This window comes from Nycticebus coucang, chromosome 3 (genome assembly GCF_027406575.1).
Source record: "Nycticebus coucang isolate mNycCou1 chromosome 3, mNycCou1.pri, whole genome shotgun sequence".
Taxonomy (NCBI): Eukaryota; Metazoa; Chordata; class Mammalia; order Primates; family Lorisidae; genus Nycticebus; species Nycticebus coucang.
Genome location: NC_069782.1, coordinates 83,087,744 through 83,231,922, shown reverse-complemented (window position 1 = coordinate 83,231,922; position 144,179 = coordinate 83,087,744). Strand labels below are relative to the sequence as shown.

At 42.9% G+C, this 144,179-nt stretch overlaps 3 protein-coding genes across 5 annotated transcripts; all 3 read left to right on the top strand.

Annotated features, from left to right (window-relative positions):
• The first annotated feature begins 59,682 nt into the window (after positions 1–59,682).
• GHITM (growth hormone inducible transmembrane protein) lies at positions 59,683–73,765 on the top strand. Of its 3 annotated transcripts, none has more exons than XM_053585106.1 (9): positions 59,683–59,755; positions 61,793–61,957; positions 63,704–63,803; positions 64,742–64,853; positions 65,269–65,410; positions 68,636–68,744; positions 70,448–70,636; positions 71,547–71,718; positions 73,466–73,765. In XM_053585106.1, exons 2-9 carry the CDS (start codon positions 61,829–61,831, stop codon positions 73,548–73,550), a joined length of 1,038 nt encoding a protein of 345 aa, XP_053441081.1. In that variant the 5' UTR covers positions 59,683–59,755; positions 61,793–61,828; the 3' UTR covers positions 73,551–73,765. The 3 variants fall into 3 exon arrangements, with proteins under 3 accessions (XP_053441081.1, XP_053441079.1, XP_053441080.1); XM_053585104.1 differs by having other exon boundaries at positions 59,725–59,847; XM_053585105.1 differs by lacking the exon at positions 59,683–59,755 and adding an exon at positions 59,965–60,160.
• A 13,554-nt stretch (positions 73,766–87,319) lies between these two features.
• Positions 87,320–96,530, top strand: GPR15LG (G protein-coupled receptor 15 ligand). Its single transcript, XM_053585103.1, has 3 exons — positions 87,320–87,446; positions 89,479–89,547; positions 95,931–96,530. The coding sequence occupies exons 1-3, from the start codon at positions 87,377–87,379 to the stop codon at positions 96,014–96,016; spliced, it is 225 nt and encodes a 74-aa protein (XP_053441078.1). The 5' UTR covers positions 87,320–87,376; the 3' UTR covers positions 96,017–96,530.
• Positions 96,531–106,374: 9,844 nt separating this feature from the next.
• Positions 106,375–129,163, top strand: CDHR1 (cadherin related family member 1). Its single transcript, XM_053584505.1, has 17 exons — positions 106,375–106,527; positions 107,118–107,213; positions 108,153–108,298; positions 109,396–109,446; positions 110,593–110,682; positions 111,956–112,042; positions 112,762–112,878; positions 114,195–114,338; positions 115,425–115,503; positions 117,364–117,464; positions 119,766–119,969; positions 120,473–120,625; positions 122,229–122,393; positions 122,871–122,938; positions 123,378–123,606; positions 125,657–125,914; positions 126,804–129,163. Exons 1-17 carry the CDS (start codon positions 106,473–106,475, stop codon positions 127,335–127,337), a joined length of 2,577 nt encoding a protein of 858 aa, XP_053440480.1. The 5' UTR covers positions 106,375–106,472; the 3' UTR covers positions 127,338–129,163.
• The last annotated feature ends 15,016 nt before the right edge of the window (positions 129,164–144,179 follow it).

The following is a 144,179-nucleotide window of genomic DNA, read 5'->3' as shown; positions in this document are numbered from 1 at the left end:
TTGTCCCCTAGTTTGCTTTCCTATGATTGCTACGCAGGAGTCACATAGCTCATATAGATGGTCATAAAGATTCTTAACTTTCACAGGCATAATATCACCCTTGTGAAACGTAAGCCTGGTTTCTGAGATGTCTTCCAGGCCTTGCTTTCCTCTGGAGCGGCTGACCCACCCGGGCCAGCAAGCCATACTGAGGAACTCACTCAACTGGTCTTATGGCCCCCACCCAAGAACCAACTCAAGAGAAAAGACAATTTCTACATCCCTATGGTTCTGCCCTGAACTCAGCCCATTAGCAGACCCAATTGCCTAGCCCTTTGCCTGCCAAACTATTATATCTTTAAAAATCTATTCTCCCGAACCTTCAGGAAGGTAGATTTGAGAAATTCCTCCTGTCTTCTCATATGGCACCAGCAATATCAAACTCTTTCTCTACTGTAAACTTGCTGTCTCAGGGTTTCCTCCTGAGCAGTGGGCAATGAACACAGGTGGATAGTAACACTACATGTCAGTCACACTAGGGGAGACACGCAGAAACACAGCTTATAATCCTTGGTTTAAGGCTGCAAGTAGGGTGGGACTGGGGCTAGGCCTTTATCCATCAACTCCTGCCCCTTCTGGTTATTGGTGACTGTGGGGGGCATCAACACCCTCACACTTCTAGGCCACAGCATACAAGCTGCGTGAGCTTCTTGCATGTTGGAGAAGTGCCTAAAGCAGAAAAGCTGAGATCTACGAGGGCTTGCAGCAGGAGGTGGTCTGCGAGAGAGTTCCCACCACTCTGCAGCTGAAAGCAGAGGAGGGCAGAGGGTATGTAGCTGGGGACACCTACAGCATCTGCTCCCTACCTCCCAAATAATCAAGCATTAACAGGTGTTAACTATTTATAAAGTTCCCTGCATGTCTCAGGAGACAGACATGATATCTAATCATGAAACAATTTTATAATTTAAAAAGGGATTTGATTCTCTTCTGTCTAGACAGAAAATAAGCTGGGAGACTGACTCAGACCCTGGATGTTTAAACAGAACATTTTGTGTGCACCTTAAGTTAAGATACGTTAATCTCTAGTGTGGAAAGTCAGATTAATACACCCTACTTTGCAGGGAAACTAATTAAATTTTTCTATCTTCTTCTTTGGCCTCTATCAATTAACTGTAATTTAAACTTTACCTAGGTCTCTCCATAGAGGGAATGAAGCACACAACCAAAGTTCTGGAAAGCAAATATGGCATTCCTCTAGGGAAACTTGTAAAGTATGAGATAAAAGCTGAGGACTTGGATAGTTTGGTCTGCAATTGATTATAAACTCTATTCTTCAAGAAGGATAAAACCTGGAAGGTACAAAAAACTTAAAAAATATGCTGACCCACATTATCCATTGCAAGGAGAAATTAAGGACATCATACCTCTCAAAAAAATAAATCAATTTAAAAATAGATCCAAACCCAGGGTGAAGAAAACTATCCTACATAATATTGCCCCTCTGGGCTTTTTCTTATGTGAGGTCTAGATGCTTCTACAGGCTAACTAAAAAGCTAGCAGAAGGAATGATCAGAATAAGAGAAATACAGAACTATATTTGAAAGTGAATAGGACTTTGGCCTTCCATAGCCTGTGAAATCTAATAGGATGACATTAACAGAAAAAACTCATCTTGCTCCTACAGAGAGCTGTGTTTCTTGGAGTACCAGGTATATCTCAGGTATGTTTATGACCATGTCAACTCCACCCGAGTGCTGCTGTTGTCTCTGTACCTGGGGTGTCCTCCCCCTTCCACTGCAGCTGAAATCCCAAGATATCAACATTGCACAGCAAATTTCCCTTTGTCTTATGCTCTGTTGCAAGAAGTATCAAAGCCATGTGGCTGATGCCTTGTCAGGTTTTATATGCAGCACACCTCTTCTCCAAAGGAACCTCACTTATATGAAATCCAAGGAGTAAAGACTTAGACACAAACTAATATTTCAAAGTCCTCCCAGCCACAACTTCTTGGCTCTGGCTGCTGGTTCAAGACTTCTTTGTTGCTCCTTCATTCCTTAGAAGCAATCTTCCTTTGGCTTCCTTTCCTAGGAGGCACCTCAGACCTTCCAAACATGCTCAGGTAATCCTGAACTCACACCTCTCATAAAAACAAAAGTAGGCTTAGCATCCTTAGCTCTTAGGGTGCTGGCCACATGCACCAGGGCTGGTGGGTTCGAACCCGGCCAGGGCCTGTTAAACAACAATGACAACAACAACAAAAATAGCTGGGCATTGTGGCAGGCACCTGTAGTCCCAGCTACTTGGGAGGCTGAGGCAAGAGAATCACTTGTACCCAGGAGTTTGAGGTTGCTGTAAGCTGTGACGCCACAGCTCTTTATTGAGGGCAACATAGTGAAACTGTCTCTAAAAAAAAAAAAAAAAAGTTTTATTTTCTTTACTCAATTTTCAATGCTTGTTCTCCTTAATAAGCATTATCACTGTCCAATTGCTTAATTAGTTGCACTAAACTTACTTAGAGGATCACGTTAAAATGCAGACTTGGTTTCAGTAGGTCTTGGGGCAGGGCCACAATTCTGCCCTCTTTACAAGCCCTCAGGTGATATTGATGCTCCTGGTCCTGAACCAACCCTTGAGAACTGAAATTTAAGAGACTTCCTAATAAATATGACATGGTTACCATTTGACTAGGAAAATAAATTTATCCCTATATAGTCAGCTGTACAGGTAAGCCTATGTCTCAGAATGAGAATATCTATCCTTGAAAAATCCCCAGGACATGGCCAATGACCAAACTCACATACAGATCCCCTGCAGCAGAGGGTCTCAAACTTGAGTGTGCATCAGAATCCCTGCAGGGGACGGGGGGTGGTAATTAAACACAGATGTGGACCCCACCCCCAAAGTTTCCCTTGAGTAGGTCTAGATAAAAGCCCACGAATCTGCATTTCTTTCTTTTTTTTTGCGGGGGGGGGGAGACAGAGTTATGTCGCCCTTGGTAAGTACTGAGGTGTCATAGCTCACAGCAACCTCAAACTCTTGAGCTTAAGCAATTCTCTTGCCTCAGCCTCCTAAGTAGCTGGGACTACAGTCGCCCACAACACTCAGCTATCTGTTTGTTGTAGTTGTCATTGTTGTTTAGCAGGCCCTGGCCAGGTTTGAATCTGCCAGCCTCCATCGGGCCAGCACCCTAACCACTGCGTTACAGGTGCTGAGACTGAATCTGCATTTCTAAAAAGTTTCCAGGTGATGCAAATGTGGCTGGTCCAGGGACCACCTTGAGAACCACTACTCTAGCAATGGTGGGACCAGTATATCTCTTGCGGAAGGGAAAGACAGCTTCTAGTGATTAGTGTGAGGATAAGTTACCCTCTGGGTTTACAGAATTTTTAAATAGTTCTGGCTGGATTTCTCTGCCTCCTAATATGTATATGTCTTCCTATCCCAGCAGATGTTTACAAAAGCCTTTCAGTATTAATCTCCATCCCTTCACTTGTAACCTGAGTCTTTGTATTTAAAGTGGATTACTTTTAGACAATATACAGTTGGGTCTTTTCTAATCCACACTCCACTCTGATAATTCCTGTCTTCCTGTTGATATATTAAAACCACTTATATTTAAAGTGATTATTAATGTAGGTAGATTAAAATCTACCATGTTTTTAACTGTTAAATATTGGTTGCATTTGGTCTTTATTTCTTTTTAATATTTTTTTTTTTTTTTTTGAAACAGAGCCTCAAGCTGTCCCCCTGGATAGAGTGCTATGGCATCACAGCTCACAGCAGCCTCCAACTCCTGGGCTCAAGCGAGTCTCCTGTCTCCGCCTTCCAAGTAGCTGGGACCACAGGTGCCCGCCACAACACCCAGCTATTTTTTGGTTGCAGCCATCATTGTTTTTTGGCGGCCCTGAGCTGGATTGGAACCTGCCCGCTCAAGGGTATGTGGCTGGCGCCTTAGCCACTTGAGCCACAGGCTCCAATTGAACTGTATTTTCTGAGTGTGTCAATTATACCTCTTTTTAAAAATGTTTTAGTGTTTACCCTAGTACTCCATATATTCTTAACTAATCTAAATCTATCCTCAAATAACAACATATCTCTTCATATGCAGGGCATGCACCTGAAAGCAGACTTCTGGTCCCAGTTCCTTGTGACATTGCAGTCATTCATTCAATTCAATTATCCATATGCTGACAATGACCCAATATACTGTTACTATTATTACTTCAAACAGTTCTATTAGGTCAATAAGGATATTATTTTACCTTCATTTATTCCTTCGCCAACACTCTTCCTTTTTTGTATAGATCAAGTTTCTCACCTGTTTCATTTTCCTTCTGCCTGAAAACGTATTTTAACATTTCTTGCTGGAAATATCTGGTGGTAACAAATTTTCTCAGTTTTTTTGTTTGTGTGTTTGTTTTTGTCTTCTAAATTATTCTTCACTTTGGAAGGACAATTTTGCTAAATGTAGAACCTAGGTGAGTTTTTTCAATCAATATACTTTAAATATTTCATTCCATGTTCTTCTTGCTTATATGGTTTCTGATTGAAAGTTTAGTGTAATTCTTGTCTTTGTTTCCTCTCACAGTAAATAGTCTCCCACCCCCACCAACTGTCTTCTTTCAAGATTTTCTCTTCATCTTTGGTTATCATCAGTTTAAATAGGATATGCCTAGGCGAGAATTTTTGGTCACTTAACCTGTTCGTTGTTCCCTGAGTTTCCTAGATCTGTGGTTTGGAATCTCATTTATTTTGGAAAATTCTCAGCTATTTTTACTTCAAATATTCCTTTGGTTCTCTTTTTTCCTCTGATATTCCAACTACATATATGCTATACCTTTTGAAATTGTCCCTCAATTATTGAGTGTCTTGCTTTGTTTGTTGTTTTGTTTTCTCTCTTTTCAGTTTGGGAAACATCTGTGAACAGACTAGGCTCACTGACTCTTTTACTGTGTCCCATCTTCTGATGAGTCCATCAAGGACATTCTTCACTATTGTTACAGTAGGGTTTTTTCTAGCCTCTCCTTTTGATTCTCTTTTAGAGTTTTCAACTATGCTTATATTACTCATCTGTTCATAGATGTTCTTTACTTTTTACATAAAAACTCTTAACACATAAATTATAGCTATTTTAAATTTCCTGTCTGATAATTCTAAAATTTGTGTCATATATGAATATAGTTCTAAAGATAGTATATTATATTTATCATATTATTTGCCTTTTAGTATGCCTTGTAATTTTATGTTGCAAGCCAAATAGGTTATATCATGTAATAACAATCAAATTAAATATGTCTTCAGTGTGAAGATTTATGGTCATCTGGGTAGGAGTTGGGCTATCTTTAAGATTTACTGCAGCTTCTAGAGACTTCAAATTCCCCTAATGTCCTAGATTTTGTCTTCCTTTTGACTTTAAGCTTCCTTAATTATTCCTCCTTATAGAGAATCTGTATCTTGCAGTTCTTTTGGCTGTAATCTAGTATTATTATACTGGAGCCCTGATGATGTGGTGGTAAGGTGAGTGGAAGAACTGTTCTAAAGTCTTATTAGGTCTTGATATTTCAAGACTTGTTACTGTGAACTTACAATTGTTTCTCCAGCAATATAGCTCTTCTCTCCCTACCCCCAACTTTCTTGGCTATATCATTTCCAGTCTATTTCCTTGAAGCCCTGACTTTTTTTTTTTTAACTATATTTTCCCCCCTTAGGTGGGATAGGAAGACTTGAAAGGGTTGAAGCAGAAGGAATGTGCTTCCTCCAGATGTGATAAGGCCTATCAAAATCTTTACCTCTGGTAGTCCCAGCTACTTGGGAGGCTGAGGCAAGAGAATCGCCTGAGTCCAAGAGCTGGAAGTTGCTGTCAGCTATGATGCCATAGCACTCTACTGAGGGCCACAGAGTGAGACTCTGTCTCAAAAAAAGAAAAAAAATTAAAAAAAAAATCTTTCTCATATATTCATTATGAGAATCTGGTAAGGTTCTTGGAACTAAAATCTACATCTAAATCTGAATCTGCTGCAGCCCCAAGCATTTCTCTCTCGCCATTACATTTGGCGTAATGTTGGCAAATTGCTCTATACTCAGCCTCCAGCAATTTGCCAACATTACGCCAAAGTGTTCTTACTGTTTATGTTTCCAGGAGCTCCCATTTCAGGAAGTTGCTCTCAGTTGTGTCTCTCTAGGGGTGCCTATTTCCCCAGATTGTAGGGTGGCAGTTTATAATAAGTCCAAGAAAATTCATGAATTTTTCAGTTTGTGTAACTTTTTCTGGATTGTAAGAATGAGAGTGACATCTTCCAAATTCTTCATATGTAGAAGCTCAAACCAGAAGTCCTTTTCATGTTAACCAAAACACAAATTTCCATAAAGAAAAGCTCTCAATAAAAAGAAAAATAAATGTTCAAGGCATTTTTTTATTATCTCCCACATTGACATTTATTACCTTAACATTTCTAGCAAAAATGAGTAACAAATTCAATAACTGAATTCACACTGACAGGTTTCATTTTGATCCATTAGCCAATTTGGAAAAAGCCATATCGATCAAAGGGATTGAAATTAAAAAGTACATTATCCTGGATACATATAATATTTTTAACTAAAACTCCAAGCAGGTATCAGCTGCAAAAACTCAACTGCAGATTCTTATTTTAATGCAAGGCATTTAAAAACCAAATATTGGTGGGGCACGGTGGCTCACGCCGGTAATCCTAGCATGCTGGGAGGCTGAGATGAGTGGATAGCTTGAGCTCACATATTTGAGACTAGCCTGAGCAAAAGAGAGATCCTGCCTCTACTAAAAAAAAAAAAAAAAAATAGAAAAACTGAGGCAAGAGGTTCGCATGAGCCCAAAAGTTGGAGGTTGCTGTGAGCTATGATGCCATAGCACTCTACCCAGGGTGACAGCTTGAGACTCTATCTCAAAAAAAAAAAAAAAAAAGACAAGAAAAGAAAAAAATATATATATATATATATTATCCAAATCACTAACACATTTTCTTCAGAACTCTGTTGGGAAACAGGACTAGGAAATGACAACCTAGGTGCATGGACCTGGTGTTTCTTCCCAGAATAGCCACAACCTTCCTATAGAGAGGCTGGTTTTATTCCAAGCTCACCCTACCCCAAAGGTGACCTTTTCTTATCAAAAATGATTATATTTAAAGAGATCTGGTTTCAGGCACAATGTAGCCAACACACTAAAAAAAAGCCATAACTGTGTTCCCCATTTCAAAGATGAACTATTTATAATAATATGTAGCCATAATACAGGAAGTGTCAGTGTTAGGCAACATTCTTGAATTTAAAAATTGAATTCTTTCACTCAGTTTCATGCAATCTCAATACTAACTTAGAATATGTTCACCTCCTTGTCTATGGGTACATTTTCCAAGTGTTTAAATTATCCTATTGTCCATGATTTACTTGTGTTAAAAATGCCTTATTCAAATATTAAATAAGACTAAAACCCAGAGAAATATAAATTAAAAGAAGAATGAAGTATATTTTTACCCATACTTCATTCACAAAATAAACTCCAGTAGAGCAGAGAGCGTGGTGGGGCAGAATTCAGGGGCCAGATGACCTGGATTTGAATCTCTGTTGCCTGGCTTACCACTGTGTCATCTTAGGAAAATCACTTAACCACTCATCGTTAAGCTTTGATGTCCTCACCTGAAAATGGGAGCAATCATAGCATCTGTAAAACTAAATGAGAGAATCCATGAAAAGCTTAAGATAATATTCAACGGACAGTGAAAACTATGTTAAGTTTTAATTATTGTCAAGTCCAGTGACATCATGCAAGTCTGGAACATTCCAATGTGTCAGTTCCACACAAGCGCACCCTGTAGCCAATGCACACTTCAAACCTGTTGGCTGCAATTACCTAATACTTCCAGCACTTGGGAGGCCAACATGGGAGGATTGACTGAGCTCACAGGTTTGAGACCAGCCTGAGCCAGAGCAAGACTTTGTCTCTAAAAATAGCCAGGCATTGTGGAGGGCACCTATAGTCTCAGCTACTTGGGAGGCTAAGGCAAGAGAATGGCTTAAGGCCAGGAGTTTGAGGTTGCTGTGATCTATGACACCTCAGCACTCTACCAAGGGTGACAAGTGAGACTCAGTCTCCAAAAAAAAAAAAAAAAATTACCTATTACTTTGCACCCCTTTTCACTTCTTCACCCCACTATCTCTTCAATCCTTTAAGTGTCTGTCAGACTTTTGACACTTTTTTGACTTCTAATTTCCATTTGTTCTTCTCCATGGAATTCCACCTCTGGCTTGGATTTCACAACAGAATTTCAACTTCACTAAGTTTTGTTGTCAGCAAATCTCTACACTGAGCTTACACTACCCTTCCACCTCCTGCTACATGGAGAGATCCATGCCACTTGACCCTTCTCTGACCTCTTAGATCCCCATCTACTTGGCAAACTTTACTTGGTGATGTCATAATCAGTAAATTATTTCAAAAGGCTCTGTGAAAATATATATAGAGCTTAAATATTCATCATCCCCTATGACTCAGAAATTTCACTTTTAAAAATACATCCTCAGAAAATCATACAAAGCATAGGGGGGAAATACAGCATTAACATTTTTCAATACAGTTTTATTTATGATAGTGATAAATAAGAAGCAAACTAAAAGCCCTACAGGACAGGAATGCTTAATTAAATTATGACACATCCACTCCATGGAATATTATGCAGTCATAAAAAGAATAATTATAAAGACTACATTCCAACTCAGAATAATACTCATGAGTCAAATGAGAAAGCCAGAGATGAAACTATATTTTCTGTATGATTGCAATTATGTAAAAATATGGATGCACATAGAAATAAAGAAATACTCAAAAAGAATAGTTGACCGTGTTAATGGGATTGTGGGTTGTTTTCTTTTCTGTTTTTTAACTTCCCATAATATAATTACATTGTTTCTACAATAAAAAAGTCCCTTATAAATATAAATAAACAGTTATAAGCCCAAATTCAGCTTCCAGAATATCTTGTACTTTTAGCTCCAGTGATTTATATTTAAGGCTTAATTTCTCATGCTCGAAGGATGTTCTAGAGGCAAATATTTTTCTTTCCAGATAGAATAAAGGGTGTAATTTTGTTTACTGAGGAAAATGTGATGCCCACGTTGAGTAATGTTATACAGAGATAATGCTCTCGGCTCCTCTGTGAGCAGGGCATGCATTCTGAATTGTTTTCCCCTCATGGGGATGGATTTGAGCTGAGCTAGCCTCTCTCCTTTCACCTTGCTCTCTGTTCAGCTGATAATGAAGTATTTGTAAGGCTAGGGACAGGGGGGCACTTGGGAGCCTGGTCAAGCAAAGCAAATTGACCCGTCCACTGAGCATACCAAGACCTTGGCCAAATGCTTAATCTGAACAAGCTAAATTGAGATATAATAGCATTGAGATAAAAATGCTTGTAGGTGATTCTGTGCCAACCAGATGAAGCACAGTCTTTGACAACGTAAAGACAAATTACCTAGAATACCACCAGATAACAATTGTGTGTGTTTTAATGTAAAGCATCTGGAGAAATAAGGGGAAATATCCAGGCTAATATATAAAAAATACATAGTATACTTAACTGTTTTTGTTATCTTGAGAGTGGTTGCTGTAAAAGCGAGCTGGGCCTCCTCTTGCTGTCTTGTGCCCTCTCACCCTTTCACCTTCTGCCATGGGATGACACTCCATAAAGGCCCTCTCCAAACATCACCCTTTGACTTTGGACTTCTCAGCCTCCAGAACTGTAAAAATTTTTTTTCTTTATAAATTAGCTACTTTATGGTATTCTGTGTGTGTGTGTGTTGGAGGGGGCAGGGAGAATATGAGTTAATTAGACTTTCTTGCCCAAAGGCCAGCAGGTGCTAGATAATTTTGAGAAAGCATAAGTTGGCAGGTGCCATGTTATCTTAAGGAATTATGATTCAGCAATATGATGTCATTGATTTGATCCCACTGTTGTTCTGGCCACTATATAAGGCCCCAAGGCTTTCCACCTGGGGAAAGGTTCTTATGCTAGCTCACTTGCCCCCATGAGTTGAATGAAAGCAAATACTTGCTGGTCACCTCAAGCTGAATAAAGGGCATGTCACAGCTACCTTCCACTCCTTGGTTTTCCTTTGGTCTATTTCAATCTGGTGCAAACCTCCTCAGCTCAACCTCTGGCACTGCACTATACTAGCAGCACAAAACAGACTAAAATACTCAGAGCCAGATACTGTACTTAAAATTGTAGCCCCTGAGGTTGACAAGGGGAGGGTCTATAGTTAATGATGTCCTAACTTGGGCCTTCTTCCCTCTGGCCATCCTAGCTCTTTCCTGGCTTCTTCAAACCCATCAATAGGATTGTCTATATCAGCATTTTTCAACCTTTTTTGTATCACAGCACACATGAACCTATTGTTTAACGTCCACGGAACACTTAAATTATGTTGATCAAAAAAAAAAAAGAGTAAAAAAGATCACAACTATGGCCCAGGATGAAGGAGGGAAGAGGAGGAGACAGGAGGGGAGGAGGGAGGTCAGATCGAGGGAGAGTGAATGGTGGGATCATACCTATGGTGCATAATGCAAGGGTACATGTTGGATCTATTAAGTATAGAGTATAAATTTTGCGTTAATTATTGTGTATTACTAACACAATAATTAAGTAAATGAGATGAGGTATATATTAACCAGTGCGATGTAAATGCTCCTAATTCTATATGAAATCAGCACTTTGTAGCCTATAAATGCATTAATGTGTACATAAAAAATTAATAAATAAAAAGTAAAAAAATAATATACTTACTGTGCTTTGAACTACTTTCAAAATAATTTAATTAATGATCTTTAAAAATTTTCACAGCACACCAGTTGAAAATCACTTGTCTATGCATACACTCTCTAGGTCACTTCCCACAGCAATCTAGAGGTCTTGCCCTCCCCAATTCACTGAAATTGCTCTAACGTCAGAAAAGAACTTTCAGTGACCATACTGTCTCAATCTTTTCCTTACTTGACTCTCCTGTAACACTGGATGCTGGTGAACACTCCTGAGTGTGACTTTCCTCACTCAGCTTACCCTCTCTCCCTGTGTTGACTTGCTTCCTACTGTTCTCAGGGCAAATTTCATTCTCTCTGTGTCTCTTCCTTTTCCTCATCCTGCCTTTAAATGTTGATATCCCTTAGCTTGCTGTGATTTCTCTGCCTGTATGTTTCCAGGGAAGTTCCAACTTCCACTCACCCACTGATAATTTACAGGTCCATAATTCCATGCCAGACCTCTATGCTAAGGCTCAGCCTTTCTTAATTCTCCCTTGATGTTCTATGGGAGTACCTCAACTCTGCATGCCCAGTGCTGAACTTAGCTGTCTTCTTCCAAAGCAATTTATTCCTCCTATATTACTGCCAAAAAGTAATAACCTCAATCTAATCATGAGGAAACTTCAGAAAAATCCAAATTGAAGGCCATACAACATATCTGATGAGTACTTTTCAAAAATCTAAAGGTCAAGAAAGACATAAAAAGTTGTCACAGATTAAAGAATACTAATAAGACCTGAACACTAAATGCAATCTGGTATCTAGGATTGGATTCTAGAACAGAAGAGGAATATTAGTGGGAAAACTAATAAGAATCTGAATAAAGTCTATAATTCAATTAGTAGGCAATAGGTGTTAATTTCTTAGTTTTGGTAATTTTAACATAGTTGTGTATGATGTTGAGATTAGAAGGAGCTAAGTAAATAATGTGTGGGTTTTTTTTTTTTTTTTACTATTTTTCTATCATTTATATACTTTAATATCATTTTAAACTAAGAACTTTAAAAATAGGGCCAGGTGTGGTGGCTCATACCTGTAATTCTAGCACTCTGGGAGGCTGAGATGGATGGACAGCCTGAGCTCAGGAGTTCAAAACCAGCATGAGCAAGGGAAAGACCCTGCCTCTACTAAAAATAGAAAAACTAGCCAAGTGTTGTGGCAGGCACCTGTAGTCCCAACTACTGGGAAGGCTGAGGCAAGAGGATCGCTTGAGCCAGGAGTTTGAGGTTGCTGTGAGCTATGATGACACCACTCTATCCAGGGTGACAGAGTGAGACTCTGTCTCAAAAAAATAAAATAAAATAAAATCAGCGTGATTCGACAAATGCAAACACATCAAGCCAAAAAGCTTCTGCACAACAAAGGAAACAGTCCACAAAGGGAAGAGACAACCCACAGAATGGGAGAAAATATTTGCAACCCACCCACTTGACAAGGGATTAATACCTAGAACACATAAGGAGCTCCAACAACTCAATAGGACATCAAATAACCTGTTTAAAGAATGGCCAAAAGATCTGAATAGACATTTCTCAAAAGAAGACATACAAGTGGCCAACAGGTATGTGAAAAAATGCTCAACATCATTCATCACCAGAGAAAGGAAAACTAAAACTACAATGAGATATTATCTCACCCCAGTTAAAATGGCTTTTATCAAAAAGACAGTCAATAACGAATTCCAGAGAGGATATGGAGAAAGAGGAACACTTGTACTCTGTTGATGGGAATGTAAACTAATGAAGAACAGTATGGAGGTACCTCAAAAATACTAAAAATAGAACTACTATGTGACCCAGCCATCCCACTGTTGGGTATATATCCAAAGGAGGGAAATTCGGTATATCAAACAGTTGTCTTCCCTCCTATATTTACTGCAGCACTATCACAAGAGCCAAAATTTGGAATCAATCCGAGTGTCTGACAATCAATGAATTGATAAAGAAATTATGGTGCATATACACAGTGAAATATTATATAGCCACAAAAGGAATAAAATTCAGCTGTTTAAAACAATATGGATGAAACTTTAGAACATGATGCTAGGTGAAACAAGTCAAGCACAGAAAGATAAATCTCACATGTTCTCATTCATGTGTGGGAGCTAAATATTAAAAACAATTGATCTATTGGAGAAAGAGAATAGAATGATGGTTACCAGAGGCTGGGAAGTGTGGTAGAGAGTGGAGGATAAAGTGGAGGTGGTTAATGGATGCAAAAATATAGTTAGATAGAATAAACAATATTTGATAGCACAACAAAGTGAATATAATCAACAATAAGTTAGGAACTAAAAAAGAGGAACTGGAATGTTCCCAATACAAAGTAATGATAAATGTTTGCAGTGATGGATACCCCAGTTACCCTGATTTGACTAATTCACATTGTATGCCTCTATCAGAGCCTCATATGTACACCATAAACATATACAACTACCGTAATCCCATATTAACTTCTTTGAAAGGCATAATAAAAAAATTGGTGTGCCCCTCATTCCTATAAAATCAAATCCAGGGCGGCGCCTGTGGCTCAAGGAGTAGGGCGCCGGTCCCATATGCCAGAGGTGGTGGGTTCAAACCCAGCCCCGCCCAATAACCAAAAATAAATACATAAATAAATAAATAAAAAAGAAAACATTAAAATATATATATATAAAAAAATCAAATCCAGTTTCCTTAGCATGACATATAACATCCTTCATGATCTGACCTACTTGTTCATCTTTATCTTCTACCACTACTCATGACACATCCAATGTTTCAGCTCTGCTAAACTTCTTACCTTGTGTCTTAGTCTGTTCATGCTTCTATAACAAAATATATTATCTGGGTAATATATAAACACAAAAAAATTATTACAGTTCTGGAGATGGAGGAGTCCAAAATCAAGGCACCAGCAGATTTGGTATCTGGTAGGGGCTTGCTCTCTGCCTCACAGATTGTGCCTTGTTGCTGTGTCCTCACATGGTGGAAGAAGCAAGGTAGCTACCTTCAACCACTAATATAAGGCCATTAATTCCACTCAGGAGGGCTGAGCCCTCATAACTTGATGACTTTCCCAAAGGCCTCATCTCTTAATACTATCAATTGGATACTGGGTTCTAACATATGCATTTTGGAAGGATGCTAATAACATTCATATTATAGCACCTTATACTATTTTTAACGAACATACATACATATACACCACATAAGTCTATACACAATTGCCCAATTTTGTTATTAATAGACTCAGGATAAAAAACAAAAATAGACTTGGGCAGTGCCTGTAGCTCAGTGGGAAGGGCTCTGGCCACATATACCAAGGGTGGTGGGTTCAAGCCTGGCCTGGGTCTGCTAAACAACAATGACAACTGCAACCAAAAAATAGCCGGGCATTGTGGTGGGTGCCTGTAGTCCTAGCTACTTGGGAGGCTGAGGCAAGAGAATAGCTTAAGCCCAAGAGTTTGAGATTGCTGTGAGCTGTGATGCCACAGCACTCTACCGAGTGTGACATAGTGAAGACTCTGTCTCAAAAAATAAAAATAAAAAGTAGACTCAGGATGATATGCTAATTACCCTGATTTGATCATAACACATTGTATACATATATTGAAATATCACACTGTACCCATAGGTATGTTCAATTATGTGCCAATTAAAAATCATAATAAAAGCAAAAAGAAAAGGAATGATCATCTCCCCCAAATTTTTTTAAATAGACATAAGACTAAAATCCAAGTTTTCTGATTCCCAAACCACTGTTCTTTATTGAATCAATATAATTCCAATGCACTCATTAGGCTCAAATTATGACACTTAACATACCATAGCTAAGTCAGGGTAGTCGACTCAGTTTTACCATCAGCTTAATTGAACATTTTGACAGTAACACTCAAGAATGTTATAAGTTACAAATGGCATTGAGGACTCTGAACTCATCCATCTCAAATGCAAACACTATAATCAATTCTCATAAAGCTTCGGCACTTTATGGACACATTCATGTACATTCACAAAGTGCATATTTCTGCTCTTATCAGCCCCTTTTCAGTCCTGTCTAAATCCTAAAATGAAAATGAATCTCACAGTGAAGAAATTACTGGTGCATATGAAACAGCCTCATCCAACTCCTTAATTGCAACCAGGAATTTGATTCTTTTATTCGTAGTTCAAAATGGTTGCATTATTATTCAGTAATTAAGATATGCCATTCTAAATTTTTCATGATCTCCCATAAGGGAGTAAATTTTTTCAAAAATATTCCAGAGGTGAATTACTTCAATAACCTGGTGTCTGTGAAGATGGCAAATAAAATGGCTCACGGACTCATGCTTTGGCAAACAGTTGAAATAGCTTTCCTTTATAGACAAATGTTACCCGGCTCATTGGAGGTTGATTGAGATCGGTTACTGTACATAAAGGTAGGTTGACAATTCTTTGAGTCCTATTGACTTTTAGGTTCTCAAGTTCTTGTCTGCAGAGGTAAAGGATGATATCCACAACACGCATACATACACACATATTTTTAATGGCAACTTAAAGTATCAGAAGGGGAAATTTTTTTACCCCACTGAGGAAAAGAGCTATTAGAAGTCACAGGAGCAGTTAGGCAATCATAGCACGACAAAAAGGCCTGCATTCCCCTTGAAAGTTTATCTTCACAGGATGCTGGCGAGCACCGCGCAACATTCTGCTATTCACACAGGACGCGGTGGGAAATTGCTGGAACAGACCTAGTTACAGCGACTGTACACAGGCTAATGATTGACTCTCTAGAAACTGCTCACAGTCAGGTAAACAATACTTCTTCTTCAGAGTGCATTATCTGAGGATGCCAGCCGCCTGAAGTAGGAGGTATGTTTTTGTCTCCCAAAGACCCGAGGTAGACGCGCAGACGTGGAGGGGAGGGGCTGGCGGTTCCTGCGCTGGCTCACCTGCAAACCAGCCAGGTGTGACGGGGGATGGACCAGGGGAAGATTTAGCCCTAAGCCCCTTTCTGAGGGAGAGCACAGAAGAGCACATAAAAGGGGCAACTCTCCTGAGGTAAATGACTTTATTGAAACTTATTTATTGAGGTAACATAAAGGTAGATAAATGCACGAGATAGATGCTTGATACATTTGTAGAAAAAGTTCCTGAAGTATATAACCATTGTATTAACAGTGCTTATCTCTGACCACTAAAATCGTGGCTGTTTTTTTGTTTTGTTTTGTTTTCCTTAATTTCGCCTCTGTGAAGCATTTTATTTCTACAAGTCTCTGTGATAAGCTTGGTCACTCATTGGGAGCCCCAGCTCTAGGCAGCACCCTTTCTAAGAAAAAGATTAGGCTCAGCGCCCATAGCTTAGTGAGTAGAACCCAGGCCATATACACCAAGGCTGACGCTTTGAAGCCTGCTCAGGCCTGCTAAACAACAATGACAACTGCAACCAAAAAAAAAAAAAAAATAGCCAGGTGTTGTGGTGGGTTCCTGTAGTCCCAGCTACCTGGGAGGCTGAGGCAAGAGAATCGCCTAAGCCCAAGAGTTGGAGGTTGCTGTGAGCTGTGATGCCGTGGTACTTTACTGAGGGTGACATAGTGACACTCTGTCTCAAAAAAAAAAAGATTAAACGAAAACAAAATAATGAGATGACCCTCCTGTCTTTATAATGTTGTAACAGAAAACTAAAGAGGGAACAACAACATGTTTTAAAACGGGATCTGGGTAATTTTCCCAAGTGCTTTATTAAAAAGAATAGGGTGGTGCCTGTGGCTCAGTGGGTAGGGCACCGGCCCCATATACCAAGGGTGGCGGGTTTGAGCCCATTCGTGGCCAAACTGCAACAAAAAATAGCCGGGTGTTGTGGCAGGTGCCTGTAGTCCCAGCTACTCAGAAAGCTGAGGCAAGAGAATCACTAAGCCCAAAAGCTGGAGGTTGCTGTGAGCTATGATGCCATAGCACTCTACCAAGAGTGACAAAGTAAGACTCTGTCTCTTAAAAAAAAAAAAAAAAGAATACATTTTCTGTCTATATTTCTATAGAAGTACCAATTTTATTTGACAATTATCCCCTGAATGTTTCCATATTAGCTTCCTTTATTATTTTAAGCATGTTTTAAATGTGTCTATAAAAATTACAAATGAATTGCTTTACTTTAAGGACAGCATTAAACATTATATTAATGGAACTCTAAATAAGGAATAAAATCTTAACCCACAAATCCTATCCTCCACTATCCCCACATATCTGCAAAGAAACAAACTGTTCTCTTTCTCTTACAGATGTTTGTTAACTTACATCTGAAATTAACTGAAATCTACCCTTCGGTTAACTCATTTTGATCAATCTCTTATAATATAGGCATTATATTAACAGTGCTTTACTGACCTAAACTCTACAAAATGCACAATTAAATACCATGATCTTTTGCAGAAATGGAAAGATAAAGAACTGCTTTGTGGTAAAATTATTCAGAGATCTGATTTATTACACACAGTGTTTGTTATTAGGACTTGTGAGCCAAAGCTCAGCTCTACTTGTTGGAGGCACTGGCTCATGGATACCCTCAACCTGAGAACAGGAAGCAAATATTGTATCCCCACTATCATAATAACTCACATTGTGTTAATGTGCAAAGTGTATGTCCTATCTACTATAAATATGATAGAAAATGTGTAATGACTTCTTTCCTTGAAAATAATCTCAAAAGTGACGGTCTATTTCAAGTGGATACTACTTAACCTATTAACTTTGAAGTAATGCCTTTCCCCTTCTGGAAGAGTCACAGGAGAGAATGTTAAGATTCCTTTTAGCTCTGTCAGTGACTTCAACTATAGAGCCCTTGTCCAGTGTAAATCTTAAAGTTTAAAATTTGCCTTCATTTCTAAAGCAAGAGCCAAGAATAAGTTGTAAATGGATAAAGAATGAATGAACATAAATGCTTCTGTGTAAAAGGATGTAGATCTAAATAGTGTTCTGGTTTCTTTTCGGGACAAGGCTTAAGAATTCCGACATGCTGAATATTCAGGAGTGTTCCCAGAAAATGTGCTGAGCCAAATTCATGGTGATATGGATGCTGTCTGTCTGCAAGCATCTCTGTTAAAACGTTTATTATAAGGGTTGGAACAGAGACATCTCTCTTATTTGATATGATAATGTAAGTAGCTATAAGAGATAAGCCCCTCAAACTTTGTACAACATACCAAGAGAAGCATCTAGAAAGCAAAGCAAGAGCCAAAGTTATGGCTGGCTCAGATTTTTTCCCCAAGATCTAATTTTAAAAACTTTAGTGCAAGCTTACTCCAGGCTTATTTATTTTCTGCTGATGAATACAGCCTTGTGAACATCTGATAAAGTCATCTCTCCCTGCAAAAGGATACCAGGAATGTAGTTAAGATTTTCTGCTCAAAATTTTAAATCAATCCTATTTACTAATGCAATTATAGGTTTGCTTCCATTGCACTAGGCTAAATATGTAGATGACTTGATTCTATCTTTGCTAATTGTCTTTCTGAGCAGGACTGGCAAGGAAATGCACTCCACCTATCAGAAAATATGTTCCAATGACATCCATTTGGGAAATGAATGCAATGGTAGGTGATATGAGTATTTCTGGATAAATGTCAAAAATCCTCAACAAAAAAGTTCTCAGCCTGCTGAGTGTGCATTTTGGAATTTGGGTGAGCAAAGGCTGGCAGCATAGCTTTCAGCTTCCTTCTGCTGAGGCTTTACAGGGGAAGCTATTCCACGGCCCATTGACAATGACCTTGGCTGGGGCCATTTTCAGGGAATTTCTTATTAAATCTCCATTTCACCCAATCTTGAAGCCTTGAAGATAAACGTGTAGCATATAGCTTCTATTATAATTCTCTACTCTGTCCCTATAACTGGTTTTTAAAGCCATTAAGCCTGTAGATAGGACAGATGCATAAAATATTTAGAGCCCAGTGCAAAATGAAAATGTTAAAAAATTGTTAAGAATTTCAAGACAGCAAAAGGACAACCTTAAATTCAGCACAGAATTCTTCTAAGGAGAAGGCCCTAGGTGACTGCACAAGTCCCACGTCCATGAAAATATTCCCAGCCTATAGAAATGTTACCTACCTTGTTCCACAATGTGGGCCATGTTTGTGTTTACTGGCTATACTTCTCTCCATATATTCAGTGTAATTCTTTTAATCAACTTCTTGCATAGAGACAATCTACATGCATGCAGGTGTCTGTGTGTGTTTCAAGAACCCTAGGGAATACATTTTGAAGAGAAAAGTAGAGAATACTGACTCATTTATTCTGTCTCATCTGCTCGCTGCCAGATTTGTGTAGGCCTTGGACTCATAGGCTAGAGCACAAGACACATACCTTTAATCTCTGCTGTAAATTATTTTTCAACCACAAAACATTGCCTTAAGAATAATATCAAATGTTCATACTCACAATACAAAAGGAATATTGAAAGGATAAATGTCAGTATTTTACTTAGAGGTATAATAAAAAGGCTACCAAGAGGTTATGCATGAAATATAAAATAAGAAATGCTAGAAATAGGCATACTTTCATTGATATTAATAATCATTTGGTATTTAAGCAGGTATGATTAGGACATGATTTGCTTGAATTATTTCCATAGCATAATAAATTCAGAATCATTTTCTAAGGATTTTCATTATTAACATTTTCTTTTCTTTAAAGCCTGAATTATCCAAAGATACTGAAAATGTTCCCATGTTGATGGACCTGGTTTTAATGACCTATCTAATGCAGCATCTCCAAAACATCACTTAGGTAAATAAATACAAAGAAGCAAAAGGCTTGAAAGAAAGAATGAAAAGCAAATGAACATTCAATTATTTCTAGACAAGGTTCATTTTTAGAACAATTTGTGACTTTAACATGCACAGCTAGCGCCACCTATGGAAACAAGAATAAAAAATTTTGTTGATAGCAAATAGGCTTTGAAACAATTTTGAACTGAATCAGATGTCACAAAGAAATGAGTCAGCATTTTTGTGGAACTCTCTGGTCTTTGTTCAGTAAACAAAGGGACCATACTCTAATGAGTCTCAGCATTGAGATTTATTACAAATGGAAAATGTGATTTATTATCAAGGCTACTTTTAAGTCTTATCCCAACATATTATACAAGAAAAAAGAAAAACAAGCATAACAATTTTACTGGAGAGGGAAAGATTATTGAGACTTTTGTTTTAACTACAATACCACATTGCTTGTGCTTCTCTTCTTTAACTTGTTTATTTATATTTTAAAATATTTTGCAGGTGCCTGGTTTCTGCCAGGTACTTTAAAGTACTCACTTTGGCTTGCTGGAGCATCCAATCTAATTGGAAAAATATATACTGTCAACCATAAGTAGTGATGAGAGAGAATACCCAGAAAAAGTAAGGTCTAAGAGAATAGAAGTCTTCTCAAGGAGACCCCAAGGATACACCTGCAATGTCCTTTCCATGGTAACTCAGCTCTTAGGAATTTGTAAAAACTTAACTTCCTGGGACCTGGAACTAACACTTGGTTTGGCTTCTGTAAAAGCCTGAGGTTCTATAAAAGCCAGAGCCCACTTCTCCAGTTTAATTCAAACTGACCAATGAGAAAGGTACCCGTGGGCCAGAACCTTTTGACTAGAGATAAAAAGGAGAAGACTGAGCCAGTCAGGGAGAGCAGCTGTTTTGAATTCTCCTGGGCTGTCGCTTTGCTGGCTAAAATAAACCTTTCCTCTTTTAAACACACTGTTTGGGTATTCCTTCTCTCCACTGGGCCTCGTTTTCCTACAACATTTCTGGTTCCCTGACCAGGAACTAAGATCACCCGAGGAGAGAACAGGCTCAGACACACCTGGTTGTTGCCACCAACCCTCTGGACACCCACAAGGAGGCCCCTGATCAGCCTGGGTGACATGAACCATTGAGCATGCCAGGGATGGGTTTTACATCCCTGTGTGGTTACCTTGACTGGGTGGAGAAAGGACCCTTTGGCGGGTCTTCAAGGAGTCAAACACCAAGAGGAACTAGCACACAGGAACTGGCACCTGCATTGAGAGACATCTGAGGAAAGGTAGGATCGGTCGAGGTCCACCAAATTTGGTTGGGGGGGGGGTCTGTTCAACCCCCTGGGCATTAGATTACCTGCAGGACTGGTGAGTGTATGAGAGAGTGTGGGTGTGGTATGACTGAGACAGACATTGAGGATGGGGTTCCAACTTTCCCTCACAGGGCCTAGGGGAATGTTGGTTCTGAACATGGTACAGGAGGATGCCTCTTACAGCTAAGATGCAGTTCGAGTGGGAAATCGAGGCCACCTAAGTTAGAAAATGGGTTGGAATTGTGTGTGTGTGTGTGAGTGCTTAGAGACTGACTGAGATGGGTTACATTAGGTGGGGCTCCTAACACCCCTCTTCATTGGGAAAAATGATTGTGTGACTGACCCTATCCCCATTTTTACCCCATCTGTGATGTGTTTGTGGTTTATCTGAGGGAAGAAAATGGGAAACACACAGGGGCAGCTCACCCCATTGGGAACTGTGCTGAAGCATTTCAAGAAAGGATTTATAGGAGACTATGTGCTAACTATGTCTCCAGAGAGATTGAGAAATTTGTGTGAGCAGGAATGACTCAAATGCCCTATCGTTCAGGTGATTGTCATATCCTTTGAGGTAAAATTAGTTTAAACCTGTTATTAAAGTTCAAATGTTTGAAGATTATAAAACTGCCACCTCTGTAATATTTCTAAATTTGCTAGATTCAACTTATGAGCTTATGTTCGTGATTTTAAGTCTCTGAATTCTGAGGTCTAGAGAGGTAGCTATGGTGAAAGACATGTTTCCCATCTTAGTCCAGCAGCTACAGGGCACAGTCTATCCTACATGGCCACTTTCTCCCTGCTCCAACTTCGCCCTTGGCTATTCTGAGAGAAACTGGATGTTCCAGTTTCCTGCTTTCTGTTTAGAACTCTGCACCTGATAAAGGAATTGAGGACATAGGTCCTATCCAAATGTCCTGGCCATCTTTGATGCCACATGGCTATGGGAGACTTAGGGGGACAATGAAAAAACATTAGAAATGATGCCTATGTTATGGTTTCAGAACATTTTTTGGTAACTTAAAACTTTAAAGTCATGTTGTTACTGGAATTTCTTCTTCAGTAGATCCTTGGTCTTGGAGATTCAAAGAGTGAAACCACACACCACAGATCAGTGGTAAGATAAGATTTTATTAGACAGAAAAGAATACAGAAGGAGTAAAAAGTCTAAGAGCTTCTGGCAAAGGGCAAGACCCAAGTCAGAAGTCTTCCATATGGGTCCTTTGTCTAGACCCATAATGTAATGTATATATTCCATTATATTACATAATGTAATGTATATATTACATTTTGGCCAGGAATTGGTAGGTGGAAAAACACCCTTATAAATGTAATGAGTGTATTAAGAAATGAATGAATGCAGTCCCTCCCTTGGGAAAGGTTATTAGGTATTTGCAGTTTTTGTCTCTGAGAAGAGATGAGAGTGTGTGCTCCCTACTGAAGGTGGAACCACACAAAAACATTTCAGGCTGCTTTCTTCAAAACCTTGCTAGAGCCCAGAGGCTGTGGCCTGGAAAGAGTAGCCTATTTGTGCCTAGAAATGGGGTCTGATTTCTGAGTTCACCTGGGCCCAAAGAATAAGGGGTCCCTGTCCAGCCCTGAGTGGGTAAATACTGTATCAATGTTATATTCCATAAAAATGTCTCTTCATTTGTAAAATGTAATAATTTGATTGTTTAGATTGGGAAACTAAGTCTTTGTCAAAGAATAAGATTATTGCCACTAAAAACATCTAAGTATAAGTTTGGCCAAATGAATAATTAACTTCATAGTAAACTATGATCCTGTTTTGTGAAAAGTGATTTTTTTTTTTTTAAGAATAAGAAAAATTAGACAGAAGGAAAATGGCATTGTGTAAGAATGGTAAACAGAATGTTATTTAAGAAAATGAAAGGCAGGGCAAATTGGAAGATTTAGAAGGTTTGTAAATTGTCAGTGCATGTTGAATAAGTCTCATAAAAGGAAATTGGTGATGGAATTTGAATGTGCTCCACTTGACAACATATTGCCTTTAGAATCTTTTGGCTTGTAACCTTGTTTGAACAAATATTTTAAGCCTTTGACATTTGATAAACCTTCAAAAATCATAACTATAAATTTGGTCTTTTCGAAATATTAAAACCACTTAAATTCTGAGAAAGACATATTACGCTTATTTGGTATGTTAAAAATGTATAGGAACCATTATCAAATATGATATGGTGGTTAATTTTCTATGGATTATGTTTATATGTATGTTCTAATATTATGAAATGTTGATCTTAGTGTATGTTGTCAGTAATAATTTTAATTCATCTCAGAAAGTGTTTTTGTAACTGGCTAAGTCCAAAGTTTGTCTTTTAAGGAAAGTAGTAGAAAAGGGTGGCAAGTACTCTCTCAAATTCAAATTTCCAGTGACTTTGGAGATTAAATACCATCAAACTAAAAGCAAACTTTCAAGACTTTAATTAGAAAGCTAACATGTCGTTGGTGAGTCTGGAGAGATAAGACTCCAGACATCTCTGGCTGGTGGGATCTGCCTATAATCATACCTTTGAGGATACAGGGAGCAATCAAGGGACTTCTAGACCCCAAGAGGAGGACAAAAGCAGTGGGAAACTGGCAAATGGTTGTGTGTGTTCAATCAACCTAATCACACCGGCAACCATAAGTACAAGCAGCAGTGAGACTGCAAATTGGAAAGGCCTTACCTGTGAACTGTTTTGGTGTTTTTGGACTTGGCACTCAGTTGAACTGCCTTGGGGAGACCTTGAGCAGGAGTGCGGAGAACTTTGGGCATTGTCTGGGGCCCCAGACAGAGCCACTGAGCTGGGCTGCAGGGAGCTATTGTGTGAGAGAACTGCCCCGGCAAGCTCTGCCCTCAGGGTCCCAAAGCAAGGATCGGGCAGGACCTAGTAACCTAGCAACTGAGCAGCCTAAAGGCGGGGACTGAGCTGCCTTACAGCCTTAAACCTTAGGGGCAGAGTGAGACGGTTTTGGCACACTGGAGGCTTGGGCTGTTGCCCTAGGGAGAGTGCCGTGGTGTCACAGCTCATAGCAACCTCAAATTCCTAGGCTTGGCGCTGCCCAGACCTCCATAAGATCTGTGCCGTGACCCCACACCAACGAGGCTTCTGAATGCCCTGACCACGAACTGCAGGAGCCGTGCAACCCTGCATCCTCCCTCCTGTGTCCTCCCAGCCTCCACCCTGGCCCGCTTGTCTGGCCAGGGATACTGGTAGCCGCGTGCCCTCTGGAGCCCTCCCTGCTTCTGCGCAGAGCCCTTCTCCTGGCCGGAGATTGCTGGAGCCTCAGGCTCTCTGTGCCATAGTCACTGGGAGCCAGGCACTTCCAGAACGGTGTGCACCACCTCCCGCCCTATTGCTGGATCGGAGTGTGTCACATGCCAGAGCTGCTTCCACAACCAGAACTCCCTAGCTGGAGCAGCCCCAGAGGAACTACACAGAGTCACTCCCAACAAAGATCAAGCAACAATAGAGAGATCCCACTGGGATCTAATCTTGGAGAGACACCTCCCCAAATCTAAGGACGGCCGGAGGCAACGGTGAAAAGCAATCATGAGGCAAATCAATAGAAAAACTATGGCAATATGAATAATTAGAGTAGATCAACTCCCCCAAGGATCAATGGGGCAGACACACCACAAGATCCCATGCACAAACAAATAGCTAAGATGTCAGAAATCGAATTCAGAATCTGGATAGCAAATAAGATTGAATTAGAACTCGAAGCAGTAACCCCAAAGATATCTCAAGACTTCAACAAATTCAAAGATCAAATCACCAAAGATTTTGATACATTGAGACAAGAAGTTGCATCCCTCAAAGATCAGAGAAACACAGTAGAATCCCTCAGTAACAGAATGGAGCAAGCAGAAGAAAGGATTTCTGACATTGAAGACAAAGTTTTCGAATGCTCCCAAACTCTCAAAAAAGAGGATGAGAAATGGAGGGCAAAAACAGATCACTCTTTCAGAGAGCTCTGGGATAATTTGAACAAAACCAATATTCGTCTTATAGGGAACCCCGAAAGCGACAAAGTGGCTTCACAAGGCATAGAGTCTCTTCTCCATGAGATTATGAAGGAGAACTTTCCAGACATGCCAAGAGATTCTAAAATTCAGATAGCAGACACTTTCAGAATTCCAGCACGACTCGACCCAAATAAGACATCCCCCAGACACATCATAATCAATTTCACTAAAGTTAATATGAAGGAGAAAATTCTGAAAGCTGCCAGACGAAAGAAAACCATTACCTACAAGGGGAAGAATATTAGAATAACTGCAGATCTCTCCACAGAAACCTTTCAAGCTAGAACAGGATGGTCTTTGACTTTTAATCTCCTACAACAAAATAATTCTTCAACCCAGGATCCTATACCCAGCTAAACTGAGTTTCATTTATGATGGACAAATTAAATACTTCAATGACATTCACAAGTTGAAGAAATTTGCGATAACTAAACAAGCTCACCAAGATATTCTCAGACATATCCTCCATAAAGACCAATGTAATCCTCCACCACAAAAGTATACTCACCCAGAAAATTTTGATCAAATTCCAACGTACACAGTCGCAAAAGGATCAAAAATGTCCACTGGACTCTCGAAAGGCTTATCAATATTCTCAATTAATGTGAATGGTTTAAACTGTCCTCTAAAGAGGCACAGGTTGGCTGACTGGATACAAAAACTCAAGACAGATATCTGCTGCATACAAGAATCACATCTTACATTAAAAGACAAATATAGACTCAAGGTGAAGGGATGGTCATCTATATTCCAGGCAAATGGAAAGCAGAAAAAAAGCAGGCGTTGCAATCCTGTTTGCAGACACAATAGGCTTTAAACCAACCAAAATAATTAAGGATAAGGATGGACCCTTCATATTTGTTACAGGTAATACTCAATATGATGAGATCTCTATCATTAATATTTATGCACCCAACCAGAACGCACCTCAATTTATAAGAGAAACTCTAACAGACATGAGCAAGTTGATTTCCTCCAGTTCCTTAGTAGTTAGAGATTTTAACACTCATTTAGCAGTGCTGGATAGAGCCTCCAAAAAAAAAAAAACTAAGCAAAGAAATCTTAGATTTAAACTCAACCATTCAACATCTGGACTTAACAGACATCTACAGAACATTTCATCCCAACAGAACTGAATACACATTGTTCTTATCAGCCCACGAAACATACTCCAAAATCGACCACATCCTAGGCCACAAATCTAACCCCAGCAAATTAAAAAAAAAAAAAAAAGAAATTATTCCTTGCATCTTCTCAGACCATCATGGAATAAAAGTTGAACGCAATAACAACAGGAACCTACATACCCATACAAAAACATGGAACCTAAACAACCTTATGCTGAAGGATAGGTGGGTTATAGACAAGATTAAGAAGGAAATCACCAAATTTTTGGAACAAAACAACAATCAAGACATGAATTACCAGAACCTCTGGGATACTGCAAAGGCAGTCCTAAGAGGGAAATTTATAGCACTGCAAGCCTTCCTCAAGAAAACGGAAAGAGTGGAAGTTAATAACTTAATGGGAAATCTCAAGCAATAGGAGAAGGAAGAACACTCCAAGCCCAAACCCAGCAGAAGAAAAGAAATCACCAAAATCAGAGCAGAATTAAATGAAATTGAACACAAAAGAATTAGACAACAGATCAATAAATCCAACAGGTGGTTTCTTAAAAAGATCAATAAAATCCATAAACCTTTGGCCAACCTAACCAGGAAAAAAAGAGTAAAATCTTTAATTTCATCAATCAAAAATGGTAAAGATGAAATAACAACAGACCCCTCAGAAATTCAAAAAATACTTAACAAATACTACAAGAAACTCTACTCTCAGAAATATGAAAATATGAAAGATATTGACCAATACCTGGAAGTACGCCACCTAAAAGACTTAGCCAGAATGAAGTGAAAATGTTGAACAGGCCTATATCAAGCTCTGAAATAGCATCAACTATACAAAATCTCCCTAAAAAGAAAACCTAGGACCAGATGGCTTTACGTCAGAATTCTACCAAACCTTTAAAGAAGAACTAGTACCTATATTACTAAACCTCTTCCAAAATATAGAAAAAGAAGGAAAATTACCCAACACATTCTATGAAGCAAACATCACCTTGATCCCCAAACCAGGGAAAGACCCAACAAGAAAAGAAAATTATAGACCAATATCACTAATGAATATTGATGCTAAAATACTCAGTATGATACTAACAAACAGAATCAAACAACACATCAAGAAAATTATACACCATAACCAAGTACGATTTATCCCAGGATCTCAAGGCTGGTTCAATATACATAAATCTATAAATGTAATTCAGCACATAAACAAACTAAAAAATAAGGACAATACGATTCTTTCAATCAATGCAGAAAAAGCTTTTGATAATATCCAGCATCCCTTCATGATCAGAACACTTAAGAAAATTGGTATAGAAGGGATATTTCTTAAACTAATAGAGGCCATTTACAGCAAACCCACAGACAATATCGTATTGAATGGAGTTAAATTGAAATCATTTCCACTTAGATCAGGAACCAGGCAAGGCTGCCCATTGTCTCCATTGCTCTTTAACATTGTAATGGAAGTTTTAGCCATTGCAATTAGGGAAGAAAAGGTGATCAAGGGTATCCACATAGGGTCAGAAGAGAGCAAATTTTCACTCTTCGCAGATGATATGATCGTATATCTGGAAAACACTAGGGATTATACTACAAAACTTGTAGAAGTGATCAAGGAATACAGCAATGTCTCAGGCTACAAAATCAAAACCCATAAATCTGTAGCTTTATATATACCAACAATAACCAAGCCGAAAAAAACAGTCAAGGACTCTATTCTTTTCACAGTAGTGCCAAAGAAAATGAAATATTTGGGAGTATACCTAACAAAGGATGTGAAAGATCTCTACAAAGAGAACTATGAAACTTTAAGAAAAGAAATAGCTGAAGATGTTAACAAATGGAAAAACATACCATGCTCGTGGCTGGGAAGAATCAACATTGTTAAAATGTCCATACTACCCAAAGCAACATATAATTTTAATGCAATTCCTATTAAGCTCCATTGTCATATTCTAAACATGTTGAAAAAATAATACTTCATTTTATATGGAATTAGAAAAAACCTCGAATAGCCAAAACATTACTCAGAAATAAAAACAAAGCAGGAGGAATCACCCTACCAGACCTGAGACTGTACTATAAATCAATAGTGATCAAAACAGCATGGTACTGGCACAAAAGCAGAGAAGTAGATGTCTGGAACAGAATAGAGAACCAAGAGATGAATCCAGCTACTTACTGTTATTAAAAACATTCAGGGGGGAAAAGATTCCCTATTTAACAAATGGTGCTGGGTGAACTGGCTGGCAACCTGTAGAAGATTGAAACTGGACCCACACCTTTCACCATTAACTAAGATAGACTCTCAGTGGATAAAAGATTTAAACTTAAGACATAAAACTATAAAATTAGCTGAAGAAAGTGTAGGGAAAACTCTTGAAGGAATCAGTCTGGGTGAATATTTTATGAGGAGGACTCCCCAGGCAATTGAAGCAGTAACAAAAATACACTACTGGTACCTGATCAAACTAAAAAGCTTCTGCACAGCCAAGAACATAGTAAGTAAAACAAGCAGACAGCCCTCAGAATGGGAGAAAATATTTGCATGTTATACCTCTGATAAAGGTCTAATAACCAGAATCCACAGAGAACTCAAACGTATTAGCAAGAAAAGAACACATGACTTGAAGAGAAACTTCTCTAAAGAAGACAGACGCACAATCTACAGACACATGAAAAAAAGCTCTTCATCCTTAATCATCAGAGAAATGTAAATCAAAAGTACTTTGAGATATCACCTAACCCCAGTAAGAGTAGCCCACATAACAAAATCACAAAACCAGAGATGTTGGCATGGATGTGGAGAAAAGGGCACACTTCTACACTGCTGGTAGGAATGCACACTAATACGTTCCTTCTGGAAGGATGTTTGGAGAATACTTAGAGACCTAAAGATAGACCTGCTATTCGATCCTATAATTCCTTTACTAGGTTTATATCCAGAAGACCAAAAGTCACAATATAACAAAGACATCTGTACCAGAATGTTTATTGCAGCCCAATTCATAATTGCTAAGTCATGGAAGAAGCCCAAGTGTCCATCGACCCACTAATGGACTAGCAAATTGTGGTCCATGTATACCATGGAATATTATGCAGCCTTAAAGAAAGATGGAGACTTTACCTCTTTCATGTTTACATGGATGGAGCTGGAACATATTCTTCTTAGCAAAGTATCTCAGGAATGGAAGAAAAAGTATGCAATGTACTCAGCTCTACTATGAAGCTAAATTATAGCTTTCACATGAAGGCTATAACCGAACTATAACACAAGACTATGGGGAAAGGGCCAACGAAGGGGAAGGGAGGGAGGAGGTTTTGGTGGAGGGAGGGTAATGGGTGGGGCCACGTCTACAGTGCATCTTAGAATGGGTACAGGAGAAACTTACTAAATGCAGAATACAAATGCCTGCATACAGTAACTAAGAAAATGCCATGAAGGCTACATCGAACAGTTTGATGAGAATATTTCAGATTGTATATGAAACCCGCACATTGTACCCCTTGATTGCACTAATGTACACAGCTATGATTTAACAATAAAAATTAAAAAAAAAGAAAGCTAACATGTCCATGAGTATTGCTAACCTAATTTCAAACAGAACAGAAATCAGTTACATGAAACTGGGCTGATTTGTTATGGCTTTTTGTTTGAAACATTGCTGATTCTTTCTGTGTTCTATTTTCTAGAAGTCAAGAAAACCATTTTCTATCTTTTAAGCTATTTGTAGCTTTTCGCAATGTATGTACTTATGATAAACTTTGAAACATTTTTTCCTCTCTCCTTGATTTCTCCAGAATTTGAAAAACATTTGTAAGTATTCTTAATTTCTGACAATACAGTTATTTTCATAAGTTCAATAAGAATCTGTTTTGTTCTATACAACACAATGAAAGGCACTGGTTATTTTACCAAGGCTTTGACTAGAATAGCATTTTCAGAGGTGTCCAGACTGTGTTAAGGAATTAAGGTTGACTTTATAAGGCCCATTGGAAAGACTAGACAGATACCTAATCAATAACATTTCCTTATTTGAAATGAGTAAAGAATGTCACTTTCTGATAGGTCCAGGAATCACAATTTGCTTGAGGACCTCAAGAGAAGAAGAATTTACCCACTGCATATAGATGTCTAATGGCACAGATGAAACCTGGGCTCATGGAAAGCTTTCAAGTCTAACCCGAGATTCCTTATGAAAGGTTCCAGCAAAGCTAATTTTAAAAGGAAGAAAAGCCTAGATGGCTAATAATTATTCTTACTGCACTTTATGCAAATGATCAGACCCAGTATACTGAAAGTACAGTTTATTTTGTCAATTAAATTGATTCTGCTGTAATTTATTTTTAGTGACATGAGAAATTAGAGAAAAAAGGTTCAAAAGGGAAAAAAACTATAGCCCACCTGTATTAGATTCCAGCTTTGTCTGCAATGCCAGCTCATAAAATGAGACCTAGCTGTTGAAATAAACTTATCTGTTAAACAAAACTAAGAGAATATCCAAGGAATATAGAATTATATACAGTAGTTATATTTGCTCTGAAGCCTTAAGGCTCAACAAAGGTCAACTATTGGCTACAGTAGAAAAATTTGTACAGTATTAAACACTATCTTTTGTGTCTATATAGACAACTCAGGAAAAATTATAACCTGAATATTCACTTGAATTGCCCAGAACTTTGGATCAGTTCTGTAGGGACTCGGAAAACTAAGTATTATCTTATTGTGCTAAGACAGTAAATGTTCTCATTGTGTGAACCTGAGCCTCAAAATCCAGAACTTGTAGATATTTCTTGGTGACTGCTAAATGGTTTCATGCTCTTACCCTGGACCCAGCCTTGACTTCATCCCTATTAGTGTAGCAAAGCCAGATAGCCACAAACATATGCAAGGTGGCTGAGGTCATGCAGAAGCCAGATGAAAGCCTTGGGAGGGGATTTCTATGAAGGACTGTAGAAAACATACAGACTGGCCAAACAATTATATGAAGCCAGAAAGTGGGGAGAAAAAGGGCCAATTGAATAGAAATCTGACCAACCATAAGCCTTCAAGAGGCTAACAGAAATACTGCGGGCAGCCCTCATGCTAGGCCTCATGCTAGGCCTTCCTGATCTGGCCAAGCCTTTTGAACTGTATGTATCACAAAGAAATAGAACACTGAGGGAATGCTCACCCAGAATGTAGAATCCTGGACAAGATCACTTGCTTATCTCTCTAAGCAACTTGATGGGGTCTTGAAAGGATGGCCCCCATGCGTAAGAATACTTGCAAACACTACCATGCAGGTTCAAGAGGCTGATAAGTTGACCTTGGGACAAAACCGAAGAGTCTGGTTACCATATACAGTGGTCAGTCTTAAGGACAACAAAGGTAACCACTGGTTGATTAGACATCAAAGCTTACTGTGTAAAAATCCAAGATTGGTTATAGAAGTTGTATGCATAAGGCATGCACTTAAGATAAAAGGAAAAAGAAAATTAAGAAGATTCTGGGGAAATTCTTCTACATTCCCCCTTTTGGCCACCCTTGCCAAGAAAGTCAGCCAGTATTGTGTGGCATACAACCAACACAATGCTAAACAGAGACCATCCCTGCCACTTTAAATTTAGTCCTACAGAGAAGCCCCTTTTGAAGATGTGCAAATAAACTATACTGACTTTCATCCAGATGTGGAAGAAACAGGTACTTATTAGTTTTGGTCTGCACGTACTCGGAATAGGTGGAAGCCTTCCCCACCAGGCCTGAAGTAGTTAAGTTGTTGCCCAGAGAAACCATCCCATGGTTCAGGTTGGCACTCCAGACTGGATTGACAATGGACCAGCCTCCAAAACAGAGATAGTGTAAGTGACAGGTAAAGCCTTGAATATCACCTGGAATCAACATGTGGCATGTAGGCCTCAAAGCTCAGGCAGAGTAGAGCACATGGACAGAGCCATAAAAGCAGGTAAACTCTGCCAGGAAGCAAAGCTTAATTAGGTACAGGCTTTGCCTGTATGGGTCTTGTTCAATATTAAATATACCCCTTCTAAGAGATCAGGGTACTCCCCTTATGAAATATAACAGGCTTCCACCTATCCTCTGCAATTTAGCAGGGACTCAAACCAAGATAGAAGGGACCCTATACCATCATCCTGACCACACCCATAGTAGCAGGAATTCTCACCTAGATTCATCACAGCAGGCTGAAGAGAGCTTCACTTCCCCTATGGGAAGCAAAAACAGATTCAGCCAACCCCTACAAGGTAACTTTTGAGGCAGTCAATATGCCCTGCTCCATACTGAGAGCTGGCCAGTCAAGTCACAGCTGATGCCTGAGGAAATTCCTCACAGGACTTGTCTTAATTGGTCTTTGGACTTTGGGAAAAGGGGAGGAGGAATGTGATCTGTGCACCCACACCACTAAGATAGGACAAATGGTGACTCTTTTACACCTTTTATGAATGTCAAGGCACCCACAAGGGAACTTATCATCTGATACAATACTCAAGATGTGACACAGGAAAGATGAAACCCATATGTATATTACAACCCCACAAAGCCCACCACCATGACCACAGTACATAAAGGCCTGTGTGGAGGACCCAAGAGGAGTCACAGTCCCTGAAACCTGATTACTGGTCCAGACACAGTCAGGTGACTCTGAAATCTGATTACTGGTCCAGACCCAGTCATGTGACTATGAAATTTAATGCCTGCAGTGCCATGCAAATGTGCTCCCACTGAAGGAATTGCTAATGAAAGAATAGGGCAGATCAAAAATACATTCTATGCCTTAGATTTTGTGGGAAACTGGTGTGAGGTCAAATCTGAAAGGTGAAAATGTATGCTAGAAGGCACCTGAGACAGTGAGGACTGCAGCAAAGAAATATCGTGCTCAAAAAGGGGGGGGGGGCGGAGACAAAATGGCTGACTGAAGCCAGCTTTCCACAGAGGTTCCCGTCCAGAAGGAGAGTTAAAGGACAGAAATTTAGCAAGTAACCTGATGGATTTGAGCTGCACTAAGAGAGAAGGTTGAAGAACCCACATCAACCCTGCTGAGGCAAGCTGCAACCCCAAGGATACAAACAAAAGGTACAAAATCCATCACCAAGCGGATTGGAGTCCTTTCCCCCACAAGAATGGCTCAGAGTGCCCCACAATCAAATGAACAGAGTTCAAAGGTCCTCCAACTACACTCCACACAAGAGACCCTCTAAAAACTGGAACTACCTCCCCTACTCGGGTGCCATGGCGTTCTCCTGCAAGGCATAAAACTGTATAAAACTGTATATATTCTCTACCTGAAACTCTGAGCTCCCAGCACTTCCCTCCGCTCTCACTCTGAGGTCTGGAGGCCTGTCCCCCAGGAGTCCAGATTCTTGGATGATTTCCAACAGTGCCTAAACTGCACTGTTCAGTGCTGACTCTGGGGCACGGGAGTGAGGAGAGGATGGTCGTCTGATAGGGAACCACACCGGAGCAGCAGTGCCCTGAGGCGCAGAGCAGCAGTCATCTTTTAGCAATAATAAGGCTCACTCCCGAATATTCTGAAGCCACACCCCCTGTCTCCCTGAGCAACCAGAGGAGGCCAGGCATCTACTCAGGTGTCAACCACCATGGAAAAGATCTGGGACAGAAATGCAGGCCCTGTGAGTAAAGGATTTGCCTGAGGCGGTACCAACCTGGGTGGATTGCAGGGACCAGAAATGAACTTCCAGACCCAGGAAGTTCCCAGGGCAGGGCTGACCCAGAGGACCACTTTACTGAGCCTAAGACACACCCGGCCTTCAGGGGATCGTCAGCCTATAGACAAAGGAAGGCAGCAGGCTAGAACTGACAGGTAACTGAATATGAACCAGCAGGAGCGAAGACAGGGCCTGAAGCGCAAGCTCTGGAAACTCGAAACAGCTTCTCTTCTGCAGGGGAATTTAGCAGGGACATAAACAAATTCCTGCAAAGTTGTTCTGTTCTGTTCTGTCAGTAACATCAATCAGAGGCAGGGCTGGAACTGAGTGAACACCCCCCAGCCTCCATCAAGTGCCCGAGGTTGTCAGGCCTCACCTCTCCTCCTGCTAAATAGAGGCAGAGCACTGTAGCCTGGCTGAGCAGAAATAGAATTTCTTGTGATTCAGGCAGGTGCAAACTCCTGAAGTATCTTTTCACTATAGGCAACTGGGTCAGCCAACTGCAGGGCTATCAGTGACTGAGTGTGACAGAGGTGCAAAGTGGGGAAGGAGGCATCAACCTTCCCAGACTAATCTATTTGCTGGGTGGCTCCTCCTGACTCCACGTAGCACTGGAGCAAGCCATATCAGAGTAGTCACAAGACCCCTGTGATCCAGTTGCCAGAGACCTTTTAAACTCTCCCACCTGAGACAGGTGCTGACTTAAACAATTGATTTGGACCTTTTGAACTGAGCCAATTGCCCAAGGACTATTTAGGTGGTGCCCTCGGTGTGTGGTTGTAGGAAGGTTTGATTTTCCTTTTACAATTGTGCCTGTGGGGGGTGGGGTGACTAAATAGCTGGCATTTATCCACAGCTGAGACTTCAACCCAGAGTAACTGTTTCACTAGGGTCTAACAGAATCCAGCTGCAAAAAACACAGAACCACTTAGTCCCACCACACCAAACAGGGCCCCAGTTTCTCAGGCCATAGCACTGTACAGGTCCTAGACAAAGCTCCAGGGGAAAAATCAAACGGTGTAAAACAATCCTGGGGTGGAATCAGCAGAAAAACTCTGGTAACATGAATAACCAGAATAGATCAATGCCCCAAGGAAAGATATGGCAGATGTAACTGAAGATCCCATTCATAAACAGCTAGCCAAGATGTCAGAAATCAAATTCAGAATTTGGATTGCAAACAAGATTAATAAAATGGAGGAAAATTTGGAATTAGAAATTCGAGCAGCAATTCCAAAGTCAGAATTAGAAATTCGAAGAGAAATTCAAAAGTTGTCTCAGGAATTTAAGCAATTTAAAGACAAAACCACCAAAGATTTTGACACACTCAAGCAAGAATTTGCAGCCCCCAAAGATCTGAAAAATACTAGAATCCCTCAGTAACAGAGTGGAACAAGCAGAAGAAAGGATTTCTGACATTGAAGACAAAGTCTTTGAACACTCCTAAACTCTCAAAGAGGAAGAGAAATGGAGAGCAAAAAATGGATCATTTTCTCAGAGAGATCTGGAATAATTCAAAGAAGGCTAATATCCCTCTCATTGGAATTGCTGAAACTGATGAAGTGGCCTAGCTAGGCACAGAGGCCCTTCTCCATGAAATTATGAAAGAGAATTTTCCAGACATGCCAAGAGATTATGAAATTCAGATAGCAGATAGTTTCAGAACAACAGCACGACTCAATCCCAATAAGACATCCCCCAGGCATATCATAATTAACTTCCCTAAAGTTAATATGAAGGAGAAAATTCTCAAAGCAGCCAGATGTAAGAAATCCATTACCTACAAAGGGAAGAATATTAGAATGACTGCAGATCTCTCTGCTGAAAATTTTCAAGCCAGAAGAGGGTGGTCATCGACCTTTAACCTCCTAAAGCAAAATAACTTTCAACCCCAGATCCTGTATCCAGCTAAACTGAGTTTCATTTATGATGGAGAAATTAAATACTTCAATGACATTCATATGTTGAAAAAATTTGCCATAACCAAACCAGCTCTTCAGGATATTCTCAGACCTATCTTCCATAACAACCAACCCAATCCTCTACCACAAAAGTAAACTCACTCAGAAACTTTTAATCAAACTCCAACTTCCACACTGGCGAAAGGATTAAAAATGTCCACTGGACTTTCGAAAAACTCAATACCCAAAATTTTACCAGACTTATCAATATTCTCCATTAATGTGAATGGCTTAAACTGTCCTCTAAAGAGGCATAGGTTAGCTGACTGGATACAAAAACTCAGGCCAGATATTCATTGCATACAAGAGTCACATCTTACCTTAAAAGACAAATATAGACTCAGGGTGAAAGGATGGTCATCCATATTTCAAGCAAATGGTAATCAGAAAAAAGCAGGTGTTGCAATTTTATTTGCAGATACAATAGGCTTTAAACCAAAAAAAGTAAGAAAGGATAAGAATGGTTACTTCATATTTGTTAAGAGTAATACTCAATATGATGAGATTTAAATTATTATCTATGCACCCAACCAGAATGCACCTCAATTTATAAGAGAAACTCTAACAGACATGAGCAACTTGATTTCCTCCAGCTCCATAATACTTGGAGACTTCAACACTCCTTTGGCAGTGTTGGATAGATCCTCCAATAAGAAGCTGAGCAAAGAAATTTTAGCTTTAAACCTAACCATTCAACATTTGGATTTAGCAAACATCTACAGAACATTTCATCCCAATAAAACTGAATACACATACTTCTCATCAGCCCATGGAACATACTCCAAAATCGATCAATCACATCTTAGGTCACAAGTCTAACCTCAGTAAATTTAAAGGAATACAAATTATTCCTTGCATCTTCTTGGACCACCATGGAATAAAAGTTGAGCTCAGTAACAACAGGAATCTGCATACTCATACAAAAACATGGAAGTTAAATAACCTCATGCAGAATGATAGCTGGGTCAGAGATGAGATTAAGAAGGAAATTGCCAAAGTTTTGGAACAAAATGACAATGAAGACACGAATTATCAGAACCTCTGGGATACCTCAAAGGCAGTCCTAAGAGGGAAAATTATAGCACTGCAAGCGTTCCTCAAAAGAACAGAAAGAGAGGAAGTTCACGAGCTTAATTATTCCCTTTCTTCTCCCACTAGTAGTCAGGGCTATATACTGGATAATTAGAAAAGATGTCAATCAAGAAAAAAAAAATGTCACACTATATGAAACACTACTGGCTCCTGCAGGAGTAAGCTGAGACCCCAAATTAAAATATGGAGTCTATAAAGGGGAGAATGAAACAGGATATCCAGAAAAAGTATAGTCTAAGAGAATCGATGTCTTCTGAAGGGGACTCCAAGGATACACCTGCGAGGTCCTCCCTGTGCGGACTCAGCTCTTAAGAATTTATAAAAACTGAACTTCCTAGGACCTGAAGGCTGATGCTTGCTTCCAATTCTGTGAAAGCCCACAGTTCTTCTGTAAAAGCCAGAGCCTTCTTCTCCAGTTTGATTCAATCTGATCAATGAGAAAGGTACCCATGGGCCAGAACTTTTTGACTGGGAATAAAAAGGAGAAGACGGAGCCAGTTGGGGAGTGTGAATTCTTGTGTTCCGCCGCTCCACTGACTGAAATGAAGCGTTTCCTCTACTAATCGCAGCGTTTGGGTGCTCTTCTCTCCACTGGGACTTGTCTTCCTGCAACAATAGCATTCAACCCCAAGGCAACAGAGTGAGACTCTGTCTCAAAAAAGCAAAAAAAAAAAAAAAACCATTTTATTCTAATACATTTTGCATACTAAAATAAAATCTGAAGCCCCCAGATGACTGAATAGATCCCCATTTGGGCAAGAGAACCCTAGAACAATCTTAAATCTGAGTTGCTGGTCATGAGAAGAAGGAAGGTCAGACATATCCACATATGTCCTGTCCCTTGTGGAGTTATTATTTGTAACAGTAAAATACAAAATCATTAACAAGTCTAAGGCTATGTACGACAAAGGGTAAGCCACACCTGTAGGTCATTAATTTACTTAACAGATCACTTGAGTCTCCTTTAAGTCTCATGGCTTGTCCATGATTAGCAGAATTTCTTATCTTAAAACATTCCAGAGTTTTAGAAATAGCTTCATTTCTTTAACAAATTACAAATCAAAGAATCTTTTTAATATTTTTTTATTTTTTAAAGAATCTTTAAACCCACCCATAACCTATAATCCTCTGCCTTAAGATGTCCTATCTTTTCAGGCCAAACCAATATATTCCTTCCAAGTATTGATTTAGAACTTTACAAGAAATTCCTATCTCCCTAAAATATATAAAATTAAACTGCAACCCAACCACAGTGATACCACTTGTTCAAGTCTTTTTGAGAATGGCTCTTGGCCCATGGTCAGTATGTTGTCCTTGGTAGAGTGCTGTAGCATCACAGCTCACAGCACCCTCAAACTCTTAGGCTTAACTGATTCTCTTCCCTCAGCCTCCACATGGTCCAAGGACTGGCATGCCTGCCTTCATTTGCACTTGGTTTGTATTCTTGCTTGCTGTATAATCTAGGTCCTCTGTTCCATTCTCTCAGGTATCCTTCTGCTCAGTATCCAAGGTTGTGGACAAGAATTTTCTGATGCCAGTCTGATTCTTCTTTCATTCTCGATTGCTTGCCTGCCCATCAAACCTCCAGGGAAAACTACCCAAGCTTCCTATTTCATGTGAGACATCACTCCCGCCAACATCCTTTCCATATCTGCCCTCAACCCACCCAGCTTGTCATACCACTATGCCTCCAAAACAAAGAGAGGGAGCTTGGAGCCAAACAAATTTATGGCATTCCTTAGAACAGTCCCCAGGAGGATGCACGTGCTTACCCTTTGACCACTAAATTTATCATAGCCATGTCAGAGCCTCATAGTATGTGTTTAATAAATATGTTGGGTAAATATAGTAGTACGTCCTTATTTGTGGGGGATAAAGTTCCAAGTCCCCCAGTGGAAACCAAGGAGCATACCAAACCCTGTATATACTATGGGGTTTTTTTTCTATATATGTTAGGTACATACATATGATGAAGTGTAATTTATATAGCATGCTCAACCCTCTCACCATGCGATGCCCAGCATCACCTTGGGACTGTATAGAGTCCCCATCAGCAAGAAGACTCTCTTCAGATGTTCCCCCTTGACCTTGGACTCCCCAGACTCCAGAACTAGCCATCATGCTGAAGAATCAACTAATGATCCTTACAACAACAGACATAACACTGGAGCTTACCACCAGCAGGCTGTCAATGAGAAGAAATGAGAAGACAAACCCATTCACCTATTTAAAGTATATCAAGTGAGTTTTGAAATCCAAAATAATTCTAAAAGTAATCAAATATTACTTTAATTAAGAACAAAAAAAGTCCTGGGTGTGGGCAGCACCTGTGGCTCAGTGAGTAGGGCGCCAGCCCCATATACTGAGGGTGGCAGGTTCAAACCCAGCCCCGGCCAAACTGCAACAAAAACACAGCCGGACATTGTGGCAGGCGCCTGTGGTCCCAGCTACTTGGGAGGCTGGGGCAGGAGAATCATCTGGGCCCAGGGGCTGGAGGTTGCTGTGGGCTGTAACACCATGGCACTCTACCAGGGGCAACAAAATGAAACTCTGTCTCTACAAAAAAAAAAAATTCCTGGGTGTAATATTAGTATTGTGGTTATGTATGAAAATGTCCTTGTTCTTAGTAGATATATGTTGAAAGCATATAACAGTGAGGTTGTAAAGAATTTTGTACCTAACTGGAGTGATTCACCAAAAATAATTATTTTATCATTGCTATTATACACACTCACATTCAAAGAAAAATACAAAGCAAGTCTAGCAAAGTGTTATCAGTGAATCTAGGTAAAGGGTATGTAAATAAGTTACTCACTGTGCTAATCTTGCAACTTTTCTGAAAGTTTTAAATATTTTCTTAAAACTAGGGGAAAAGAAAAAGAAAATTATTTTTGAGACAGAGTCTCAAGCTATTGCCCTGGGTGGAGTGCCATGGCAACATCATAGCTCACAGCAACCTCAGACTCCTGGGCTCGGGCGATTCTCTTGGCTCAGACTCCTAAGTGGCTGGGATCACAGGCGCCAGCCACAATGCCCAGCTATTTTTAGAGGTGGGGTCTTAGTCTAGCTCATGCTGGTCTCCAACCATGAGCTCAGCCAATCCACCTGCCTGGGCCTCCCAGAGGGCTAGGATTACAGGCTTGAGCTAACGTGTCCAGCCAAAGGCTAGGAAAAATACTGTCATTAGAGGTTAAATCTCTTGAATGTGATAAGGATATTGTGGTCCTATAGGAGAATATCCTTATTCTTAGGGGTCACCTACTAGAGTATAAGCATAGATGTATAAGTAGATAATATATATAAAGGCAAAAAGTGGTGAATCCAATGAAAGGTAGGGGGAGTTGCCTTGTGCCATTCAACTTTTCTTTTTTTTTTTTTTTTTTTTTTTGCAGTTTTTGGTCTGGGTTGGGTTTGAACCCGCCACCTCCGGCCTATGGGGCCGGTGCCCTACTCCTTTGAGCCACAGGCTAGGGGTTTGAAATTTTTCAAAATGAGAAGGTGGGGAAGTACTTAGATGATATATAAATATGTAAAATATTAACAATATAAAATAAAATCTAAATACATTTAAAAGTAAAAAAAAGGTTTAATTTATAAATTAGGTACAATCAGAGCTTAACAACAATAACTAACAATAAAATACAATAATTATAAAACGTGCCAGCATCACTACTTCTGTGCTTTGGGATCATAATAAAGTAAGGGTCACCTGAACACAAGCCCTAGAAACACAGTCAGTCTGTTCACTGAGATTGTAGCTGGAGTCTCTCTCTACTGAGTCCTTGGTCTTGGTACTCAAAGAATGAATCCACAGATCACACCAGTAAGAGAACGGACAGATTTTATTGAAAGAGATAAGAAAGGCTCCATGACAGCAAAGGGGAGACCCAAGTAGGAAGCCTACCAAGTATATAGGGGTTTATATACCACTTTTCCTATCCTGCGGGCAGGCATGAGAGGGTGGGGAGATGTAATGTATGTCTGAAATATGTCACAGCCAGGAGCATGGGTAGAAGTTAATTTTTAAATTGCCATAGTGCAGAGGAATGTGGTGTTGCTCAAGGCATACTTCTCTGCTCCAGGAAAAGCAGCCCTGATGAAACACTGATCAAGCTGCTTTTTTATGACCTTGTTAGTGTTCAGAGAATGAGGCTTGGAAAGGGCCTGTTTGGGCCTAGAGATGGGGTCTGCGATGAGACTGATTTCTGAGCCTACTTAGAAAATGAGGGGTCCAGCCCTGAGCAGGGCAAACCTGTATCAAGATGGCTACTGACCCTGAACAGATGGCATAGATAGCGAGGATACACTGGCAAAGAGATGATTCACAGCTCCATCAGGACACAGTGGGACAGGGCAAGATTTCACTGCACTACTCAGAATGGCATGCAATTCAAAACTGATGAATTGATCATTTATGAAACTTTTCACTGAAGATTTTTAGACCCCAAGTGATTGTGGGTAATGGAAACCATGGAAAGCAAAAAGGGGCACTATTATAACAATAATACCTGTAGTTAAAAGAATGGTAGGATTCTCTCCTCTCTTTCTTGCTTATTCAGATATAATCAGAAACCCAAATTCACCAGGTTCTCCATGTGGTTCTCCACACCATGGTAATGATCCGTGTAATCAGTCATCTAATCTGACTAATTTCTCACCCTTTCATCATGACTCCTGGAACACCTGTAAAATTCCTTTTGTTATACTCAATTGCCACCTGGAAGAAAAACTCGGACCCCACTTCAAGTATAAATCAGATGGTGATTTATTACATCTGTGCAGGGGACCGCTGCTCAAAGGTCAAATGGCCCTGAAGAGAAAAGCAGGCTGTCTTTTATACCATTTTTGTTGCCATTCAAGCAAGCAAAAACAAAAGCAGAACGTGGCAGTTAGTTAGCTCAGTGGGTAGCTCAGGGCGGGGTTCCAGTCAGGGGGGCTGGTTGGCTCAGGGGGTTACATCATGGCAGCTGGCATGAGGACAAACTTGGCTTGGGAAATTTTGCTTGAGTAAGCTTTCCACCATTGTTTAGCCATTGCCAGGGGTTTGGGGTAAGTTCTACCATTATTTTACCTGTTGCTAGGAGTTCTTGGAAACTCAGGAACTTCCTTGTTCTATTCTGAAACCTGTTTGAGGAATTAACCCAAGGTGGGGTTGAGATGTGCAGGGACTCAGGCTGAGACAGTTAGTGGCCTTTAGGGGTCTTTTTACTGGGTACTACACTTTCTCATTTTAAAACCTGGCACCCCTAGCACAGTGGGTACAGCCCCAGCCACATGCACCAAGGGTGGAGGTTTGAACCCAGCCTGGGCCAGCTAAACAGCAATGACAACTGCAACAAGAAATAGCCGGACATTGTGGCGGGCACCTGTGGTCCCAGCTACTTGGGGAGCAGAGGCAAGAGAATCGCTTGAGCCCAAGAGTTTGAGGTTGCTGTGAGCTGTGACGCCACAGCAGTCTACTGAGGGTGACATAGTGAGACTCTGTGTCAAAAAAATAAAAAATAGTAAAACGTCAGTAAAATTAAAGTGAATTCTTCAGTTGTTACAGTATCTGACACCCTCCTTCCACATATGCCCCTCTTGAAAGTAGTTCTCCCAAAGTATACTTTTACTTTTTTCTTACTTTTTACTAGACCGTTTAAAAAGAAATTGCACATAAGTATGCAAACACACAATTTATCCATACTCATATGTAGGAACTCCTATACTTTTACATCAGGTTTTTTGGAAAAAGTTATTTTGGGTTTAAAATTAACAAATTGCTACCTGAAGTTATTGGCAAAGTTGAAAGTCTATAAAAGAAAATAATTTGGTGATTTGGAGAAAAAGTGTCCCTAAAAATGACTCTGGGACATCACATTTATTTCATTTTATTTACTAAAGTTATGTGGTTAAAACTGCAATGAAGTTTATTTTGTTTTGTAGGGAAATCATTCCTGAGCCATAAAGGTAAAGATCTGTATATTCTCCCAATATTTCAGCTACCACCCAGGATATTTCCTGAACACTTCCCTTTGGTTTATGAATCATGTTTATTTTCTTTATACTCAATCAAGTACCTTACAAAGATATCTTATATTGTGTTTACCATGATTATATGTTTACCATGATTAAAATACTAAAAATATGGAGTTCATACTTAATAACCACTGTTCTTAAGTCAGACATCATATAAATTCATTAATGCCTAACATCTAACTTACTGAAACAGTAGGCATTTTTCCCCCACTGTACAGATTAAAAAACCCTGAGACTCAATGGATTGTTTAATCTGTTTAGGATTACTCAGATTACATCCAAGATTTCAATCTGAATCTGTTTGACTCTCAAGCTCAGGCTCTTAACCATGAATACATTCTATTTCATATACTTCATATTACCAGCTGCATGTCAATTGGGGAGGTTCAGAAACAGTCTCTGAACCCCCTCTCCAACTGGTATGGACCTGTTGAAAGTAATTTTCCCAAAGTATACTTTCATGTTTGTTTGTTTACTTTAAAATACTGGAGCATTTTAAAAGAAATTGCACAGAAGTACGCAAAAAAAAAAAAAAAAACAATTTATCCATACTTACATTTAGGAACTCCTATACTTTCATCTCAAGCTTTTCAGAAAACATTCTTTTAGCTTTAATATTTACACAGTGCTAGGTCAATTTATTTGCAAAGTTGAAATTCTATAAAAGAAAACAGTTTAGCGATTTGGACAACTCTCCCTAAAAATGGTTGTAGGGCCTAAAGTTTATTCTCGCTTTATTTATTAAAGTAATGTGGCTCAAAGCAAATGAAGTTTATTTACTTTGTTTTGTAGGGAAATCATTCCTGAGCAATAAAGGTAAACTATATTAGATCTATGTATTCTCCCAATATTTTCAACCTACCACCCAGGATATTTGACAATAACTTGAGGTAGCAATTTGTTAATTTTAAAGTAAACTTCATTACTTTATTTACTAAAGTAATGTGGGTCAAACTGCAATGACATTTATTTACTTTGTTTAGTTCGGAAATAGTTCCTGAGACCTAGAGGTAAACTAGATTAGACCCATATATTCTCCCAATATTTTCATTCAGTCACCCAGGACATTTCCTGACACATTTCCCTATCGTTTAGGAAATCAGTATGTTTACTTAAATCAGTATGTTTACTTTCTTTATACTCAGTCAAGTATCTAATAAAGAAATTTTATATTATGTATACCATGAATTTATGTTTATCATGATTAAAATATTAAAAATATGGAGTGCATAATTAATAATCGCTATTGGTAGGTCAGACATTAAATAAATTGCTTCATGCATAATATTTCATTTAGCCAACAGGAGGTATTTCCCCCTACTTTACAGATGAAAAAACTGAGACTCAAGGGATCATTAACCTGCTGAACATCATACAGGTGACTACAGCCAGGAGTTCAATTTGGATCTGTTTAACTTTCAAGCTCAAGTTCAAGCTCTTAACCACTAATATACTTTATTTCACATTAATGGCCCACAGCAGTGAGGATGGAGAGGTTACAGTGGGGGGTTATGGTCTCTTTTTATTTCTGTCATCTACCACCCAATCTCATCTCAACCATCATTTTCTCTTATTGGTGATTCTAATACTTGTTGTATTGCCACTGTAACAAGTTATGTCAAACATACTGCCTTAAAACAATTTAAATTTATCTTACAGCAGTTTGGGATCTCAGATGGTTGCAGCCAGGCTGTGTTCCTTTGGTGGCACTATTTTTGAAGAGGGGAAATCATTTCCATGTCTTTTCCAGCTCCTAGAGCCCTCCCACATTCCTCAGTCCAGGATCCACTTCACTCCATCCTCAGCCTACAGCATCACATCTCCCTCTCTGATTCTTAGCCTCTTGTTTCACTCTTGTAAGAACCCTTGTGTCAACATTCTCTGCCTCAGCATGCATTTGAGGATCAATCCATGGGCAGTGCCCACAGCTCAGTGGGTAGGGCGCCAGCCACATACATAGAGGCTGGCGGGTTGGAATCCGACCAGGGCCAGCTAAAGCAACAATGACGACTGCAACAACAACAACAAAATAGCCAGGTGTTGTGGCAGGCTCCTGTAGTCCCCGCTGCTTGGGAGGCTGAGGCAAGAAAATTGCATAAGCCCAAGATTTTGAGATTGCTGTGAGTTGTGATGCCACGGCACTCTACCAGCATTAAAAAAAAAGATCTATCCAACACCTAGACTTCTCAGGCCTTTTCTTCAACTATACCTCAGTCACCTATCCCTTGGTCATACTCTTGGCCTTGCCATTACCAATAACCATACTTCTCCCAAAACCTGAATTTCAAACCTTCAATTTTTTTAGTACAACTTCATTTCATGGAAATCAGCAACTCTAACAATGATATAAACGCAAAGCATTCAATCCATTCATCACACCAGTTTTTGGTAATTGGGAGGGGTGGGGCGGGGCTTTAGTTTTTTTGAGACAGAGTCTCACTCTGTCTCCATGGATAGAGTGCCATGGCTTCATAGCTTACAGCAACTGCAAACTCTTGGGCTCAAGCCATCGTCTTGCCTCAGTCTCTCAAGTAGCTGGGACTACGGACACCTGCCACAATGCTTGGCTAATTTTTCTTTTTTAGTAGAAATGAGGGTCTCACTCTTGCTCAGGCTGGCCTCAAACTCCTAAGCTCAAGCAATCTACCCACCTTGGCCTCCCAGAGTGTTAGGATTACAGGCATGAGCCACCATACCCTGCCCACACCACTGTTTATACTTTCTCTCATCCTTCTCACTTCTGTCCTGGCCCAGCCTAGACCTGATGGTCCATCATTGTAATTCCTCCCCTGAAAATACTTAAGTTGGTTACTCTTTTTACCCACCAACACACATACCTGGAAAAGGTACAACCCTGGGTAAATCCAATAAAGCTATTTAAATTCTCATAGATGTGGACAACAGGGGGAAGGGCAAGCCTCTGAGTCCATCGTAGAAAAGTGCGCAATGTAATAAATGCAAAACAAAACGACCAACACACTAGAAATGTCTGTCCATTGTAGAACTCAATAATCTGTAGTTACTATAAAGTTACTTTCTTGGCACACTTTCTGTATTATTGCTAAGATCATATAATCTAACAGCTAACAAACTATTTCACCATTTTTTTTTCTTTTTAGACAGAGTCTCACTATGTCACCCTTGGTAGAGTGCCATGGTGTCACAGCTCACTCCAACCTCAAACTCTTGAATGTAAGCCATTCTTTTGCCTCAGCCTCCTAAGTAGCTGGGACCATAGCCACCCACCACAACACTTGGCTAATATTTTGTTGCAGTTGTCATTGTTGTTTAGCAGGCCCGGGCTGGGTTCAAACCCACCAGCCTTGGTATATGTGGCTGGCACTATAACCACTGTGCTATGGGAGCCGAGCCTAATTTCACCATTATTATCCATTTTTTAAATATATGTGATCATGTGACCCAGAACCGAAATGTCTAGATGACAGCGGTTTGTTACTAAGCACACATATCATTCCAATATACCTAAATAAGTCAAGCATTAAAATGTGATTTTTTTTAACCTGAAAGTATTTTCATTTTTTCAAAATGATCAGTGTGTTTGATGCTTAAAAGTGACATATAAAGTGATATAATAAACTGAGTGCTTTATTCCCATAAGCATTTATGTATAAGAAAGACAAGCAAGAAGCAAGGCAAGATGTAAAACACAGAAAATAAAAATGGAACATAGTGTTGGGTCTGCTACTTGACAAGAACATTCTGAAACATGGCAGGTGAGCTTCACCTAGGATGGATACAAAGTAATTCACTTCAAAGAAAACCTTATAATCTATATTTATAAAGTAATGAGCTCAGAACCATCTGTTATGAACCAGTAAAGAAGACATTCTATAAACTACTAAAATGAGACACTAATCTATTGTGATACAGAGGGTGGGAAAAAGGTGAGACAACAAAATCAGACTACAAATATAATGTAAGCATATCCTAAACCATGTAGTGTACATAAAGTATAAGACCTGTTTGGTTCACTTCAAGAAAGATTACTGAAGCTCAAAAAAAAAAAAAAAAAAACATTAAAAAAATAAAAACTAGTCTCAGCGCCTGTAGTTCAAGCAGCTAAGGAGCCAGCCATATACACCAAAGCTGACAGATTCAAATCCAGCCTGGGCCTGCCAAACAACAATGACAACTACAACCAAAAATAGTCAGGTGTTATGGCAGGCGCTTGTAGTCCCAGCTACTTGGGAGGCTGAGGCAAGTGAATCGCTTAAGCCCAGGAGTTGGTGGTTGATGTGAGCTGTGATGCCACAGCACTCTACCCAGGGCGACAGCTTGAGGCTCTGTCTCAAAAACAAATAATAATAAAATAAAATAAAAAACAAAAACTAGTCTTTCAATGCAAATGAGCAAACAAGGGGAAACAAAAATCAGTAAACTCTGAATACTGATAATACTGATATTGAAATAAAGAGTTAATTATTGTACACCTATTCTGCTCGGAAATTCTATGCATGTTACTTTATGTAATCATCATAGGAACCCCATGAGACATGTATTACAATCTTCATCTAAATAGATGATAATTAGTCTACACAGGCTACTGTAAGAAAATACCATAGAATGGATGATGTAAACAACAGAAATTTATTTTCTCACAGTTCTGGATTCTAGATGTCCAAGATCAAGGTCCCAGTCAGGTTGCTTTCTGGTGGGGACTCGCTTCTTGACTTGTACAAGGTCAACTTCTCACTGTGTGTTTACACAGCAGAGAGAAAGGTCTCTGGCTTCCCGTCTTCTTCTGATGTGGACACAGGTTCTATTGAATCAGGCCACATTCCAATGACTTCCTTTAACCTTAATTTCATCCTTGGGGGCAGCGCCTGTGGCTCAAGGAGTAGGGCGTGGGCTCCATATACCTGGAGTGGTGGGTTCAAACCTGGCCCCAGCCAAAACTGCAAAAAAGAAAAAATTTTCATCCTTGGATGCTCCATATCAGAATTCAGTCACATTAAAGATTAGGGCTTCATCATATGAATTTGGGGCAGAGGGATACAATTTAGTCAATAGCAATGAGAAACTTGAGATCTGCTTCCCCACCTACCTTGGACCTTGGAACACTAACGTCTAGAGACTGCATTGCCTCAGCTCCTTCTGGCTTAGAGAAGTTCAGCCATGGAAGGCAAAGCAAGTGATCAGGGCTTTGGATATTTATCCCCTCGGCTCCCATCCTACCAGCCATAGTTTAATGGTGGCCCTGGCACTTGTTTGGTGATCCCTCTCCTACATCTGTAATCCTTGCCAGGATCCACTAACATTCCCTCTCTTGTCCCTCCAGGCCCGACATGGTAACAGCTTCCTACTATTACTAATTCCAAGGTGCCTTACTGTCCCTTGTTTCTGTTATCCCAGCACACACATCTGTCAATAGTGACTTTGTTAGGCTCTTCAATTGTATTTTTTTGATGAGGCATCTGTTTCCTACCAGATGCTATTAATAACACAATAGGTGGTACCCAGGAGAGAGACCTTTAAAACAAGATTATGAAGTTACTCACATATTTGATAAAGGCACAAATCATTTCTTTTCCAGACATGTGGTGCCATCACAATTATTCAAATTGTTACTGGTAGTGTCAAGGGATAAAATGTCACTCCAGAGAAAGGCATAAACAGAAAATTATGACTTCAAGTTGCTAAAGAAAAATGTGGCATCTATTGGTTAAGGCAACAGAGGTCATAAGTGATGGCCAAGGGACTATAGGACCCAGGATCATAAAGTGGGTGTTACCTAGTTCTCCAAACCATAAGATTGGCTATTCTCAGCATTATTCTTTTGTTAATGGAAATTGAATTTATAGAAACAGGCTCTAGCAGGTTCTGAGGGCACAAGTAACTACATGAGGAAATACTTCGGACTCTTGTGTACATGTTGTTATTGCTTCACCACCTTCTGCTCAAGCCAAATCTATGGTCATGGAACATTTCCTGTGACCACTTAACCTAGGAGAGGAATAGCAGGCCTAATGTGCAGCCAGGGCTATATTACAGTCCTAACCCAGGGATAGCCTTGAAAGGCAGTGATGAAAAGATATATTCCCAGCTGGTGGAGCTTAGAAAAAGGGAACATTTAGAAATTCAATTTGCATGAAAAGAGATATGGACTAATATACAGATCTAAGCTAATAGGTTCGCCCCATGGTCAATATTTGGGAAAACAAGTGCAGTATTAAGGTCATCAAGAGAGAGGTATTAGATCAGTGATTTTCAGCCTGTGTGCCATGAGAGGCTCTTAAGTGTGCTGTGAAAAATTTTAAAGATCATTAATTGAATTATTTTCAAAAGAAGTTCAAAGCATGGTCAGTATTTTCTTTTTTTTAAATCTTCTTTGATCAACATAATTTAAGTGTGATGTGGAAGTTTAACTATAGGCTCAAGTGTGCAGTGAGGAAAAAAAAGATCAGAAAGTATTGTATTAGATGGACTTACCAGAACTGGCTGAGAAAATGGACCTATTTGTGTTCCAATGAATATGTACCAGAGGGTATCCACTACAGAGAACTTTCTCAACAATCAGGTTAACACAATGTCTCATTTTATCAGCGGTGCACAAGACAAACTCTAGATTTGATGATTCACTGGAAGGACTCACTAGACAAACTTACAAGATGGAAGTTGTTAAACTCATAAATACAATTTATTACATCAAAAGGATACAAATCAGGATCAATAAAGAAAACAATTTGGTCCCTACATTGTCCTGAATGAAGACTGGCTGTAAAGGAAGCTTGAGATCTGGGAGACAGAAGTAAGGCCAAGGGGAACAATCCAAGATGGTGGCCAAGTAACCACTTCTCTGCAACAGGGCACAGTGAGTCTGGGGAGATAAGACTCCAGGCATCTCTGAGTGGTGGGATCTGCCTATACTCATCCCTTTGAGGATACAGGGAGTCAGCAAGGGACTTCTGGACCCCAAGAGGAGGACAAAAACAGTGGAAAACTGGCAAGTGGTTACATGTGTTCAATCAACCTAATCCCACCGGCAGCTGTAAGTACAAGCAGCAGTGAGACTGCAAACCGGAAAGGCCTTACCGGTGAACTGTTTCCGTGTGTTTGGATTTGGTACTCAGTTAAACTGCCTTGGAGAGAGCTTGAACAAGAGTGCAGAGAACTTTGGGCATTGTCTAGGGCACCAGACTGAGCCACTGAGCCAGACAGAGCTAATAGTGTACAGTTGTGGGCCGCAGGAAGCCATTGTGAGATAACTGCCCTGGCAAGCTCCACCCTCAGGGTCGCAGAGCAAGGATCAGGTGGGAGCTAGTAACCTAGTGACTGAGCAGCCTAAAGGCAGGGACTGAGCTGCCATACAGCCTTCAGAAGCAGAGTAAGACCAGTTTTGGCAACCTGGAGCCTTGGGCTGTTACCCTGGGTAGAGTGCTGTGGTGTCACAGCTCATAGAAACCTCAAACTCCTGGGCTTGGCACTGCCTGGACTTCCATAAGAGTTGTGCCACGACCCTCGACCCGCAACCCACACCCGCTGGGCCTCCTCATGCCCTGAACAGGAACTGCGGGAGCCGCACAATGCTGCTCCTCCCTCCTGTACCCTCCCTGCCTCCACACCAGCCCACTCATCTGGCCAGGGACTCTGGTAGCCACGTGACCTCCAGAGCCCTCCCTCCCTCTGCGCAGAGCCCTTCTCCTGGCCAGAGACTGCTAGAGCCTTGGGCTTTCTGTGCCAAAGTCACCGGGCGCCAGCCACTCCCAGAACCGTGCACACCACCTCCCACCCTGTTGCTGTATCCAGGTGTGTCACACTCCAGAGCTGCTTCCACAACCAGAACTCCCCGGGTGGGACAGCCCAAGAGGAACTACACAAGGTCACTCCCTACAAAGATCCAGGAACAATAGACTGATCTTGCTGGGGTCTGATCTTGGAGAGACACCTCCCCAACTCTGAGAATGGCCTGAGGCAATGGCGAAAAACAATCATGAGGCAAAATCAACAGAAAAACTCTGGCAATATGAATAATAAGAGTAGATCAGCTCCCCCAAGGATCACTGGGGCAGACACAGCACAAGATCCCATGCACAAACAAATAGCTGAGATGTCAGAAATCAAATTCAGAATCTAGATAGCAAACAAGATCGAATTAGAATTCCAAACAGTAACCCAAAAGATATCTCAAGAATTCAACAAATTCAAAGGCCAAATGACCAAAGATGTTGACACATTGAGACAAGAAGTTGCAGCCCTCAAAGATCTGAGAAACACAGTAGAATCCCTCAGTAACAGAATGGAGCAAGCAGAAGAAAGGATTTCTGACATTGAAGACAAAGCTTTCGAATGCTACTAAACTCTCGAAGAGGAAGAGAAATGGAGGGCAGAAACAGATCACACTCTCAGAGAGCGCTGGGATAATTCAAATAAAACCAATATTCGGCTTATAGGGATCCTCGAAAGAGATGAAGTGGCTTCACAAGGCACAGAGTCTCTTCTCCATGAGATAATGAAGGAGAACTTTCCAGACATGCCAAGAGATTCTGAAATTAAAATAGCAGACAGTTTCAGAACTCTAGCACAACTCAACCCAAATAAGACATCCCCCAGACACACCATAATCAATTTCACTAAAGTTAATATGAAGGAAAAAATTCTGAAAGCAGCAGATGAAAGGAAAACTATCACCTACAAGGGCAAGAATATTACAATAACTGCAGATCTCTCTGCAGAAACCTTTCAAGCTAGAAGAGGATAGTCATCATCTTTTAATCTCCTAAAATAAGATAACTTTCAACCCAGGATCCTGTACCCAGCTAAACTGAGTTTCATTTATGACGAAGAAATTAAATACTTCAATGACATTCACATGTTGAAGAAATTTGCCATAACTAAACCAGCTCTCCAGGATATTCTCAGACCTATCCTCCATAAAGACCAGCGTAATCCTCCACCACAAAAGTAAACCCACCCAGAAAATTTTGATCAAATTCTAACTTCCACAGTCGCAAAAGGATTAAAAATGTCCACTGGACTCTCGAAAGGCTTATCAATATTCTCAATTAATGTGAATAGTTTAAATTTTCCTCTAAAGAGGCACAGGTTGGCTGACTGGATACAAAAATTCAAGCTAGATATCTGATGCATACAAGAATCACATCTTACATTAAAAGACAAATACAGACACAAGGTGAAGGGATGATCATGTATATTCCAGGCAAACAGAAAGCAGAAAAAAGTAGGCATTGCAATTCTATTCACAGATGCAATAGGCTTTAAACCAACCAAAATAATTAAGGATAAGGATGGACACTTCATATTTGTTAAAGGTAATACTCAATATGATGAGATTTCAATTATTAATATCTATGCACCAAACCAGAACGCACATCAATTTATAAGAGAAACTCTAACACACACGAGCAACTTGATTTCTTCCAGTTCCATAGTAGTAGGAGATTTTAACACCCCTTTAGCAGTGCTGGATAGATCCTCCACAAAGAAGCTAAGCAAAGAAATTTTAGATTTAAACTTAACCATTCAACATCTGGACTTAACAGACATCTACAGGACACTTCATCCCAACAAAACTGAATACACATTCTTCTTATCAGCCCACGGAACATACTCCAAAATAGACCACATCCTAGGCCACAAATCTAACCTCAGCAAAGTAAAAAAAAAATTATTCCTTGCATCTTCTCAGACCATCATGGAATAAAAGTTGAACTCAATAACAACAGGAATCTGCATACCCATACAAAAACATGGAAGCTGAACAACCGTATGGTGAAGAATAGATGGGTTATAGATGAGATTAAGAAGGAAATCACCAAATATTGGGAACAAAACAACAATCAAGACACGAATTATCAGAACCTCTGGGATACTGCAAAGGCAATCCTAAGAGGGAAATTTATAGCACTGCAAGCCTTCCTCAAGAAAACAGAAAGAGTGGAAGTTAATAACTTAATGGGAAATCTCAAGCAATAGGAGAAGGAAGAACACTCCAAGCCCAAACCCAGCAGAAGAAAAGAAATAACCAAAATCAGAGCAGAATTAAATGAAATTGAACACAAAAGAATTAGACAACAGATCAATAAATCCAACAGGTGGTTTCTTAAAAAGATCAATAAAATCCATAAACCTTTGGCCAACCTAACCAGGAAAAAAAGAGTAAAATCTCTAATTTCATCAATCAGAAATGGTAACAATTGAATAACAACAGACCCCTCAGAAATGCAAAAAATCCTTAATGAATACTACAAGGAACTCTACTCTCAGAAATATGAAAATCTAAAAGAAACCGACCAATACCTGGAAGTACACCACCTACCAAGTCTTAGCCAGAATGAAGTGGAAATGTTGAACAGGCCTACATCAAGTTCTGAAATAGCATCAACTATACAAAATCTCCCCAAAAAGAAAAGCCCAGGACCAGATGGCTTTACATCAGAATTCTACCAAACCTTTAAAGAAGAACTAGTACCTATATTACTAAACCTCTTCCAAAATATAGAAAAAGAAGGAATATCACCCAACACATTCTATGAAGCAAACATCACCTGATCCCCAAACCAGGAAAAGACCCAAAAAGAAAAGAAAATTATAGACCAATATCACTAATGAATATTGATGCTAAAATACTCAGTAAGATCCTAACAAACAGAATCAAACAACACATCAAGAAAATTATACACCATGACCAAGTAGGATTTATCCCAGGGTCTCAAGGCTGGTTCAATATACATAAATCTATAAATGTAATTCAACACATAAACAAACTAAAAAATAAGGACCATATGATTCTTTCAATCAATGCAGAAAAAGCTTTTGATAATACCCAGAATCCCTTCATGATCAGAACACTTAAGAAAATTGGTATAGAAGGGACATTTCTTAAACTAATAGAGGCCATTTACAGCAAACCCTCAGCCAATATCGTATTGAATGGAGTTAAATTGAGATCATTTCCACATAGATGAGGAACCAGACAAGGCTGCCCATTGTCTCCACTGCTCTTTATCATTGTAATGGAAGTTTTAACCATGGCAATTAGGGAAGAAAAGGCAATCAAGGGTGACCATATAGGGTCAGAAGAGATCAAACTTTCGCTCTTCACAGATGATATGATTGTAAATCAGTAGCCTTCATATATATATCAACAATAGTCAAGCTGAAAAAACAGTTAAGGACTCTATCCCATTCACAGTAGTGCCAAAGAAGATGAAATATTTGGAACTTTATCTAACAAAGGACGTGAAAGATCTCTATAAAGAGAACTATGAAACTCTAAGAAAAGAAATAGCTGAAAATGTTAACAAATGGAAAAACATACCATGCTCATGGCTGGGAAGAATCAACATTGTTAAAATGTCCATACTACCCAAAGCAATATACAATTTTATGCAATCCCTATTAAAGCTCCACTGTCATACTTTAAAGATCTTGAAAAAATAATACTTGGTTTTATATGAAATCAGAAAAAAAACTCGAATAGCCAAGACATTACTCAGAAATAAAAACAAAGCAGGAGGAATAACGCTACCTGACCTCAGACTATACTATAAATCGATAGTGATCAAAACAGCATGATACTGGCACAAAAACAGAGAAGTAGATATCTGGAACAGAATAGAGAACCAAAAGCTGAATCCAGCTACTTTCCATTATTTGATCTTTGACAAGCCAATTAAAAACATTCCGTGGGGAAAAGATTCCCTATTTAACAAACGGTGCTGGGTGAACTGTAGAAGACTGAAACTGGACCCACACCTTTCACCATTAACTAAGATAGACTCTCACTGGATTAAAGATTTAAACTTAAGACATGAGACTATAAAAATACTAGAAGAGAGTGCAGGAGAACCCCTTGAAGAAATCACTCTGGGTGAGTATTTCATGAGGAGGACCCCCACCCCACCGGCCAATTGAACCAGTTTCAAAAATATACTACTGGGACCTGATCAAACTAAAAAGCTTCTGCACAGCCAAGAACACAGTAAATAAAGCAAGCAGACACCCCTCAGAATGGGAGAAGATATTTGCAGGTTATGTCTCCGACAAAGGTTTAATAACAGAATCCACAGAGAACTCAAACATATAAGCAAGAAAAGAACAAGTGATCCCATCGCAGGCTGGGCAAGGGACTTGACAAGAAACTTCTCTGAAGAAGACAGGCACGCGGCCTACAGACATATGGAAAAATGTTCATCATTTTTAATCATCAGAGAAATGCAAATCAAAACTACCTTGAGATACCATCTAACTCCAGTAATATTAGCCCAAATCACAAAATCCCAAGACCAGAGATGTTGGCGTGGATGTGGAGAAAAGGGATCACTTCTACACTGTTGGTGGGAATGCAAATTAATACATTCCTTTTGGAAAGATGTATGGAGAACACTTAGAGATCTAAAAATAGATCTGCTATTCAATCCTATAATTCCTCTACTAGGCGTATACCCAGAAGACCAAAAATCACATATAACAAATATATTTGTATCAGAATGTTTATTGCAGCCCAATTCATAATTGCTAAGTCATGGAAAAAGCCCAAGTGCCCATCGATCCACGAATGAATTAATAAATTGTAGTATATGTATACCATGGAATATTATGCATCCTTAACGAAAGATGGAGACTTTACCTCTTTCATGTTTACATGGATGGAGCTGGAACATATTCTTCTTAGTAAAGTATCTCAAGAATGGAAGAAAAAGTATCCAATGTCCTCAACCCTACTATGAAACTAATTTATGGCTTTCATATGAAAGCTATAACCCAGTTATAACCTAAGAATGTGAGAAAGGGGGAGAGGGAGGGAGGGAGGGGGGAGGATGGGCAGAGGGAGGGTAATTGGTGGGATTACATCTGTGGTGCATCTTACAAGAGTACATGTAAAACTTAGTAAATGTAGAATATAAATGTCTTAACACAATAACTAAGAAAATGCCAGGAAGTCTATGTTAACATGTGTGATGAAAATGTGTCAAACTATTTACAAAACCAGTGTATGGTGCCCCATGATCGCATTAATGTACACAGCTATGATTTAATAATAATAAAAAAAATAGCCAGGTGTTGTGGCGGGTGCCTGTAGTCCAGCTACTTGGGAGGCTAAGGTAAGAGAATCGCTTAAGCCCAAGTGTTTAAGGTTGCTGTGATCTGTGATGCCATGGTACCCTACCAAGGGCAACATAGTGAGACTCTGTCTCAAAAAAAAGAATTAACTGATTATAGAACAATGCAACCAAAAGCCTTTCTACTGAGGCTGCCATCAGAGTAAATCACCATGAGTCACAAAAGTCCTACAGTCTAGACCAGTGTTTCTCAGCCTTTTTTCTTATGACTGCTTCCCTAAAGATCCATTTTATATATTTTTCTTTTTTACCCTCCCCCAGAAAACTTTAATGCCACAAACATACTGGCACATCTACTATATGCATATCTATGCATTGGATATATAAATAAAAATATTTTTTTCATCCCTCAAGAACTTCTTAGCTCCAGTAAGAAAGTATGTACTAAACCCAGATCTGCCATTTACCTTGCTATGTCCTCTTAAAAAAGCTATTATCATTTCTAAGTCTTGATTTCCTTTTGGTAACCTGACTAGGAAGGATGAGATCATTCTCACGATTCCTCCTATATCCATCCCTCCACACAGATAGTACCTTATTGGTGACCTTGCCCTTTGGCCGATTTGGTTGCACATAGATGAGGCGTATATATGGAAATTTTTCCAGTTGAGTGACTGCAAACTTGAACTACATTTTTCTTCATTTTCTGCCATCAGAGTTGCCTTTGAGACCACAGTCAGCTTAGAGCAGACAGCCTATTTTAATTTATTCTGGCAAGTTCAGTAAAGTCTTGAGAATTTGTCAGTCAGATTCAGGATTTATCACTATCAGTCACCCTTTCTCCTATCCTGAGCCCCACTTGGATTAGAAACACTTAGCTTAAACAGGAGGGAACGGGCGTGGCCTGCTCTCTGCTCCTCTACTCTGCCCTCTGGTCAGTGCGTTCTCACACAGGGGCTGCCCTCAGCAGGATCCAGAGGCAGCAGCGCCCTTCTCAGCCACAGTTTCATTTTCTTTCCATGGCTGACAGGATTTAACTTGAGATTGGAACTTTTTGGTCTCTCACCCAAGCAAAGTCAGATGCTGGCTCTGTCACGTGGCACAATAAATGGTCCATTGGTCCATTGGTCCATGGTCCATCTAGCCATCTTGAGTGATACATCTAGTGCCACTCTCACTTGTAGAAGGGTGCAAATAAGCAGGTGCGTGCTCTCAAGTACATCTTGAGTTTATCTAGGCCTCAGGGATTCCAAGAGAAAATAAGGCCAAAGTGGCGGAAGATCTTTCCCCTTCCTAGCTGCTATATTTTGTGTCACCTAGCAAACCCCACGAGAAACTGGTGCCAGTCTGTCCCTCTATTGAGAAATATCCCCATCCTTCAGGAAGTAGCACCTTCCCTTTGTTGGGAGACCCCATCAAGGAGGGCAGAGGTTAAAGCCCTCATAAATTTCCTAACTCTCTTTCACCTACACCACATATCTTGATGGAAAAGTCTGGTGAGGCAGGGCAAGAGTGTTTATCTTAACTAAAAGTAAATGTTTTGGTCAGGTGCAGTGGCTCACCCTGTAATCCTAGCACTCTGAGAGGCCAAGACGGATGGATTGCCCTGAGCTCACAAGTTGGAGACCAGCCTGAGCAAAAGCAAAACCCTGTCTCTAAAAAAAAAAAAAAAAAAAAAAATAGCTGGGCATTGTGGTGGGTGCCTATAGTCCCAGCTACTTGGGAGGCTGAGGCAAGAGAATCACTTGAGCTCAAGAGCTGGAGGTTGCTATGAGCTATAATGCCACAGCATTCTACCAAGTATGATAAAGGAAGAAAGAAAGAAAAGTAAATGTTTTCTCTTCTGTCTTTGGCTCACATTTTTAGCACTTCCCATGTAGCCAGCAGGTGGAGAATGAGGCACCAGTCAGCAAGCCTGTAATAAAAATCATGGTGTAGAGATACAGTATTGGGATTCATGAATCTTGTGTTTTCTTATTTATTTATTTACTTATTTATTTTAGTGACAGAGTCTCTCTAAGACTACCCAAACTGGCCTTGAATTCCCAGGCAGCCTCTTCTGTAACTGGAACTACAGGCGCACACCATTGTGCTGGCTTTTTCTTTCCTCTCCCCTAAGCACAAGAAATTTGAAGCACAGAACTTAAAACTTAACGCTTCAAACTAAGCTTTACCTAGCTACTTCCCCCAATCTGTATCTCTTTATTTATCTGTATCCTAACTCCAAATTAATGGTATAATTATCCACTCAAATTCAGAACAGGGATACTCATGGTGCTTCCCTCATTCTTATAAGCTACATTCAATCAGTCATTAAATCCTGTAAATTCCTCAGCAATATATCTGTCATAAACTCCCTCTCTGTGTCTTTCTAGTTACTGTCTTAATTCCAGCCTTCATCATCTTTGGCTTAAACAATTGCAGTAAATTCCTAATTGGTCTCCCCACCCAACACTGCCACAAGAATATTTCTTCCCTATGATGTGACCCAGAGGTTCCTCCCCTCCTTCAAAATTTGACACCTGTGAAAACAATATAAGCCTCTTATTTGGGATAGGAAAATATAAAATCAGAAATGTTTCTTCCAATACAAGAAAATAAGCTTCAATTAATAGGAATCCTAAAGGAATCTTGAGTCATTCCTTCAGATTTTGTTTATTCAGGTACTGTGTTGCAAATGCCTTCTCTTTGCTGATAACAGATACTCTAGGAAAAAAAGAAAACCCTATCACTGAAGGAGCTTAATAGAAAACCTATTTGACAGCTAACCAAATTGGGCAGAGATCTAAAGTAAGATTAAATTGATCATGCTCGATTTGTTCAATATCATAAGTGACAAATTTCTCTCATGTTTTTCTGCCATTTTCAAAGTAAAGAGATAAGAACTCCTGTTGCTACCAAACTGTTTTATTACCCACATAGAAGGTAAATCATTATGTTTGTCTATATTTATGTGGCTAGGAAAGAATCATAAATCACAATTAATGATTGCTTAGGAGATAATAAAGGTTCATGAATTTCACGTGTTAATCACCTTATCTAAAACAGCACCCCTCTAGGGCTTTTCCCTGCTTTTTCTCTATAGTACTTAATACCATCTAACACATTTTTCTATTTTCTGTCACCACAAGAGAGCGAGCTACAATGGGAAGGACTTTGGCCAAAGCAGTGGTAGCATGCGTTTTGGTTCATTTGTGTATATGCCCAGTATGGTGCTTGGTACAAAGTTAAGCCATGCATCAGTAAATACTGAAAAGGAAACAGAGAGATAAAGAGGAAAAACTCGCTTATCTGAACGAGAAATGGCTTTTCAAAGAACAAATTATGTGCAACTGAAACAGCTTAAAAGTTCTTGGAACAGGCTGAAAGGCAGAGTCCACTATCAGCAGTACTGAATGCATATAGAGCAAAGCTTGAAAGTGTGCTGTGACAAGGTCACGAGGTAATGAAATGGAAAAAAAAAAATCTAGAAAAGAAACCTTTGTAGGATTTCACAATCTAAATAACCTTTGTTGTCAGACCCAAGAAACCAAATTATTTCCAGTAAAAAACAGCCACGTATCACATAATTATTTATCTCCCGATAAATTAGGAGGGGGCAATAGGAAAGAAGCAGGACGACGGAATAACTTGTAACTCTTAACACGACTTCCTTTCAATTTCTTAATAATTCTTTGCCTGCTACGAGTGAAAAGAATGAGACAAAAGCAAAAGAGAGCTCTGTTGCCCGAAATCAAGATGGCCGAGACGACTTCGTTGCCCACACCCAAGACAGACGCTAACTGTGACGTTTCCAAAAACAATCCCCAACTAGCCCCTCCCCATCAACCCGGATCCCCTCCTCCCCACTGTGCCCGTCCTTCCGTCACAGGCCTTCTCATGATTGGCTGGTTATACTATTTACCGCCTTCCGGATGTTATGTCACGTACTGAGCAGGAAAGACTGCGCGCGCAGAAGCAGTAAGGAGCAGGCGGGAGGCCAGGGGGTGGGGGCATGCGTGTTTCGCCCTCCCGGAAGGGGAACAGCGTGGTGGAGGTGACTGGGGACTGAAGTACCGTTTCTCCCGGCCAGCAGGCGGCCGGGATTCCCGGTATTCCTGACGGGAATGGGCGTCGTGGTGCCGCTGGGGAGGGCTGAAGGCGGCGCTGCCGCTAGCTGCGTCACGGCCGGACTGCACGTCGGGGTCGCGGTCCTGTGGGTGACCGGGTGAAAGGGGCGGTGGCCCCGGCTCTGGGACCAGCGGGCAAGGGCTCGCCCTCTGCGGCATCTTTCTGGGCAGCGAGGTGCTGAATCATGCTCATAGCGGGGCCGCTGCCCTAGCGGATAAAGGAGCACCCGAGACAGGGGCGGGGGAAGTTGGAGAGGTGCGCGTTGGCATGGACATGGCTTGCTGTTCTCATCTGAGTCTAGTGGGTTGGGTGAGCTTCCTGTGGGGACGAGACGCCAGAGTTCGTCAATGCCCCCTGAAGCGTAAGCCCTTACGTAAGGGACTGTAATTGTTTGTCTATTTCATAGCGAAGGTACCTGAGTCTCAGAGGTCCAATACCTGCACAAGGTCACTTCTAATGAGGCAGAAGCAGGATTCCCACCTTAGGCTGCTAAGCGACATGGAGGCCATTCTAACCTGAGTCTCTATGGCTCTTCTGGGCTGAGGAAGAAGATAGGACAGCTATAGTTGAGATACAGTGGCATGAAAGTGCCACAATGGACAGGTGTTCAGTATTGTATTTCCTTAAGTAGCAGAGCAGGAAGGACACTTAACTATTTTAAAGCAAGAGTTCTTAGCTTTTAAGCGTTGCTAGTTAAAACACGTATTCTTGGTCCCCTTTCTACAAGTAGCAAAGTATAACTCAGGAGTCTACTAAAGATGCATCTAGGCAGTTTCAAAGCAGGTAACTCAAGGGTCAACACTGTAGTCTGAGCACCGTTTCAGTCCAGTTCTCTTATGTTGCAGATGGAGAAAAGGAGAGTTACTTTCCTGAATGAATATTCACTACAAGTCATTGGTAGAGATGCGCTGGTAGCCCAAGTTGGCTTATGCTTGTCATCTCATTCTCACCTGACAGTCATCTTCACATTATAGAAAGACATTCGGCTAACTTGTGGTTGACCACCCTCTAGTATAATCTGCTCCGGAGTTAAGAGAATCCAATATTCAGCATGTTTGGTTTTGTTTGTTTGTTTTTTGAGGACATCGTTGAAGGAGCCTAATATGAAGGAAACCTGATTGGTAACTGAGTTTACTTTGAAAGATTGAATGTTCTTTATGTAGGTAACAATAGAGACATAGGTTAATTTAGAATATTTGCATATCTTGAAGGGAAGTATGATTAGCTGAAATTTGAATTTAACTTTTCTCCTTGAATGCTGGTGCAAATCTTACACAGCTGACAGTCATGAGTTACTTGGTAATGTAGTTTCTGTGTTAAATTGCCAGTCAACAGTGTGTTAACACAGCACCTTTTCCCTGATTCATTTCTCCCAGTCTCAATTCCCAGTTGTTCCAAATTCAGCCTATTTTATTTTTTCTCCCGGCCTCATCTCTTAGCTGCTATTAATACAGAATCACTTAGCATCTCTAACATCTTAACACTTTGTTGACCAGCAGTTTTACACGGAAACTATCCATGTTACCAGATAATGCGTGACGGGTCACCAATGTGCTAAGCCAAAACTGCATTTGTAAAAGCCATCACAGACCCTGTATAATGTTCAATTATTAATATTTGTATCTTTGGCAGAGTTATGTACCCTGTTGTTGATCAAACTAGGACTTAAGTTTCATTTGGTGCTTCATCCCAAATCAAGTTCTGTGGGATGGGTTTCTTGAATTAGAGCAAGTAGAGGATTCATTATTGAAAATTAAAACATTTTATTCCATCATTTCTACTAAAAAATAATTTCTCCCTTCTTGTCTCTGGCTCTTCTGTATCTTCTTAATTGGTTAATGGTTTGTTTTTGTGTTGTTTGGTTTTTTTCCCCCTGTCTCTAACTAGCATTTCAGATCTGCTTGGTAAACCTGGTGTACCATCATGCTGGCGGCAAGGCTTGTGTGTCTCCGGACACTACCTTCCAGGGTTTTCCACCCAACTTTCACCAAGGCCTCCCCTGTTGTGAAGAATTCCATCACAAAGAATCAGTGGTTCATAACACCCAGCAGGGTAAAGATAATCTGAGTTTCTTTTTAATTTTTTCTTTGTGCCTCTAGGACTTTTTCCTTCTTGTCTCCCTTCCTCCCTCATCACCCAGGCTGAAGTGCATTAGTGGCAGAGTTGAACTTAATACATCTTTCAACTCTTGGTCTCCAGTGATTCTCCTGCTTTTGCCTCTCAAGTAACTGGGACTACAGACGCATACCGCTGTGCCTGAATAATTTTTCTTATTTTTTGTAGAGAGGGGATCTTGCTGCGTTGCCAGACTGGTCTCAACTGCCTGGCCTCAAGTGATCCTCCATCTCAGCCTCCTAAAGTGCTGGTATTACAGGTGTGAGCCACCATGCTCTGCCTCCCATTAGTTTCATACCATTCTAGTCTCTCCTTATCACATATAAAAGAGAAAAAGAATTCCTATAACATTTCCTTAAAACTCCTATAATTTTTCATTTAGAAAATGTAGAGTATGGCTCAGCGCCTGTGGCTTAACCAGCTAAGGTGCCAGCCACATACACCTGAGCTGGTGGGTTCAAATCCAGCCCGGGCCGCCAAACAACAATGACGGATGCAACCAAAAAAATAGCCGGGCGTTGTAGCGGGCGCCTATAGTCCCAGCTACTTGGGAGGCGGAGGCAGGAAACTCGCTTGGAGGTTGCTATGAGCTGTCATGCCACGGCACTCTACCCAGGGCGAGAGCTGGAGGCTCTTTTCTCAAAAAAAAATAAAAATAAATAAAAATAAGAAAGAAAATTTAGAATACATTGTGAGATATTGAGAATTATATGGTTAGAACAAAGAGATTGTGGGGCCTGTAGTCAGAAGCTTAAGAACCTGGGCTTATTACCCAGTAACTTCATTAACAAGATTTACTAAAGACATTATGTCAGCTAATTTTAAAAATTTCACAGTAGGCTCTAGCCCAGTATATTTCAACTCTTGGTTAGAGAATGATAAAATTTGTCAGGTTAGAGAGAAGCCCATTTTCTTTTACAAAAGATTCTCCTCTAGCATTCAAAGTAGAAGGAGTATATGTTTTGAAATGTGAGATGAGAATGTACAAAAACTGGAAGGAAATACTTTTTTGTCTCTTAACGGTCCCGGTGTTGAAAAGAGCCAAAACAGAGGTAATAGTCATCCCTCCCTTTTGCTTCACGTTAAGGAAGGATACTTTTCTTGAGCTCATTTCCCAGATTACAAAAGGTAGCTATGCTTATGGAATGCATTTTTTTAAAGGTTAATTGATTCCTAAAATGTTAATAGATTCTTATCTTGACATGTATTTAGTGTTTTAAATGTAGGTTGTCTCAAAGGTCACTTTATATAAACATACATAGGGAAAATGGGACATTATAGTTAAATGTTCCTTTATTTGCTAAATTTTACAAAATATTTCTCAGTGTTAATGTATAAATGTTAAAATAATAAAAATATATGAGGTAATTTTTTCCTATTTATGATGACTTTTGCGACATCCTGTATAGTAATTCTAGGTATAGAGGTAAAATCTATAGTTTATAAAAGAAGCAGTTATTCTGAAACTTTAAGAAGTTAAGAGTTTATCGAACTACTGAATCACTTCAAAGATGAAGCACAGGTAATTTTATAGGTTGGCTAACAAACTTTTCTAGTGAATTTACATGTATAGAAAGTACCAAGTTTCTTTAACTAGAGGTTTGCAGTGTAAGGAGATACTCCGTTTTATTAAGATTCTGTTTTGGTGTGGGTGTTATATGTTTTTGTTTGCATATATGTCAGGAATATGCCACTAAGACAAGAATTGGGGTCCGGCGTGGGAAAACTGGCCAAGAACTCAAAGAGGCAGCATTGGAACCATCAGTGGAAAAAATATTTAAAAGTACGTGGCATTCTTTGCCTTTTATCCTGGAGTCTGTGGATATTTTTTAAGAGGTCCATGAACAATCTTCTGAAAATACAGGGTGTCCATAAAGTTTGTGTGCAGTTTACTATGTTAAACTATTTTAAATTGCACGCGAAGTTTATGTCCACCCTGTATATGCAATCTTGTGTGTTTGTTGTGCATTTTCTGGGAAGAAAGGCTAAATTATTACTCTCAGATCTAAGGACCCAAAAAAGATTGGTACTTTGCACTGAATTCAGTGGTTCCCAGTCATTTCTTCTACTGGAAATTTTGCTTTTTTTTTTTTAGAGAAAAGGATTATTAGAGAATATGCCAGTTCGAAAGGGATGGTTTTTGAAATTTTTGAAGTATGTGGAGTCTTCTTTCAAGCGTTTACTATCTGTGTATGTTTCATGTTAAGAAATAAGTGACCAAAACAGATCCTCTTCTTGATTCTGCTGCATACACAGCATTTTTATTCTTTGATTTTTTTTCTTTTTGACCCCCGTGTAAAGGATCGTCTTTGCTAATACCACTTTGGACACAGTGTGCCTGTTGACATTTCTTTCTCATTTTTTACTTTAAGAATGTCATAAGCACACATCCCAACTTTACAAAAGATTTTGTATCACAGAAGGATTTCCACATGTCCAGATAGATATGCTACCACCTCAGAATGGATGAAATGGAAGGTTAAGCAATGGTCCTTTCTTTTTTGTACTGTTTATTACATCTTTGTTTCAAGGGTTTCCATTTCTATTGGTCCCTTACTTCGAGATCGTTTCTTTTTGTCCATAGGCACTAATTATGGCCATTGTGAAGAAACAGGATATGATTTGATTTCCCTCCTAAATACTGTGAAGACCTTACCACCAGCACATTAATTTAATCAAAACATGTCAGCATTAACCTGTATTTCCTCCTGTGTTTTGCAGTTGATCAAATGGGAAGATGGTTTGTTGCTGGAGGGGCAGTTGTTGGTCTTGGAGCATTATGCTACTATGGCTTGGGAATGTCTAATGAGATTGGAGCTATTGAAAAGGCTGTGTAAGTAAATTGTTCCAATTTCAGCCTTTAAAACAAAGGGTCAGTTTTCTTCCTTATCTTACTCACTTTTGGAATGTTTTGTGTCTAGTCTTCATCTGTGTATATACATGAATAAAAATAAAATTGCTTTTTGTTTCCTTGACATACATCTGTTCAAACTTAAATAAAAATCTTCTAGCAAGATTATGTGTTTAAGCAAGGAGAAAATTTTACTTTTTATATATGCCAAGTGCTTATAAGTTTTATGTCATTTAATCTTTACAATTACCCAAAGTATGCATAATTATTTCCATGATAAAGGAAATAAGACTTAGAGTAGTAAAATGATTTATCCCATGGTCACTCATCTGGCGAATGACTCAACCAGAATGCAAACCCATAATTTCGTAAGTTAACCATGTTGTGTTTCTTACAGAATTTGGCCTCAGTATGTAAAGGATAGAATTCATTCTACCTATATGTACTTAGCAGGAAGTATTGGTTTAACAGCTTTGTCTGCAGTGGCAATAAGCAGAACTCCTGTTGTCATGAACTTCATGATGAGAGGCTCTTGGGTGGTAAGTCAGCTGTTTTGTTATCTTTTTGTTTAAAGAGCAAAAATTAGATGAAATATATTGGGAGGGAGAAGTATGAAGTGGAAAGACTACTGTTGAACAAGTTTTTGTTCAAAGGTATGAATTACAGGTTGAGTGTCCCTAATTGAAAATCTGAAAAATGCTCCAAAATCCACAACTTTTTGAGCACCAACATAACACTCAAAGGAAATGCTCATTAGAGCATTTTGAGTTTTTGATTTTCAGATTAGAGATACTGAACAGGTTAAGTATAATGCAAATATTTCACATCTAAAAAACAACCTGAAATCTGAAACACTTCTGGTCCAAGCATTTTAGATAAGGGAGACTCAATCTATATCACTGCAGCTGAGACTAATTAGGAAATGCATTCTGAGATAAGTCAGCTATCATTCTTTGCCAAATTTGTATTCTAATAGTACCAAAGGAGTTAGAAATTAAATTTATATCCTCCTTATCTACCAGCAGTTATCAGACAACCTCTATTTTGTAACAGTTTACTAAAAAGTAAAGCAAATGCAAAATTCTTAGAGGCCAAAGGGAAATACCTAAGCATTCTGTGCTACTTACAAGTAGACTGTGGCTGGGTGTGGTGGCCCATGCCTCTAATCCCAGCACTGTTGGGAGGCCAAGGCAGGTGGATTACCTGAGCTCACTGGTTTGAGTCCAGCCTGAGCCAGAGTTGAGACCCCACCTCTAAAAATAGCTGGGCATTGTGGCGGGTGCCTGTAGTACCATCTACTTGGGAGGCTGAGGCAAGAGGATCACTTGGGCCCAAGAGTTTGAGGTTGTTGTGAACTGTGACGTCACAGCTTTCAACCCCAGGGTGACTGAAATAAAAATAAAAAATAAAATAAAATTAGACTAGTATTGCTGCCATGATTCCTACTCTTCTTGGCCTTATACAAGATTTTATATTCATCAAATATTTCTTGAGTAATTGTTATTTTAGTAAATACCAGTATGATTTCAGATGTGGACCCTATTTTCTTTTAAAATGGTAGAAGAGATGACGTGGAGTAAGTATACAGGATGTGCAATAAGAGGTAAAAGTGCAAAGTTTATTTGCAAGTTTGTTTTGGACTATTAGGGAAGTTCCATGAAGGAGACGTTTATTTCTTTAGAGTTGTTGAAAACTAACAAGTTTTATTTTAGAAGAAAACAGGAGAGTAGTCCAGTTTTACCAAACAGGTTGAGCAAAGAAGAGATAGGAAATCCTAATTTTAGAAGTGACTTAACTATGCCTTTAGAATAAGATTCAGTTGTTTGAGGCCTGGAGTGCCAAGAGTGTCTGATTGCCGGGCCAAGGGAGTACCTAAGCAGTCAGAGGCCATCAAAGATACCAGGGCATGAAAGTGTGATTTTTGTTTGAGTTTTATGAACTAACATGAAAAAGATGTGAAGCAGGTTTACCTTTGTAGGATTTGAAGTGAGGGATGATGAGAGCCTGACCTAGATCAATGAGTGTGTAAGTGGAAGGGAAGCAGAGATGGGAGGGTTTATGTAATACTTACCCATTTCGCACAAAGAGAACCCAAATCCATAATATTTCCACTATATTTTACTTTCCAAAGGGAGAACCAGTGTATGGTAGCATGGCCATTTGGACACTTTTGTAGTCTTAGGATCATGCTTGTCCAATGGCTGTCATGAATTTTCTAGCCAGCCCTGAGGTTTGTGAAGGCACAGAAAAAGTATGGTGCATTCTCACTAGGAATGTCAGTTTTGATCAGGGTAAGTAATTTAAAATAATACTTTTGTAATAAAACATAATATTATGAAAGATTAAATTGTACCTAAAATTTGAGGCCCTAAAATAAGACTAAAAGCAAGTTTTATGCTTGGGCTACCTCCTCAAGCCCCTGTGGGCAAAAGTCACCTTCCTCCACTGTTAGAGATACTTAAACTAATTGGGAGACCAAAGACAGGTGCTACAGAGATAAAGATAATTGCCTTTTCGAGATGACAGACATACACACATATGCAGGTAATATTAAAGTCTGTCCCGCATGCTTTCAGAACAAAGGAGGCACCAGGCTCTTACTGAGCAGCCAGGGTACCGACTAGAAAAAGCTTTGAAGACAAGATGACAATTAATAAGTCAACCAGATAGGGAGAAAGTGTTCTTTGACTTAATGGACAGAGTTAAGGAGGCATGAAACTTTGAGGCATGTTCACAGCCCTACCAGTCCAGTATATCAAGAACGTAGAGTGTAGAAAAATAAAAGGCAAAATGTGAGACTAGATCATGAATCATGAAGCACCTTAAAATTAAAAAATATAATTTCTGTAAATATCCTGAAAATACTGTGTCGTGGATTCGTTGAATTAGTTTCATAACAGGTTGAACAGTCTGATATCCATACGTCAGACATATAATGCAGATGAGCAAGTGCAGATGAGCAAAGAGGCCTGGCATGTCATACAGGGGATTACTGACAGCTAGAGAAAGCCTGTCAACTAAAAGCATTGATCACAATCAATTTTTTCTTAACAGTTGGCCAGACGAAACATAATCTTCTGCCTGATTCTATCCAAGTTACAATCTCTGCCTTAAATTTCTTGAAGATTGCTCATCACTATCCTTCCATTATACACATTCTTGTCATATGCAAGGAACATTTAAATGTTATAACAATGAAAGCCTAAGATAGGTAAAGAAGAGGAATGAGGAGGAAGTCAGCCATAAACCTGGAAGGATAGACATGTAAACTTATTTTTCATCTCTTCGTGTGCTATGATTTTTTATTTTTTAGGTTTTCATTTAGGAAATAAGGAGTTTAAAGCAGTGTACTATATACTAACTAGTAGGTCATGACTTATTTTTAAAGTGCTGTTTTATCCTATACCAAAATGTAAATTTTAATTAAGAGTAGTTATCCTGGGATTCTAAAAGAATTTTATTTTCACCTGTATCTAACAGAAGTAAAATTGTTAAAAGATCACAGTGCCAGACCAAGCTTAGGTCATGTACTTGAAGCTGTCTGCAAAACCTCATCTATGGCAGTAGGGGGCACCCTTGCTAACTTAATGAATACTTTGGAATAAACCCAAGACCTCTAATGTGCCAAAAAATAACAGAATTCAGTTTAATATCCTTCATCTTTTTAAAACTGATTTATTAGAAGTAACTAATCGTACTTGAAACTTGTGAATTTGTACTTTTGTTTTAGATAATGATCAATTTTTCTTAACGTTTCTTTTCAGACAATTGGTGCAACCTTTGCTGCCATGATTGGAGCTGGAATGCTGGTACGGTCAATATCATATGACCAAAGTCCAGGTCCAAAGCATCTTGCTTGGATGCTGCATTCTGGTAAGTTCTATTTTAAATTGTTAAACAACCTTTCATACTACCCCTTCTAGGTGGCTTTTGGTTGTAATTGTTTATACATAGGTTAATGAAACCTCATTTTCTTCAGTCATTACTGGTTGCCTTATTACCAGACCTTTGCTCTGAAAAGTTGATTCAACACTAAGACCAGAGACATCCCAAATATTGAACTTGTCTCCTCTAACAGTCTGTGCAGAGATTTCCTTTTGTGTATTCTGTCCAGTACCAGGATTATTTCTGATGTGATACACATCTCTTGAGAATTTTTATTTGATATCATTAGAAAAATTTTAAAAATTCTTAGGTTAGAGAAAAGTTGGCTAAAAATTTTGCTGTCAAATGCAAAACAGATGGGAATTCTTATACAAAAGTCATATGTAATAGAAAATTTTAGCCAATATATTTTCTCTAACAAAAAGTATTTTTAAATTGCCCATCATCATGAGATACAGTATGCTTTATTATTTGACCTAGAAATGTGACTCTTGCAAAAGTGATATGCAAGTATTGAACAACTAGTGTGTGCCTACTCTGTGAGATGAACTGTTTAAGGATAGGGTAAGTTGTTCTGTTCAGCACTGAAATAATGATTTATCTAAGATTTTTAATTAAGGAATTTCATCTACCTTTATTAAATTATTGATACGTTATCAATTTTATTAAGAGTTTATAACTGACAACTAAAATTACTATGAGAGCATTCCTTATTACACATAGTAACAGCAGTGTCCTAGAAGTTCCTGCATTTCAAGATTATCATATCCTTTTTCACTTCTTTTATTCCTTTCTGGCAGCAGTAGGGTTTGACCTTGAGTTATTTATTCTAAACCTTTTTATCTCACTTCTTACACACTGGTTGTAAAAACTGGTAAGGCTGGGTGCAGTGGCTCACACCTGTAATCCTAGCACTCTGGGAGGCTGAGGCAGGTGGATTGCCTGAGCTCAGGAGTTGGAGACCAGCCTGAGCAAGAGCAAGACCACATCTCAAAAAAAGAAAAAAAATTAGCCAGGCATTGTCGCTATAATCCCAGCTACTAGGGAGGCTGAGGCAAGATGATCCATTGAGCCCATGAGTTTGAAGTTGCTGTGAGCTATGATGCCAGGCCACTCTACCAAGGGTGACAAAGTAAAACTCTGTCTCAAAAAAAAAATTTTTGGTAAGATCCACATAGTGAGCTGCATAGGATTTGACAGTAAAAACATAGATTAATGTTTGTGCTTGTGAGTTGTAACTGTTTGACTAGAAATAGTGTTAATTAACGTTGTGATACAGAATTTGAGTAGCCCAGATTTTGATTGTAGAATTTGGGGGGTAGTATGACCTAAAAGGAGAACTTTTTTGAGACAGAGTCTCACTCTATCAGCCTGGGTAGAGTGCCATATTGTCATATCTCAGAGCAACCTCAAACTCTTGGCCTCGAGAGATCTTGCCTCAGCCTCCCAAGTAGCTGTGTCAGGGTCTCACTCTTGCATTCAGGCTGGTCCCCAACTCCTGCATTCATGAGTCTATCTACCTCAGCCTCTCAGAGTGGTAGGATTTAGGCCACTGCACCTGGCCTAAAGGGAAAACTTTTTATAATTATATTGGTTAAACAAGGTATAACATGTTAGTGCATTTTACAAGTGGCATTTTCCCTTAGCTTGCTATTTAGTAAATACTTAACAAGCACTTGCTCTTTCTCCAGGTGTGATGGGTGCAGTGGTGGCTCCTCTGACAATATTAGGAGGGCCTCTTCTCATCAGAGCCGCATGGTATACAGCTGGCATTGTGGGAGGCCTCTCCACTGTGGCCATGTGTGCGCCCAGTGAGAAGTTTCTGAACATGGGAGCACCCCTGGGAGTGGGCCTGGGTCTTGTCTTTGTGTCCTCATTGGGTAAGTTTCTGTGCTTTGACAGTTGGTTCTTGGTTCTTGGTATCCTAAAATCTGAAATACTCAAGTATCCTGATTTACTGAGTCATTTTTTACACTTGATCTTAGCCAAAAGGCCGAGAAGCGATATATTGAGTCATTTTTTAAAAGTTATATGCTGGGCAACGCCTGTGGCTCAAAGTAGTAGGGCACCGGCCCCATATGCTGGAAGTGGTGGGTTCAAACCCAGCCCGGCCAAAAACTGCAAAAAAAAAATTATATGCTAATTTGAATGTATTTTATTAATGTGATGTTATTGGCAACATGGTCAACCATTATTATTGGTTTTATCAAATACATCTAAAATGGGAAAGTTGGTCTGGAAAACATGAAACTTGCTCTGATTCAAAGGTCTTCCTGTGATTCAAAGGTCTTCCTATAATGAGGGGATGTGGCCCTTTGGAGGAATGGGTATCATGGGTTTTGAACTAACTTAAGATTAACCAATATAGATACACAGATGTCTTTTTACCAGCACAGTATACCAAAGAGATTTTTGTTTATGTAGTGTAAAGTTTTTTAATTTTTGTTTTTTGAGACAGAATCTCACCTGTTGCCCGGGCTAGAGTTCAGTGAGCTCCGCCTAGCTCACAGCAACCTCATCTACTGGGCTCAAGTGCTTCCTGCCTCAGCTTCCTAAGTAGCTGGGACTGTAGGCATCCACCATAATGCCTGGCTGTTTTTTTTCTATTTTGAATAGACATGGAGTCTCACTCTTCCTCAAGCTGGTCTCCTAAGTTCAAGAAATCCTCCTATTTCAGCCTCCCAGAGTGCTAGGATTACAGGCATAAGCCCCCATGCCTGGCCGGAAAGTCTTTTTTTTTTTTTTTTTTTAAGGAAAAAAAATCCTTTTTTTCCCCCGTTTTTATTTCAGGATCTATGTTTCTTCCACCTACCACTGTGGCTGGTGCCACTCTGTACTCAGTGGCAATGTATGGTGGATTAGTTCTTTTCAGCATGTTCCTTCTGTATGATACCCAGAAAATAATCAAGCGGGCAGAAATAACACCAGCATATGGAGTTCAAAACTATGATCCCATCAATGCGTAAGTAATTTTTAACATTCTTACTGTTACATAAGGACATTCATGTTAGTTCGATCTATTTTGTTTTATAGCCGTTACTTAGTTTTGTAGGGCTACTGTAACAAAATATTACGAATTGGGTTGCTTAAAACATCAGAACTTTGTTCTCTGTCTGTTCTAGAGGCCAGAAGTTCAAAATCAGAGCCTTGGTAGGGAAAATCTATTGCATATTTCTCTTAGTTTCTTGTAACTGCTGGAAATCCTTGGCATTCCTTGGTTTGTAGATGGATTAGTCTTGTCTCTGCCTCTGTCTTCACATGACATTCTCCCTGTGTGTCTCTTCCTTCTCTTTTTATGTACGTGTATTTACAGTATATAAAAAAATAGGTTGTGGCGGGCGCCTGTAGTCCCAGCTGCTTGGGAGGCTGAGGCAAGAGAATCGCGTAAGCCCAAGATTAGAGGTTGCTGTGAGCCATGTGATGCCACGGCACTCTACCCGAGGGTGGTACAGTGAGACTCTGTCTCTACAAAAAAAAAAAAAAAAATAGGGTTACACTCTGTTGCTCCCACATAGTGCAGTGGCGTATTCATAGCAGCCTTATACTCCTGTGCTCAAATAATCCTTCTGCCTCAGCGTCCCAAGTAGCTAGGACTGTAGGCACATATCACCATGCCTGCTGATTTGGGGCAGAAGGAGGTTAGATATGGGATCTTGCTATATTGCCCAGGCTGTCTTCTCCTTTTCTTAAGAGGGCTACCAGTCATAGTGGATGAAGGGCCTACCTTACTCCAGTATGACCTCACCCTAATATATCTTACTTACATCTGCAAAGACTGTACTTCTTACTTTGTTGTCTCCCTTTTTGCCCCCCTACAAGAGATCTTACTCTGTTGCCCAGGCTAGAGTATAGTAGTGTCATCGTAGTTCACTGCAACCTCAGACTTCTAGGCTCAAGCTCTCTTCCTGTCTTAGCCTCCCAAGTAGCTAGAACTACAAGCATGCACCACAACACTCCCCTAATTTTAATTTTTTTTTTTTTTTTTTTTTTTTGGTAGAGATAGCCCAAACTTTTAGGCTGAGGCAATCCTCCCAATTCTCAAGTATTAGGATTATACGTACTTCTAGGAATAGGAAACTCTTCAGTATATAGGTTCCAGTTTTGGAGATAGTTTTAGTTGCCATTAGATATTACATAAATAGTGCTTTTTCTCTTCTCTTTGGCATTTACCAAAATAGGTTATTTTATTTAAACAATTTTCTTGAGCTTCCTGATGTCTATCACATTTTGTAAAGTAATTTGTTTTTCTTTGTCTAAAAATAAAACCTAATGGCTTAGAAGAAATGTTGCTGTAAAGCTTACAGATCTGTAGCAGTTTGGGGGGAAGGGGCGGAAGTAGGGAAGGCTGGTATATTATATTTAAAAATGCCAGACTCTGTCTAACAACTTTTAATAGAGGTGTTTCTTTGGTTTTATTTCATTGTCTGTCACCCAGTTTTCTTTGCGAGATATTATACTCAGAGTGTTAGAGAATAGAATAATGGTTTTTTAAACTGCCTTTTAACATTTAAAAGATTAGTCTGCTAAAAAAAAAACCTTGACTGTTTTCTAATGTAGGGCTTCCTTAGTTGGCAGTTAAAGACACTATAAATTTCTATTTCATATAGCTAGGACAAATAATCAGAATTGATTTTTCCTCTTTCCTATGTTAAAAAATAGTTTATCATCATTATTAGAATTGTATGTAATGCTTACAATCTTTTTTCTAGAATGCTGGCAATCTACATGGATACATTAAATATATTTATGCGAGTTGCAACTATGCTAGCAACTGGAGGCAACCGAAAGAAATGAAGTGACTCAACTTCTGGCTTCTCTCCTACATCAGATATCTTGCTTGTTTGATAGGACAGATATTCATTAAATAGTTTGTACAAGCAGCTTTTGTTGAAGTTTAGAAGATAAGAACATAATCAACATGTTTTAAAATGTTCCAGTAATGTGATGCTTCAGGTCTGCTTTTTCTTCTGGAGAATAAAGTCAGTCGTTCTCATCCAAATAAGCACACATGCTTCTCACGTCTGAGTAATTTTAAAATATTTAATGAATGTAAAAACTAAGGTTTGTCCTATGGGAATATAGTATTTTGTCAATTTTTAAACTTACTAGGTTAAGTAAAAGTTAGCAAACCTGTGTTTGCCTGCATATTTTTATTGGATGCAGAATTAAATGATGTCATAAGTGATGTAGAGATTTGATAAAGGGACCACGGGGCAGTAAAAGGTCGGTCACCTGCAGTCTATTTGTTGACTATCAAGGACTTAGCACTTGGGTGACTGGTGATGAGCCAGTGAGAGACATCTGGGTATTTGGAAACAAGTGAGTGTTTTTTTTTTTGTTTTGTTTTGTTTTGTTTTTTTATCGGCTACAGTTAGCAAAAGTGTTGAGCATGAAACAAAGTCACAAGTTGAGGAAGCCTTCTGCTGTTGCGCCTCAGTGCTGCAGCTATGGTCATGTTGACTTCCCATCGTTAGGACAGTCCAATGTGTTAATCATGAAGAACCCCTGGTGGAATTATATATGTATGAGTTTTACTTTTCAGTCTTCTAAAATATCCTTAAAACTATTCTCAAGATAAAATACTCAGAGCATGAAATTTGTTTTTCAGACATAAGCGAGGTTAATGATTGCTGAGGTTTTTGCATATTTATTGAAATATCTAATTGTAGCGGCACCTGTGGCTCAATGGAGTAGGGCGCCAGCCCCATATGCCAGAGGTGGCGGGTTCAAACCCAACCCTGGCCAAAAACTGCAAAAAAAAAAAAAATATTATATACACGCTTGCTTTTCTCATCTCTTCAAGCTTTGTTGACTCCTTTGACATTTACCAAAATAGGTTATTTTACGTAAACTATTTTCTTGGCTTACACTTGAGAATATGGATCTTTTTTTTTTGGGGGGGGGGGGTTATCTTGTTTTGGTTTTTTTAGTAGAGATGGGGTCTCACTCTTGGCTCAGGTTGGTCTTGAACTCCTGAGTACAAAGGATCCTTCTATCTCATCCTCAGAGTGCTAGGATTACAGGCATGAGCCACCATGCTTGACCTACACTTGAGAACGTGAAAGCAGTTTTTCTCCTAAGACTATTGGTTTCTTGCATTCCCTCTCAGTCTAAGCACTAAAAAGCAAAGCAGACCTGGTTGTGTTTATGAAATATGTCAAAGTGTAATGGGCAAAATGCTTCATTAGTTTCCCCTAGCAGAATTTTCTTTCTGTCCTGCAAAGAACTTAACTTTCCTGTGACCATTATAGGTTGATAGAAGTTATTTTTGGAGTCTTAAATGAGTAGAAGTCTATATTATTAAGATGATTGCTATTTTTGACGTATTTATTACAATAATCCAGAAATAACTTGTCATCTCAAAATACATAGGATGCTTATTTTTGAAATAATAAAGGTTCCAGCCAGATGATGATTGGTCTTGATTTTTCCAACTGAACTGTATGTATACCATTTGAATAGGGATACATTTAAGAAAACACCTTAGCATCTTGCAGCATAGTATAGTACAGTGTGATAAGACTGGTGCTTGTAACTAGACTGCTTCTGTTTGATTCCCGTCTCTTCCACTTATTTCTTGTGTGACCTTGAGCAGGTTAACTTTTGTGCCCTGTTTCTTCATCGGTAAAATACAGATGATGATAATAAAACCTCCCTCATAGGATTATGGTTCAATGTGGCAGCACTTAGTAACCATTATATAAGTTTGAGCTGCTAGTTGTTTTTTCCTAAGTAAGAATGTAAATGCCAGACTTCTATTTTTTCCTCACCCTGTTTTCATACCCCTACACTGTCAGTGTGGTCTTGAATTGAAATCTTAACAGACCTATTGTCTTCAGTCACCTTTTAGAAACCAAGGTTTATATTTTTTCTTTTGGATATTATCACAAAACAAAGTGATACAATTTCAACAGAGTATGAGGCAGAAGTTTAGAAAATTAAGAGTTTTATAAATTTAATATCAATTTAGCACTTTGACTTTGAAGACTAACCATGAAGACTATATAAAATATGAAAGATGAATTAACATAAAAATGTGGTTATGTAATAGTTTCTTGGTTGCTATGAACATAGCTTTTTCGTATATCATTCATAGGGAAAAGTAAAGATCTGCAATTTGATAGGCTTTAGGCAAAAAAAGTCTCCTTTTTTCATTTTCTAATGCTATCTGAAGTATTAAAGGATAACTGAAATTTTAAAAATTACAAGAAAATAACTTAGAATGGTATCTAATGAACATTTGATTGGAAAACTTGAATACCCACATGGTGTAGTAGTCACCATCCTAGCTGAACCCAGGGTGACACCAATGTATAAAAACAATTGCCTTCTGAAGTACCGACCCGGTCATAAACACAGTAATCCTTTGGGTGAGTGTCGGAGGTGAGCAAAATTGAAATGCAAAGCATTAAGTGTATAAGGTGTCTCAGGAGGCAGTTTTCAAGAGTAAATACAGCAGGTAAGTGCATAGAATAGGTAGTGAGGGCATTTCATAAAACCAGCACACGATGGGGGGAAGGTTGAGGGAACAGAGTGGGGAACTAGGGAAGGTGGAGAAAAATGGAAATTCCCTTGAAGTCAGATTTCCCACTAACTGCAGGTGTAGGTGTTGTGCCTAAAATGTGAGAACCTCAGAAGGTGGAGTTGTGTTTCCCTTGAGGTTCATCTGGGTAAGGTGTGTGCATGCTAAAGGTACTAAAACTGAATGATATCCAAGATTCGTATAATTCCAGTGGGATAAGATGGCCTAGATATGCTAGTAATAGCTGATGTTAGAAACAAAATTTTTTGTATATTGTATGTGAAGCCCTTTTCCATAAATTAGAACACTGTTTTGAGCTAGGTGTGACTTTTGTACCCTGTTTGCAGAGGAGTAAACCAAGGTCCCAGAGTTTGACCTTTGTACCTGGTCATATGGCTGGGAAGAGTAACAAGTTGAACTCTAACCAATTATACTGGAAAGTTTGTGATAAAATGTTCTATTTCTAAAATCCAGTTTAAGGATCACAAAAGCACCAAAGAAATGGAGTAATTAAGGTTTTGTTTCATTATAACTCAGTTTTGCTGGAAGCCAGTATTCCCAGTTATGAGCAGGGGTCCTCAAACTGCGGCCCGCAGGCCACATGAGGTGGTGTGATTGTATTTGTTCCCGTTTTGTTTTTTTACTTCAAAATAAGATATGTGCAAGGACAGTGCCTGTGGCTCAAAGGAATAGGGCACCGGCCCCATATGCCGGAGGTGGCAGATTCACATCCAGCCCGGCCAAAAAAAAAATAAGATATGTTTAGTGTGCATAGTAATTTATTTATAGTTTTGTTTTTTTTTTAACTATGGTCCGGCCCTCCAACGGTCTGAGGGACAGTGTACTGGCCCCCTATTTAAAAAGTTAGAGGACCCCTGAAGAGCATTAAAATTTGTTTTTATCAAAAGGAATTGACCTCAGTGAAGGATAAGTGGAAATCATCATACTTATTCAATCCTATTTGTTACATAGGATACCAAATGGTCCTTTTTGTATTCATTGGTCCACCTGGAGTACAAATCAAACCATTTTTTAAAGATCAATGTAGTCAGTAGGGTGATATCCTTCCTAAATGTGCACAATTTAGCTAGCACTCCAAAGTGGAAACCATTCTTTCAGGAAAAGATCACAAAGCTGTGACCTTGAAAACCTGCCTTGAGGTAGGTGTGTGTGTGTGTGTGTGTGTGTGTGTAAGCCATTCGGGAAGATGAAAGTTGAATATTTAAGAACAGGAGAGTATTTGTGGCAGAAGCAAAACTGAAACAGAAGATGAAGGAGAGGGGTTGTGTGAACATTGTGGCCAGTTGGAGTATGAGGGCAGGTGCTGCACCAGCCCTTCCCCTTTTTTTCTGCCTGGCATCTTGCTTTCCTTGTCCAAAGCAATTGTCTTTGCAAGGGGACTTATCAACCATCCACTCTCAACTGAGATTGGTACTGGTGAGATGGTTGCACTCTCACTGGATGCAGATAAAAGCCTTGGTGGTCGCAGTGGCTACACCCAGAAATAAAATCAGTACCTTCTGGCAGGCCTCAATTGATATTTTTCCTCAAAACTGTGCACACACGTTTAGAAGTGGTTTTTAAACATTCAACACATGCTTTCTGCTGGGCACTTTGTAAAAGCTGCTTGATGGCTATAGGTACGGAGTCAGCTGCCCACTGGTCCTCCAGGTTAACCCTTCTGGTGCTTGCTGTCTCACCTGTGCACCCCTGTGGTTTTACATAGTCAACACAACTGGGTAAAGGGCTTGTGATAAGCCCATTTATTAGTAGTCATATTTCCCAGTTCTAAAATGCAAATTTTACATGTGTCATTTCTGAAGTGGGTTGTTTGGGGTTTTTTTGGCAAAACATGTTTTAGTGGTATCTTAAAATGGAAGAAATAGGGTTTTTCTAGTGATTTATTTTCCATAATTTTCTAGTAGTTTCATTGTCCTGTAAGAACAGGTATCTGAAAAATTGTCTTTGTCAGTAGATGTAGCAATTAATTACCGATGACTCAGAGGGGGATCTTGCCCAAGAAAATACAAACAAGCTGGCCCCACCCAATTGTGCAATTATGTACTTACTTTCTTTTTTTCTTAAACAACAAATATGTTTTCTTAAAGTTCTGGTCTTTAGAAGCCCAAGTCTAAGTTGCCAGCATGTTGTGTTTCTGGTGAGGGATCACTTCCTGGCTTGTAGATGGTGGCCTTGCTGTGTGCTCAGGTGGTGGGGATACCAGGATGAGAGAAAAGAATGCCAGTGAACTCAAGCAGAACTGTGGAGCAAGCCCAATATTTACTACAGGAAGTACAAGTTGAATGGACCAATTTCAGCATTGACAGAATTTCTCCCAAACAGTAATATGAATGGAAAGTGAGCCGACAGAATCTGATGTTTCCATAGGAGAGTAAGGGATTTAGTAGGTTCATTCCTTTTGGTATGCCATGAAGGAATTAACTCTGAGCACCACTGTGGATGAATGGGTGCAAACAGGTTGGTAGAGCAGACAGGAGGGATCTAATACTACTGAGAGAAGGCAGCTGGCCTTTGAGCAGGCGCTGCTGCAGGCAGAAGCCCTTATGCAGGTGGGGGATGCACAGCCCTCACCCAACGCGGTTAAGGAGTCACTCTTTTAAGAGATCAACATATCTATCAGGCACTCTATCAAATAGTAATAGAATATTTAAATCATGAGAAAAAGCAACAAACACTTAAATAATTCAAGGTAATTATAGAGTCATTATCCAGAAACTGCAAAAGGATTATCCAGACTAGTTGCTATGGGAGATGAAAGGAAGGAGGGCAAATAAGAATGTCCACACACAAGCACTGAGAAGTTAGTGCTCTCCTGGGAAGAGGAACATTTGGCTCAGTCCCCACAGGGAGCTGATTGGAGAGTATCCTGACTTTGCAGAGAACTCAACCTTCTCTGCCTGCAGGACCCTCACCAAAATGTGAGTGCTCCCAAGAGACTAAAATGTCCCGCAGACTGCCTGAGGGCTCCCAATCAAATGATGTCACCCTTAACCATACTGGGAACCTCAGAAGTCCCAAGTATGATTGCCTGCCCCATTGAAGTAGAATAGTCATTGTTTTATCCTCTTTTTTTCTTTTAGTAGAATTTAGGGGTACAAGTTGAATTCCAATGTATGTATACGTTGTATAGTGGTGAAGTATGGGTTTATGTACCCATCACACAAATAGTGTACTTTGTGCCCCACAGTAATTTTTCATCCCTCACCTTCTCCTACCATCTTCCCTTTGAGTCTCCAGTGTCCATGATATAGAATTGCTTAAAAATCTGGAGAAATTATGACAAGATTTTCACTGTGGTTAATTCTGAGTGGCAGAAAAAAAACGGGCATTTGTTAAGAAAATGGCGTGTTTGGTATCATTTTCAGTATATTGTAGCTGCCCCCAGTGATTTTTTTAAAAAGCAAAGTACACTTGCTTGGAGAGAAAGTGAACATCATGGAAATAATTTACGAAGAGCAAGTTTACCCCAGGACTGCCCAGTTCTGACTGTACCTGTCCTTGCAGTGCTAGGTGGGGATGAGACGAGGAGGCAGGGTGACGCCTGCTTTCTGGGAAGCCTGCTGTCAACTTGCAAGATACAGAACAGACACTGACACACAGGATCCATCCCAACCCTGGCCCAGTCTTCCAGCTCAGAGCCCTGGCAGAAGCGGGAAGCCTTGGCACTCCTGTTTGTCCTTTCTGCTCCAGTCTCTTGTACTTTTCCTGTTTTTTCTCTCACCTTTTCCATCAAAATCCACATTTGGAAACAGGTTTAGTATTAGTCATTTAGACCTAAAATTAAGTGTGTGTGTGTTTTTCTTTTGCCCCTAATTGTGGTTAAAAAAAAGAGAGAGAGAGAGAGAGAGAAGACAGTTGTGCCCCATTAAAGAAGCATCAGATACCTTCAAGCACAAGTGGGAGACTGAGTATTTTTTCAAGGCAGGATGCCAGTGAAAAAGGGAGGGAGACCTGCAGACCCCACTTCTGAGAATATATATAACCCCTGGAAGTCAGTATGCTGATGTCTGCACCCTCACATTCACAGCAGCCAAGGCATGGATGTGACCCAAGTGTCCCTCAGTGGGTCAATGGATAAAGTATATATACAGAGGGGAACACAATTCCGTCTTCTTTTTTTTTTGAGACAGAGTCTCACTGTGTTGCCCTCGGTAGAGTGCTGTGGCATCACAGCTCACAGCAACCTCAAACTCTTGGGCTTAGGTGATTCTCTTGCCTCAGCCTCCCAAGTAGCTGGGACTACAGGTGCCAGCCACGATGCCTGGCTATTTTTTGTTGTCATTGTTGTTTAGCAGGCCCAGGCTGGGGTCGAACCTGCCAGCCTCGGTGTATGTGGCTGACACCGTAACCACTGTACTACGGGCACCGAGCCTATTCAGTCTTTTAAAAGAATGAAATTCTGTCATTCGTGACAAGGATAAACCTGAAGGACATTATGTTATCAAGTGAAATAGCCAGGCACAGAGCTACAATAACACACGTTCTCACATGTAGAATCTAATCAAATATTGGCTGGGCGTGGTGGCTCATGCCTGTAATCCTAGAACTCTGGGAGGCTGAGGCAGGTGGATTGCCTGAGGTCAGGAGTTCAAGACCAGCCTGAGCAAGAGTGAGACCCTGTCTCTAAAAAACTAGCCAGGGTAGAGGGAAGGGGATTGGTGGGATTACACCAGTGGTGCATCTTACAAGGGTATATGTGAAACTCGGTAAACGGTCTGTGAAGCTAGTGAATGATGCCCCATGATCATATCAATGTACACAGCTATGATTTAATAAAAAAAAAAAAAGAAATAAAAAATAAAAAACTAGCCAGGCATTGCTGCAGGCACTACTTTGGGGGGCTGAGGCAAGAGGATCACTTGAGCCCAAAAATTTGAGGTTACTGTAAGCTATGACTCCACAGCACTCTACTGAGGATGACAAAGTGAGACTCTGTCTCAAAAAATAAAATAAAATAAAATAATCAAATACATAGAAACTGAGAGTAGAATGGTGGTTACCAGAAGGTGGATGAGGGGGAAGAATGGGGAGATGTTGGTCTCAAGGATGGAAAGTTGCAGTTGGGGGAATGAATGAATGGTGCAGTTGGATGAATGAATGAAGGGGATGGATATGTGAATTAGCTTGATTCCATTAGTTCACACAGTACACACAACATCACTATGTATGCCATAACTTTATGTTTATAATTTGTCAAAAAAATTTTAAAAGCCTACATTAGCATATTGTAAATTAAATAATGAGAATTATGCAGAAGCTGGAAGTCTAAATTAGTAGTTACAAAGTAAATCAAAGATATTCAGACTTTTTTTTCAAATATCTTGAAAAATGGTATTAAATCTCAGACATTAATTTCATTAGAATTTCAGGGTCAGGATGATCTTGCTTAACTGAATATTCTGAAGTCATTTGTCCTTAACTATTATTAATATTCAATTATCATAATAAATATTTTGGCAGTAACAAAAAGGAAAATGGAAAGAGTGATGCACCCCGCTTCTTGAAATTAACTACCTAATATAACAAAAAATTATATTCTATATATTATACATATCATAAATATATGTGTTATACATATCTTATATATTATGCTATTCCCATAGCATGTAACTCTTAAGCATTGCACTCTCACCATACAGATCCATTCCTTTCTAGCTCCAGCTGCTATTTTATTTATGTTGAAAGCAACAGAGGCACAGAGAAGTGGAGCAGCTTTTCCAGGGTCACACAGCTAAAATGCAGCAGAGCTCTGGTTAGAGTTAGACATGTGGCTGTAGAGCCTGTGCTCCTAACAAGTGTACGGGAGGTAGGAAAACAGAAATGGAATACAAATGTCCTGAGTCCTCCACTCCAGGCTGAAAATTTGGGCTAAGTGCATGAGGGGGTGGGGGCAAAAATATGAGAGGGAGGCCAAAAGCCAAGGGGCTGTTCCCATCAGAGGCTCAGAGACTGCAATTTCACAAGGTGCTCCAACCCAATCTGGAGTGTGTCTGTCCCCTAGTCTCCCTGTGGGCCTTTGTGGCATGATCCATGATTTCCAAGGAGTAACCCGCAGGCCTGCTAGTGGCCACCATGGTGGGCAGATGGACCCAGGACAGAGGGAGACATGGATGGTACTGGGAATTCCATAGCACCAGTGACCACTGGGGCAGGAGTTGAAGGAACAGACCCCAGATACACCAGCCTTAACCCAGCAGCAAGATGCCCAGAGGCCAAATTCGGTGAGTTGGAAGCTTCCAAGACAGTTCAGACTAACTATAAAAAGTAGAGGATTGACTATCCTTTAAAAAAAAAAAAAAAAAAGGTAGAGAAAACTCTCGGGTTTTTGTACAATTAGGGAGTGGAGTGTAAGCTAAACATCAACGTTGGTGGTTATTTTCAACCACACATAAGCTCTCAATGGAACTCTGGAAAGAACCTCAGCTTCGGAGGCAAACACACCCCTTAACATTTCTGTGGAGTGAAGGGAAACTTCCCTTTCCCTTGTCAAGTAAAATAGAAAGTAAATGCCTGCCTCCCTGAAGTGGGGAGAGAATTAGATGGGAAAGAAGACAAGCAAGGGATGGTGCCTCCCTCCACTATAAGCCAATTGGCACTTTGCTGAGCAAACAAAGGAGGGAGAGTCATTTCTGATCCATCCCCAGGTCCATAAAACACTCTTGGCAAAAAAGCAAGGCGGCTGAGACGGACAGGTGGGATTCAGGCCAGAAGGGTGTGTGTGCTCCAGGCAGTTCCCTTCCCGGCCTTAGAAATTATAAGTTTGACTTGAAAAGTTTTTCTTCCTTGTAAATTTCCCAGTGTGTTAGGTGTGTCTCTGAAGACTTTTTTCTCAGGAAAGCTGCCAAGTTTTTAAAATCACCTTTGGGGATCATTCAAAGCCTCAAACTCAAGTATGTTTTTTGATACCCAAACAGCATACACTCAAAACGAATAGGTGTTCCTGTTAGAACACTTCTCATTTTCACCTCTCAGTTCAGCCAGAGATTTTTAAATATTCTAAAGAGCCAGAGGTGTTTCTTCCTTTTGTAAAGAAGTTGACAGCTCTCTTTGAAATGTTAAAAGCAGGTGAAAAATCTGTGAAAAGCAGCGATTGTCCCTGGGGAGTGGGATTAGCAGGGAACTAACTTATATAATACTTTATACCCTGTGTTGCTTACATTAATGTGGGCTTGGATCCCTTCAGTGATTTTTTTTTTTCGCTAGCATTTTAAAAGCAGGTGGAATTCTGGCATCTGAATCTTTTCTTCTTAAGAAACATATGGTCCCAGGACAACCTGCAAATCTGCCTGTTGTGTCTGTGAATGGGGAAGGAAAAGAGCCCTTGAGATAGCCAATTCTTCCCACTCTTGACTGCACAGTCCTTTGAGGGATGGTGCTGTTCCGTGGTAAGGAAAAGCTGTGTTGAGAACCTAACGTCTAGCTCTAGCTCTGTGACTGAGGGATTTGGGTGGTGGGAGGTTCATTGAGGGTACAAAGAATTAGGTTACACAGATTGCATTTGTTAGGTAAATTCCCTCTTATAATTGTGTCCCACCCCCAAGAGGTGTTTGTTTTTATTTTTGTTTTTGAGACAGAGTCTCACTCTTTTGCTCTGGGTAGAGTATTATGGCATCACAGCTCACAGCAACCTCCAACTCTTGGGTTCAAGTGATTCTCTTGCCTCAGCCTCTTGAGTAGTAGCTATAGGGGCCGGCTACAATGCCTGCCTAGTTAGTTATTTTTAGTAGAGACGGGGTCTAGCTCTTGATCAGCCTGGTCTTGAACTCCTGAGCTCAGGTGATCCACCCACCTGGGCCTCCCAGAATGCTAGGATTGCAGGGGTGAGCCACCACATCCAGCCTGGCTGAGGGATCTTGGAAAAATCACCCAGTCCTGGTTTAGTTGGTCAGTTAATCCAGATGAAGCTCTCCGCTAGCCTGAGACCCACTCCTAATTTCTGCACCACTGCTGAGTGATTAGAGCTCAGCTCTAAGAGTTGACCTCTTCCCTTCCCCCTCTGCTGGCTGGATATTCTTTTTCTCTCCAATGATGGCTTGCCAAAAGCAACAAGGATTTCAACGTAAAGGGTGTTGTTAGAACAGGTAACAGGTGAGTGCAGCCACCTGAAGTTACCACACATCAGGATTGCTGATGCCAGGAGAACTCAGCAGTGGCACTCCCAAACGACCCCAGAGAAAGTAAATAAAATAGTAGTACTAGTTCAATATGGACTGTGGATGTAATCATAACTTTAGGAAGCACCTTTAGGAAACTTTGCTGTGGCCATCCCCAAGCCTGTCCTGGACTCTAGCTCTGGAACTGTCCCTGGTGGGCTCCTGAGGTCTTCCTGCCTAAACTCTTCAGCACAGCCATCAGGACTCAGAGCAAAGCTGGAAAGAAGACAGGCTAGTGCCAGGCAGGTGACTGACATCGCACAATATACTAAAGCCAGCAGGCCCAGCCGGTTTCTTTGTGTGGATGAGTTTTAGTCTTTGCAGATGTAGAAAAACATACGAGCTAACTCAAAATGTCCCTGGTCACTGATTTGTTCATTGAGCTGTCTGAGCTTGTGGTCTAAATCGCATCTCTCATTTGTACCAAAGAGGAGGGTCATTGAAGTGCACCACTGGCCAGTCTCTTGGCATCAGGCAATGTCTAAGTTGGTGGCCAGAAATCATGGGAAACCCTGGAGAGTTGAACTAGGTACTGGCATCTTCACATGTGCCCTTCAAGGCTGGGATCCAGTGTCAGTTCCTTTTTATTTTTATTATTTTTTTTTTTTTTTGAGACAGAGTCTCAAGCTGTCGCCCTCAGTAGAGTGCTGTGGCATCACAGCTTACAGCAACCTCAAACTCTTGGGCTTAAGCGATTTTCTTGCCTCAGCCTCCCAAAGTAGGAACTATAGGTGCCCACCACAATGCCCGGCTATTTTTTTGATTGCAGTTGTCATTGTTGTTTAGCAGGTCAGGGCTGGGCTTGAACCTGCCAGCCTCAGCGTATGTGGCTAGTGCCCTACTCACTGAGTTATGGGCACCGAGCCCAGTGTCAGTTCCTTGATTAGAAGGACATACTTATTATCAAGGCAAAGGACAAGTGGACATCAACATCACTTCACAAGGGCAAACACAAATTGTGTGTATGTGCACACATATTTGATATGCCTTCAAATATGATGTCTTCACTTGCTGGTTTTCACAAGAGAGCTCCTGTGGCTGGCCCATCTTCCTCTCTGTGTCCACAAAAACTTTGCATTTCTTCTTCAGCCGGAGACATCTGCCAGCCCACACTTAACAACATGGAAACCATCTCCCACACATTTTTTTCCCTCTCTCGTTGCTGGAAGAGTGTTTTCATGCTCTGCAACCCTTCCATCCTCTGACCATGAAGCCAGGTTTCCTCTTCTTGCCAGAGTCTTATCTCCCAGCCATCTTCCAATGACACCTCAGGCTAGGTGGCAGCACCCTCAGCAGTCCAAGGCATTGCAGAGCCCTGCACCACTCACAGCTGACCATGAAGCCCTTAGCAGGTATAAAGATATGGGGATCCTGCCCATCATTCACCCCTGGGCTCAGGCCCTGAATCTCCTAGACCTTAACATTTGTAAGGAAACAACATGCTAAGAGGTAACAGGCAGGATGCACATCAATACTACCTGCACCAGGGGCCAGGGAAGGCTTCAAGTGAAGGAGATTCTTGAGCCGGGGGCTGGAAGGATGAGCCAGAATTGGTTTGGAAGTGGAGATTTGAGAACAGCACAGGCAGGGCTCTGCATTGTTCACGGGAAGGACAATGATCTCTCCTTCTACCCACCCACCATTCCTGGGCTCGGGGTCACCAGTATCTCCTACACCACCTGAGGCCAGGGCCTGGCAGGTACTTAGGAGCCCCTATGCCATTATTGGAGGGACACCCAGAGACCCTCCCTGATGGAATAGGAGCTGAAAGCATTCTTGTCATCAGTCTTTACCCAGCTTAAGCACCCCCATGCCACCCTTTTCATACCTTAGCCAGTCTGACTCCTCTGCTGGTCCAGGAAGGCCACCACGACCCGGCCTTCCTGCCAGCCCACCTCCCCTCACCCTACCTAATCTCAGTCCATCTCTGCAAAGCCTATCTTCCCTGTCCCACCCCCCCAACTGAGCAACCCACCTCCCTGGCCTTTAGCACAAACAGCACTTAACAATGCCATGCAAGTGATCCCTTGTCTGCACAGCTGCCTCCACAGCAGAAGCTCCCTAAGGCTAAGTACAGTGTCTTCTGTGTCCCTGCAGCCACATGTCCCAGCCCAGGGCACGTATCCAAAGAATGAGTGACAGCTAGGCCTCCTGCACCTGTGAGCATACTCTCCCCATGCCTGCCCTGGTCAAAAGCTCCCCTCCTCAAGGCTTTTGCTTACACCGATCGTGTACCTGAGGTGCCCTTTTACTTCATCACTGTCTGAAATATCAAGGCCCAGCTGGGACCCCAGCTTTAACAGCTTTATGTGAGCATCTGCCCTGGTACAGACAGCTTCCTGTACACGTCTTCATGCAGGCTTGTAAGAGAGGTAGCCTTGTGCCCATTTCACAGATAGGAAGCAGACTCAGACATTCAAGGACAAGTTCAAGGCCATGTCTCTGATCAAATTCAGATCATCTGACTCCAGGGCCTGTGTTGTCTACATTTCACCCAGTTGTTCTATATTCATCCTTGAGGCTTTGCAAAGGGTATTATGGTCCTTCTTTCAGCCACCTCTGAGGATTCCATTTGATGGAATTATTACTGACACTGAAAGTTAACATTCAACACTGGGCAGTGGCTCTTCCCTATTAGAAGTTTCCTATTCTGATCACTGAGGCTGGTGCTAGGAACTTTCCAGGCTGGGCATTTATAGCTTTCTAGGTTATAGTCACGAAATGCTTCTCGAAAAACTGGTTTTCTTCTTGGGAGAGGCTGACTCCACTCTGAATTCTCTTGGGAGAATTCCAAGTTTGCTGGTGCCCTCCCTATTGGGAAACACTCCCTGTCACTCTATAAATTTCCAAGGTGGCCTCAAGGGAGGACTTCTGCACACAGCTCCTTCCTAAGGACACGAGGCTCCAGACTCCACTGCCTGGCCATGAGGCTTCTCGTGCTTTCCAGCCTTTTCTGCATCCTACTTCTCTGCTTTTCAGTCTTCTCTGTGGAAGGTAGGGCTGCCCCTGGGTGCCAGGCCTGAGCAGGGTTTTCAGCTTCTTGGGAGGTTCTAATCCAGACCCGTGGGAGGACAGGCCCCTACAGGGAGGCAGGCAGTCCTTAACTCTGAACACATGGCTCTGGTTCCTGACCTTAGGTAAAACCTCTAACCACAGAAATAGCTCCAGCAGGTGACCTGGGGGTGTTAAGCCCCACATTCTCCATCCACAGCCCCTGGCCTTTAGCACAAACAGCACTTAATACTCATAAGCTAAGTATAGCAGTGTGCTTGCCACACAAACACACATGTAACGGGCAGAAGGTTCCTGCTCTGACCATGGAGGCCAGTGCTGGGAATTCTCTAGGCTGGGCGTTTACATCTGGATTGCTGCTCCTAAGTCCTACCTTTCTGGAAATTCTGAAGCCACGCTGCTGTATTTGTACCGTGCTCAGAATAGAGCACCTTAGTGTTGGGTGCCCATCTGAATATCCTCAAACCTCATGCACAGTAAACAATCGTGGGTAGATGGCATGAGGGTGTGTGTGGTATGGAGCATTTTTATGCATGTTCAAAAGTGGAGAACATGGTCTTATCACCTCTATATGAAGTTATATGAAGATTTAGAATTCCTGCCTTTCTTGGTTCAGATAGCTGAGCATTTCAAGCTTTTCCTTTTTCTTAACCACCTAGAAACTTCCTACTTTTATTTTTTGTTGTGGCAGTTATGGTTATTCTAACATTTATTGGAGCTAGGGTTATAAAAATATATACAGAGGGGAGACACCCATAATTTCATGACTCAAGAATAGCCATGTTTACCATTGTGTCTATGTTCTTTTTAATGTAATCATCTCAGTTTCTGAATTTTATTCTGGATTTTTATTTCATTTTATTTTGAGACAGAGTTTCACTCTGTTACTCAAGGCTAGAGTGCCCTGGCATCAGCCTAGCTCACAGTAACTTAAACTCCTGGGCTCAGCCTCCCAAGCAGCTGGGACCACAGATGCCTGCCACAGGCCTGTCTAATTTTTTCTACTTTTAGTAGAGACAAAGGTCTCACTCTTACTTAGGCTGGTCTTGAACTCCTAAACTCAAGCAAGCCTCCAGCCTTGGCCTCCCAGAGTGCTAGGATTACAAGTGTGAGCCACCACGTCCAGGCTTCTTTCAATCTTGCGTGCAGCATTTTAAAATTTACTTGATGTATCTATGTTGACTATATGTTCTACATATTTTTTATTTACCATCGTGTTATGATAACACAAAATACATATGATTGAAATTATACTGAAAGCATTTATGCTAGAATGTTAACAGCTGCCATCTCCAAGCAGAGGGATTATAGGAGGTATTTGTTTTCTAAAGTTTCTGCAGTGCAAATGTGCCACATGTAAGAAAAACAGTAAATAGAATTCCTCATAAACACAGTCCATGGCATACAATTTATCACACCTGTGTATTTGGACATGTTGCCAAAGTTACCGTAATGACAATTCAATGAGGATAGATATCTTTGCCCATAAAGTTTCCTATCCATTTAAGTCTATTTCTAGCAGATTCCTGAAGTGTTGTTATTGAACTAATATTTTTAGGTAGAACTTGCCATCCAGAGAATGTGCTATCATAAATACACGTGCTTAAACATTTAGATAGTTCACAACTTTGCACTATTTTAAGTATGTGGTAAAAGACATTATGCGTACACAAAATATTTCCTATATTCAGGTTTATTTTCTTGGACTAGGTCCCCAAGGAGAGAATGACTGTTGAAGGACAGAGACATTCTCAAGTCACTGTCAGAACCGTTTCTGGGACAGGAACGTGAGGAGGATGCATTCTGGAGGCAGAGTGTCACCTAACATTGTTATTTTCTGAAAAGTAAATCACAACAAGGCCCACCCTTCCGCTGAGCCCTACAGTAGCCTGGCTCCATCTGGGTTAACTTGAATAAAGGTGTCTGGGCCTGGGGAGTGGAAGCTCCCTCAGGTCATTCTTGCAGGAACAAGCTGACCAAGGGAGGGTCTCCGCTCCTTTGTGTCTACCCTCAGGGAGGAAGCCCCCCAAGCCCTGGAGAGTCAGGCCCTGCTGCCACAGAGTGTCCAGCCACAACGCGAGAGGTGAGCAACCCACTCAGCCCACGGGGGTGGGAGAGGGTCTGCAGGGCATGGACAAGCTGCACACACTGATCGGCTCCGGCTGCACTGCTGAGACAGGCACGGTCCAAAGGCGGCTGCATCAGGGGGCCTCTCAGCCCCATGGAGCTTACAATCCAATAGGGGAAACAGATCCCCCCAAAAGAGCAAAAATTAATCATTCTGAACTAAATGTATCTGTCCAGGAAAGAAGCAGGATGGGATCAGACAATGATGGGGGCACACTCCTACCTTGGGTGGAGGTCTCAGAGGAGGGACCATCTCTGAGACCCGAATATCACGGAGGTAGGGGTGTAGGCAGAGCTGTTCACAGGAATGGGCAAGAGGGAGGTAGGAAAGACAGAGCTAGGAGCCAGGTCTAAAGGTGCTCACAGCAGCCACGAACTAAAGCTGCCTATGAGCCTCCTATGGGATGGGAGTACAGCCAGCATCATGGTCACAGCAGAAGGGGGGCACATAGGTCCAGAGAGCCCCAGGGGATGGGGGGTGACACAGTCCCCGGAGGTACAGCAGGCAGCCTCCAAACTCCATACCCAGGGTGAGGTCCAGAAGAGCAAGGCTGTGCTCTCCACCAAGGCCTGGCAGACACCAGCAGTGAGGGAGATAGGCCCAAGTCCAGGGAGGGCTATAGACATCCATCTCTCAACGTGGGGGCTCCAGGCTTGGGGAAGCCTGAGGCACTGCAGTTGCCTGGCCCAGGTGAGAGGTTGGGGCTGTGGGACCTCTGCTGCCTTTGGTAGGAGGGTCTCAGAGCATGAGACAGGCAAAGCCCCACTGGAAAGCTGCAGAGCCTGAGCCAGATGGTCCAATACCAATCTAAGGCTGTGTGTGTGCTCTCCCCTGGGAGACAGGCAAAGCCCCTGCCCTACTCTCTGGGGCCACAGCACAGGGAGCCGTGACCAGCACCAGAGTCTTCATGCCCTTTCCAGCCATGGAGAGTCCTGGCCATTGAAGGAAGGGGGAACTCGGATATAAATGAGGGGCAGAGGAAGGGAGTGAGACAGGATGGCTCTAGCCGCATACCTTTTCTCCTGGAGAAGTGACAGCCCCTCCTTCCAAACTGGCATCACACCCAGCTGGGCCTGGGTAAAAATAGCCAGTTCTCACACACTCCTTACTGAATCAGAGTGTGAAGCACCCGCCCGCCCAGGCGAGGTGGGGGTGAGCTCTGGCTGAAACCCTGCTCCCCCGGGCCTGGCAGAGGAGAGGAGGAGGGTGATTCTGTGAAAGAAGGGGAAAAGCTTCCAAAGAGAGAGATGGGGGCCGCCCTAGGGAGGGCGGGGGCTCATATCCTCCCCTCTCCCCTTCCCTTCTGTAGCTTAGAGGTGGTAATTTGAGCACACATGTACTACACACCACACACCACACATAGACACAAACACGACTGCACACACAGATATACCATGTACACACACACTGTCATACACACAGAGACCCACACATATACACACACTACACACAGAGAGACACTTGCACACATATAATACCACACACACAAGCACAAACAGTTCCTAGGAAACATGGCCAAGTTAACCCCTTGTGCACAGTACAAGGGCACTTAAGTACAATCCTGAGGGAGAATGAGCTAGGTTTATGCTCCAGTGTTGAGACTGGACTTCTTTTCATGTGTGTATTTTTAAAATTCCATTGTAGAAATTTATAGATAAAGCAAGAAGAATGAAAGAAACATATTTACTGGGTCCTTACCATGTGATTTAATTTAAGTCTTTGGAACCACCCTAGGGAGGTCTTGTCACTGTTGTATATAGATTGGGAAATGAGGCTTAGAAAGAAACTGAGGTAGAGCTTGAAACCACGATCTAGTCTCCCTTTCCCACTACAACAAAGTACTTCTGCCCCACCCAAGAGAGAAAGTGTCCTGGAGAATGTGTATGGAAACGTGGGTGTGCCCAAGTGAGCAAGATGGCAAACTTCCCACATGAACACTGCAATCTGGTCCAGGATCCCAGCTGTGCTACCTGCTAACTGTGTGCCCTTGAGCAGGTCACTCAGCATTGCCAAGCCTCAGGCTCCCCCTCTGTGAAAAGGGTATGATGATATTAATAGAACTGACCTCACGGGGCTATAGTAAGGAGTAAGTGGGGTTATGTCTGTACAGCATTTGGCACCCAGCCTGCCACATGATGCCCTGTGACCATAGTTGCTGCTGTAGAAGGAGAGACCAGAAATTCTACTGTAGAAAACCAAAGCCCGTGCACTCCTGGGGATGATAGTTCCACCTGCCCTTTCACGGGGCTGACAGCGATTCAGAGCAACAGAGGAGAAGACAAGCCAGTGTTCCCAGGGCATTGTAAGCGACAGCGGGGTTGTTGGCTGTGGCAGGTTCCAAGAAGGAGAAGTTAACCCAGCTGCCTTGCTGTCCATCTGAGCAGACACCACCAGACAACTCTTTCTAAAGTGTCTTCCTTGGGTCCTGCATTATAGCTCAGCACCATGCCAGGCCCAGGGGGATGACAAGACATGGAAGGGCCAGGGTTCTGGGTCAAGGTGACAGGGCCATCTTCAAAAATTAACATCCTGAATGGCAGATTTGCTGAATTTATCACATTTGCCACTTTACTTTAAAAAAGGCTTTCTTGGGTGGCACCTGTGACTCAAAGGAGTAGGACGCTGGGCCCCATATGCAGGAGGTGGCGGGTTCAAACCCAGCCCTGGCCAAAAACTGCAAACAAACAAACAAAAAAAGGCTTTCTCTGAAGTATTTAGAAAGTTTATAGCAATCTGTATAGCAGCATTGTCATAGCAGCAGTGTTTGTAAAGGAATGTTCTCTCTGCAGACTCCATTGGCCTTGAGGGACATCAGGCACTGGCCACGCCCAGGACTGCTCTGGCTTAACCTGGAGCCAGACTGATGGCTGTGTGGAACCCTCTACCCAGGGAGGTGTGACCCACGGGCTTCAGTCAGTCCATCCTGGGGCTGGCAGCGAAGGAGCTCCTGGGAAGACTGGGGGAGTCATGTGGGTTGGCCCCTGGAACCTGAGACGTCACTTGGGTCCCTGAGAGCTCCATCCCACCCCTGCTGTTTTGAAGCCCAGCAAAATGATTCAACTCTCAGTGGGAAACTCAGGGGAAGAGGCACAGAGTAATTCCTTTGTTTTTACGGGGTTGTCTCTGCCTTCAGAAAGGGGCTTAGACTGCAGATACAAAGGTTACCCATTGATGGCATACAATTTACAGGAACAATGGTACCAGTGTGGACATAAGGGCCCAGAACAATGGACCCAGGAAAGGAGGTGATGGAGAGGGCTGGCCAGCCGCAGCCCATCCTGCCCAGGGGATTCATCAGAGAGGCCTCAGATCCATGATCTTGCTCAGATCTGTTAGCCTATGCATAACAACCCACCCCCAACTTTGGTTACCCAAAGCAGTAAATATTCATTATTTTCCATAAGTCTGCAGGTCAGCAGGTATTTCTTTCAGTCTTGCCTGGGCTCATTCATTCTTCTAATGTTTAGACAGGCAGCTCTGTGGACTTTGGCTGTTGTGCTCTTACACTTTGGGGGCTATGGTCTGTAAGGCTAGGATAGTCTAGTAGGAACAACTGGACTGTCCTCCACATGGTCTTTCATCTCTCAGCCGGCTAGCCCAGACATGTGCACAGAGGGGTTGCAGGGTTCTCCTTATGTGAGTGGAAACACACACATCCCTTGGAGTGTAGGCTCAGAACTGCCCAGCTCCGTCTTCACCACATTCTCTTGGCCAAAGCAAGTCTCAAGGCCAACCCAGATTCTGAGAGCAAGGAAACAGACCCCATATCTTGATGGGAGAAGCTGCAAAGGAGACTGGAGAATTGTGACCGTATTTGCAATTAGTCAAACCAATATTTACTGTAGGAGCCAGAGAAGAAGGTCTTGGGATCTGAGGATGGTGACAGGGAGCAAAGGGGGAGTGATGGTCAGGAGATCATGGGTCTCCCTCAGAAATGCTGGTGAAAAATTCTCATGACATGGTATTCATGAAGAGTAGGTTACATTGTATGTTACTATGATTATTATCACTATGGGAAGATAAAAGCACTTTCAAATAGGGAGAGAAATGAGAAAGAAATCCACACCAATTTAGCAGTTACTTATGATTAAGACATGAGGCTATGGAAGAGTTATGATAATTAAATTTTGTTTTTGTGGAGTTAGTGCTTACATATTAATTACTTGGTGCAGTGCTTATGTCTGCTAATTTATTTAATGCTTCAAATAATCCTAAGAGTTAAATGCTATTACTATCTTCATTTTTCCAGATGAGGGACTAAAGCACAGAGAGGTTAAGTAACTTGTTGAAAATCACACAGCTAATAAGTGGTAGAGGGAGTTCTAAATAATATAGCTCCAGATTCTATATTTTTAACTATCACAACACATTGCATACAGTTAAGAATTTGGGAAAAGGAGAAAAAAATAATAATCTCACAACCAATAACTTAATAACCCTTCTCATTCATACTTGTCTCCTTTTTTGAAAAATACAAATATATTTTTAAAGAAAATTTTGACAGCTTTATTAAGATGGGATTGATATACAAAACTACACATATTTAATGTATACAATTTGATGGATTTGAATATGTGCATACACCCAACAAAACTAACACCACAATCAAAGTAATATCCATATCCATATCTGTCACCTCCAAAAGTTTTCCCCACCCTGCATTGTGTGTGTGGGGGGGGTAGGGGAGTGGTAAAAGCACTTAACTTGAAGTCTCTCTTACATGCTTCAGTGTAAGTAAAATATAGTGTTGTAAACTAAAGGCACTGTGTTCAGCAGATCTGTAGAACTAATTGTCTTGCATAACCAAAGCTTTCTATGGGAACAACTCCCCCTTTCTCCCATCCCACCTCAGCCCCAGGCAACCACCGTCCTGTTCTCTATTTCTACGAGTTTGAATATTTTACATACTTCACATAGGTGGGATCATCCAGCATTTGTTCTTCTTATACAAACACGTTTGCCTGATTTTATTTTTCTTGTACTCTGTTTTTTAACTTTTAAATTAGAATTAGGTCATAAGCATTTTTTCTTTGTGTTGCTACATAGTCTTCTTCATAACCATGGGGTTTTGTCCCTATGAAACACTTCTATCACCATAAGGTAACATGATGAATTAAGCATTTCTTTAGCATGGGATATTCAAGTTGTGTCCAGAATTTTCTTTTCTGCAGTTACTATAAAAATAGCTTAATGTATGCAGATTTTTTCTTATGGATTATTCCTCCCATAAATGGGAATGGTTTGTCAAAAGATGCAAATGTTTGGGAGTGCAAACTAATACAACCTCTTTGGAAGGAAGTATGGAGAATCCTCAAGGAACTCAAATTAGAACTTCCACTTGACTCTGCAATCCCACTTCTAGGCATCTACCCAGAAGAAAAAACATCATTTTATTATAAGGACATTTGCACTAGATTGTTTATCACAGCTCAACTTACAATCACCAAAATGCAGAAATAACCTAAATGCCCACCAACCCAGGAATGGATTAACAAGCTGTGGTATTTGTATACCATGGAATACTATTCAGCCATAAAAAATATGGAGACTTTACATCTTTTGTATTAACCTGGGTAGAGATGAAACACATTCTTCTTAGTAAAGTATCACAAGAATGGAGAAGCAAAAATCCAATCTACTCAATACTAATATTGAAGCCAGCAGATGATCTAATAATACATGCCCACATAAGAGAAAAACTCAAGTCAATTCAAGGTTGGGGATGAGGGAATGAGGATGGGAGGAGAAGAGGGAGGTCGATGGGTGTGCTCTCACTTACTGGGCACAATGTTAGGGTGTATGGCACACCTCTTGGGGGCAGAACACGATTATAAGAGGGACTCTACCTAACAAATGCAAACATTGTAACCTAATCCTTTATACCCTCAAATTAACCTGAAACAATAATTAAAAATATATATATGCAGATGTGGCTTTGGGCACATATTGATTGCCAGGCACCTGCTGTCTGGGAGGAGATGGCAGGGGAGGTGTCTGAGGCTCTACCTGTCCGTGTGGCAGACCCTCCTACCAAAGCCATCAGGAACAGGCCTCCCAGACCGTGGTCAACTCAGGCAGGTTCTGCTTAGGATAAGCTGCCTTCTCTGTATCTTCCACTAGGAAATTAGATTTCCCCCTGCTGAGACTGAGTAGTCTGGGCTGGTAGTGTTTGTCGTGAAAGTCCCTTTCTGGGCCTCCAAGACAACAGGCAACATCTAATTCTTGTTTTGATTTTTAAAAAAATTCGAAAATGAATTTTAATTATGCGTTCCTCCCTCTCTCCACCCTGCTCTGCCCATCTGTCTGCCCTCCTATTCCTGTCCCTCTTGTCTACCCAGGACCTCGTGCAAGGGTCTGCAGACTGTGCAAGGTCAAGCCCGGGATCAGCTCTTGGGTGGTGCCTGGGGCGCTCCCACAGGTGTAGCGCTCCCAAAGCCTCTGGACAGCGGAGACCCTCCTGCCCAGCACCCAAGATGCCCAGCAGCCTTAAGGTGCCCCTTTCAACTTTCAGGGCAATGAGCTGCAGTGTTGGAGGGCTTCATCTCAGGCAGCCAGGGCCCTGGGAGAGTTCTAGAACTCCAAGTCCCAGTCTCAAGTGTGCCATCCACCTTCAGAATGCCTCAGCCCACAGGGCCTCCATCCTCCCATAGCCCTTTCAGTGCTGGTAGATGAGGATTCCACCATGACCTGTGCAGCTACAATTCCAGAGACATCTGAGCCTGCTAGAGTACGGCATAGTGAGCACCCAAGAGTGGCCAACCAAGACTGTGAAGTTTCAGCCTTCCTCAGATCCATTCCATCTCCTGGCATTAAACCACCCCACAGCATCCCATGCCCCCTAAGGAAATTCCATCCTGACTTTCTGACATGAGTCTGCTGGAAAGAACATCCAATCCAAACAAACAAATGATAAATAAATAAACCAACAAATTCAGGGAGCATCTTTCTTTAAGAGAGTCAATGATAGGGCCTGAGCCACAACTTGCTGCTAAAGAAACTTGTTCCTGAGGCCTTCCCTGCAGGCCCCCCTTCGTTATAGCACTATCCAGCTGTGTGAGGCAGGGGCAGGACCCACATCTCTGATCCGACACACCAGGGCTCAAAGCCTAGCCCAGCCCAGGACATTCTGTGTGGCCTGAGCCCTTTTCTATAAAATAGAGATTACAGGACCTATCCAGGGGCAAGCAGACAGATGTAAAGTGCCCACGAGGGCCCAGGACCCAGAGGAGCTTGGTTCAGGGAAGTCCTGAGGGATTGTTTGTGCCTGCAGTGAACACGGCTGCAGAGCTGAGTCTCTGAGGGAACAGATGGCTCAGGTCTAAGGGGCTTATCTCTCAGTAAAGCTTCTCTCTAATCCGAGCCTCACGGTGAGGTGGTAAGCCCACAGCCATGTCTGAGAACACCAGGCCCTCCCTGGTCCCAGGGCACGTCAGAGTCTCTATCTTGTTACAGGCCAGGCCCTGCACAACCCTTCCTTACGCTTCACTCACAGCCCGCTCATCTACCCACCCACTCACCATCATCCATCCTGGGGTAGTCATTGTGAGACTCTGTGCCAGAGTCTGAGGCTCTGAGGCTCAGAGATGAGTAAATATGGTCCTTGAGGTCAAAGAGGCAATCACTGCTCCACAGAATTGTGAGCACTGAGGTCAGAACAGAGGGCCGTGGGTGCCGGGGAGGGAGCACATGCTCAGACTGAGTTAATGGGACAGTTTAGGATAGAAAAGGGGAGTGGTGTGTGCAGTGTGAGGTGGGATGGGAGTGGGGGTGTGAGAAGTATGGGTGTATGTGTGGTATACGTGGTGTGTGTGGTTTGTGTGGAGTGTGTGGAGTAATACATGTAGTGTGTGTATGTGTGTGGTGTGTGATTTATGTATGGTCTGTGTGTGTGGTGCATGGTATGGTACTACATATGTGTGGGGTTGTGGTGGTGTGTGTGATATGTGTATTATATGTGTGGTGTGTGGCGTGTGGGTGATGTATGTATGGTGTGTGGTATATGTAGCACGTGTGGTGTGTGATGTGTATGTGTGTGGTGTGTGTGATTAATGTATATGTATGTGTGGTGTGTGGTGCATGGTGTGGTACTACATATGTGTGGGGTTGTGTGTGTGATGTGATGTGGGTGAGTTGTGTGTATGGTATGTGTGGTTTTTTGCTTGTTTGTTTGTTTTTGAGACAGAGCCTTAAGCTATCACCCTGGGTAGAGTGTCGTGGCATCACAGCTCACAGCAACCTCCGACTCCTGGGCTCAAGCGATTCTCCTGCCTCTGCCTCCCAAGTAGCTGGGACTACAGACGCCCGCCACAACGCCTGGCTATTTTTTTAGTTGTAGCCGTCATTTTGTTTGGCGGGCCTGGGCTGGATTCGAACCCACCAGCTCAGGTGTACGTGGCTGGCACCTTAGCAGCTTGAGCCACAGGCGCCGAGCAGGTATGTGTGGTTTTTGTGTGGTGTGTGTGGTGTCTGTGGTATGTGTGATATGGTAGGTGTAGTATATGTGTGTTGTGTATTTCATGCATGGTGTGTGTGTGTTGCACAGTGTGGTACCACGTATGTGTGGTGTTGTGTTTGGTATACATGAAGTGTGTGTGGTATGTGGTATGCCACGTGTGGTGTATGTGGTGTGTGTTGTGTGTGTGGTAGGTGTGGTGTGTGGTATGTGGAGTGTGTTGGCCTGAACCAGGGGCACAGTGAGGGCCAGGCAGGAAAACGTTAGTGTTTGAGGAGAATTCACAGCCAAGGAAGGGCCTAAGGGGAAGCAGATGGTTCATCCAGTCCGGGGCCTGGAAGACCGTAACAGGGGTGTCCAACCTTTTTTCTTTTCTGTCATGCATTAGAAAAATAAGAATTGTCTTGGAACACACAGCAAATACACAAACACTACCAAAAGCTGATTAGCCATAAACAGGTCTGTGCACACTTTTTTTGTGATATCTGACACCACCACAGATAAGCAAAAAAAAATTCTCACAAAATTAGCCTGTGGCTGAGGGCCACAGGTTGGACACCCCTGCAGAATGTCATTGGGTGTTTGGGGTTTATCATGAGAGCAGGGAAGAGACAGAAGTGTGAGTGACCAGGCAAGAATGCTGGTGAAAGGGCCACCCAGAGACAGAATGGACTGAAGCTGAGGCAGGCCAGGGGCTGGGGCCATTCTGAACATCAGGGAGACTGATTAGCTAGATGCTCTTCAGAACACACCCATGGTACCTGCTTCCAGTGTGACAGACCCTCACTGGGAACTCCCTTGGCAAGGTGGATCCCTCACCCACCAGCAGGAAGAGCTGGCCATCCTGTGCCCTCCTCCTCTCCCTTTTCCTCCTTCTCTACCCCACCCCCCACCAAAAGGAAAAGAATAAATCATAAAGCCAAGCATATGTGCATGAGAGTCACCAGGAGGAAATTCAAAGCCCAGGTGGCAGGAAAGACCAGGTGGCAAAGGAAAGTACAAGCCCCAGAAGCCTCAGCTTCTTTGAGGGACACGAGCAGGGAAGACCAGATCCTTCAAGTACACAAATGAAAGGAAAACACAGCCTGACACAGGGGAAAAGGGATGCCTTCTCTGAGGGCCAGGATTGCTGGGCCATAGCTGTGAGCTACTGATAGTGAAATGGTGTAAGCAAGAGTCTGGCCTCGGGCAGCATGGGCAGCGACTCCAGGGGCCTTCCTGGGCACCAGCCCCTCAGAGCAGCCCAAGCCAAAGGTGAGAACACAAAAGGGAGCTGAGGACCCTGTGTCTGACCTGCCCATCCCCACCCCATGTCCCATCTGCCCATCTGTCCTTCCTCTGTGGAGTAAGAGAAAGCCTCAGACCCATTCCCAAGCAGAGATGCCCACGCAGAGCTGGTATCCATGGACCCCTGGGAGGCAGGTGCCACTTCCCATAAAGATGCTAAAACTTTTCCTCCCACTCTCACTGGCTGCCTCCAGAACTTGCAACATGCACTTTTAAACTTTCTCAGCAGTAGGAGAACTTCACTCTAGAAGGGTAAGTTGAGTCTATAGGAAAAGTCTTATGACTGAGGCTACTCAAGCTTGGGGGAAAACTCAAACACCTGGCCTGACTTCAAAATAATAAAACTAAAACCCTTGGCCAGGAGTGGTGGCTCAGGGCTGTTATAGCATCCTGGGAGGCTGAAGTAGGAGGATTGCTTGAGGTCAGGAGTTTGAGAACAGCCTGAGCAAGATTGAGAAGGAAGGAAGGAAGGAAGGAAGGAAGGAAGGAAGGAAGGAAGGAAGGAGGGAGGGAGGGAGGGAGGGAGGGAGGGAGGGAGGGAGGGAGGGAGGGAGGGAAGGAAGGAAGGAAGGAAGGAAGGAAGGAAGGAAGGAAGGAAGGAAGGAAGGAAGGAAGGAAGGAAGGAAGGAAGGAAGGAAGGAAGGAAATAAATCAGCCAGGTGTTGTGGCATGAGCCTATAGCCCCAGCTATTCAGGAGACTGAGGCAGGAGGATAGCTTGAGCTCAGGAGTTTTCAGGCTGCTTTGAGCTAAGCTGAAGCCATGGCACTGTAGCCTGGGTGACAGACTGAAGCTTTGTCTCAAAAAAAAAAAAGAGGGAGAGAGAGAGAAAAGAAAAAAAATGTGGAATACTTAACTTTCCCTTAATTGACTCTATGAAGAATATAGACACATTTGCAAGTTACAGGTCGCATCATTAGCGATCGCCATAACAACTAAAGGTACCCGTACTGCCTAAAGTTAACTGATGTAATTGATAACCATGAGCTTCCAAGACAGATTTGGATTCAAACAATGGCTCTGTTGTGCACCCACTGTGTGACATTGGGGAGGTCATATGCTGGCTCAGAGTTTCATGTTCTTGGTCAGCAAAATGAGGCTGGAACTGTCCATTATACTTCCTAGCTTATCTCTGGGCAAAGCATCCAGAGTAAGCTACCTCTGGAGCCCCGCAGTGATCATGCAGCTGGTTAATGATCACACAGTAACTCACCTTACCAATTCTATAGTCATTTTTCCTGCCTTGGAAGCATCATGAAACTTCTAGGATATGAGGATGCCCCATGCTCTAGTCTGATCTCCTTGATGGTGGCTGAATCTTGCCCATTTACCAGGAGGCTGGTAATACGTAGACAGCTCCAGAAACTACTGGCAGACTCTTACTACCAACGGCTCCATCTCTGGAAAAGGTCTTTGGCATTCATCTGCTCTTCAACTCAGTTAAACTGCACTGCCCCTCAGGACTTGCAAAGTACGAACCAGAAAGATTGGTGGGGATGGCTCCAATTATAAGATGTCTGCTCTGACAAGTCCCTTTCCATCTTAAATGCAAACATTTTGCCTGTTCAACTCAATATTTAAGTATGTTGTGGATGTGCACACGTACACATGTGCCATAGTCTCCACAACTCCCAATTGTCTTTCAACCAGCCGTTTCACACACTTCCATTTCCTGCCTGGCTCAGCAGCCATCTGTGGTTACTCCACTCTGTCAACTTATGAATGGATAGGGAAAGAGTGTAACAAAGGCCTCAATCAGAAATCAAGACTTAAGACATTATCAGATGTTTCTTCATTCATTCATTTATTCCTCATGCATTCAGCTAGTCAACACCCACCCAGGAAGAACTCATTGTGTGCCAGGGCCTGTGCTAATAGTAAAACAACCTATGATTGAAACACAACCTCGTTTCTGAATGATTCACAGTCCATTAGGAGAGACATACAGATTACAGAACTAAAGTCTTTTAAGGGCTCTGTCAAGGTTCCAAATAGAGGTCAATTCCGCTTGGAGGCAGAGGCGTGCCAAGAAAAAGAGTCTTCTGGGGAGAGAGACATTCTTTGATGTGTCCCTCTATCCAAAGGAAACTACTGTAGGGCAAAGTTAGAGATTCTGCCCAACTGTGTGAATGCCATGTTGATAGTAGTAAGCATCACAATGCCAGAGTCAAGGTCAGTGGGAAGAAGGCTACTGGGGCCACTAACCCATTAGATGAGGGAACAGGTGGCACAGCAAAATTTCTTGGTTAGAGGAATAGGCACAGTCTCAGATCCATAGGAAAGAGATCTTATCATCATGTCAGAGGCAACACCCGGCCTGGGCACAGCAAGGGAGCTGGAGGAGGACATGTCACAGTAGACATGTATCCAGGGCTTCTCAGACACACTGAGAACTCCCACTCATACCTTCTGACCATATGGGTATACCTTGGACCACAGCTGAGCTTTTAACCCCAGAGTTCCCACTCCCACCTTCTGACCATATGGGTATACACCTTGGACCACAGCTAAGCTTCTAACCCCAGAGCCCCCACTTCCACCTTTTGACCATGTTGATACACCTTTAACCAGCCCTGGAGAGGACAGTCCTCAGGACCTCACCTGGATTGAGAGAGATAGTACCTGACAGAATTGAATCAGAGAGGGTATACCCAATCAACACATCCAGGCCCAGTATTTTACTTTATTATTATTTTGTTTGAAACAGGCTCTCACTCTATTGCTCCAGGCTAGGGTGCCATGGCCTCAGCCTAGCTCACAGCAACCTCAAACTTGTGGGCTCAAGTATTCCTCTTGCCTCAGCTTCCTGAGTAGCTGAGACTACAGGTACCTACCACAGCACCCGGGTAGTTTTTCTATTTTTAGTAAAAATGGGGTCTCCCTCTTGCTCAGGCTGGTCTCAAATTCCTGAGCTCCCACCTGGACCTCCCAGAGGGCTAAGATTACAGGCATGAGCCACCATACCCGGCTGCCTGACAGTATTTTATCATGATTAATACCAAACTCTGCCTTGGACCAGAGATTTCTTTTTTTTTTTTTTTTGAGACAGAGCCTCAAGCTGTCATCCTGGATAGAGTGCCATGGCATCACAGCTCACAGTAACCTCCAACTCCTGGGCTCAAGCGATTCTCCTGCCTCCGCCTCTCAAGTAGCTTGGACTACAGGCGCCTGCCACAACGCCTGGCTATTTTTTGATTGCAGCCGTCATTGTTGTTTGGCGGGCCCAGGCTGGATTTGAACCCACCAGCTCAGGTGTATGTGGCTGGCACCTTAGCTGCTTGAGCCACAGGCACCCAGCAGACCAGAGATTTCTTGTTATAGTCATTTTGTTGGGATCCTGCAACTGAACAGAATAACTCGGGACACCAGTGTGCTGGAGCAGAAGTCAGTCTGCCAGACAGCATCACCATTCCCATCCCAGGCCACTGGGGCAGAAGCAGAGTGCTGAACACCTGGGACAACTGTGTACATGCACTTGTGCCCTCTTTGGTCAGGGTCATCAGGAAGAGGAGCCTGGATTGCAGGCACCTGCTGCTCGCCACATCCTCAGCATCAAACATAGCCCGAAAGCACCTTGCCCACCCTCTCTCAGTGCAGGAGTGCACATGTGTTTGCATGGGGAGATGAGATGTGCATGGCCTCACATAGATGGATATGCATGTCTATGTGTACAGACGGATCTGCAAATGGGACTAGAGCTTCTGCGTGTGTGTGTTTATGGGCAGCTATGTGAATGTGTCTGTGCACATGGCAAGGGAGAGTGGGTTAGTGCACTCAGGAAGACCAGATAAAGGCAAAGGTGTGGACAGGAGGTTGATGTGCATGGGAGCTTGGGCTGTTGTGTTGGGAGACTGAACTGGAACACACATGCATGCCGAGGCTGGAAGCTGATAACTCAAATTCTTGCCTATCAACAGCTAGACCAGCTGCCATAAATCCACCAGAGGACAAGCTGTCAGAACCTGACCTAAAGATGACCTGCTTTAGTTCTGCATCATAAGTGCCATGGCAGGGAAGCCCCAGGAGAGAGGGAGCTTATCCCTTCCAGGGGTGGTGTGCATGTGGAGGACAGGGTGACCAGTGTCCCTGAGGCTGCTCAGGTCTGTGGGTGAGGGCCAAGCCTCACCTGGCAAGTGAGCCTTTCTTGGCTACAACAAACCAAGCCCTCCAGGCAGCTTTCAGAGCTGCCATACTGCATGGTCAAGGTCAGGGCCTGTGTGAGAATCACCAGGAAGAGCTGCTGCTTCCCCAGGTTCTTAGGTGCTTTGAGGACTGGGTCATATCTGGGGTGACCACCCCATCCCAGGTTACCCTGGACTTTCTTGATCCTGTCATTGAAAGTTCTACATTCCTGGAGACTCCTCAGTCCCAGGCAAACTGAGACAGCTGGTCATTCTAACATATTTGAACCTGGTACAATTGAAGTGAGAGAAGTCTTTTGAAGAAAAAAAAAGTGTATAAGCCAGGTGTGATGGCTCAAACTGAGAGAGCTGGTCATTCTAGCATATTTGAACTGGGTACAATTGAAGTGAGAGAAGTCTTTTGAAGAAAAAAAAAGTGTATAAGCCAGGTGTGATGGCTCATTCCTCTAGTCTCCAGTACTCAGGAAGCTGAGGTGTGAGGACCACTCAAGCCCAGAAGTTCGATCAAGTCCAGCCTGGGCAACATAGTAACATCCCATGTCTCTCTCTCTCTCTCTCTCTCTCTCTCTCTCTCTCTCTCTCTCTCTCTCTCTCTCTCTTTCAAAAGAATATAAAACGCACATATGAAATTAAGGCTATGAGCCGGGCATTGTGGCAGGTGCCTGTAGTCCCAGCTACTCTGGAGGCTGAGGCAAGAGAATCGCCTAAGCCCAGGATTTGGAGGTTGCTGTGACCTGTAACACCATGGCACTCTAGGGAGGGCAATAAAGTGAGACTGTCTCTTAAAAAAAAAAAAAAGAAAGAAAGAAATTAAGCCTATGGAAGGGATGTGCCTGTAAGGTGCCCAGAGCCTAAAACTTCAACATCTTCATGATCATCTACCTTTGCCAGGGAAAGAGTTCCAAATTTGTTTGAAACCAGTTGAAACTGGCTGTGAATCCAAGCTCTGCCTCTCACTGGCTGTGCATGCCTGAGCAAGTGACTTACCCTCTCTAAGTTTTAACTCCTTTTGAAAAGCAGGAACCATAATGCCAAGAGGACTGTGTAGGTTAAATGAGATAATATGGGTAAAGAATACAAGTGCAAATAGCTGGCACATGGGTTACTCCTTCCCTATGCCTCTGCAGTGCAAGTCTGTGAACAAAGTGAACTGAGGAGAGAGAAGTTGAAGGCCCTAGCACTCTTTGGTGAGGAGGAGGGCTGACAGCACTCAGGAAGAGCGGGCTCTGCTCAGCACACAGACAAGACATTTATTCCAGAAAACCTGAGCTCTGCCTCTAGCTGCTTGGGTGCCCTATTGCAAGCCTCAGTCTCCTCCTCCCTATACAGGACTTGTGGAACACTGGCCTTGGCTTTGTCCCACTATTTTATGAAGCAAAGATGCAGAAACAACTGTGCAATTTAAAGTGCATCTTTTCAGGCTAAAGATCAGGCCTGAGGGGATTCAACAAGAAAGAGTTTTGGCCTGGAAAGTGCTGGACAGCCTAAGACCACTGAAACATCTTCTCCCTGAATCCCTGACTCTTGCTGACAGCTGGTAAAGAAGCCCTGACTCAGGGACTGGAGGATGCTCTACTCCCTTGAGGGCCCCTGGGGAGGAATCCTGAGACCCCAGTTGCAAAGTCCTCTTCGGGGAGCACACAAAGTCATTTCCACAGTGTGGGGATACACTCTCCCAAGGGCATCATGGGAAGTGACCTGACTTGAGCTCAAGGTAACCACCCTGTGGCCTAACCAGAAAGAGGACAGACTGCATTTCCAAGTACACTCCAGTGTCAGAGAAAGAGAATGAGGGTCCAGCCCAGGGAACTTGAGCAGCAACCAGGAACGCTCCTGGGCTTACTCCTGGTTATCAGCCACCCAGGACCCCCATCGCAGTGCCTTGCTTTGCCCAATGGACCTCCAGGAACGGGTAGCTCACTCCCCTCCTGGGGTGGCCCAGACCTATGTTGGTCAGCTCTGTGCAAGTCTCCCAAAATGGGGCTTAAATCTGCCTTCAAACCCTTCACTTTTCCTCGGACATCTTGAAGAGTGGTCTGCTACTCCTCTCGTCACCAGACGGGCACTGATGGGGGCATGGGGGGTGGGGGAGGAGGGGAAGCTGGTCCCACTGCCTGAGACCTTCTGCCTCTCACCTTGGTGGAGACCCGAGCCGCCAGCCCTGCTGCCCCACACAGATCAGAGCCCCTAAGAGCTGGCCTGGCCCCAGGACAGGACAGGCACGGGCTGAGAGCCCACACCCAGGTCCTCAGAATAAGCCATCTGCTGCCCTCCTCACCACCCCTATTCTTTGTCTTTTGGGTCTCCCCACATTCCTGGGACCTCCTGGGATTGCTAAGGCAACGCCCTCCCCCAAACCTCCACTCCCTTTTCTCCCCTCCTCTCATTTCTCCTTCAGAGATCATCCTCCTGGCAGCTGGGGTGTTTCCCTGCGGCTGTTTTATCTTCAGGTATGTTCAGCTCAGAGAGCCAGGTGAACCCCCTGAAAGTCACACGGGAAGTTCATAAAAAGGAAAAAGGACCCCGAGCTCCACCAGGACTTAGGGACACCTGGAAGCCCCAATTTTCCAGCGCCCTGCTCAGGACAAGCTGGAGGAAAGGCACGACCCCACTCCGCCCCACCCCTCTGGTCCATGCGGATTCTATCCCCGGACTCGCGGACTTTCAGACCCTGGGCTCCTGCTCCTCTGACCCCCGGGGCAAAGGGGCGTGGCACTAGGGGGAGGGGCCTCCTCAGATCTCCTGCCTCAGCGCAGCTGGGAGCTGGTCCCCCAGCTCTGTGCCCACTAATTGGTCTCTTTAGGCACCCGCAGGAGCCTCCAGCTGCGTAGATCCGAGTCCTGTCATCCGCTTAGCGCCCTCGCACCACCCGGCGCTCCCGCCCCTCGCGCCCTCCCGCAGCCACCCTCATTGTCTGCTCTCTTCGCCGGCCCAGGGCATGCTCCGTGCTCCTGCGGCCCGGCTGGGCGGCGGCAAGCGACACTATCCTCCGGAGGAGACATGGGGCACGGTCCGTGGGCCGCCCTGGCCCTGGGGCTGCTGCACCTCTGCCTGGGTGAGCGGTCTCTGGGCGAAGGGTGGGCGCCGTCGCTTAACCCGGTGGCCACAGGATCATGGTCCTGGGCCGTCCACTTCCAGAGTGGGACTCGGGCTGGGGACCCGGACAGGGGAAATCCTTCCAGCTGCCAGGCCTGGCCGGTAGGGGGGAGCTCCCGGGACGTTTATCCAGAGACCAGCGACCTAGAGCCCCGGATTTTTGGCCCCGACCCCCGCCGCTCTCCGCTTGTTCAGAAACTGGGCAGGAGGTTTGGAGGCTGTTAGGATGGCTGCGTAGGTCAGGGGAGGGTGCCCCGGCTTGCGGTGTGACCTTGGCTGGGGCACTGCCACTCTCTGAGCGCAGGTACCCAGTCCATCATTTGATGGGGGTGGGGTTGGGCATTACCTGGGTTCTAAGCTCCCAAAAGATGTGTGTCCCTGACAAGCCCGAGCCCAGTCTAAGTCCACTAAGGGTGGAAGGGCTGGGGCGACCCTCTCCGCAGGTCGAGGAGGTGGAGAGCCCCTGCCCACTAGCAGGACCTGATGCGGGACCCGGGTAATGCTAAATCTCTTCTGCGCGGGTCTTTTCTCTCTCTTTTCTCTTCCCAGCCCAGGCCAACTTTGCCCCCAACTTCTTCGACAACGGGATCGGTAGCACCAACGGAAACATGGCTTTGTTCAGCCTCCCAGAGGACACCCCTGTGGGTGAGTAGCCCTGGCACGACTCTCCCTGCATGGTAGCTCGCCTTTTCCTGGACCTAGGGACCAACCAAAACACCTGTGATATCTCTGAGCCTATGGAGGTTGCCTGCACTCCCCAGGGCCTCCTGTTTGGTCTCTGAATCCCGCTGGAGCAATGGCAGGAAAAGAGGTCGCTGCTGCCATGGACACCTAAGCTTGGCTAGTCCTGGAGACCAGGGTGTAGACCCAGAGATAGGGTTGACCCTAGGAGGCAGACAGTGGCTCTCAGGATGGCAGCAATGTGCTATCTCTTACCTGCTGTGTGACCTTGAGCAAATGTATTTATGTCTCTGAGCCTCAGGTCTCTAGGCTTTAAAATGGCCCAAGAGCATCAGCTTGCTGAGATAGGCAGAGAGAAGGGAGGAGAAAGAAGAGGAATTTCACGTTCCCTCTCCCTCATCCTTTGGGGGTGTGAACTCTGGGGAAAAGAAGGATCCAGCAAAACAGGCCTTCAGAAATCTCTGAGGAGCCAGTTCAGGTATTAGGACACAGCGTTGCACTGTGGGTCACCCCTCCTCCTTCATGGCTGCTCCCTTTTCCCATAGCCCCCCAACCTCAAGGAATCCTCCAGTCTTGGCTCCTGAGAAAGGAGTCATTACCAGGCAGAGAGACATATAAACACTGCAGTTAGGCACAGCAGACCCACGTTTCCTCCATAATCTGTTTTGGACATTACAATCAGGCAAGTGATGATAACAGCATCTATCAGCTGTGAAGACTAAAGATAAAAAGTGAGAGGCAGCCAGCAGGGCTGAGGCCAACAGTGAGCACCCTGGATGGTATCTTTGGCACTGAATTGAATAGTGACTTTACAAGCAGTTGAATCCTTGGTCCTGAGCAGCTTCCACTGTTGGGACAAGTTGGGTCCCAGTTTCTAGGTCTTCCCCCTGTGTCTCCTTCCAGGCTCTCATGTGTACACCCTGAATGGGACAGACCCTGAGGGAGACCCTGTCACCTACCATATCAGTTTTGACCCCAGCACGAGAAGTGTCTTTTCCGTTGATCCTAATTTTGGAAACATCACTCTGGTTGAAGAGCTGGATAGAGAGGTACGGGGAAATGTGGGGAGTGCTGTGGGAGGGCGCCCTGCAGACAGACCTCTGAGGGAGGGACAGTCCCCTCTCTGCAGGGCCGGGGATGAGGGGCTTCCTGAGCACACTAACTCCGTAGCATCTCTACGTTGCTCCCCGTAGGCAGAAGAGGCTTTACTTGCACAGAGCTAAGGGCTGCACTCCTCTAGTGAGCACCTGCCAGCCCTGCTAATCTTTTAAGCATGTTCAATTAAAAACTAAGTCTGTTTACACTTTGAAGGAAACCTCATAACATGATTTTTTTCAAGTCTGTCCCTGGAGAGGCCCTGTACACCCCCAGGAAACCCAGAGCAGATCAGGGCTGGAAAGAGTGGCTGAGAGAGTGAATCTGAGTTTGCTGGGACTCCTGCATTCCTGGCTGCCCACTCTGAACCTGCCGGTGACAGCTTTGTTTCCCTCAGAGGCCCCACATTGGGCTGTTCCTTAACTGGACCTTAGCTGTGAGGCCACTGCCAGCTCTGATTCCCTGACACCATCCACTCACAGCTGTGAGCAGACTGGTAGAGAAAAGAAAGGGAGGACTCAGAGACTGCTGTGGGGACACAGGAGGAGGCTGTGACTGTGCTGCCAGCACCCCGTCTTAGCACCCTGGGATTGAGTGACCTTTCATGCCCCTGTTCATTGAGGTCCCGCCATGTCCTGAGAGCACTGAGAAACTGCGGATGTGGGGTCTGCAGAACCCTGGAATATGGAGAGATGAGGGGCAGAAAAAGGAAAGAAAGAAAAAGAGTCTTCTTTGTGGGGCCTTGAGCACACTAGGGTGGGCATCTCTCCTCACTCGGGCAGAAGAGCATCTTCTGTTGGGGCCTCCACAGTCACTCTGGGTATATAAGAACCCCTGACACCAAAAGCCCTGAAATGAGATCTTGGCATGGTGGCGGCAGCTTTCGGCTGTGCCAGGCACTCGGTTACCACCGCCCCACCCTGCACCAGGATTCCATGGACATGCCCAGGCCTCATATTGGTGTGAGGAGGAGAAAGTACTCCAGAGAGAGCTCGGGGGTCCCAGGGCATGTCAGACTCCCAGACACTGACTGAGTCCCTGTGCCTTACAGAGGGAGGACGAGATTGAAGCTATCATCAGCATTTCTGACGGCCTGAATCTGGTGAGTACCAGTCCCTGGCAGTATGCAGCATTTGGGCCTGAGAAGGGTGAGGCTGGGGGCTCCCCAGCAAATTTAAGCCAGGGCCTCCCCAGCAAATTTAAGACAGGGCCCGGCAAGACCTGCCCAAGTACCCAAAGGAGAGGCCAGAGGGGAAGGAAGGGGAAGACCAGGCTCTCTAAGCTGAACTTCTGATGGGCTGAACCCCCATTCCACTGCCTTTCCCATCTGTCTTCTCCAACCCAGGTCTTGGCCCCCTGCCCAGCCACGCATGCTGAACGCCTAGACATGCAGAGGCTCTCCTCACCTCCTTCCCCACAGCCGCACTTCCTCCCAGACCTCCTTGGTGCCCCCCCATGACTACAACAGGCCCCAGGGGCTACCCCGCATCCCAGCTTCCTTGCCCCAATTCCCTCCAAAGCTGTCACTGTGGATCTGCCCACATCCGGGCTCACAAAGCACTACGGCTGGCCCTGCCACCCTCAGGATGAAAGCCACACTTTGGTCTAGCATTCTGCGCCTCCCGTCAGGCACCAGCTGCCTTGCCACTTCTCCCGCACCCACCCTACCCACCCTTTAGCCATAAATCCACTTCATTCCTCTGAACTCACGATGCATCTCACTCTTTTCACATGCAGCCCCTCCTCCAGGCCCACCTTTCCACTTCTCTCCTGGCAGGGCTTAATTCTCACTCCTGAGAAGCCTCGGTGCCCTCTACCACCACCACAGCCTGGGCCCCGGGGTATAGCACTCACAACCCTAAGGGACACGTTTACACAGGCCACTATGTGTTTGGTGCCCCCAGAGTGGTGCAGTTTGGGGACCTCACCCTCAGGGCCTGGCACATCCCCCATTATCACCCTGAGGATATCACCACATTGTTTTATAAACTGATCTTTGCTCCAAAATCCCAGCCACCATAGCCAGTGCAAAATAACGCATCATCAGACTGTCTTCTGTCCCCAGGATGGAACACAGGGTTTGGCACCAAGTGGCTGCTCAATAATATTTGTTGCATGAACGAGGGAAGGAAAGGAGGGAGAGAGAGGAAAGATGGACAGAGACATCTACCTGATGTTAGAGTTCTTTGTTCCTTGAGCCCCAAGAAGTTCCCACTGCCTGGAATCCTGATTTTTCTGCCCCTCTTAGGTGGCAGAAAAAGTCGTGATCCTGGTGACTGATGCCAATGACGAGGCACCCAGGTTCATCGAGGAGCCTTATGTTGTCCTGGTTCCTGAGGTGAGTGAGGGGTCACTAGGAAAGGCTAAAACTGTCACACCAAACCCCTGGTCCACCCCCTGGGGTTGCCCTATGTCTGGAGCACCTGTTCATCAAATAGTGCCCTCAGGAGAGCCTCCTGTGTCACCCTCCCTGCTCCCACATTAATTTTTGTTCCAAAGTAACACTCACTTGCTATTTTATGTTATAATCATAATGTATGTTTATTGCAGAAATGTGAAAGATATAGAAAAGTAGGGGAAGAAAGAGTTTTAAAAATCACCTTCAGGGCAGAGCCTATGGCTCAAAGGAGTAGGGTGCTGGCCCCATATGCCAGAGGTGATGGGTTCAAACCCAGTCCCGACCAAAAACCACAAAAAAAAAAAAAAAGGGAAAAAAAATCACCTTCAAATTAAAGTGAGACAGTGTTAAATTATGGTGTTATTTCCTTCCAGTGTTTTTTGTATACTTTATGTATATTTTTTGTGTTTCTTTGGCATAGTTGTGACTATACTAAATATATGCTTTCCACATTCTTATTTTCACTTAATTTGTAAGATAAGCATTTTCCTCATTAATTGTAAAGTTAGAACCTATATCATTCTAATAGCTTTCATCGAGTGACTATTCCATCATTTATAGAATCATTCCCTAATGTTTGAATATTGAAGATGGTTTGAATTTTTGCTGTCGTACTTTTGTTTTTTTAATTAAAATTATTTCCTTAAGATACAATCCAAGATTTCAAATTACTGGGTCAAAAGCATGCATACTGCTCAGGAATTGCCAGATTGTTTTTCCAGAAATGCACTGGATTTCTCCCTCCCCTGCAATGCCAGGGAGTGTTTGTCTCCCCTGCTCCTTGCTAACGCTGGGACTCGTAAAGTGTAAAGTGTTTGCTGATTCATTAGCAGAAAGATATCTCATTCTTGTTTTAACATATAGGTCTGTGGTCCCTGATGGGCCTAAAAATGTCTGTGGTTATGCACCATTGGTTATACACCATTTTCTCATGTGTGAGTTGCTGTTTCATATTTAGATCCTTATCTATTTGGGGTCTTGGGTTTTTTCCTTCTCACTCTGTCCCTGAGGCTGTCTCCCAGCTCGGCTGCATCTTCTTTCCTGCCTTCCAGCACCCGCTCTGCCTCCCCCTGGTGGGGGCTCACATACATATGCCCACCTGCTCACCTCTTTCTAGCCCTTCACTCCCCTGACCCCACCACTCCATGGCCCACCTGGCTCCCCAAGCATCCTATCACTGCCCCTGACCCTTCTTATGGCTGTGACCCCTCAGGACACACCTGCTGGAAGCAGCATCTTTAAGGTCCATGCTGTGGACAAGGACACAGGATCCGGAGGGAGTGTCACCTACTTCCTGCAGGTAAAGCCGGACAAACAGGAGGGGCTGGGTGGGAGGGACAGAAGCCTTCTTCCCCTATGGAATTCCTCTGAGTCAGCCTGTCCTCTCCCTTTTCCTGGGGGCCCAGGACCTTCAGCCCTCCATGCCCCCCCAGCCCCTTCCCTAGAGTCTTCCACATGGGGCAGAATAATCCTCAGGTGTAAAACAGGAGAAGTAGAAAGACACACATCCTCAATGGGCAGTTGTGAGGATTCCACATGCGTGGAACTCCATAACAGCCCCTGGGACACGGTGCCTGGCCCCACCCAGCTAGAAGGCCCGCCAAGCACCCACCAGAGGCAGGTGCTCCTTGCCAGCCTCCTTCATTCTGCACATCCCCTCCTGCCCCCACTCTGAGCTGCCTGGGACTGGCCTACAGTCACTTGCTTGGTGCAGTTGGAAGGTTCCAAAGTTTCTCTCCTTTGCTATGACATCTAGCCCCCACCCTCTCTAGCTTAGAAGATGCTAGAAAATCAACAGCCCTGGAAGAGAACACTCTGGTTTTGACTGAGGGTATGAGAAGGGAAGCCCTGAGTCCTGAAGGGGAACCTGGGGTTGGAAAACCTGGATGCTCTAAACTTTGAACCTTAGCTCCAAGGCCCTCAGAGCTTCCCTGTGACAAGGGGCAGTGAGGACCAGAGCAGGCATTCCTGGAGCTGGTCTAGGTTCCTCCTCAAGGCCCATTCCCCCAATTCTTACAGAACCTGCACTCCACCAAATTTGCCATGGACCGCCACAGTGGAGTGCTGCGCCTCCAAGCTGGGGCTACTCTGGACTATGAGATGTGCCAGACCCATTATGTCACTGTGGTCACCAAGGTAACAGGGGATAGAGGGATGGCGGGGATCATCCAGTCTTCTCTTAGTCCTTGGGCTAGAATAGAGTTGGGTTCCACAATGGAGTGGAAGATCAGTTTGAAGATCAGGAGGTGTGACGGGTGTAGGAAAACGGGGACAGCTACCCAGAATCTATTGTGCCTGAATGTATTCTCCAGGGAGGCTGGTGTCTGGAGGCTGGGGAGGACACAGTCCTTTCTGTGTATGTAGGCGGGTAGGGGCGGGCATTTGCTGCTCAAAACTGACAGGCTAGGGTTCCCTAGGTAGGACCAGAAGATTGTGTCCTCCTCACATCCCCACACGGCCTTCAGACTCCTCCATATCCCTAGCCAGTCTTGCCCACCCCACCTCCTCCTGTGTGACCAGTTACCCTTTCTGAGTTCAGTTTCCTCATATGCCCGCGCCTGAAACCTAACTAAGCTCCTTGAAGTGCAAGGAACTGGACACCCTCAGGTGCCCAGACGAAGCTTCTTCCACTCAAGAACACAAAATCCTCATTGTCCGTCTAGGCTCAGTGCTTTCCGTGGCAGGAAGGCCCTTGCTGGTCTCAGATGGGCTACAATCCTGCAGCCTGTTGCAGAAAGCCTGAGGCAACCCATGTGCTGGGACTCAGTGAGGCTCAGCTTGGCACACAGGCACAAGGACTGTGTCATACTGTTATGCACAGGCTGAGCACTTAGTAGGTCCTCAGGAAGTGTTTGGGGTTAGGCTCCTGGCTGGGAGGGGAGATTCAGCTCTAAGCCCCGCCTCCTCTGCCAGGTGCCAGACATGATTTCTCTGAAGACTAACTCTTTCCAAAAGAATGCTGTGAAGCCGGGGACAGTGGCTCACTCCTATAATCCTACCACTTAGCGAGACGAAGGCCAGTGGATCGCTGGAGCTCAGGAGTTCAAAACTAGCCTGAGCAAGAGCAAGATCCCCCGTCTTACTAAAAATAGAAAAACTAGCCAGGCACTATGGTGGGCACCTATAGCCCCAGCTGTTGGGAGGCTGAGATAAGAGGATCACTTGAGCTGGGGAGTTTGAGGTTGCTGTGAGCTATGATGCCACAGCATTCTACCCAGGGCATCATATGTAGGCTCTTTCCAAAAAAAAAGGGTTCACCTTTGGCACAGACTGAAGCCCTGCATGCATCATCTCATTTAACTTTCCCAATGATCCTCTGAGAGGAGACTCACCTTCTGGTGACACAGGAGCAAGCGGAAACTCAGAGAGGGCAACTGGCCCCACAGCCAGTGGGAGCAGAAGCTCTTAAGAGTCTAATGGGTCTGTCCTCTACACTCCTGCTTCTTCCCCAGGATGGTGGGGGAAGGCTTCGAGGGGCTGATGTGGTGTTCTCAGCCACCGCCACCATCACAGTCAATGTGGAGGACGTGCAGGACACAGCCCCTGTCTTCATGGGCACACCCTACTATGGCTACGTGTACGAGGACACTCTTCCGGTGGGTGGCTATGCCCTTTAGTTAGTCAGTATCCCTCTTGGGAGCCCCTGTCCAGGAGTGACTGGGTTCAGCCTGGGTGGCCCACCTCACACAGAGCCTTGCTCTGGACTTGCCCAGCCTCAGACCATGATCTGGACCTTTTGTCTCCAACCAGACCATGAGCTTACTGGGGATAGAGGTCAGGCCACAGTCAAACCTTGCTAGATCACAGCTCAAGAACCTTTCATGGAACTGATTGTGTTCTCCATTTGCATGTTACCTTTTTTGAGTATTCTTGACTTTATAAAACAAGAAAAAATACCTACTGAGGACCTAGTGGTGGAGGCAAGCCCAGAGTGAAGGAGGGAGGAGTGTTGTGCTGCCCTGAGTGGAAGCTACAGGACAAGACAGGGAGACCCAGGGCACCCTGACAAGGTGCTAAGGACAGAGTTGGTGCAGAGGGTCAGGGCTCTGAGCAGGCTCTGGGAGAGGGGCAGCTCCTGGCTGGGGCAGGAAGTAGCTTTGAGTAGGCCAGAGAGAAGGGCCTGTGTAGGGTGCTTAAGTGGGGGTGGCAGGCAGAGGTCAAGCAAGAACTGTCCAGTCCTGGAATCCCCACCCCAAACCCTTTAGTCACCCCAATGGCTCGGCTGCAGGCTAGGCTCTTAATCCTGGGGCTTCTCATTTGAGGCTATCTGTGCCTCGCCCCTCTCCCACTAGACTCTGCCCTCTCTCTCCTATGCATCTGATGGAGGGAGGAGTGGGGGGCAGATAGCGGCTGGAGAGCAGGAGAGGTGAGGGCTGAGGTCTGAGAGTGGCCTGCAGCCCAGAAGTTGGTGTGGGAGGCCCAAGAGTTCCTGGGCAGCTCTTGCGCTGACCGCTACAAGCTGGGAAGCAGCAGGGGCTCCGGCTGTGCCCCTAGTCCGGGGAGGCCAGGGCTCCCAAGAGCCCAGCACAGCAGGGTGGGGTCATGCTCCAGAGAAGCACACGAGGCCCAGGTCTTTTCCTGAGTGGGGGCCGCACCTCTCCTCTGAGAGGGAGCCGTATCTAGGAAGGGGAGGGCCCCAGTCTCACCCAGCAAACTCAGGCAGCTGCTTCTGTTCCCTTAAGGGCTCGGAGATACTGAAGGTGGTCGCCATGGATGGAGATCGGGGCAAACCCAACCATGTTCTCTACAGCCTTGTGAATGGTAAGCCTGGGCAGCTTTGGGGCTGCAGCTCTGACCTTTTTTTTTTTTTTTTTTTGCAGTTTTTGGCCGGGGCTGGGTTTGAACCCACCACCTCCGGCAAATGGGGCCGGTGCCCTAGCCCTTTGAGCCACACACGCCACCCTGCAGCTCTGACTTTTTGGGTGACTAGAGCCCAGTTTCCCAACCACCCTGGATCCTGGCTCACTCATTGATAGAACTAAGGGATACAAGATGAGTGGAGAGAAGGGGCTGCCCCCATCCCTAAGAGATGGCAAGTGTCTGGGGCATGTGCTCTGGCCCTTGCATGGGGTGGGGAGCACTGGGTGGGGAGCACTGACGGTACTGGGTGCTGGGGGTAGAGGTCAGGCCATAGTCAAACCTTGAGCTGTGATCTAGCAAGGTTTGACTATGGCCTGACCTCTACCCCCAGTAAGCTGATCTACCCCCGTGGTGCTGATGCATGCTTCCTTCAATCTGGGCGCATGCTCATTGATGGAGATGGGTGGCAACCTTTCTCACACTTTTTAAATTGCTGTGTATATTTTTCATTTTTAAAATTTTTTTGGCCTACAGCATATAGCTGAATTAAATGAGTCAAATGCACAGCTAAGGGTGATGGCTCACACCTGTAATCCTAGCACTCTGGGAAGCCTAGGCAGGAGGATCTCTTGAGCTCAGGAGTTTGAGACCAGCCTGAGCAAAAGTGAGATCCTGTCTCTACCAAAAATAGAAAAATTAGCCAAGCATTATGACAGGCCCTATAGTCCCAGCTACTTGGGAGGCTGAGGCAGGAGGATTTCTTGAGTCCAGGGGTTTGAGGTTGCTATTAGCTAAGCTGAGATCACAGAGCTCTATCCTGAGGCAACAGCATAAGACTCTGTCTCCAAAAGATAAAATAAAAATAAGTGAGTCAAATGCATTGATAATGTGGCATCTCCCTGGTGCTAGTCCTATATATGGTTAAGAAAACTGAGGCTCAGAGAAGCTAAGGGGGCATCCCAAGTTTCTACCATTGGATGTGAACCTGAATCTTCTGGCTCCAGAATCTGTGTTCTTCCTAAAACCGGACAGCAACCCAGCAGGCTGATTTGTTCCTGGGGCAGGCCAGGTCAGCACACCTGGTGCTTGGTCCCAGATGTCCACATATCTATATACCCCAACCCTGTCCTTAGGACACACCAGATGCACACTTGCTCTCTACGGTTTATACATGAACAGACCAGCCACCATCACACACCGGCTCCTTTCTGCAGGCACAACAACCCTTAGCTTCTTTCCACACCACGGCTGCAAACCTTCTCAGGTTATAGAGCACCCACTCCCCCCATCTCCACAGCACCTCTCCTCTCCCCCCTGCAGTCTCCTCTCCCTATCACCTCCATTCCTTCCTTCCCTTTCCTCCTCCCTTTTCCTCTCCCTTTCTCTTTTCTTACACACACACACACACACACACACACACACACACACACACACACACACACACACACACAAACTACTGTGTATAAGAGAAGGGACACAGTATGGAATAATCTGGGAGCCAGACAGTGGTGAGCACAAGTCCCAGCTCTGAACTGCACTTGGCTCTATGCAATGGTTCTCAACCTTCCTAATGCCGCGGCCCTTTAAAACAGCAGCGGTTCTCAACCTGTCGCGACCCACAGGTTGAGAACCGCTGCTCTATAGCCTTACACAAGCTACTTAGCCCCTCTGAGACTCAGTTTCCTCATTGGCAAGAGGCGAGTCATAGGATTGCGTTCTGTGGAGGAGACTTCCCCGGGTAAGGTCAGAAGAGCATGTGTCACACACCCCTGCGCCCCACTGTGGCCCTATGTGGAACTACAGGCCACGTCTCTCCAACAGGGAGTGAAGGAGCCTTTGAAATTAATGAGACATCTGGAGCCATCTCTGTCCTGCAGAGCCCTGCCCAGCTCCAGAGAGAGGTGTATGAGCTGCATATACAGGTACCTTCTCTCTAACTGAGGTTTTCCCACCAACCCTTTGGTCCTAAAAGGCTACAAAGGTAGTGAGACACAGGCCACCCCTGTGGCTCACAGTCTGGGGAGGGAGCTAGATGTTGCTCCAAAGAGCACCCACACCAGGCTGCAGCAGATCTGCAGTGAGCCCTGGGGAGGAAAAGGGGGACCTGAACTCACAAGCAGTCTCACAAAAAGGCAGGAGGAGGCAGCACTCAAGCAGAGATGCTGCGTGCATGGATAGGATCTAGCAGGTGCATACTGGTAGAGGGGGCATTGGTTGCGTTGGGGCAGCGTGAGGGCGTTCCAAGTCAGGAAGGCCCTGCAGCATAGGCTGGAGGAGAGAGCACATGCTACATTAGGGGAACACTCAGGAGTCAGGTGAAATCAGAGCAGATAGCCCACCATGGGCAGCCTGGAGAAGGAGAGAAGGTGGACTTCCAGGCTGGGACCAGAGAAGTAAAGGCCCTGAGTGTGTGGAATGGGTTTGTCCCCAGGGCAGGGCCTGTGACCTGTGCAGTAACATAGGGACTGTGCTTAGAAACCCATGCTATGCTTGATGCTTTACTGTTTGCTATCTTGAAATTCCCAATAATGTTTGAACAGGGGACCCTACAATTTTATTTTTTGGTAGGCCTGCATATTATGGGCCTGGTCCTTCCCAAGAGCAATAAAGAGCAATTGAGAAGTTTTGACAGGATTACAAACACTTGCTGGAAAGCTCATGTTGCTTGCTCACTAGAGCAGAGTTTGGCCAACCAAGATTTTCAGGACCCTCTGTGGGAATGGGAATTCAGTGTATCGGGGAAAACCCAGGACTCTTCATGCTATAACATCCAGGTGATTCTGGCACCAGTCCCAGCCTGGAATTTGAGAACTCTGATCTCAGGCTTGGAGGAAACTGGATGGGAGGTGGGGAGGCAGAGTCATCAGTCAGGGTGGACAGAAGAAGAGGGCCTATGGGGAAGAGAGGAGGTGAGATGCAAGGAAGGGATAACCTGAAAATATGAAGGAGTCACCCTGCACAGAATGTGGCAATTGACAGGTGCAAGAGGTGAGGGATGGGGTAGTGCCTGCTGTCAGGAGTGCAGGAGAGGAGGCAAGTGAAGTAGGCAGGGAATGGGGAGCGTGGACACGAAGGGGTGTGCACGTTGAAGCTCCCTAAGTTGGACATATGGGTTTGGAACTTGGAGAAGAGAGCGTCAACTTATAGGCAGCTGTGAGAGTTGTAGGAAGCAATGAGAGCACCCAGAGGCTGGCTGCGAGGAGAGAGGAGCGGGGGGCTAGGTGCTGTTACGAGCGGCCATGGAGGAGGCTGAGAAGGAGCTGGAGGGCAAGGAGACCTGAGAGGGAGGTCAGAGAGGCCCAGGAAGATGTGCAGAGAGCACAGTCACGCTGGCTAAGGGAACTTGGGTAAAAAAAGGAGTGGCAGTGCCGGATGCAGTGTAGAAACCAGTGTGAAGTGTCTACACGGGGCATGGGGTGAGAAATAAGAGGAAAGGAGGAAATGGAAATGGCAGGAATAGGCTTCTGAGAAGGGAGAGAGTTGGGACAGCAGTGGGGGTGTGAAGGCATGGGGTCCAGGGAGGGTCATCTTAAGGTAGATAAGACAGACCAGAGAATGCATATAGAACAAGGAAAAAAGAGGCCTTGAGGAGACTTATGGGATATTTGCCACGTGGTTCATGAGCTGCTGATGGACTCTCAGGCTTAGCTTTGTAGCCCATATTAGTTATCTATTGCTACAAAACAAGTTACGCCAAACTTAGCAGCTTAAAACAGCACACAGTATGTGGGTCAGGAGTCCAGGCTTAACTTGGCTGGGTCCTCGGTTTCAAGGTCTCTCCTGTGACCGCAGTAAGATTGTCAGCCAGGATTGGGATATCATCTGAAGGCTTGACTAGGGAAAGATTGGCTTCCACACTCACCTGGTTATTGGAAAGACTCAGTACTTTATAGGTTGTTGGACTAAGTGCCTCAGGTCCTGGCTAGCCATTGGCTAGAAACATTGTTTCCATGTCACATGGGCCTCTCCAACATCACTGCCTTCTTCATCAAAGCCAGTAAGGGAGAGAGTCTGCTAGCAAGATGAAGTTTCGATCTCTGGTAATATAATCATGAAATGATAGCCCATCATCTTTGCTATATGCTATCAGAAGCAAGTGACTAGGTGAGGCCACACATAAGGACAGCAGATTATACAAGAGCATAAAAACCAGGAGTAGGGTAAGTGGGGCCATCTCAAGGATCCACCTGCCACACAGCTATAGCCACCTGTCCCTGCCTCAGGTGACTGAGATCAGCTCTGTGCGGACCCAAGCTGCCCAGGCCATGGTCCTCGTCACCATCAGGATTGTGGACCTCAACAACCATCCTCCGACATTCTATGGAGAGAGTGGACCCCAGAACAGATTTGAGCTGTCCATGAATGAACATCCGCCCCAGGGGGAGATTCTACGGGGCCTCAAGATCACTGTCAATGACTCTGACCAGGTACATGGTGCCACCTTCCACCCTGCTTTCCTGCAGATGGTGCACAGCAGAGGTCCTAAAGTTAACCAGGGCTGAATCAGCCCCCACTGCTCATATGGCAGAGGCCAGGCAGGTCACAGAATGAATGAAACAGGAGGGTATAACCAAGAGGGAGAGGAGGGGAGAGTAACCAGACTGTCTGGTTTGCCAAAAGGCAGTACAATCAGGTCAAAAGGAAAAGCCAGCCCAACAAAAGCAACTCTGCATCTGACCAGCCAAAACAGGCATTTTTGAATGTGACCTGCACCTCCTGTTCTGGCACAGGGATCAGAGTTACCAGGTTCAATCCTCCTAACTTGTTAAATGTTTCCAATCCTTGATCAACTTACCTATAGAAAGAAGTAATAATATTCCCAGGGTTAAGGGCAAATGAAAGTTCCCTCTGTATAGCCTGACTATATTAATATAAGATTCTATTCTCATTTTATTTTCTCTGTTTCCTGTCTACAAACTCTATCACTCAGGGAGCCAATGCCAAATTCAACTTGCGGCTGGTGGGAGCTGGGGGCATTTTCCGAGTGGTCCCACAGACAGTCCTGAATGAAGCTCAAGTCACGATCATTGTGGAGAACTCAGCTGCCATTGACTTTGAAAAGTCCAAAGTGTTAACCTTCAAGGTTGGTGGTGTTTTGCATTGCCCTGAATTGGGGTTTCTGGAGGTCACATTGAAATCATGATTAATTCCCAAGGAGTCCCTTGTCATTCCTTATGCTTCCTGGCCCTATTCTTTTCCTCCCTGACCCTCTGTCCCTCCTGCTGACGTGGGTGTGGTAAGGGGGATAAAAAGAAGGGTACACAGCGAATGTGAGTGTGGGAAGGGGGAGAGAAAGAAAGGTACACAGATTACTCAGCCTCGGCCTCACTGAGCTCCCAGCTTCTAAACAATAGCCATCCCCAGAATGTAAAGAAAAATCACCAATATAATTTGCCATATGAATAGGTCAAGAGAGAAAAACTATTTGATTATCAAGATAGATGTTTTCTCATAGGCCTTTGATATCTGTCATCTTATCCTGATAACAACCTCAGCAGGAGAGGGGGAAAAATACTTTTTTGATATCATTTGTAATTACATAAATTTACAAATGCACATAAAATGCATATTATATGTTAACATATATTATATCATATACTAGGAAAAAGGAAAGGTAAATGTTGACAGTATTTAAGTTGTTATTCTTTATAATTATACACACATATACATATCTACCTATAACCAGAATCGTGCTTAAAAGTGAAATACTTAAATCAGTCTGTGAAGAAAACATGGATGCCTGCTAGCACTGTTATTATTTAACCTATTTCCTACAATAACATTATTCCTGGATGAAGACAGGAAATAAGAGGTACAAACATTGAGAGGAAGAAACAAAGAGATCATTATTTATAAGTGATGTGATTGCTTAGAAAATCATCCTAAGGGAACAGGTTGAAAAACTGTTAGAAACAGCAAAATTAGTGTATGGTGCCACATGATCACATTAATGTACACAGCTATGATTTAATAAAAAAAAAAAAGAAAGAAAGAAACAGCAAAATTACAAAGTTAACATGCAAAATCCAATAGGTTTCCTACATATGCAAAATAACAATAAGAAAACGTATTATCATGTTTCGTGAGAATAAAAAAGGAAAATATAATGAAATAAAAGATTTTTTTACAATAACCACCAACAGATAAAATTCATAGGAATTATCACAACAAGGAACATGCAGCATCTGAATGTTGAAAAATGTGCAATTTCACAAAGGGATGTCAAGAAGGCAAGAAGTGTAAAGACATATCTTATTTTTAAAAATGGAAATTCTCCTTATGTTAGTAAAGAATTTAGTGCCACCTCAATTAACTTTTCCACAGAATCTCCTTTGGAGAGGTGGTGAGAAGCCTTGGCAAATTTATACTGGTTTTTGTCTGGAGCCATAAACGTGTAAGAATAGTCGGGAAAACTGTAACTAGAAAGGAATAAGCAGATCCATGAAACAAAAGCAACTGACCCCAATACAAATGGGATTGATAAGAAAGGGGGCATGGCAAGCCCGTGGGAGGCCAGGAGGATGATTTCAGGCCTTAAAGTGAGGCTTGCAGATGATCAGCAGCTGTGAGTCAGAACAGGAGACAAGGCAGGTGGGTGCTGAACCAGCCCTGGAGAGACAGAGGTGGGAGGGTCTCTGCAGGGTGACTGTCTGACCAGTCAAGTCCTTGTTTCCCTTCCTTCTCAGATCCTGGCCATTGAGGTGAACACCCCAGAGAAGTTCAGTTCCACTGCAGATGTTGTGATCCAGCTCCTGGACACCAATGACAATGTCCCCAAGTTCACCTCCCACTACTTCATTGCCAGGATACCCGAGAACACCCCTGGGGGCTCCAACGTGGTGGCTGTCACAGTGGGTTGGGGGACTGGCCCGGGGAGCAGCCCAGGGACTGGGGTGGGGTCAGGGACCTTGCAAAGTGAGACCAATCCAGGTTCTGGCTTCAATGGTAAAGCCCACACTCATTAGCTGTCCTTGGACTAGGGAGTTGCCCTCTCTTGGCCTCAGTTTCTTCATCTACACAATGGGGATGCCATCACCTCACAGGACTGTAGTGAGGACATATGTACATGTAAATCCCAGGCACAGAGCAAGGGACCCATCTCTTTTTCCTTCCTCATTTATGAAGGAGGAATTAATGCTTTCCAGATCTAAACTGTTTGGTTCCTTTAACACTTGAGAGCTCCTTGAAGGAAAACTAGGACTCCAGCACGGGCTGGCAGATCCGTTTCCCCTTAGTTGGGACAACCCCCAAATTCTCACTCACACACAAGAGCTGCCAAAGTGCTCTGACAGAGAGGCACATGCCACCAGGAACTTTCTCTCTTCCAGGCTGTGGATCCAGACACAGGACCCTGGGGCGAAGTCAAATACTCCATCTATGGGACTGGGTCAGAGCTGTAAGTCCTTTCAGAACCCTGGACAGAGCCTCAGGCACGAGGCTTGGGAGACTGACGGTGGAGGGACATGGAAGGGATAAGAGCCTGGGCTAGGGAGGTGAGCAGTCTGAGGGACACACTTGGTAAGGAAGGTCATTGTCACAGCCTAGAGCCTGGGCTGGGCTGTGGCCAGGACAGGCCATGGGAGGAGAGGGAAGGGCTGCCATTGGGATTGTTAAATTCAACAGTGATAGATGGGTGAGTTCACAGGTGGCTGGATGTGCTTCGCCCAGTCAGAAAGCAAGGAGGGGAGAGAGTAGGTAGGACACCTGTGATGAGTGGCACAGTGACTCACTGCTTTGTGCAGCTCCCGATTGCAGAGGCGTGTGCGTGTACGTGCACATGTGCACACCCATATGTGCATATGCACACCCATGCGTGCAATCTCTGTGCCTGGCAGCTTCCTGATCCACCCAGACACTGGGCTTATCTACACCCAGCCCTGGGCCAGCCTGGATGCTGAGGCCACTGCCAGGTATAATTTCTATGTGAAGGCAGAGGACATGGAAGGCAAGTACAGCCTTGCCGAGGTGTTCATCACTCTGCTGGATGTCAATGACCACTACCCCCAGTTTACAAAGAACTTCCAGAGGAAGACGATGGTGCTGGGGACTCCGGTAAAAATTGAGGTAAGTTTCAGAGACAGCTGAGCTTCCTTTAATCCCTGGTTAGAGCAGCTGCAAAACATAATGGGGCATAAGAAGTTAGTTTCAAATAAAATTTACTGGATTCTTACCATGAACAAGGGACTTTAAGGCATTTTGTGAATCCCCACTCCCACCCCAACCTAGAAGTAACTTTTTTGTTGTTGTTGTTGTTGTGTTGAGACAGAGTCTCATTTTGTCACCCTCGGTAGAGTGCCATGGCATCACAGCTCACAGCAACCTCAAACTCTTGGGCTTAAGTGATTCTCTTGCCTCAGCCTCCCAAGTAGCTGGAACTACACGTGCCCACCACAAGACCCAGCTATTTTTGTTGTAGTTGTCATTGTTGTTTAGCTGGCCCAGGCTAGGTTTGACCCGCCAGCCTCGGTGTATGTGGCTGGTGCTACAACCACTGTGCTATGGGTGCCCACCCTAGAAGTAACTTCAGAGAAAGAACATGTTATCTCCACATAGATGAAAAACTGGGCCTCCGATGGCTCAGGTGTGGGGTTTTGCCTTAGTTCATGCAGGTGCTCTGCCTGCCATCAGAGCAGTGACTTTCCCCCTGCACTTCACTGTCTTCTCCATGTGGCAAAAAGTATGAACTCTAAAACCCAACAGACTTGACTTTGAATTCCAGGTCCCTGTCTTCTACCTCTGTTTCCTTGGACAACTCACTGAGCAACTGTGGGGTTGAGGGGAAAGTTCAACTCACAGTAAGGCAGATTAATAAGAAAAAGAGATTTATTTACTGTGCACATGGGGACAATCACAGCATGATTACCCAGTATCTCAGTGAGATCCAGAAATTCATATCTCGTACAGGGGTAGGAGAGATGAGGAATATAGGTAATCCTGTTTACAGCCCATAAATAGTCACTAGAAAGGATGAATAGATACTTGAAAGAATGAATACATGGGGAGAGGGAACAGATTGATTTGTAATTGATTCACTTTGAAAATTAAATTAACCTGACAAAGGTATTTTATATGTGTGTGTGTGTGTATTTTTTTTTTTTTTTTTTTTTTTTAGAGAGAGAGAGACAATCTCTCTGTCTCCCTGGGTAGAGTGCCATGGTGTCACTGTAGCTCATAGCAACCTCATTCTTGGACTCAAGCGATCCTCTTGCCTCAGCCTCCCAAGTAGCTGGGACTACAGGCTCCAGCCACAGTGCCCAGCTAGTTTTTGTATCTTTAGTAGAGATAGGGTCTCACTCTTGCTCAGACTGGTCCTAAATTCCTGAGCTAAATCAGTCCACCCACCTCCGTCTCCCAGAGTGCTAGGATTACAGGCATGAGTCACCACCTTTGGCCAGGTGTTTTCTTTAAAAAGAGTTGTACCAGCTAAGCTTGCGTTCTTGATATTCCTGTTTGCAATATATTGAGATAATGGGGAGGGCATGCAAAGTCAATTGTTCTTTTTTTTATTTCTAATAGAGTGTCACTCTGTTGCCCAGGCTAGAGTGCCATGGCATCAGCCTAGCTCACAGCAACCTCAAACTCTTGGGTTTAAGCAATCCTCCTACTTCAACCTCCTGAGTAGCTGGGACTACACGTGCCTGTCACCATGCTCAGCTAATTTTTTTATTTTTTAGTATGGATGGGGTCTCACTTTTGCTCAAGCTGGTCTCAAGCTCCTGACCTCAAGTGATCCTCCTGCCTTGGCCTCCCAGAGTGCTAGGATTACAGATGTGAGCCACTGTGGCTGGCCTCAATTGTTCTTTTTGATGGGTCTTTTTTTTTTTTTTTTTTTTTTTTTTTTATTGTTGGGGATTCATTGAGGGTACAATAAGCCAGTTACACTGATTGCAATTGTTAGGTAAAGTCCCTCTTGCAATCATGTCTTGAGGAAAGGTGGCTTTCAAGGCTTGTTGATCCATAGGGGCCTTTAATTCATAATAGTCTTCATTCCAAGGAGTCATATTTTGGGATGAAATATCATCAATCCAGCAAGTCCCATAGGACATCTGATTTAGCCAGTGTGCATAGGTCTGGTCCCCAAAGCCCACCTTGAGTTAGTCTCTCCTGTGCACAGGCCACAGACAAGGATGCGGAAGAACCCAACAACCTTGTGGACTACTCCATCACCCATGCAGAGCCAGTCAACGTGTTTGACATCAACGTACACACAGGGGAGATCTGGCTCAAGAACTCTATCCGCTCCCTGGATGCCTTGTACAACATCACACCCAGCGGGGACTGCACGTGGTCCCTAGAGGTGCAGGCCAAGGACCGCGGCTCCCCCTCCTTCAGCACCACAGCCTTACTCAAGATTGACATTACAGACCCTGAGGTAGGTGCAAGGCCATGTCAGGAAAAGAGATCAAAGGTTTAGCTCAGGTCTCTGTAGTGTGGGCAGAGGGAGGAGGATTGTGTGCAGCCTTCCCCTAAAAGACACTCCATGCTACAAAGGTGCCCTGTGCCAACCAGGTTAAAATTCTAGTTTCAATACTTACCAATGGTATGACTTTGGACTTTGCTAAGCCTTTATTTCCTTTTCTGTAAAATGGGAATAATAATGTCTCCTTCACAATGACATGGAAGGCAGAGGAAATTTTTTTGTTTTGAGACAGAGTCTTACTCAGTTGCCCTGGGTAGAGTACTATGGCATCATAGGCTCACAGCAATCGCAAACTCTTAGGTTCAAGTAATCCCCTTGCCTCAGCCTCCTGAATAGCTGGGACTATAGTTGCCTGTCATGACCCCTAGTTAGTTTTTCTATTTTTAGTAGAGATGAGGTCTCATTTTGCTCAGGCTGGGCTCAAACTCAAAAGCTCAGGCAATCCATCTGCCTCGTCCTCCCAGGGTGCTAGGATTACAGGCATGAGGCACTGCACCCAACAGGAAATTTTTATATGTAGCTCTCAGCTCAGGCCTGGCAGAAAAGTAGTCACTCAAGGGACTCCTGATACATGTGGGTAGATAGGCCCCTCATAATCAAAGGTAAGTAGCCTGCTCTCTAAAGGACAGGCAGAGTCCAGTTCTCTAGAGAATGCTTTGTGCCATGCTCTCTCTGTGTGCCTTTTCCTGGACTGAAGCCCGTAGGTCTTGTCAGATTCTCAAATCGGTCCCCGACCCCAGAAAGTGTAAAAATCATCAGGCTCAAGGAGAGTCCTGCCCTGCTCTGTCCTCCAGGACCCAGGCAGGAAATGCTGAGTGGAGGGGGTGGCTCTCTCTTCCAGACGCTGTCTCGAAGCCCCATGGCCGCTTTCCTGATACAGACCAAGGACAACCCCATGAAGGCTGTGGGTGTGCTGGCTGGCATCATGGCCACCGTCGTAGCCATCACTGTCATCATCTCAACTGCCACCTTCTGGCGCAACAAGAAGTCCAACAGGGTGCTGCCAGTGCGGCGCGTGTTCCGCAAGCGATCCAACCCTGCACCCCGCGCCGTCCGCGTAGAGTGGCTCAAGTCCAGGAGTGCCAAGGCTGCTACCAAGTTCATTCTCAAAGATCCTCCCAATGAGAACTTTAACAACAATAGCCCAGAAAGCTCCCTGCCCCCCAGAGCCCCAACCCTGCCTCCACCACCCAGCATGACTCCCAGCACAGGAGCGGCCCATTGGACTGTGCCCACAGTCTCTGGGTCACTCACCCCCCAGCAACCCCAGGTGCCACCGAGACCCCAAACCACAGGAAGCCCTACCCAGTCAACTCTTGTCTCTGAGCTCAAGCAGAAGTTTGAGAAGAGTGTGCACAATAAGGCTTACTTCTAGAGTGTATCGTGGGGCCCCTCCCGTCCTCCTCACCCTGACCCCTGCTGCCCCACTGCTTGGACCATGCTCCCTACCCTCTGCTCTTTCAGGTCACCCCATCTTGTACAATGGTGTAACTCCCATACTCAAGGGCTCTGCACGGAGTCCTGGTCAAGAGATTTCTCAGGCTATGGAATACAATCAGTAAATAATCCACCGTGACCCAAATCCTTGACACGGCTGCATTGCTACCCCCTGTCCAGTGCTGGTTATTGAGAAAGAGCAGCTTTATGGGTCTTCTACTCTCCAACCCCAAAGTTCACGGTCCCTTGGGTCCTGTTTGGAGCTCATTACTCTTAGTCAAGGAGCAGGGTCGTGGACACATGGAACAAAGCTGACTAGATTCTGCATCATGAAGCCCTCAGCAAAGAGCAGGAGCTGGAAAAGGAGCTTCAGCCCTAGATCACACTGGAGGTCAGCAAATCTTACAAGCTCTGGCAGAGAAAATAGAAGCAAGGGGAAGGCAAAGGTGCACTGAAAAGTCTTGCCGGCTGCCGGACCTGGACAACACTGAGAAGGTGGAACACAGCACCTGGGCAGCGACTGGAGGCCCCTGTCATGCCCACGAAGAACCAGGGACATAAAGGTGGTAGAAGACCTTGCCAAGAGTGAGGGAAGATGTCCTCAGCCAGGACTGCCCTGAAATGGCCAGGCTGGAGCCCAGGAAGAGCATCAAGCCTCCTGTCTAAGGAGCTGGCCCCTCAGTCATCCTTGAGGAGACAGTGCCTGGTGATTGATGGTCATAAGACCTTAGGTCTGGGGCGACTTCTGCTTTTATCTGGTTCTTCTGCTCACATCATGTAACCTTGGAGAAGGTGTTTACACTCCCAGATCATTCTTTTCCTCAACTGTAAAATGAAGAAAGTAAGACCTGTCTGCCTCACTTGCAGGTCTTGGGGAGGACCAAAGGAAACAGCAGGGATGAGGGCTTTAATTAAGTGCAGAGTGGCACGAATGCACAGTATTTCTCTGCAGGCCAGGTCCCTGGGTGCATCTCTCCCAGAAAGTATTAGGAGCCTCATAACTACTCTGCCAAGTGCCCCAGGGGCACTGTGCTTGGTCTGGGGCTGTCTTTGAATAACAGTATTGTCTTTGAATTCATACACCTCCCTTTTCATCTTCCCATCACCCATGCCCTGCACAGCCCTGGCCAGCCACTATCAGAGACAACCAGGGCTCAGCAGTAACATGCAGTCCAGGCCTTTATTTTGCCAAGATAAGGAAAAGGAGTTCCCAAGGGAGAAGTGAATTGCCTAAGGCCTCGTAGCAGGTGGGTTGCAGGGATGTGGTCCGAGGGCTCTCAGCTCCTTGGCATGTTCCTCTAGCTGGGACACTCCAAAAAAGCTCCCCCAAGCAGAAATCACACAAGGCCTCTCTGGTTAATACAAAGAGCTTCTGCCCTGCTTTAAGGAACCAGCTATAAGGAAACCTAGACGTGTACACAGGGAGCGAAAAGTAGAATAGTTCTTTGCATTTTGCTCCACTCACTAACATGCCTCCTAGAATACATCCGTGATTTTATTTAAACAGGTTATTTACACAGGTGGTTTTCTTGATTTCTGAGTCTGTGTTTTGTTGCTGAAATGTGCTAGTGTGCAGATCCCTTGTGGGGGTTTCTGCGGTCCCTGATTCAGACAGTATTAAGTGAGAGGTGGGCTCTAGCAAGCCAGGACCCCAGACTGAACAGATTCATTACAGCCTGTGTCTCAGGAGCGGGCTGCTCTGGATCATGTTAGCTATCCACAAGGAACACAACATCCTTACAACTTGCATGCGATCAACCTCTTTTGTAAATGGTAAATAAAATCTATTAACTGAAGGCCAGGCTGACCTCCTGCTCCCTGTTCCCTTTCATTTGTGTTCCCTGTGTCTTTCTGACACACAGCCAGACTGTGTCACACAGCCTGCCTCCTGGCTATTTTGGTGAGTGGATTCATTCTTGGAGTCCCAGATCTGACTCTGAAGGAGGCTGAAAAATTTTGTCCAAATACCAGCACGTTTGCAGGCCTTGTGTGCCTGGATTGGGCTTTTCTCCCAAACAGGACAAGTCCAGAAACAACTGGTTAAAGAGAAATGGGATATGAAGCAAGGGCAGGAAATAGGAGGCCTGTCTTGGGCAAAGGGATCTGGGAGGCAGTGTCATCTCTGGGACAATGGCCATGGAGACCTCTAGGCTAGAAGCTCAGGCCAGCATGTGGAACTTGAGACACAAGGGTAGGCTCCTAGATGAGGCAGGAGTTTGAATCAAGGCAGAACAAACTGGGCATGGCTGGGGAAGTCATCCATCAGCAGCCAACATGAGCCTCGCTGGGATTGAGAAGGGCCTGCGGGCCTCAGGGACCAGCAAATGTCGTCAGCACTGAAGGAGCCCCCGTCAGTATGGTGAGGCCATCCAAGTGCCTGCATTAGGGAACAGTCCACACTGGAAACAAGGAGGAGCTTCCTGCTCAGTCACGCTGCAGCCCAGACCTACACGTCAGGCCTCTAGGTAGAGGGCTGGGAGGCAGGGACGCACACTGGGCAGGCCCACCCATTCCTGGCCCTAAGCATGGAGCTTTAGCCTCATGGACAATCTACAGATGTGACTCAGGGAACTCCACAGAGTCATTTTCTTCCCATGGCTGAGCTCATACTCTCTGATCATATGAAATACCAAAGGGCTTTACAGTTTGACAACCCGAGGTCCAAATTCTGGTTCCACCCACTTAAGTGTGACAGGAGCTAATATACATAAAATACTTGACACTGACTTTGCATCTGCTGATACAAGCTCAGTAGATACTTGCTAGGATTGTGACACATATACTAGAACACCATGTCCTCAGAGAGGCGACCCCTTACAAGCATCCTCAACCCCTGGATATTTCCACCCATTGATAAGCCCAAAAGTCTTTACTTTGTGCAAAGAGAAGAGGGGAGAGTGGCCTGGTAGGGAAGTGGAGGAGGGCAGGGCAGAAGTTGCAGCATCTGTGACTGTGCAGCCTACAGCCGGCCCTTGGGATCCAACTCCATGGGAGTTAGCAGTGATGAGATATTTCTTTTTTTTTTTTTTTTTTTATTGTTGGGTATTCATTGAGGGTACAATAAGCCAGGTTACACTGATTGCAATTGTTAGGTAAAGTCCCTCTTGCAATCATGTCTTGCCCCCATAAAGTGTGACACACTCCAAGGCCCGACCCCCATCCCTCCGTCCCTCTTTCTGCTTTTCCTCCCCCCATAACCTTAATTGTCATTAATTGTCCTCATATCAAAATTGAGTACATAGGATTCATGCTTCTCCATTCTTGTGATGCTTTACTAAGAATAATGTCTTCCACGTCCATCCAGGTTAATACGAAGGATGTAAAGTCTCCATTTTTTTTAAATACCTGAATAGTATTCCATGGTATACATATACCACAGCTTGTTAATCCATTCCTGGGTTGGTGGGCATTTAGGCTGTTTCCACATTTTGGCGATTGTAAATTGAGCTGCAATAAACAGTCTAGTACAAGTGTCCTTATGATAAAAGGATTTTTTTCCTTCTGGGTAGATGCCCAGTAATGGGATTGCAGGATCAAATGGGAGGTCTAGCTTGAGTGCTTTGAGGTTTCTCCATACTTCCTTCCAGAAAGGTTGTACTAGTTTGCAGTCCCACCAGCTGTATAAAAGTGTTCCCTTCTCTCCACATCCATGCCAGCATCTGCATTTTTGAGATTTTGTGGGCCATTATCACTGGGGTTAGATGATATCTCAGGGTTGTTTTGATTTGCATTTCTCTAATATATAGAGATGATGAACATTTTTTCATGTGTTTGTTAGCCATTCATGTCTCTTGCCCATTGATATATGGGATTGTTGGCCTTTTTCATGTGGATTAATTTGAGTTCTCTATAGATCCTAGTTATCAAGCTTTTGTCTGATTGAAAATATGCAAATATCCTTTCCCATTGTGTAGGTTCTCTCTTTGCTTTGGTTATTGTCTCCTTGGCTGTACAGAAGCTTTTCAGTTTAATGAAAAGCATTTGTTTATTTTTGTTGTTGTTGCAATTGCCATGGCAGTCTTCTTCATGAAGTCTTTTCCCAGGCCAATATCTTCCAGTGTTTTTCCTATGCTTTCTCTGAGGTTTTTTTATTGTTTCACGCCTTAAATTTAAGTCCTTTATCCATTTTGAATCAATTTTTGTGAGTGGGGAAAGGTGAGGGTCCAGTTTCATTCTTTTACATGTAGACATCCAGTTCTCCCAACACCATTTATTGAATAGGGAGTCTTTCCCCCAAGGTGTGTTCTTGTTTTGTTTATCGAAAATTAGGTGGTTGTAAGATGTTAGTTTCATTTCCTGGTTCTCAATTGGATTCCAAGTGTCTATGTCTCTATTTTTGTGCCAGTACCATGCTGTCTTGACCACTATGGCTTTGTAGTATAGACTAAAATCTGGTATGCTGATGCCCCCAGCTTTATTTTTGTTAAGAACTGCCTTAGCTATACAGGGTTTTTTCTTGTTCCATACAAAACACAGAATCATTTTTTCTAAATCTTGAAAGTATGATGTTGGTATTTTGACAGGAATGGCATTGAATAGGTATATTGCTTTGGGAAGTATAGACATTTTAACAATGTTGATTCTTTCCATCCATGAGCATGGTATGTTCTTCCATTTGTTAATATCCTCTGCTATTTCCTTTCTGAGGAGTTCATAATTTTTTTTATAGAGGTCCTTCACCTCCTTCGTTAGGTATATTCCTAGGCATTTCATTTTCTTTGAAACTATGGTGAAGGGAGTTGTGTCCTTAATTAGCTTCTCATCTTGACTGTTATTGGTGTATACAAAGGCTACTGACTTGTGGACATTGATTTTATATCCTGAAACATTACTGTATTTTTTGATGACTTCTAGGAGTCTTGTGGTTGAGTCTTTGGGGTTCTCTAAGTATAAGATCATGTCGTCAGCAAAGAGGGAGAGTTTGACCTCCTCTGCTCCCATTTGGATTCCCTTTATTTCCTTGTCTTGCCTAATTGTATTGGCTAGAACTTCCAGCACTATGTTCAATAGTAAAGGTGAAAAAGGACAACCTTGTCTGGTTCCAGTTCTAAGAGGAAAAGCTTTGAGTTTTACTCCATTCAGTAAAATATTGGCTGTGGGTTTGTCATAGATAGCTTCAATCAGTTTTAGAAATGTGCCACCTATGCCTATAGTCTTCAGTGTTATAATTAGAAAAGGATGCTGGATTTCATCAAATGCTATTTTTGCATCTATTGAGAGGATCATGTGATCTTTATTTTTGCCTCTGTTAATATGGTGGATAACATTTATGGACTTGCGTATGTTAAACCAGCCTTGCATCCCTGCGATGAAGCCTACTTGATCATGATGAATGACTTTTTTGATGATAAGCTGTAATCTGTTGGCTAGGATTTTGTTGAGAATTTTTGCATCTATATTCATGAGTGAGATTGGTCTGAAATTCTCCTTTTTGTTTGGGTCTTTTCCTGGTTTTGGTATCAGGGTGATGTTTGCTTCATAGAATGTGTTGGGGAAGATTCCTTCTTCCTCAATTTTTTGGAATAATTTCTGCAGTTCAGAAATAAGCTCTTCCTTGAAGGTTTGATAGAATTGTGGTGTGAAGCCATCTGGACCAGGGCATTTTTTGGTTGAAAGATTTTTTATTGTTTCTTCGATCTCAGTGCTTGAAATTGGTCTGTTCAGGAGCTCTATTTCTTCCTGGCTAAGTCTAGGGAGAGGGTGTGATTCCAAATATTGATCCATTTCCTTCACATTGTCAAATTTCTGGGCATACAGTTTCTGGTAGTATTCAGAGATGATCTCTTGTATCTCTGTGAGATCAGTTGTTATTTCCCCTTTATCATTTCTGATAGAGGTTACTAGAGATTTTACTTTTCCATTTCTCGTTAGTCTGGCCAATGGTTTATCTATTTTATTTATTTTTTCAAAAAACCAACTCCTTGTTTCATTAATTTTCTGAATGATTCTTTTGTTTCCAATTTCATTCATCTCTGATTTGATTTTGGATATTTCTTTTCTTCTACTGAGTTTAGGCTTAGATTGTTCTTCTTTTTCTAATTGCATAAGACGGCTTGTGAGATTGTTGATGTGCTCTCTTTCTGTTTTTCGAATGTAAGCATCTAAAGCGATGAATTTTCCTCTCAAAACAGCTTTTGCAGTATCACACAGGTTTTGGTAGCTTGTGTATTCCTTGTTGTTATGCTCAAGGAAGTTAATGATTTTCTGTTTTATTTCTTCCTGCACCCATCTGTTATTCAACAGAAGATTGTTTAATTTCCATGCCTTTGTGTGGGGTTGAGAGTTTTTGTTAGAGTTGAGTTCCACCTTTAGTGCCTTATGGTCTGAGAAGATACAAGGTAAAATTTCAATTCTTTTGATTCTGTTGATATTTGTTTTGTGTCCCAGGATACGATCAATTTTGGAGAATGTTCCATGGGGTGATGAGAAGAATGTATATTCTTTATCTTTGGGATGGAGGGTTCTATATGCATCTATCAAGCACAGTTGTTCTAGGGTCTCATTTAAATCTCTTATATCTTTGTTTAATTTCTGTTTAGAGGATCTGTCCAGCTCTGTAAGAGGAGTGTTAAAGTCCCCTGTTATTAGGGTATTATCAGATATCATATTGCTCAGACTGAGTAAGGCCTGTTTCAAGAATCTGGGAGCATTTAAATTGGGTGCATAAATATTTAGAATTGAAATGTCTTCTTGTTGTATTTTTCCCTTGACCAATATAAATTGACCATCTTTGTCTTTTTTGACTTTAGTTGCTTTAAATCATGAATCTGAAAATAAGATTGCAACCCCTCTTTTCTTCTCAATTCCATTTGCCTGAAAAATTGTCTTCCAACCTTTGACTCGGAGGTTTAATTTGTCTTTTGAAGTCAGGTGTGTTTCTTGGAGACAGCAAATGGAAGGCTTCTGTTTTTTAATCCAGTCAGCCAATCTATGTCTCTTCAGAGGGGAATTCAAGCCATTAACATTTATTTTTTTTTAATTTATTTTTATTAACCGCAGCTGTGTACATTAGTATGATCGTGGGGCACCATACACTTGGTTCATAGATCGTTTGACACATTTTCATCACATTAGTTAACATAGCTTTTGTAGCATTTTCTTAGTTATTTTGCCAAGACCTTTACATTCCACATTTACTAGGATTCACATATACCCTTGTAAGATGCACCTCATGTGTAATCCCATTAATCCCCCTCCTTCCCCCCCTCCCCCCTCCCTCCCCTCCCTTTCCCCCTTCTCCCTATTCTTAGATTATAACTGGGATATAGCTTTCATGTGAAGGTCCTACATTAGTTTCATAATAAGGGTGAGTACATTGGGTACTTTTTCTTCCATTCTTGAGACACAGTTACTAAGAAGAATATGTTCCAGCTCCATCCATGTAAACATGAAAGAGGTAAAGTCTCCATCTTTCTTTAAGGCTGCATAATATTCCATGGTGTACATATACCACAATTTATTGATCCATTCGTGGATCGATGGGCACTTGGGCTTTTTCCATGACTTAGCAATTATGAATAGGGCTTCAATAAATATTCTGATACAAATATCTTTGTTATGGTGTGATTTTTGGTCTTCTGGGTATATGCCCAGTAGGGGGATTACAGGATTGAATGGCAGATCTATTTTTAGATCTCTAAGTGTTCTCCATATCTCTTTCCAAAAGGAATGTATTAATTTGCATTCCCACCAGCAGTGCAAAAGTGTTCCCTTTTCTCCACATCCACGCCAACATCTCTGGTCTTGGGATTTTGTGATATAGGCTAGTCTCGCTGGAGTTAGATGATATCTGAAAGTAGTTTTGATTTGCATTTCTCTGATGATTAAAGATAATGAGCATTTTTTCATATGTCTGAAGGCCATGTGCCTGTCTTCTTCAGAGAAGTTTCTCTTCAAGTCCCTTGCCCAGCCTGCAATGGGATCCCTTGTTCTTTTCTTGCTAATGCGTTTGAGTTCTCTGTGGATTCTGGTTATTAAACCTTTGTCGGAGACATAACCTGCAAATATCTTCTCCCATTCTGAGGGCTGTTTGCTAGCTTTACTTACTGTGTTCTTGGCTGTGCAGAAGCTTTTTAGTTTGATCAAGTCCCAATAGTGTATTTTTGAAGCAGCTTCAATTGCCCAGGGGGTCCTTCTCATAAAAAACTCGCCCAACCCAATTTCTTCAAGGGTTTTCCCTACACTCTCTTCTAGTATTTTTATAGTTTCATGTCTTAGGTTTAAATCTTTAATCCAGTGACAGTCTATCTTGGTTAATGGTGAGAGGTGTGAGTCCAGTTTCAGTCTTCTACAGGTTGCCAGCCAGTTCACCCAGCACCATTTGTTAAATAGGGAATCTTTTCCCCACTGAATGTTTTTAATTGGCTTGTCAAAGATTAAATAACGGTAAGTAGCTGGATTCATCTCTTGGTTCTCTATTCTGTTCCAGACATCTACTTCTCTGTTTTTGTGCCAGTACCATGCTGTTTTGATCACTATCGATTTGTAGTATAGTCTGAGGTCTGGTAACGTGATTCCTCCTGCTTTGTTTTTGTTTTTGAGTAATGTCTTGGCTATTCGAGGTTTTTTCTGATTCCATATAAAACGAAGAATTATTTTTTCAAGATCTTTAAAGTATGACAGTGGAGCTTTAATGGGGATTGCGTTGAAATTATATATTGCTTTGGGTAGTATGGACATTTTAACAATGTTGATTCTTCCCAACCATGAGCACAGTATATTTTTCCATTTGTTAACATTCTCAGCTATCTCTTTTCTTAGAGTTTCACAGTTCTCTTTATATAGATCTTTCACGTCCTTTGTTAGATAAACTCCCAAGTATTTCATCTTCTTTGGCACTACTGTGAATGGGATACAGTCCTTAATTGTTTTTTCAACTTGACTATTGTTGGTATATATAAAGGCTACCGATTTATGAATGTTGATTTTGTAACCTGAGACACTGCTGTATTCCTTAATCACTTCTAAGAGTTTTGTAGTTGAGTCCCTAGTATTTTCCAGATATACAATCATATCATCTGTGAAGAGCGAAAGTTTGATCTCTTCTGAACCTATGTGGATAACCTTGATCGCCTTTTCTTCCCTAATTGCGGTGGCTAAAACTTCCATTACAATGTTAAAGAGCAATGGAGACAATGGGCAGCCTTGTCTGGTTCCAGATCTAAGTGGAAATGATTCCAATTTAACTCCATTCAATATGATATTGGCTGTGGGTTTGCTGTAGATGGCCTCTATCAGTTTAAGAAATGTCCTTTGTCTACCAATTTTCTTAAATGTTCTAATCATGAATGGATGTTGGATGTTATCAAAAGCTTTTTCTGCATTGATTGAGAGAATCATATGGTCTTTGTTTTTTAATTTGTTTCTGTGCTGTATTACATTTATAGATTTACGTATATTGAACCAGCCTTGAGATCCTGGGATAAAACCGACTTGGTCATGATGTATGATTTGTTTGATATGTTGCTGGATTCAGTTTGTTAGAATGTTGTTGAATATTTTTGCATCTATATTCATTAGTGATATGGGTCTATAATTTTCTTTTCTTGTTGGGTCTTTTCCTGGTTTGGGGATCAGAGTGATGTTTGCTTCATAGAACGTGTTGGGTAGTCTTCCTTCTTTTTCTACCTTTTGGAACAGGTTGAGTAGTATAGGTACTAATTCCTCTTTAAAGTTTTGGTAGAATTCTGACGTGAAACCATCTGGTCCCGGGCTTTTCTTTTTGGGGAGATTTTGTATGGTTGATGATATTTCTGAACTTGATATGGGCCTGTTCAACATTTCCACTTGTTTTTTATTAAGTCTTGGAAGGTGACGTGTTTCCAAGTAACGGTCGATTTCCTTCAGATTTTCGTATTTCTGAGAGTATAGTTTCTTGTAATATTCATTAAGGATTTTTTTGATTTCTGAGGAGTCTGTTGTTATTTCACTTTGTTATTTCTGATTGATGAGATTAGAGATTTTACTCTTTTTTTCCTGATTAGGTTGGCCAAAGGTTTATCTATTTTGTTGACCTTTTCAAAAAACCAGCTTTTTAATTTATTGATCTGTTGTATTATTCTTTTGTTTTCAATTTCATTTAGTTCTGCTCTGATTTTGGTTATTTCTTTTCTTTTACTAGATTTGGGGTTGGATTGTTCTTCCATTTCCAGTTTCTTGAGATGTCCCATTAAGTTGCTTACTTCCTCTTTTTCCGTTCTCCTGAGGAAGGCTTGCAGTGATATAAATTTCCCTCTTAGAACTGCCTTTGCTGTGTCCCAGAGGTTCTGATAGTTCATGTCTTCATTGTCGTTTTGTTCCAGAAATTTGGCAATTTCCTTCTTGACCTCATCTCTGACCCAGCTATCATTCAGCATAAGGTTATTTAACTTCCATGTTTTTGTATGTGTATGCAGATTCCTGTTGTTACTCATCTCAAGTTTTATTCCATGATGGTGTGAGAAGATGCATGGAATAATTTCTATTCCTTTAAATTTGCTGAGGTTAGACTTGTGACCTAAGATGTGATCAATTCTAGAGTAAGTTCCGTGGGCTGATGAGAAATATGTGTATTCAGTTTTATTGGGATGAAATGTTCTGTAGATGTCAGCTAAATCTAAATGCTGGATGGTTAGATTTAAATCTAGAATTTCTTTACTCAGCTTTTTGTTGGAGGATCGATCCAGCACTGCCAAAGGAGTGTTAAAATCTCCTACTATTATAGAGTTGGAGGAAATCAAGTTGCTCATGTCTGTTAGAGTTTCTCTTATAAATTGAGGTGCATTCTGGTTGGGTGCATAGATATTAATAATTGAAATCTCATCATATTGAGTCTTACCCTTAACAAATATGAAGTGACCATTTTTGTCCTTCCTTACTTTTGTTGGTTTAAAGCCTATTATGTCCGCAAATAAAATTGCAACTCCTGCTTTTTTCTGGTTACCATTTGCCTGAAATATGGATGACCATCCTTTCACCCTGAGTCTGTATTTGTCTTTTAAGTTAAGATGTGACTCTTGTATGCAACAAATGTCTGGCCTGAGTTTTTGTATCTAGTCAGCTAACCTATGTCTCTTTAGAGGGCAGTTTAAGCCATTCACATTAATGGAGAGCATTGATAAGTTTGGTGAAATTTGGGGTATTGAGTTTTTTGAAAGTCCAGTGGGCATTTTTAATCCTTTTGCCATTGTGGAAGTTAGAGTTTGATCAGAAGTTTCTGAGTGAGTTTACTTTTGTAGTAGAGGATTGGGTTGGTTATTATGGAGGATAGGTCTGAGAATATCCTGAAGAGCTGGTTTAGTTATGGCAAATTTCTTTAGCATATGTATGTCATTAAAGTATTTAATTTCTCCGTCGTAAATGAAACTCAGTTTAGCTGGGTAAAAGATCCGGGGTTGAAAGTTATTTTGCTTGAGGAGATTAAATTTTGATGTGACTTGTATGCAACAATTGTCTTGAAAAGTATGCAACAAATGGCTTGAAAAGTTTCAGCAGAGAGATCTGCAGTCATTCTAATGTTCTTCCCTTTGAAGGTAATAGATTTCTTTCTCCTGGCTGCTTTGAGAATTTTCTCCTTCATATTAACTTTAGTGAAGTTAATTATGATATGCCTGGGGGATGTCTTATTGGGGTTGAGTCGTGCTGGGGTTCTGAAGCTATCTGCTATCTGAATTTCAGGTTCTCTAGGCATGTCTGGAAAATTATCTTTCATAATTTCATGCAGAAGTGCCTCTGTGCCCAGTGAGGCCACTTCATCTGTTTCAGGAATTCCTATGAGACGGATATTTGCCTTCTTCGAGTTATCCCAGAGCTCTCTGAGTGAGTGATCCATTTTTGCTCTCCATTTCTCTTCCTCTTTGAGAGTTTGGGAGCGTTCAAAGGCTTTATCTTCGATGTCGGAGATCCTTTCTTCTGCTTGGTCCATTCTGTTGGTAAGGGATTCCACTGTATTTTTCATATTTTTGAGGGCTGAAAACTCTTGTTTCAGTGTGTCTAAGTCTTTCGTGGTTTTGTCTTTAAATTCGTTAAATTCTTGAGACAGCTTTTGAATTTCTCCGCAAATTCCTAATTCCATTTTGTTAATCTTGTTTGCCATCCAAATTCTGAATTCGATTTCTGACATCTCAGCCAGTTGTTTGTGAATGGGATCTTCAATTACATCTGCCGTATCTTTCCTTGGGGGGGTTGATCTATTCTGGTTATTCATGTTACCAGAGTTTTTCTGCTGATTCTGCCCCATGATTGTTTTACTCCCTTTGATTTTCCTCTGGTGTTTTGTTGAGGACCTGTACAGTGCTGTGGCCTGAGAAACTGGGGCCCTGTTTGGTGTAGAGGGGCTAAGTGATTCTGACTTGTTTTCAGCTGGTTTCTATTTGACCCTAGTGAAACAGTTACTCTGGGTTGAAGTCTCAGCTGTGGAGAAATACCAGCAACCAAGTCACCCCACCCACCACAGACAACAAATGGAAAAGGAAAATCAAACCTTCCTACAACCACACACCCAGGGCACCACCTGGATAGTCCCCAGGTGAGTGACTCAGTTCAAAAGGTCCAAGTCAATTGTCTCAGTCAGCAGCTGCCTCGGGTGGGAGAGTTCAAGAGGTCCCTGGGAACTGGGTCACAGGGGTCTGGTGACTGCTCTAAAATGGCTTGCTCCAGTGCTGCATGGAGTCAGGAAGAGCCACCCAGTAAATAGATCAGTCTGGGAAGAATGATGCCTCCTTCCCCACCTTGCAGCTCTGTCACACCCAGTCTCTGCTAGCCCCACAGGGCTGTGACCCAGTCAGTTGTCTGCAGTAAGCAGATACTCCAGGGGTTTGCACCTGCCTAAGTCACAGGGTAATCTGTGTCTGCTCGACTAGGCCGCTATTCTCTGTCTTTATCCAGTAGGTAATGGTGTGGCCTGTCAACCTCGGGCACTTGATGGAGGCTGGAGGTGTTCACTGAGTTCCAGCCCCACCCTTAGTTTATGTTACTGGGTGAAGGGAACAACCCTGTGGGAGTTTGTTTCTGACCTTGCCAGATTCCTCTGCAGAGGAGAGGCTGATTTGAGTTCACAGAGCCTGTGTCTCAGGCCCTGTCTTTAGTCCTGCGGGTTTGTATTCGCAGCACGATCAGTTGTTGGCTGTAGTCTCTTGGCCTCCTTTGTCTATAGGCTGGTGATCCCCTAAGGGCCAGGTGCATCTTAGGCTCAGTAGAGCAGTTCTCTGTATCAGCCCCACCCTAGGAGTTTCCTGGCTCTGCGGGTGTGTTTTCTAGTCCCCGTGTTCCACCCAGGTCGGTACCGCCTCCAGAAAATCCTTTACTCACGGGGCCTGTGTTTCAGTCCCAGGTCTGTTCCATGGTGGTTGCCATCTGAGAAGATGCTCGGCCTCATCTGGTTGCCCAGGAAGACAGGAGGAGAGGCTGTGGGATATCTGGGGGTGGGCCTCATTATTGCTGAAGATGGCTGTTGCTCTGCACCTCGGGGTACCACCACTCCAGTGTAATTCCCTCTCAGCCTACCGTCGTCTTCTCGCTCCTTTGTTACAGACTCAGCACTGGTCAGCTGCAGTCCAGGTCCTGTCTATACCTCTTGAGAGTTCAGCCAAGAATCTGGACTCCTGAGGGGGCAGGTCTCCAGATCACGGAGTGAGAGTGGAGGGGGGTGTTAGGAGTTCAGGGTTACAGGTCATAACACCAAGCTCATTGAGACCATATGAACGAATAAACAGATACAAAGGTTACCAGGCACATGGGCCCATAGATACAGAGATAGACGGAAACACATAAACATACAAGCAATAGCCACGACAACAGCAATATAAGAACAACTGCAATAAAAATAGTGATAATCGTAAAATAATTGAAAGAAAGGGAAAAAAAGAGAAAAAAGTGGTGTTAGAAGGAATGTTAAGTGAGAAGAAGAAATTAAAATTAGAAGACATAGAAATAAAAAATATATCTATATAAAATGTAATAATAAAAAATTATCGAAATCTCCTCTAAGAAAATGGTGAGGAAAAATCAGACAAAAAGAAAACAACAGCAAAAAAAAAAAAAAACCCACGAAAACCAAACCAAGCCAAACAAAACAAAACAAAAAAAAAAAAGGCACCAACTGCAAAAATATTCTTGTGGTAGAAATATACCTATAAATGTCTATATGTCTGCTGTAGGGATCAATTTTTGTAGGAATATATTCATACTGCAATATACTTTCTGGACACCAGGTGGCACTGTGAGTGGTTTTGAGACTTACACCTGGTTTACAGTTTACACCGTTACCATGGTAACCACCTTCCATGGCCGATCGCCATTTTGGAGTTTCTGTAAAAGTTTGTCGCCTAAGAATTGTGCAACCTTGGCTGTTCTCCTCCGGACAGTGCTTGCGACCGACCCTCCCACTCAGTACAGGTGTCCACACTTCCTAAGTCCCTCCACTCTGCTCTCAGGTTCCCCTGCAAACTGGCGACTGCAATCGGCCATAAGGGGAGTGGTGCTGAGTTCACACGGTATCTCCTGTAGCTGGTTCCTGGGCCTTCAGCAGCCAAAGCCGGTCCGGGGCTTCAGTTGCTCCGTGGCCCCAGAAGCCAAAGCCGGGTCCTAGGCTTCAAGCCGTTCCCATGGTTGGAGCGCTCGGGGGATTTATTCTGAGTTTTATGGTTCAGAGTTTTGGATGGGTGTCCGCCAGTTCGCTGCGCAGCCTGAATCGCCAGCCCCCTCCAACACCTGGGGGAAAGGTGCCCGCCCTTTTGGGTAGTTCAAAATGTCTGTTTGTTTCCCGGGCAGGATCCCTTCCCTTCAATTGTCCAACAGTTTGCCCAGCTCCCTGTGGTTTTGAGTGGCTCTCCTTTCGGATGCCTCTCTCAGTTCAGAATTAATTACTTGTCAATTGGATTTTGTCAGCATTTACAAGCTGCTGACCTCCATGGGGGAGGAGCCTGCTGGCCGGCATGGCCGAGCAGGGATGAATCTCTACAACAGAGTCTGTGACTTTTAAATTACCCCTCATATATAGCAAGCCGCCAGTTCGCTGGGCATCTCCAGCTGTCTGTCCACTACAATAATCCACACACAGGGAAGGTCCAGACCGCCTTTCCTCTCACCTGGTGGCTTGGGAGAGGTGGGCTACACGTCAGTCCTGTCCGTCATCATGCTCCACCCCCCCATTAACATTTATTGAGATAATTGATAAGTGTGGTAGTATTCTATTCATCTTATTTTGTGAGAGTGCATTGCTTAGTTTTATCTTTTGCATCAGTGTGGAGGTTAGTTTCTGTCCTTTAATTTCTGAGTTCTTACTTTGCTGCTGATCCGTTGTGGTGGTCAGTGTGCAGAACAGGTTGAAGTATTTCCTGTAGAGCTGGTCTTGTTGTGGCGAATTTCCTCAATGTTTGTATATCCATACATTGATTTCTCCGTCAATTTTTAAGCTTAGCTTAGCAGGGTACAGAATTCTGGGCTGGAAATTATTCTGTTTAAGTAGATTAAAGGTAGATGACCATTGTCTTCTTGCTTGGAAAGTTTCATTAGAGAAATCTGCGGTCACGCTGATGGATTTGCCCCTGTAGGTCAAGTGGCGCTTACTCCTGGCAGCTTGTAGAATCTTTTCTTTTGTCTTGACTTTGGACAGGTTCATCACAATGTGTCTTGGAGAAGCTCAGTTGGAGTTGAGGCGACCTGGGGCCCGATATCCCTCTGAAAGCAGTGTGTCAGAATCTTTGGTGATATTTGGGAAATTTTCTTTTATAGTATTCTCTAGTATGGCTTCCATTCCTCTGGGGTATTCTTCTCCCCCTTCTGGGATTCCTATAACTCATATGTTGGAACACTTCATAAAGTCCCATAATTCTGACAGTGAATGTTCTGCTTTCTCTCTCTTCTTTTCTGCCTCTTTTACTATCTGAGTTATCTCAAGAACTTTGTCTTCTACCTCTGAAATTCTTTCTTCTGCATGGTCTAACCTGTTGCTGATACTTTCCATTGCATCTTTAAGTTCCCTAATTGACTGTTTCAGTTCCTTCAGCTCTGCTATGTCCTTTTTATATTCTTCATATCGTTTATCTCTTATTTGATTCTGTTTTGGGATTTCCTTTTGGTTGTTTTCCACTTTATTAGCAGTTTCCTTTATTGTTTCCATCATTTCTTTCATTGTTTTCATCATGTGTATTCTAAATTCCCTTTCTGTCATTCCTAACATTTCTGTATAGGTGGAATCCTCTGCAGTAGCTACCTCATGGTCCCTTGGCGGGGTTGTTCTGGACTGGTTCTTCATGTTGCCTGGAGTTTTCTGCTGATTCTTCCTCATGAGTGATTTCTTTTATCTGTTTCCTTGCCCTAATTTTCCTTTCACTTCCTCTTGCTGTTTAAGTTCTTGTGCCTGTGGACTAAGGGTTCGATGAATCCTTTTGGTACAGGACCAGAGGGTGAGAAGGTTAAAGAGCAAGAAAGGGATGAAAGAAAGGAGGACCGAGTTAAGTGAAAAAAAAAAAAATAGAGAAAGGAGAGGAGGTGGGTAAAAGCAATATTGACAAAAAGAAGAGAGGCACAGAAAGAGGGAGACAGAGCAATGTAGATGTATAGTAGGGTACTTTGACACAATCTTAAAAAAACCCCACCTTCTGGGAGTGCCCAATTGGGTGGTTCCCTTGAGGTCAGCAGCTCTTTGCTAACCTGATCAGACACAGTACCCCACCTCCACCAAATAGAGAGGAAATACAAAAATGCTATAAAGCAAACCAAAACAAGCAAACAGAAAACTTTACAGGATAAAATTGGGTGAAAAACCAAATAATAGTGGTAGAAACACTAGCAAAAATGA

Excerpts from the sequence above, each read along its gene's own strand:
- GHITM (XM_053585106.1), top strand. The coding sequence starts at position 61,829 with ATGCTGGCGGCAAGGCTTGTGTGTCTCCGGACACTACCTTCCAGGGTT. Across the intron at positions 61,958-63,703 it reads GGTTCATAACACCCAGCAGG|GAATATGCCACTAAGACAAG; the intron begins GTAAAGATAATC and ends CATATATGTCAG. Across the intron at positions 63,804-64,741 it reads AGTGGAAAAAATATTTAAAA|TTGATCAAATGGGAAGATGG; the intron begins GTACGTGGCATT and ends TGTGTTTTGCAG.
- GPR15LG (XM_053585103.1), top strand. The coding sequence starts at position 87,377 with ATGAGGCTTCTCGTGCTTTCCAGCCTTTTCTGCATCCTACTTCTCTGC. Across the intron at positions 87,447-89,478 it reads TTCAGTCTTCTCTGTGGAAG|GGAGGAAGCCCCCCAAGCCC; the intron begins GTAGGGCTGCCC and ends GTCTACCCTCAG. Across the intron at positions 89,548-95,930 it reads GTCCAGCCACAACGCGAGAG|GACCTCGTGCAAGGGTCTGC; the intron begins GTGAGCAACCCA and ends TTGTCTACCCAG.
- CDHR1 (XM_053584505.1), top strand. The coding sequence starts at position 106,473 with ATGGGGCACGGTCCGTGGGCCGCCCTGGCCCTGGGGCTGCTGCACCTC. Across the intron at positions 115,504-117,363 it reads TCTCTACAGCCTTGTGAATG|GGAGTGAAGGAGCCTTTGAA; the intron begins GTAAGCCTGGGC and ends TCTCTCCAACAG. Across the intron at positions 119,970-120,472 it reads CTGTCAATGACTCTGACCAG|GGAGCCAATGCCAAATTCAA; the intron begins GTACATGGTGCC and ends TCTATCACTCAG.